We start from the raw sequence: 142,213 nt of genomic DNA on the forward strand, positions 1-142,213 counted from the left end.
CCCCCCTGGTCCAGGGGACAGTAAGAGGCAGCCGGTCTCAGAGAAGCTCCCCCAAAACTGTTACCCGTGGTGTGCAGAGCGTCCTGCAACCCCAGCCCTCACCAGGATTTCTTGCGTTTTTCAGGAAATCGGTTGTGATTGGCATGTTCCTTAAGCGTCTGCAGGAAGCCGTGGCCTTTTTGATATTTCAGGAGGGGTTGCTAACCCCCCTCCTTGTAGGATCGGGGTATCCCAGCTGCTGATTCCCCTCCTAACAGCCCTGCAGCGCCTGGATTGGAGGTGTGACAGGTGGCATTTTTGGCCCTAAGTCCCTACGCAGGACGGGTGGCTGTAGCCTGCGCGTTTGTGTAAATTAACCTCCCTTTTTAGTTCTGTGAAGGGAGAACGTGATTAGTTTAAAATCACCTGCGTGAAAGACGCTCTTGATTAGTTTAAAATCACCCACGTGAAAGGGGCTCTTGATTAGCTTAAAATCACCCACGTGAAAGGGGCTCTTGATTAGCTTAAAATCACCTGGGTGTTTCGTTTTATCTCAGTTGGCCTCTGAATGTTTATCCTACAGCGTCCTGCAAGCTCCAGTCTACCTTCTAAGGGAATAACGGGGCTCGCCTTTCTACGTTACTTTATGTGGGAGTAGTTGTAAAACAGAATGGGGGAGACCGCGGGGATTGTGCAGCAATGTAGCCACCGTTTACATGTCGGGAGGCTGAGGTGGGAAGATCGCTTGAGCCCAGGAGTTTGATACCAGCCTGGGCAACATGGTAAGACCCCTTCTCTACCCCCCACCCAAAAAAAAAACTTTAGTCTGGCGTGGTGGTCGGTGCCTGTGGTCCCAGCCACTCGGGACGCTGAGGTGGGAAGATTGCTTGAGCCCAGGAGTTTGACACCAGCATGGGCAACATGGTAAGAACCTGTATCTACAAAAAAAAAAAAAAAAAAAAAATAGCCAGGCGTTGTGGTGGGTGCCTGTGGTCCCAGCTACTCGGGAGGCTGAGGTGGGAGGATCACCTGAGCCCAGGAGGTGGAGGCTGCAGTGAGCTTAGATTGCAGCACTGCGCTCCAGCCTGGGTGACAGAGACCCCATCTCAAAAAAGAAGCACCAAAAGGTGTCTGAGATCAGGCACGGTGGCTCACGCCTGTCATTCCAGCACTTTGGGAGGCCGAGGTGGGTGGATCACCTGAGGTCAGGAGTTCGAGACCAGCCTGACCGACATGGAGAAACACTGACTCTACTAAATGTGCAAAAATTAGCTGGGCGTGGTGGCACACACCTGTAGTCCCAGCTACTCCAGAGGCTGAGGTAGGAGAATTGCTTGAACCTGGGAGGTGGGGATTGCAGTGAGCTGAGATTGTACCACTGCATTCCAGCCTGGGCCATAAAGCGAGAGCTTGACAGTGGGGTGGGGGTGTGGGATGGACCTTCTGTGGTCCCAGCTACTCGGGAGGCTGAGGTGGGAGGATTGCTTGAGCCCGGCAGTTTGACACCAGCATGGACAACATGGTAAGAACCCGTATCTACAAAAAAAAAAAAAAAAAAATTAAAAATTAGCTGGGTGTGGTGTGTGGGTGCCTGTGGTCCCAGCTACACCATGAGTGGAATTGTGACGTGCAAAGCCTGGGTAAATGGGGTTAGCTATATTCAGCCTTAAGGGGGCACATAGCCTATTATTTCTAACACACCGAACTCAGAATTGGGACCCAGATTTGCCAGGGCAGCGCGGGACGGAGGCCTCTCCTGCGCTCCGTCTTCCCTGTTAATAGACTGAGACGGAATGAGAGCTTCGAAGGTGCTGGGGGAGGAACATTGGGCGTCCCCAGGTGGTGAGCTCAGGGACGTGTGTGTGTGTGTGTGTGTCTGTGTGTGTCTGTGTGTGCGTGTAGCCGTCAATCTCCTGGGCTCCTGGGTTCCGTCTGCCCTGTTCATAGAGACGGAATGAGAGCGTCCCCAGGTGGTGAGCTCAGGGACGTGTGTGTGTGTGTGTGTATGTTTGTGTGGGTGTCTGTGTAGCCGTCAGTCTCCCGGGCTCCGTCTTCCCTGTTGATAGACTGAGAGATGGAATGAGGGCGTCCCAAGGTGGTGAGCTCAGGGATGTGTTTGTGTGTGTGTGTGTGTGTGTGTGTATGTTTGTGTGTGTGTCTGTGTAGCCGTCAGTCTCCCGGGCTCCGTCTTCCCTGTTCATAGACTGAGAGACGGAATGAGGGCGTCCCCAGGTGGTGAGCTCAGGGACGTGTGTGTGTGTGTGTGTCTGTGTGTGTAGCCGTCAGTCTCCCGGGCTCCGTCTTCCCTGTTGATAGACTGAGAGATGGAATGAGGGCGTCCCCAGGTGGTGAGCTCAGGGATGGGGGGGTGTGTGTGTGTATGTGTGTGTGGGTGTCTGTGTAGCCGTCAGTCTCCCGGGCTCCGTCTTCCCTGTTGATAGACTGAGAGATGGAATGAGGGCGTCCCCAGGTGGTGAGCTCAGGGATGGGGGGGTGTGTGTGTGTATGTGTGTGTGGGTGTCTGTGTAGCCGTCAGTCTCCCGGGCTCCGTCTTCCCTGTTGATAGACTGAGAGATGGAATGAGGGCGTCCCCAGGTGGTGAGCTCAGGGATGGGGGGGTGTGTGTGTGTATGTGTGTGTGGGTGTCTGTGTAGCCGTCAGTCTCCCGGGCTCCGTCTTCCCTGTTGATAGACTGAGAGATGGAATGAGGGCGTCCCCAGGTGGTGAGCTCAGGGATGGGGGGGTGTGTGTGTGTATGTGTGTGTGGGTGTCTGTGTAGCTGTCAGTCTCCCGGGCTCCGTCTTCCCTGTTGATAGACTGAGAGATGGAATGAGGGCGTCCCCAGGTGGTGAGCTCAGGGACGTGTGTGTGTGTGTGTGTGTGTCTGTGTGTGTAGCCGTCAGTCTCCCGGGCTCCGTCTTCCCTGTTGATAGACTGAGAGATGGAATGAGGGCATCCCCAGGTGGTGAGCTCAGGGATGGGGGTGTGTGTGTGTGTATGTGTGTGTGGGTGTCTGTGTAGCCGTCAGTCTCCCGGGCTCCGTCTTCCCTGTTCATAGACTGAGAGATGGAATGAGGGCGTCCCCAGGTGGTGAGCTCACGGACGTGTGTGTGTCTGTGTAGCCGTCAGTCTCCCGGGCTGCGTCTTCCCGGTTCATAGACTGAGAGATGGAATGAGGGCGTCCCCAGGTGGTGACCTCAGGGATGTGTGTGTAGCCATCATTATCCTTTAGTACCTGGTCCCCGTGCCCTCTGAGCCATCCAAGGGCTTCAGGAGGCCGCGCAGAAGGAGGGTCGGTAAGCGAGTCCACGGACCACCACGCAAGCCCTGACCCTGCCAGGGGCCCTTGGGAGGGTGAGCCCTGCGTGTTGGGGGGATGATGGCTCCGGAGGGTGAGCTCTGGGATGAGAGGGGATGTGCAGGTGGCCGCATTGCAGACACAGCTGGCTCGGGACCTGGGCGCCATCTGGCGTCGACTCAGCTCGCTCCTGAGCTGTGCCTCTTCCTTGCCTTACGTTGGGGATAAAAGGCCATAGATGGCCGGGCGCGGTGGCTCAGGCCTGTCGTCCCGGCACTGTGGGATACCAACGCAGGAGGGTTGCCTCAGCCCAGGGGTTCGAGACCAGCCTGGCCAGCATAGCGAGACCCTCTTCTCTAAGAATTTTTTTTTCTTTTTTCTTTTTTTTTTTTTGAGACAGAGTCTCGCTCTGTCACCCAGGCTGGACTGTAGTGGCGTGATCTCAGCTCACGGAAACCTCCGCCTCCCGGGTTTAAGCGATTCTCCTGCCTCAGCCTCCCGAGTAGCTTGCATTACAGGCACCCGCCACCACGCCTGGCTAAATTCTGTATTTTTAGTAGAGACGGGGTTTCACCATGTTGGCCAGGCTGGTCTTGAACTCCTGACCTCAGGTGATCCGCCCGCCTCAGCCTCCCAAAGTGCTGGGATGACAGGCGTGAGCCACGGTGCCTGGCCCTGAGAAACTTTTAAAAATTAGCCGGGCCTGGTGGTGGGGCACCTGTCCTTCCAGCTACTAGGGAGGCTGAGGCAGGAGGATCGCCTGAGTCTAGGAGGCTAACGCTGCTGTGAGCTGTGATTGCGCCCCTGCACTGGCAGCTGGGGCAACAGTGAGACCCTCTGTCTAAAAACCTCATAGGAGCGGATGTTTCCAGGGTGCGTGGTCTCTGTTGGGAGCTTCTCGCTGGACATAGATCTCTGCTGCTTTCCTTTTTTTTTTCCCCCCCCAGACAGAGTTTCGCTCTTGTTGCCCAGGCTGGAGGGCAGTGGCACGATCTTGGCTCACTGCAGCCTCCGCCTCCTGTATTCAAGCGATTCTCCTGCCTCAGCCTCCTGAGTAGCTGGGATTACAGGCAGCTGCCACCAGGCCAGGCAAATGTTTGTATTTTTAGTAGAGACGAGGTTTCCCCATGTTGGCCAGGCTGGTCTCAAACTCCTGACCTCAGGTGATCCACCCGCCTCGGCCTCCCAAAGTGCTGGGATTACAGGCATGAGCCACAGCGCCCAGCCAGGGGGTGGCTGTTTTATAACAGGTTTGCAAGTTTGTTTTTCTTTTTTTTCTTTTTTTTTGTTTTTTGTTTTGGGGGGACGGAGTTTTGCTCTTGTTGCCCAGGCTGGAGTGCAGTGGCGGGATCTCGGCTCACCGCAACCTCCACCTTCCGGGTTCAAGCGATTCTCCTGCCTCAGCCTCCCGAGTAGCTGGGATTTACAGGCACCTGCCATCACGCCCAGCTAATTTTTGTATTTTTTAGTAGAGACCGGGTTTCGCCATGTTGGTCATGTTGGTCTCGAACTCCTGACCTCAGGTGATCCACCTGCCTCAGCCTCCCAAAGTGCTGGGATGACAGGCGTGAGCCACCTCGCCCGGCCCCGGATTCTATTTCTTAAACTGCAGGAAATACTAAATACTTTACGTGCGTATGTTTCTCATTTCATTTTCCTACAGGAATTGGAGAGTGAGTTGCTGAGATTTCTTTTCATTTTTATTCTCTTGGTCCTCATCATGCAAATGGCTAAATGGGTTTTTTTTTTTTTTTTTTTTTTTAAACAGGGTCTTGCTCTGTCACCCAGGCTGGAGTGCAGTGGCGCGATCTCGGCTCAGTGCAACCTCTGCCTCCCGGGTTCACGCCATTCTCCTGCCTCAGCCTCCCGAGTAGCTGGGATCACAGGTGTGCACCACCGTGTCCGTCTGCTTGTTAAATTTTTCCTAGAGATGAGGTTTCGCCACGTTGCCCAGGCTGGTCTCAAACCCCTGAGCTCAGGTGATCCCCCCACCTCGGCCTCCGAAGGCGCTGGGCTTCCAGGCGTGCAGAGGGCTCTTTGTCTACATCCGTCACTGGATTTTCTACCCACGGGGACACGTGACCCCAGCGAGGTGGTCAGGGAGTCGTCGCCGGCCGGCGCTGCAGCCCAGGGATGATGATGGCTCTAGGAGTTTGGTTGTGGAGCACAGATGCCGGCGGTGTGTGGGGACGAGGCCCTGCACCTGCGTTTCTCCTGCACAGGCCCCGGAATCCCGGGATGGGAGCGCTGTGGAGTGATGACGTCAGTGGGCTCTCGGCGAGGCTGGACAATGGGAGTCGGCAGCATCCGGGCTGGGCCCCCGAGGCTTGGCTCCCTCTCTGCACCCCGGGGGTCCCACAGGCTGGTGACAGCGCGACTGAAGGCCACGCTCCAGTCAGGAGGCCGTCCCACGTGTCACCCCGGGTCTTCGCGCCCCCTCCTGACCCAGGGTCCTGGCCTTCCACGTGTGACCCTGGTTCCGGCACCTGTCCCCGCCCCCTCTGTCCTGTCCCCGCCCCCTCTGTCCTGTCCCCGCCCCCTCTGTCCTGTCCCCGCCCCCTCTGTCCTGTCCCCGCCCCCTCTGTCCTGTTCCCGCCCCCTCTGTCCTGTTCCCGCCCCCTCTGTCCTGTTCCCGCCCCCTCTGTCCTGTTCCCGCCCCCTCTGTCCTGTTCCCGCCCCCTCTGTCCTGTTCCCCTTCCTCTCTCCCCGTCCCCCCTTCCTCTCTCCCCGTCCCCCCTTCCTCTCTCCCCGTCCCCCCCTTCCTCTCTCCCCGTCCCCCCCTTCCTCTCTCCCCGTCCCCCCCTTCCTCTCTCCCCGTCCCCCCCTTCCTCTCTCCCCGTCCCCCCCTTCCTCTCTCCCCGTCCCCCCCTTCCTCTCTCCCCGTCCCCCCCTTCCTCTCTCCCCGTCCCCCCCTTCCTCTCTCCCCGTCCCCCCCTTCCTCTCTCCCCGTCCCCCCCTTCCTCTCTCCCCGTCCCCCCCTTCCTCTCTCCCCGTCCCCCCCTTCCTCTCTCCCCGTCCCCCCCTTCCTCTCTCCCCGTCCCCCCCTTCCTCTCTCCCCGTCCCCCCCTTCCTCTCTCCCCGTCCCCCCCTTCCTCTCTCCCCGTCCCCCCCTTCCTCTCTCCCCGTCCCCCCCTTCCTCTCTCCCCGTCCCCCCCTTCCTCTCTCCCCGTCCCCCCCTTCCTCTCTCCCCGTCCCCCCCTTCCTCTCTCCCCGTCCCCCCCTTCCTCTCTCCCCGTCCCCCCCTTCCTCTCTCCCCGTCCCCCCCTTCCTCTCTCCCCGTCCCCCCCTTCCTCTCTCCCCGTCCCCCCTTCCTCTCTCCCCGTCCCCCCCTTCCTCTCTCCCCGTCCCCCCCTTCCTCTCTCCCCGTCCCCCCCTTCCTCTCTCCCCGTCCCCCCCTTCCTCTCTCCCCGTGCCCCCCTTCCTCTCTCCCCGTGCCCCCCTTCCTCTCTCCCCGTCCCCCCCTTCCTCTCTCCCCGTCCCCCCCTTCCTCTCTCCCCGTCCCCCCTTCCTCTCTCCCCGTCCCCCCTTCCTCTCTCCCCGTCCCCCCTTCCTCTCTCCCCGTCCCCCCCTTCCTCTCTCCCCGTCCCCCCCTTCCTCTCTCCCCGTCCCCCCCTTCCTCTCTCCCCTCCCCTCGTCCCCCCCTTCCTCTCTCCCCTCCCCCCGTCCCCCCCCTCCCCATCCCCCCCATCTCTCCCTTGAGTCCTTGGGTGGTCCTGGCCGCACGCCTACCTGACTGGCCCCATCCCTCCCTTCAGGGCAGGGACAGCCGATGCCCTGCACCTCCCCCTTCACTTTTCTGCCTCTGCCCCCTCCCCACATAGGCCTGGCGTCCCCTGGACTCCTGTAGGCCCAGCTGTAGACTTAAGAAGTCAGTGTGTCCCACAGCCCTAAAAGGTTGGGGTACCCTCCAGCCGTCATGTTCTGGGCACCCTATAGTCCTAAAGAGTCAGGGTACCCCCTGGCTGTCATGTTTAGAGTACCCCGTAGTCCTAAAGGATTGGGGCACCCCACATCCCTGGTGTTCAGGGCACCTCATAGTCCTAAAAGGTCAGGGTACCCCCGGATGAGGGGCGGTCAGGAGGGTCAGGGCCCGGGTGGACATCCTGTCATCCTACCCTGTGGGCCATGCCCTGTGTCCCTGACTCTGACATTGGGTGAGGTGAGGACGGGGCAGGTTTCCGTGGCACATTTATTTATTTATTTAGAGACAGAGTCTCGCTCTGCTGCCCAGGCTGGGGTGCAGTGCTGAAATCTCAGCTCACTGCAACCTCCACCTCCCGGGTTCATGCCATTCTCCTGCCTCAGCCTCCCGAGTAGCTGGGATTACAGCGGCCCGCCACCACGCCTGGCTAATTTTTTGTATTTTTAGTAGAGACGGGGTTTCACCATGTTAGCCAGGCTGGTCTCGATCTCCTGACCTCAGGCGATCCACCCGCCTCGGCCTCCCAAAGTGCTGGGATGACAGGCGTGAGCCACCTTGCCTAGTGGGACCCCAGTTTTCTATTAAAAATGTCAGGCGCGGTGGCTCACATCTGTCATCCCAGCATTTTGGGAGGCTGAGGCGGGTGGATCACTTGAGGTCAGTTGTTAGAGACCATCCTGGCCAACACGGAGAAACCCCGTCTCAACTGAAAATAGAAAAATTAGCCGGGTGTGGTGGAGGGCACCTGTGATCCCAGCTACTCAGGAGGCTGAGGCAGGAGAATGGCTTGAACCCAGAAAGCAGAGGCTGAAGTGAGCCGAGATCGCGCCACTGCACTCCAGCCTGGGTGACAAACAGAAAACAGGCACAGCATAGTGTCTGCCTTTCTGGAATCGCTATAGCTAGGGGGTTGCCTCCCTAAGGCCCACTTCTCTGAGTCTCCTGCAAGGTTTGTGTGAGTGCCTGGGGGCCGAGGCCCTGGCGAGGAGGACGGGGGCTCGGGGGCCTCTGTGACCTGGGGGAGGGGCTGCTGCGTCCCCCTGTGGGCGCACCTGTGGGCGGGGCCGCTGCGTCCCCCTGTGGGCGCACCTGTGGGCGGGGCCGCTGCGTCCCTCTGTGGGCGCACCTGTGGGAGGGGCTGTCGGCCGTAGGTACCGCTCAGGCCCGTCTTGGTTGCAGGGCAAGGACCTGTGTGCTGGGGGCTGAGGGACTGGGTCTAGAAGCCGTGTTGTGGGGAGGCCTGCGGGCGTTTATGTCCAAGCGGGACCTCCTGTCCCTGCACCGCTGGCCTCGTCCCCCCCAACAGGGCCTCGTCCCCCCCAACAGGGCCTCGTCCCCCCCATGCCTGCTCCGTGAGGTCAGGCAGCGCCGCGCTAGGGAGATGGGGTGGCCCTGTCCCCGCGGAGGGGCTGTTCTCTGGGGCAGAGGCGGGCAGGACCCCCGCCTTGTGGTCAGGACCCACTCATGGTCAGACCCACTCGTGGCGGGCGGGGCTGCTGTGGGAGCTGATACCAGGGTGGAGACAGCTACGCCATGGTGAGGACACGGGGCCGGGGGAGGCTGCAGCCGACGGCCAGGCCCCCGTGAGGAAGACCCGGGGCGGCCCCCGCCCAGGAGCTGCGCAGACGCGTCCTGGGGCCGCTGTGCCACTGAGACCCGAACGGCTGCTCCCCAGGCCCTGAGTGGCGTGTGCGGCAGCCAAGGCTGGGGGAGCTGTGACTTCTACACGGTGCCGGGGTGGAGGGATCCCTGCCCTGCCAGGGTCTGCCCGTGGGTCATGGGGAACGTGGTTCGAGGCCCCTGCTGTAGCCACGCAGCAGCGTCTTGCCGGGTGAGTGGCCTTCTCTGCAGGCTTGAGACCCAGCAGGGCCGTTTGTGCCACGTGGGGTCTGCGCCGGCCGAGGGGCCGCACGGCTGTCAGCCACAGGATGTGTGTCTCGGGGCTGCAGCAGACGGGGCTTCTGTGCCGTGTGGGGTCCGACCCCTCGGCCTGGGCAGGGCGGCCCGTGGGCACCGTGCTGGGGACGACCTCCGGCCTCTGCTCCTTCCCCGGCTCTGAGTCATAAAGGCCTCCCGCTCCCCCGGGAGCCGTGTCTCCTCTAGGAACTGCTGGGCGCGGCTGGGTCTGGCTCTGCCTCATTCCTGCATCTGATGCCCGCCAGTTCTCCCCCAACTCTCCCCAGAACTCCCTTCTCTTCCGTCTCCCCCGTCCCCTCCGTCTTGCCCGTCTCCATTTCCTCCATCTCTCCCTTCTCCGTCTCCTCCGTCTCATGGCTGTCCAGGCCCCGTCCCTCCGCAGGCTGGGTCCCCCCTTGTTCTGGGCGGGGCTCTCGGTGCCAGTGCTGGGAAACTGTGGTGCCCGTCACCCCCGCTCCACGTCGAGGAGCTGTGTCCTGTCCCACGAGGAGGTGCCCCGGGACCTGAGGGCTGCAGGCCACGGCTGGGTCCGGCTCTGCCTCATCCCTGTATCCGATGCCCCCCAGTTCTCCCCCATCTCTCCATCTCCTCTGTCTCCCCCGTCTCATGGCTCTCCAGGCCCCGTCCCCCCACCAGGCTGGGTCCCCTTATTCTGGGGAGCCTGTCTTGCCGTGCCCGTCCCTGCCGCCCCTCAGGACAGCGCTGTGGATGCAGGTCTGGTGCCGGTGCTGGGAGCCTGTGGCGCCCGTCACCCCTGCTGCACCTTGAGCAGCTGTGTCTTGTCCCATGAGGAGGTGCCCGGGGACCGCAGGGCTGTGGCTGGCACCGTTGCTGGGGAGTGGCCGTCACCTTTCCTGGTCCTCCCGGAACAGAGCTCATGCTGCTGCTCCTGGGTGAACCTGGGGCTGCCCCTGTGAACACTCTTGGGTCTGACACGATGGCACCCCGTGAGGGAGGGGTGGGGTGGGGTGGGCTGCGTCCCTTCTCGGGGATCTCCAAGGGGTGACGGCCACGAAATGCGGGGGACCCACGATTGTCATTCACAGAGGGTGAGGTGCCGAGCCGTGGAACATCCCGGCTTCTGGCGGGACGCTGGCCACGGTCAGGGTGCCCCGAGTGCTTGTTTTGTGGGGTCCCTGGCCCCCTGCACACGTGAGCTCTCGGGGGAATGGACCCCCAGAACAGGTGGAGGGCACGACTGCTGGGCTCTGGGCCTCCCCGCAGCGCCGCCGTCCACAAGGGCCCCCGACAGGACCCCCCACTTCTCCGGCAAAGGTGTGGGTGTGCACGCCCGGCCCCGGCACTGCCCAGGGCATCTGGGGTTGTGGCTGGGGAAGGACGGGGCGCTTGGGGGAATGCAGTGGGTATAGGGATGTCGGAGGATGCTCAGGGGCTGTGCAGGGGCCTCAACAGCGACGTGGGTGGGGGACGCTGTCTTTCACGGCCCCAGGGAGGCCTCTCATGTCCCAGCCTTGAACCCTAATTGGGGGGCTCCCAGTGTCATTGTGGGAGGCTGAGGGCGCCGGTCAGAGGTGAACCCCCCACTTCTGGCCCCTCCCATGACCATGGGCTCCGGCTCATAGGTTGTGTGTGGTGGGGGGGGCGGGCGGACATGGTCTCCCAGACAGGCTCCCCGGAGCTCGGGGCAGGGGCAGGGTGGGCCCTGCAGGCCGTGGCTCCCAGTGTCATTTCCCTGCGGCAGCCACAGACTCTCCTGCCCTGCACCTGCCCTTTTGTTGGGGGGTCCTGACACTTCGCAGACCCAGGTGGGGGCGTCCGGGAATTCAGGGGAGCACCTGGTGACACTGAGGACACCTTGGGGGCAGCGGCATTCCCCTGGGAGGTGCTGCCTCGTCTACCCACCACCTGGAGCCCCCGCAGTCTCTCCTCAGGGGTCACGGGACCACCCTGTCTGTCCATCTCCTTCACAGCGACGGCTGCCGGTGGATGAACGGGGTGTGTGTGCTGCTCTCGGGGTGGTCCCGGCTTGGCCCTGCCCTGCCCTCCCCAAGGGCACAGGGCTGCCCTGCCGCGTGGACGCTGCCACCTCCGTTTCCTGGGGGAGCGTTTTGTCTTGTGTGAGGACAGGGGGTTGTTCCCATGGTCACCACCTGTGACCCTCCCCTGCCTGCAGAGGGAGCAGAGCTGGGCCTGGGCTCATCCGTGTTGGGTGCCCCTGGGGGGGCTCGTGGCCTCCCCTGCACACGGGGCTCCTCCTGGTGGGGCCTCCGAACCCCCTCATTTAGGTGTCCCCCAGGTGTGGACGTCCCCACTCTGGCGCGGGGTCCTTCCTTCTGGGGTTGTTTGTGGAACAGGGCCTGGGTCCGTGGCTCCGGGAGGGAACGGCCCGAGGGTGGGGGTCCCCCTGGCTGGGGAGGGGGCCCCGCAGAGAGGCCCAGGCTGCACCCCGAGGCGTCTGGCGTGGTCGCGGTCCCCATCCAGCACCGACGCTTGTAAATCCCGGACGGAGCCACGCTGAGGCTGAGGGAGCCGAGCCCATGGCTGAAAATCCTCCAAACGTTCATTCAAACATACAAGCGTGATCGCCAGAAACGCTTTTGTACGTTTACACAAAACATTCACACAGCCTGTGGCGGAGGCTCCCGTCCAGAGGCGCCCGGGAGCCGCCGGTCACCGTTGTGCCCACACAGACCCTTTCCACAGACGCAGGCCCCGGAACCCAGGCCGGGAACGGCAAGTGCCGAGGGTGTCCGTGTGGGAACCCGTCCCATTCACGAGCGGCCCTACGTGTCCCCCGGGCACAGAGCTCTGGGCAGGTCCGGCCACGAACCCACGGCAGCCATCAACACGCTTCTGTGAATAAATAAAAATTTATCATTCCGTACACACGCACTCATTTTCCACAGCAGTTTTTACACGAGCCGCGGCGTCCCGGTGGTGGCACGTGGGGAGCGGCCCCGCGGTGGCGTTCTCGCGGGCGGTGTCACAGTGGCTCCAGGGCCTCGTCCCCGCACGCGTACTCGTACAGGTCCACGGCGCCCAGTGGTGAGGGCGCCTCGAAGAAGGGCCTCTGGGCCAGCGGGGACCGCAGCGCACTCAGCTTCTGCTCCACAGGGCTGAGCTCGGCCTCGAACCTGCAACGAGGGGGTGGTGAAGACGTGGCCAGCGGCACGGAGCGGGTCATGTTTTCCGGGAAACGCAGGCTGCTCGGCCGCCAACCTCCAGCACGAGACAGTCCCCTGAGCCGACCTCGAGCTCCAGCCGCTGAGCCAGCAACGCGCTCCTGGCTGAGGACGCCGGCTCCACGAATGCTCCCGGGATAGGGGCCTGCGGTGCAGGTGAAAACCCACCCAGGATGGGACGGAGCCCCAGGCGTGAGCTACACACAGAGGACCCAGGCGGGCGCGCCTTTTCCCCAAAGCGATATGACGGCGACTCTCAGAGGGCAGCCTCCGAGCTGCACGGGGCCTGTGTTTACACAATTGGGTCATGGTGTCCACACGGGACCACAGTTTAGACACATTCTCCCAAAGCACAGAAGCTCCTAGTAGAGGCCACCACTTCCGTTCTGACCAGAACACACAGCAGTGCGAGGACTGGACGCGCGCCTTCCCTTAAGGTCTCCGCCGTGACATCGGGCGCTGCTCCGGGGAACCCAGCGCGGCCACAGACCACACAGACTCTCAGAGATCCTGTGGGGACACCTCTGCTTTCCAAGATGCCCCCGACAGCCTGGCACTGAGCTCCCTGCGGTCACCCCCACGGACCTGAGCTCCCACTGCCGGAGCAGGTGTGGACACGGTGAAGGCAGTCGACCCCAGCGTGCTGCTGGCTGTGCGGCAGACACAAAGCTGGGCGGCGGTGGGGGTGGACTCTGGTCAGGTGGGGAGCAGAGGTGACAGATGGTGGTGGGGACAGGCGCACACCCATCCAGGCTAGGTCTGGGGGCCACGGCTGCCTTAGGGTGTCCGACAGGAGAAGGCAGAGACTGGGAAGTTGTGGGGACCCAGAGGTTGGCTGCCAGGTCAGAGCCACGGTGCACACAATGACCACGAGGAGGATGGACACACAGGACAGACGGCCCAGGGTGGGCCGTGGGGGCCCTGGGCTGCTTGGCAGGAATCGGACGGGGCAGCTGATGGGGTAGCAGGGATTAAAATGCACGTCCATGGAACCCATGGGTCGGGAACCCAACGGTAACCAGAAAGTATTTTGAGCTGCACCAAAATGAGAAGGCCATGGGCTGTGGTGTCCATGGCCCACGTCGCTGCCTGAAGATACTCAAGGAAAACAGCAGAACAAAGGGGAGAAACACCCGTGGTTCCCTGGGAAGAGGAGTGAACCTCATCGGCCCCTCGCCTCACTGATCACACACAAAGTCAGTATCAGGAGCGTGAGAGACGCTATCACTGGATTCTGCAGACATCAGAGTCACGAACAGGAAATACCAACGATAACCCACTGATGGGAACGGGCAAGTTTCTGAAACACACAAACCCGCAAAGCTCACTCAAGGCTGGGCGGGGGCTCACGCCTGTAATTCCGGCACGTTGGGGGACCGAGGCGGGGAGAACCCTCGAGCTCAGGCATCCGAGACCAACCTAGGCAACACGGCGAAACCCCATCTCTAAAAAAAAATACAAAAAAGTAGCCGGGTGTGGTGGTGCGTGCCTGTAATCTCAGCCACTCGGGGGGCTCAGGTGCGAGGATTCCTTAAGCCCAGCAGGTGGAGGCTGCAGCGAGCTGAGATTGCGCCAATGCCCTCCAGCCTGCGTGACACAGCCAGACCCTGCCTCCAAAAAAAAAACAAACGAAGAGAGATGACTTCAGCCAGTTTCTGATAAGGTCACTGGATTTCAGTGAAAAACCTCTCAGCAGTGGCTTCCCTGGCCAATTCCACTAACTCAAGAAAATGCCGCCTACCTACAGTTCTGGGGGCAGGAGGAGACGGAGACACGTGTTATCCTGATGGTGGTCACGGCTCTGTGGATACGGACGTATGTCAAAGCTCACCAAGCAGCACACTCGAAACGTGGTTTACTGTAAACAATAAAAACCCAGGCCCCGGCACTGTGAGAGGCCGAGGCGGGAGGATCACCTGAGGTCGGGAGTTCGAGACCAGCCTGGCCACGCTGGGGAAACCCCGTCTCTACTAAAAATACAAAAATTATCCTGGTGTGGTGGCGTGTGCCTGTAATCCCAGCACTGTGGGAGGCCGAGGCGGGTGGATCACCTGAGGTCGGGAGTTCGAGACCAGCCTGGCCAACATGGAGAAACTGCATCTCTACTAAAAATACAAAAATTAGCCAGGCGTGGTGGCGCATGCCAGTAATCCCAGCTACTCGGGAGGCTGAGGCAGGAGCATTGCTTGAACCCAGGAGGCGGAGGTTGCAGTGAGCCAAGATTGCGCCATTGAACTCCAGCCTGGGTGACAGAGTGAGACTCCATCTCAAAAAAACAAAAACAAACAAACAAAGAAAACCAGGCCCACTCGGGGTCACTGGTGAATTCTACCAGACATTTAGGGAAGAAGTAACAGGTCCTCTATACAAACTCTTCCAGAAACTAAGGGAGAGAATACTGCCCCCCATTCCATGAGCCAGCATTACTCTGATACCAAAGCCAGACCGAGAAAAGCCTCTGGCCGGGCGCGGTGACTCACGCCTGCAATCCCAGCACTTTGGGAGGCCGAGGTGGGAGGATCACGTGAGCCCCGGAGTCTGAGACCAGCCCGGGCAACATGGCAAGACTCTGTCTCTAAAAAACCGAAAAATTAGCTGGGCGTGGAGGCACAGTCCTGTAGTCCCAGGTGCTCAGGGGGCCGAGGGTGGGGGACCACTTGAGCCCCGGAGGTTGAGGCTGCAGTGAGCTGACATCACGCCACCGGCCTCTAGCCTGGGTGACAGAGCAAGACCCTGTCTCAAAAAAAATAATAAAATACTCTAGATAATCTCTGCAAAGAGAATCCAGTAATATGTGAGGATAACATATGACTCGGCGAGATCTATCCTGGGAACACGAGGCTGGCCGAAAATGACTCGGTGTAACCCGCTGTATGGACACACAGAGGAACCACGGAGCGAAAGCATCTGAGAAATTCGGCCCTCACTGTGAGAAAGCCCCCGCAGACCAGGAACAGGGAGAAGATCCCCGCCAATGAGCGTGCTTACCGCTGCGTGAGGGGAGACGTCCCCCAGGACTGGGAACGAGGACGGCACACAAACCAGCAGGGCTCACTCAAGGCTGGCCGTGGTCTGCCCTGACATCCACCACATCTCCCTGCGGGTTCCAGGCGGTGCAGCGGGCAAGAGAAAGGAAGTAACGTACACAGAGTGGTGAAAAGAAAGTAACGTACACAGAGGAGTGAAAAGACAGTAACGTACACAGAGGGGTGAAAAGACAGTAACGTACACAGAGGGGTGAAAAGGAAGTAACGTACACAGAGGGGTGAAAAGACAGTAACGTACACAGAGGGGTGAAAAGACAGTAACGTACACAGAGGGGTGAAAAGGAAGTAACGTACACAGAGGGGTGAAAAGACAGTAACGTACACAGAGGGGTGAAAAGACAGTAACGTACACAGAGGGGTGAAAAGGAAGTAACGTACACAGAGGGGTGAAAAGACAGTAACGTACACAGAGGGGTGAAAAGACAGTAACGTACACAGAGGGGTGAAAAGGAAGTAACGTACACAGAGGGGTGAAAAGACAGTAACGTACACAGAGGGGTGAAAAGACAGTAACGTACACAGAGGGGTGAAAAGACAGTAACGTACACAGAGGGGTGAAAAGACAGTAACGTACACAGAGGGGTGAAAAGACAGTAACGTACACAGAGGGGTGAAAAGGAAGTAACGTACACAGAGGGGTGAAAAGACAGTAACGTACACAGAGGGGTGAAAAGGAAGTAACGTACACAGAGGGGTGAAAAGGAAGACGAGAGACGGACCCACTGACAGACATGGCCTGTCCACACAGAAAACCCCAAAGAACCGACAGAGCTTTGAGATCCAGTAAGTGCGTTTCATGAAGGTGCAAAACACAAGGTCAATAAATTCTATATGCTACCAACAAACAACTGGAAACGGGAACCTTAAAAGCACCGTTGACGACAGGAAAACGTCAGGAAACACTCAGAAGTCTCACAACATTCGCATCAAGCCTACACGGAAAGCTACAAAAATCCTGCCGAGAGACACGGACGGCGCCCGTGGACTGGGCCTCCCGCGGCTATGAAGACGGCAGCTGGGCCCACAGGGATCCATTCACTGGGCGAGATCTCACTCAAACGTTCAGATTTTTTGTTTTTGTTTTTGTTTTGGAAATGGAGTTTCGCTCTCATTGCCCAGGCTGGAGTGCAGTGGCGCGTTCTTGGCTCACTGCAACCTCCACCTCCCGAGTAGCTGGGATTACAGACGTGTGCCACCATCCCTGGCTTTTTTTTTTGAGACGGAGTCTCGCTCTGTCACCCAGGCTGGAGTGTGGTGGCGCGATCTCGGCTCACTGCAAGCTCCGCCTCCCAGATTCACGCCATTCTCCTGCCTCAGCCTCCCGAGTAGCTGGGACTACAGGCGCCCACCACCACGCCTGGCTAATTTTTTTTTGTTTAGTAGAGATGGGGTTTCACCATGTTGGCCAGGATGGTCTCGATCTCCTGACCTCGTGATCCACCCGCCTCGGCCTCCCAAAGTGCTGGGATGACAGGCGTGAGGCACCACGCCCGGCCAGAAGGAGCTTATTCTTATGTGTTTTCAAAGGCAAAGAAACCAGAATAGCCAACGTAGCGCGGGACAGAAGCAGAACTGAGAAGCTCAGCACAGGATGGCAAAAGTGACCACATCGCTCCAGCGTGCACCACGGGAGGCCGGTGGGGGCCACAGTCCACGTGGTCACCGGACCAGCGCTCGCCACCACGTCAGAGTCCAACACACGTTCCCACAGGACGGCACAGCAAGGACGGGCTGAGTCTAAGATTCACACACAGGCAGCCCAACACCAGAATGGCCCCGACAGTTCCACACGGCGTCCAAGTCGGAGGCTTCTCACCCCACCTGACTGGCCCCGCATCCCCCGGCTGCACACACACCCGTCCCCCCACTCACCCGTCCCCCCACTCACCCGTCCCCCACACTCACCCGTCCCCCACACTCACCCGTCCCCCACACTCACCCGTCCCCCACACTCACCCGTCCCCCACACTCACCCGTCCCCACACTCACCCGTCCCCACACTCACCCGTCCCCACACTCACCCGTCCCCACACTCACCCGTCCCCACACTCACCCGTCCCCCACACTCACCCGTCCCCCACACTCACCCGTCCCCCACACTCACCCGTCCCCACACTCACCCGTCCCCACACTCACCCGTCCCCCACACTCACCCGTCCCCCACACTCACCCGTCCCCCACACTCACCCGTCCCCCACACTCACCCGTCCCCCACACTCACCCGTCCCCCACACTCACCCGTCCCCACACTCACCCGTCCCCCACACTCACCCGTCCCCCACACTCACCCGTCCCCCACACTCACCCGTCCCCACACTCACCCGTCCCCCACACTCACCCGTCCCCCACACTCACCCGTCCCCCACACTCACCCGTCCCCCACACTCACCCGTCCCCCACACTCACCCGTCCCCCACACTCACCCGTCCCCACACTCACCCGTCCCCACACTCACCCGTCCCCCACACTCACCCGTCCCCACACTCACCCGTCCCCCACACTCACCCGTCCCCCACACTCACCCGTCCCCACACTCACCCGTCCCCACACTCACCCGTCCCCACACTCACCCGTCCCCACACTCACCCGTCCCCACACTCACCCGTCCCCACACTCACCCGTCCCCCACACTCACCCGTCCCCACACTCACCCGTCCCCCACACTCACCCGTCCCCCACACTCACCCGTCCCCACACTCACCCGTCCCCACACTCACCCGTCCCCCACACTCACCCGTCCCCCACACTCACCCGTCCCCACACTCACCCGTCCCCCACACTCACCCGTCCCCCACACTCACCCGTCCCCCACACTCACCCGTCCCCCACACTCACCCGTCCCCCACACTCACCCGTCCCCCACACTCACCCGTCCCCCACACTCACCCGTCCCCACACTCACCCGTCCCCCACACTCACCCGTCCCCCACACTCACCCGTCCCCACACTCACCCGTCCCCACACTCACCCGTCCCCCACACTCACCCGTCCTCCACACTCACCCGTCCCCACACTCACCCGTCCCCCACACTCACCCGTCCTCCCAGGGCTCTCCCGTGGTCTCCTCGGCCACCAGGATGTCGTACTCCTCGGCCGCGTACTTCTCCCAGTCCGAGAGCTCGGGGCCGCCGCCGTCACCGTCCTGGAGGAAGCACACGGGTTACGTACACGGCGTGGCGCGGCCCGGCCCGCGTGCCCGCCGCACTCACCCTGAGCAGGGAGATCTGCTCTTTCTGCTCGTGGTCGAGGTACTTCTCGATGTTGAAGAAGGTGTCGAAGAAGACGTTGGCCAGCTTGCAGCGCTTCAGGTCCTGCAGCGTGATCTTCCCTGCGGGGAGGGGAGTGCGTCCAAGGCGCGTGAGCCCGGTCTCACCTTCGGGGCCTGGGTGTGGGGTGCGCGCGTCCTGTCACACGTGCTTAAGGACGCGGCACGAAGCTCCGGGCTCTCACGTCACGTGTTTGACGTGAAAGGCGGACACGCGAGTGTCCCGGTTCTGGGTGGGGACGGAGGCGTGGGAGGCCGTGATGCGGAGGCGACGAGGGGCACCGGTGCCCCAAGGATGCGTGGACTGGGACATGGCGCAGGGAGGCACGGCCAGCAGGGGCACTCCTGGATCTGAAATTACAGAGAACGGAGCTCCCCGTGCAGGCGGAGGCCAGAGGGTGTCCCGGGGACACTGAGCAGCAGGAGGAGCCCCATGGCCAGGGAGGGGCAGGGCTGCAGGGCGGTGCCCGGGCCTCAGAGCCATTTCCAAAGTGAAAGTCCCAGAGCTGGATTCTGAGATGCAGAAGGAAGCCAGGCGGCGTGGACGGTGGGGCTCCCCTTTGCCTTAGAGGGCACGGGGGTGGGTGGGAGGAGCTGGGGCGATGGTGTGGGAGGAGCTGGGGCGATGGTGTGGGAGGAGCTGGGGCGATGGTGTGGGAGGAGCTGGGGCGATGGTGTGGGGGGAACAGGGGTGAGGGGAGGAGCCGGGGGGGTGAGAGGGGAGGAGCCGGGGGGGTGAGAGGGGAGGAGCCGGGGGGGTGAGAGGGGAGGAGCCGGGGGGGTGAGAGGGGAGGAGCCGGGGGGGTGAGAGGGGAGGAGCCGGGGGGGTGAGAGGGGAGGAGCCGGGGGGGTGAGAGGGGAGGAGCCGGGGGGGTGAGAGGGGAGGAGCCGGGGGGGTGAGAGGGGAGGAGCCGGGGGGTGGGGGGTGAGAGGGGAGGAGCCGGGGGGTGGGGGGTGAGAGGGGAGGAGCCGGGGGGTGGGGGGTGAGAGGGGAGGAGCCGGGGGTGGGGGGTGACAGGGGAGGAGCCGGGGGTGGGGGGTGAGAGGGGAGGAGACGGGGGGTGGGGAGGTGAGAGGGGAGGAGACGGGGGGGTGAGAGGGGAGGAGACGGGGGGTGAGAGGGGAGGAGACGGGGGGTGAGAGGGGAGGAGACGGGGGGGGTGAGAGGGGAGGAGACGGGGGGGTGAGAGGGGAGGAGACGGGGGGCTGAGAGGGGAGGAGACGGGGGGGTGAGGGGAGGAGACGGGGGGGTGAGAGGGGAGGAGACGGGGGGGTGAGAGGGGAGGAGACGGGGGGGTGAGAGGGGAGGAGACGGGGGGGTGAGAGGGGAGGAGACGGGGGGTGAGAGGGGAGGAGACGGGGGGTGAGAAGGGAGGAGACGGGGGGTGAGAAGGGAGGAGACGGGGGGTGAGAAGGGAGGAGACGGGGGGTGAGAAGGGAGGAGACGGGGGGTGAGAGGGGAGGAGACGGGAGGTGAGAGGGGAGGAGACGGGAGGTGAGAGGGGAGGAGACGGGGGTGGGTGAGAGGGGAGGAGACGGGGGTGGGTGAGAGGGGAGGAGACGGGGGTGGGTGAGAGGGGAGGAGACGGGGGTGGGTGAGAGGGGAGGAGACGGGGGTGGGTGAGAGGGGAGGAGATGGGGGGGTGAGAGGGGAGGACCACCTTGTGCGGCATCAGCACGAACGTGGCAACTGCTCCCTCAGCCCAGTGCCAACGTCCCCAGTGAGCTCCGGCCCTAGGTTCTCCAGGTCACCCCTCGGGGGGTGTCGATGCCCCGAATAGGAGGTTCTTGCACTGTGAGACTAGGCACCTGTGGTGCTGGCCCTCCTCACAAACTCAGTAGGAGTGGCCCTTTCCCAGTGTCCCCCCGCAGCAGGGACAGCGCCTCACAGGGACGTCCCCTCACCCTGGTCCGTCCTCCCTCCCGTCCGTCCCCTCACCGTGGGCCGTCCCCCCTCCCGTCCGTCCCCTCTCCCTGGGCCCTCCCCCCTCCCGTCCGTCCCCTCACCCTGGGCCGTCCCCCCTCCCGTCCGTCCCCTCACCCTGGGCCGTCCCCCCTCCCGTCCGTCCCCTCTCCCTGGGCCGTCCTCTCGCCCGTCCGTCCCCTCACCCTGGGCCGTGCCCTCACGGGGCATCACCTTCAGTCCTCGGCTTGACCAGGTCCAGCATCTGGCAGAGGCAGTCCTGGAAGGGCAGGGCCTCGATGGCCATGCTGTCCAGCCTTCGGCACTGCTCCTCGTAGAAGTACTCGAGCTCGAACATGGACAGGGCGCCGTCCCCGTCCAGGTCCATGCAGCGGAACCAGTACTCGATGCTGCGGCACGGCGAGCTCTGTCAGCCCCTGCCCTGGGCCCTCCCAGCCCGTGACCTGCAGCCCCTGGGGCAGCCCCCCACCGGGGGTGCACGCGTCCCCCCTGTGCCTTGCAGCCCCCACCGGGCGCGCACGCATCTCCTGCCCCCTGCCCCCTGCCCCCTGCCCCCTGCAGCCCCCACCGGGCGCGCACGTGTCCCCGTCCCCTGCAGCCCCCACCGGGCGTGCACGCGTCCCCGTGCTGTGCAGCCCCCACCGGGCATGCAGGCATCCGCCTGGGGACACATGTCACATGGGCGGCTCCCGGCCCCTCCACTGGGACAAACGCATGCCGCAGCAGGAACCCACCTGGTTGGTGTTTTTTTGTCTTCCTCAGAGATCAAAAACCAGACAAAGTCGGCATAGCTGATCTTCCCTTCCTTCTGCACTTTTCTGCCTCTAGATCCAAAGCCAGGATGGAGAGACGAAAATGCATGTCAGGGAGAGCTTCACAGGAACGGAGCCCCTGTCCACGCGCCTCGGTGAGGGGAGCCCCCCGGGCCCGGCCCTCCTCCTGCCCCTCCTCCTGCCCCTCCGGGGAGGAGGTGGAGGCCCCGTGGCCAGAGGGTTTTCCCCAGATCCAGGCGGGGTCAGGAGTGCACCTTCGTTACTGCTCACTCAGGCCCAGCGCCCGACAAGAACCCCCGACCTGGGGCCTGGGCCACCCCCTTCCTCAGACCTCGCGTGACAGTCTTGTGCCACCCCCCCCCCCCACTAGGGATTCACGTGACAGAGACACGTGCCCCCCTCGCCAGGGCCTGGGGTGACAACCACTCGCTGTCGGGACACAAAAAGCTCATGTCAGGCAACGATGAGGAGGGGGACCGGGGTCCTTGCAGGGGCAATGGCTGCCGTCAGGCGCCTGAGCGGTACGTACCGTGTGACTGCTCCTGAGAAGATCCTGTCTATCATCTTGGTAGAAATGGCTGGAAAGGAATGCGGTTGATGGGCAGCCCGCACCGTGCCTCGGCCCCGACGTCACCACCCCCCAGAGCCGAGACTGGATGCGGTGGGGACCGAAAAGCAGAGAGGACGCCTGGGTCTGGGAGAGCCCCGGGGCCCCAATGCCCCTGCACGGCCCATCCTAGGGGCCCACCACGCTTTCCCGTCGAGCACAGCCAAGTCCAGCATGAAATCCACAGAGTGCAAAGCTGACCGCGGCTCCAAGACCGACTTGCAAAGAGCAGAATATTCAGGCCTCAAAGGTTCAGCTTTTAGACGGAGAGAGAGACCTCGAGTGTGATCACGGAAACAAACACGTTTCAACCAAAGGTTCACCAACGGGAGGCGGGAGTGAGACCTCACCAACGGGGCGGGACTGAAACCTCACCAACGGGGCGGGAGGGAGACCTCAGCAACGGGAGGCGGGAGTGAGACCTCAGCAACGGGAGGCGGGAGTGAGACCTCAGCAACGGGAGGCGGGAGTGAGACCTCAGCAACGGGAGGCGGGAGTGAGACCTCAGCAACGGGAGGCGGGAGTGAGACCTCAGCAACGGGAGGCGGGAGTGAGACCTCAGCAACGGGAGGCGGGAGTGAGACCTCAGCAACGGGAGGCGGGAGTGAGACCTCAGCAACGGGAGGCGGGAGTGAGACCTCAGCAACGGGAGGCGGGAGTGAGACCTCAGCAACGGGGCGGGAGGGAGACCTCACCAACGGGAGGCGGGAGTGAGACCTCACCAAGGAGAGGCGGGAGGGAGACCTCAGCAACGGGAGGCGGGAGTGAGAGCTCAGCAACGGGAGGCGGGAGTGAGACCTCAGCAACGGGAGGCGGGAGTGAGACCTCAGCAACGGGAGGCGGGAGTGAGACCTCAGCAACGGGAGGCGGGAGTGAGACCTCAGCAACGGGAGGCGGGAGTGAGACCTCAGCAACGGGAGGCGGGAGTGAGACCTCAGCAACGGGAGGCGGGAGTGAGACCTCAGCAACGGGAGGCGGGAGTGAGACCTCAGCAACGGGAGGCGGGAGTGAGACCTCAGCAACGGGAGGCGGGAGTGAGACCTCAGCAACGGGAGGCGGGAGTGAGACCTCAGCAACGGGAGGCGGGAGTGAGACCTCAGCAACGGGGCGGGAGGGAGACCTCACCAACGGGAGGCGGGAGTGAGACCTCACCAAGGAGAGGCGGGAGTGAGACCTCAGCAACGGGAGGCGGGAGGGAGACCTCACCAACGGGAGGCGGGAGTGAGACCTCACCAAGGAGAGGCGGGAGGGAGACCTCAGCAACGGGAGGCGGGAGTGAGACCTCAGCAACGGGAGGCGGGAGTGAGACCTCAGCAACGGGAGGCGGGAGTGAGACCTCAGCAACGGGAGGCGGGAGTGAGAGCTCACCAACGGGAGGCGGGAGTGAGACCTCAGCAACGGGAGGCGGGAGTGAGACCTCAGCAACGGGAGGCGGGAGTGAGAGCTCACCAACGGGAGGCGGGAGTGAGAGCTCACCAACGGGAGGCGGGAGTGAGACCTCACCAAGGAGAGGCGGGAGTGAGACCTCAGCAACGGGAGGCGGGAGTGAGACCTCACCTAGGAGAGGCGGGAGTGAGACCTCACCAAGGAGAGGCGGGAGTGAGACCTCACCAAGGAGAGGCGGGAGTGAGACCTCACCAAGGAGAGGCGGGAGTGAGACCTCACCAAGAGGAGGCGGGAGTGAGACCTCACCAGCGGGAGGCGGGAGTGAGACCTCACCAAGGAGAGGCGGGAGTGAGACCTCACCAAGAGGAGGCGGGAGTGAGACCTCAGCAACGGGAGGCGGGAGGGAGACCTCAGCAACGGGAGGCGGGAGGGAGACCTCAGCAACGGGAGGCGGGAGTGAGACCTCACCTAGGAGAGGCGGGAGTGAGACCTCACCAAGGAGAGGCGGGAGTGAGACCTCACCAAGGAGAGGCGGGAGTGAGACCTCACCAAGAGGAGGCGGGAGTGAGACCTCACCAACGGGAGGCGGGAGTGAGACCTCACCAGCGGGAGGCGGGAGTGAGACCTCACCAAGGAGAGGCGGGAGTGAGACCTCACCAAGAGGAGGCGGGAGTGAGACCTCAGCAACGGGAGGCGGGAGTGAGACCTCAGCAACGGGAGGCGGGAGGGAGACCTCAGCAACGGGAGGCGGGAGTGAGACCTCAGCAACGGGAGGCGGGAGTGAGACCTCAGCAACGGGGCGGGAGGGAGACCTCACCAACGGGAGGCGGGAGTGAGACCTCACCAAGGAGAGGCGGGAGTGAGACCTCAGCAACGGGAGGCGGGAGGGAGACCTCACCAACGGGAGGCGGGAGTGAGACCTCACCAAGGAGAGGCGGGAGGGAGACCTCAGCAACGGGAGGCGGGAGTGAGAGCTCACCAACGGGAGGCGGGAGTGAGACCTCAGCAACGGGAGGCGGGAGTGAGACCTCAGCAACGGGAGGCGGGAGTGAGACCTCAGCAACGGGAGGCGGGAGTGAGAGCTCACCAACGGGAGGCGGGAGTGAGACCTCACCAACGGGAGGCGGGAGTGAGACCTCACCAAGGAGAGGCGGGAGTGAGACCTCAGCAAGGAGAGGCGGGAGTGAGAGCTCACCAACGGGGCGGGAGTGAGACCTCAGCAACGGGAGGTGGGAGGGAGACCTCACCAACGGGAGGCGGGAGTGAGACCTCAGCAACGGGAGGCGGGAGAGAGACCTCAGCAACGGGAGGCGGGAGAGAGACCTCACCAAGGAGAGGCGGGAGTGAGACCTCAGCAAGGAGAGGCGGGAGTGAGACCTCAGCAACGGGAGGCAGGAGTGAAAGCACCGTCGCTGTCAGCTCGGGCCGCCACGAGAAGGTCCCGCAGCCTGGGCGGCCATCCCTGCAGTCACCGGTGTCCCTGGGACGCACGAGCCAAGGTGCCGCCCCCCGCTTCAGGCCGCAGTGCGTGAGAAACAGGGCAGCCCGGCCGCACACGGCATCCTGCCCTGGGACCCAGAGTGGGCTCCAGAGGAACGCAGAAAGCTGGGGCCGGGCCGGGGGTTCACAGGGACAGTGAGCGCCTGTTTCTGGGCCGATTCCCAGCTGTGCAGGTGCTGGCTCAGGCCACACGGGCCGGCGCTGTGGAGCTGTGCTCTCCTCGTGGCTAGTTAGGGGCCCAGGGCGCAGGTGGCTCCCTGAACTGAGCGCAGGACAAATCCAGGGAATGCTAGGTCTGCTCAGGTGCGCGTCCGACGCAGGGATCTACTGCGGCCACGCGACCCAGGACCAGCCCCGGGAGACGCAGACGGGTGCCGCTCACGTTCAGGGAACCAGGCGTATATGAGTCGATCACACACAACAGATGCCACCGCAATTCGGAAACAGTCTTGGTCATATGGTTTTTTGGGGTAAAAAGCACTTAAAAGAATCCTTTAGAAAACTCAAGCCCCACAGGCCACAGGCCGCTTTGAGTTCCTGCAAGTGTGGATGACTCTTAGAGGGGCCGGGAGGCGGTGGCCGCTTTGAGGACACCTGGGCGGCACCGGCTCCCGCGGAGGTATTTGAAGGACCGCTAAGCCTGGGGCGCCACCTAGTCCGGGATTGGATGGAAACTGCTCCAGGCCTTGGGGGCTGCAACCTGGAGCTCCTGAGGGAAGGCGTGTGGTCTGCCCGCCCTTGCTCGGGTGTTAACAAGGAAGCCCCACAGCGCTGCTGGCCCTCGGGCCAGGAGCTTCAGGACCAGCGGCCCACACTGACCCTGTAGACGCCGGCAGGCAGAGGCCTCGGGCAGAGGCGCACGCGGGGACCCAGATACGGGGCAGCGAGTGGGGAAGGAGAGGCAGCTGCAGACACAGAGCGGGGAGTGCGGGAGGAGAGGCAGCTGCAGACCCGCAGGCCCTGAGAGAAGGGTGTGCTCGGTGTCCGCGCGGCCCGCCCGCCCCTGTGCCCCCGCGCACCGTGGTCATTGTGCCGCGCCAGGTCGTCCGCGTCGATGAGCAGGTCGTGGTCCGTGTCCAGCTCCCAGAACTTGCAGTAGATGACGTAGAAATGCTCGTACGAGAAGAATTCGGTCAGCTGGTTGATGTCCTCCTCCTCCTCCAGCAGCGCCACATTCTGCCAAGGGACCCAGGCGGCCTGAGCGCGGGGCCTCTGCGGGGACGCCCCAAGTCCGCCTGGCTGCGGGCGGGGCAGGGAAGGCTGGCAGGGTCGGGGCGGCTCCGTGGGTGGGGGGGACTGGGCAGCTGGGGCCGGGGGGCACTGCGAGTGGGGGCAACTCTGCGGTGGGGGGAGCTCCAGCATGGGGGCGGCTCCCTAAACGGGTGTGGGGGTGGGGGGCAGCTCTGGGGGAGTCAGGGCTCGGCTCCCCCTCAGGGTGGTGCCCAGTACGGCCCCACACGCCTCCTAGATCAACCGTGGACCCCCAACCGCAGGCGGCGGGGTTCCAGTGCTCACAGGCCTGGGGGTGGGCTGGGAGCGCGGTGGAGGTGGGGGTGGGGGTGGGGGTGGGAGAGGGGGAGGGAGGGGAGGAGGGAGGGGGGAGGAGGGAGGGGAGGAGGGAGGGGGGAGGAGGGAGGGGGAAGGGAAGGGAGTGGAGGTAGGAGGGGTAGGGACAAGGCAGGGGGCAGGGGGCAGGGGGCAGGGGGCAGGGGGCAGGGGGCCGCTCCGCACCTGCAGGAAGGAGCTCTTCCGCAGCTCGGCGCAGGTGATCCTGCCGGACCAGGACCGGTTCACGGCGTAGAAGATCCGCTGGATGACCTGCGGGGGCGCCGTCAGTGCGGTGGGTGTGCAGACCCCCAGGAGCCTCGCCCCGCACGGAGACCGGGAGCCGGGAGAGGGGCGCGCCGTTGGTCTCAGCCGCACGGGGCCCGCCAGGGCACAAGCGGGGGCAGCGGGAAGGGCCCTGCGGGAGGCGCCGCCCCAGGCCGCGGAAAGCGGGGAGGGTCTGGCCGGGATGCCCCGGAGCTACACGGGCCCAGGACAGGTGGGAAGGGGGCGCAGCCACCCCGGAAAACCAGAGTCCCCCCAACACCGGGCTACCGGGCGGGTGGAGACTCTCCCAGAGCGCGGCCGCCTCCTCCGGAAGCTCAGGACCCCCGGGCCCCACCCGCCCCGTCCGCAGAAGCCCCGCGGCGGCCGCTGCAGAAACACCCGCGCCCCGCGCTGGAACCGACGGCCCCTCCGCTGGGGACCCACCGTGGTGATGTAGCGCGAGTGGAACTCGGACGCCTCCTTCAGGAACGACAGCCCCGGGTGCGTGTTCACCACGTCCTGCGGGTGGGAAGACAGGAGGCGCGTGGTGTAGACGCCGGCCCTCCCGTGAGGTGTGCAGTGTGGACGCTGCAGACGCGGACCCTCCCGTGAGCGATGAGGTGTGCGGTGTAGACGCGGGCCCTCCCATGAGGTGTGTGGTGTAGATGCGGGCCCTCCCGTGAGGGATAAGGCATATGGTGTAGACGCGGGCCCTCCCGTGAGTGATGAGGCATATGGTGTAGACGCCGGCCCTCCCGTGAGCGATGAGGTGTGTGGTGTAGACGCGGACGTTCCCATGAGGGATGAGGCGTGCGGTGTAGACGCCGGCCCTCCCGTGAGGGATGAGGCATGTGGTGTAGACGCCGGCCCTCCCGTGAGGGATGAGGCATGTGGTGTAGACGCGGGCCCTCCCATGAGGCGTGCGGTGTAGACGCGGGCCCTCCCGTGAGGGATAAGGCATGTGGTGTAGACGCTGGCCCTCCCGTGAGGGATGAGGCATGTGGTGTAGACGCCGGCCCTCCCGTGAGGTGTGTGGTGTAGACGCCGGCCCTCCCGTGAGGGATGAGGCATGTGGTGTAGACGCCAGCCCTCCCGTGAGCGATGAGGTGTGTGGTGTAGACGCCGGCCCTCCCGTGAGCGGTGAGGTGTGTGGTGTAGACGCCGGCCCTCCCGTGAGGTGTGCAGTGTAGACGCCGGCCCTCCCGTGAGGGATGAGGCATGTGGTGTAGACGTGGGCCCTCCCGTGAGCGATGAGGTGTGTGGTGTAGACGCGGACGTTCCCATGAGGGATGAGGCATGTGGTGTAGACGCCGGCCCTCCCGTGAGTGATGAGGCATGTGGTGTAGACGCGGGCCCTCCCGTGAGGTGTGCGGTGTAGACACCGGCCCTCCCGTGAGGGATGAGGCATGTGGTGTAGACGCGGACCCTCCCGTGAGGGATGAGGCGTGTGGTGTAGACGCGGGCCCTCCCAGGAGGTGTGTGGTGTAGACGCCGGCCCTCCCGTGAGGGATGAGGGGTGTGGTGTAGACGCCGGCCCTCCCATGAGGCATGCGGTGTAGACGCGGGCCCTCCCGTGAGTGATGAGGCATGTGGTGTAGACGCGGGCCCTCCCATGAGGTGTGTGGTGTAGACGCGGACCCTCCCGTGAGGGATGAGGCGTGTGGTGTAGACGCCGGCCCTCCCATGAGGGATAAGGTCTGTGGTGTAGACGCGGGCTCTCACCTGCAAGAAGGGGACAAAGTCCTCCTGCACCAGGTAGTTGCAGCCGGGGCTCATGAGCAGATGGACGAACTTGGCCGCGTCGTCGTGGCAGTTCTGGAGGATTCTGGAAGGACAGGATGACTGGGCGCCACCCTCACGGGGGGTGGCTTTCGACCCCGCAGACGCAGGGTGGAACACGTGTGTGGTGTTCCACGTGGTGCGTGACAGGTGGCCACACACGACGGCCAGGCCTGTGCCCGTACAAGGGTTTCTCCTCTCACTGCGGCAGCCTCAGGGGGCACCCGTCCTGGCACCACGGGGACCCGGGGACGCCTCCGCCCTCCCGACACAGCCCCCTGCCCAGCCCAGGACTCACTTTCTCCACATGGCGACGAACTTGTGGACGGACACGGAGCCCGTGCGCTCCCCGCCGGCGCCATAGAAGAGCGGCCCCTTCCAGTAGAGGGGGCAGCCGCAGGCCTGGGGCAGAGAGGGCAGGAGTGGGCAGTCAGCGGGGCCTGGACGCCGGCGCTCCTGCTGCGTACCTCGCGCCTGACCGACGCCGCCCAGACACCCTCTGCTGCAGAAAGACACTGCACGCTCAGTGAGGCCTGTCCGGGCGTCTGCAAACTCAACGTGGCTTTCGCTCAGCCTTCAAACAGTCATGAGAGCTGAGCGTGGGAGTGCCGGGCACGCAGTCTCCCCTGACCGCAGACCACGCGTGGGGACTGTAACCAGAGGCGGCTGCATCCCCAGCGTCTGGAAATCAAGCGGCATGTACTAAGAACCAGTAAGTACGGGAATAAATGGCCCCGTCAGCCAGGCAACGCGGTGAATCGGACGTCGACAGAAACATCTCATGGAATGTGTGCGACGCACCTACAGCAGCGACCCATGGCAGGTTCACAGCCTTAAATACACGCGTGAGGAAGGAAAGTTTAAAATCGATCGTCTACACTTCTACCCCAAAGGAACAAATACATGGCAGAGATGGAACGCAAAGTAAATAGTAGCAGAAAATCAACAAAATCAAAACTCGATGATTTGAAAGATTTCTTAAAAATTACTTAACCCTGGCTGGACTCGGTGGCTCATGCCTGTAATCCCAGCACTTTAGGAGGCTGAGGGGGGTGGATCACCTGAGGTCAGGAGTTCGAGACCAGCCTGGCCAACATGGTGAAACCTCGTCTCTACTAAAAACACAAAAATTAGCCTGGCATGGTGGCAGGCGCCTGTAATCCCAGCTACTCGGGAGGCTGAGGCAGGAGAATCACTTGATCCTGGGAGGTGGAGGTTGCAGTGAGCCGAGATCACACCACTGCACTCCAGCCTGGGTGACAGAGAGAGACTCTGTCTCAAAAAAAAAAAAAAAAAAAAAAGAGCAAACACAGATTAGCCATGTCAGCTGTAACTACAGATCCTACAAACATCAGATAGTGGATGCTCATGAATCACTTTATGCCTATAAGTCAGATGACTGCTGAAACAGACTCCCTGATGAACAAGTCAAAAAATAAACTACAATAGAAAATCTGAAAGAGCTGTTTCTGCAAGAAATTGTGTCCATAATTTAAAACTGTCCCACCAAGAAAATTCCAGCCCCCAAAGGCTGCTCCCATGAGTCGACCAAACATTGAAGGAAGAAATCACACATGCGTTCCCCTGGAGAAGAAAAACGAGGGGCGTTTCCCAGTGCCTGTTCCGAGGCTGGCACAGCCTGGACGCGGTCAGGGACACAGGAAGTCACAGGCCAGTTATCACTGGAGAGCAGAGGCAGAAATCCCACACAGAACACCCAGTAGCAAGTCCAACTCGGCAATAATAGAACAAGAATATCTAATAATGATAATAGAGCAGGAAACCAGAATCAGGAGGGACACTCTTCTTCTCATAAAGGGTGCTATGGCCTGAATGCCTGGGTCCCCAAGATCCACGTGCTGAAATCCTCTCCCCCGAGGCGATGGTGTTGGGAGGTGGGGCCTCATGAATGCGATGAGTCCCCTTCTGAGGGACCCCAGAGAGCTGTCCCTCACCCCTTCCACCCCGTGAGGACGCAGCGGGAAGGCGCCGTCGATGAACCAGGCACCACTCTGCCACACCGAGATCTTCCAGCCTGCAGACCTGTGAACAGTAAATGTCTTGCTGGTGACGAGCTGCCCGGGCTATGGTGTTTCGTGACAGCAGCCTGAATGCTCAGACAAAGGGCCTCTACGAAACACCCCAGCTGCTCAGACAGCGATGACACACGAACACTTCCTCCCTGTGCTGGGAACAAGAGGACAGTGTCACCACCAAGGCCGCCTGGACAGCCGAGCCAGGGCAGCAGGCAAGGGAAAGACTGAAAGATACGACGACGGGTAAGAAGAGGCAGGACCGTCATAATTCACAAGCAACACACTGTGTAGATAATCCAAACGCTTACCAAATACGGGAATTAATAAGTATCTTCAGCAAAGTTGCTGGATCCAAGGACTATATGCAAAAATAAATTATTCCAATATATTGGCAACAAACAACTAAAAATAAAATCTTCAATAATGCCATCTATCAAGAGCATGAAAAATCAAACTACGAAAAAATGGAACCAAAATCACACACAGTGTCTACAAAGCAAACTGCAGGGCACGGCTGGGTGAAATCAAAGACGACCTCAATGTGGTGAGGTGGACCTCACTGCTGAGTTCACAGACTGCAATTTCCTCCAGACGACTCTGTTGACCCAGAGTCCACGCCATCCCCACCCACAGAGTCCGGCAATCCCCATCCACATGCACCGAGGGCCTGTTGTTTTGGGGTTAGTAGTATACACGGACAGGCTTATGTGAAAACTTACCAGGGAACACAAAAGAACTCACAGGGGGACCAAGTTGGTGGATATAAGTCCCACCGCCCGGTTTCAACCCTTCCTGTAAAGTCAGAGTAATGAAGACTCAGTCAGTCTCCATCAGGCACCGGTGGCCTAAGGGAGCAAGGGAAGGAAGTGAGTCGGGACAGAGCCCCGTGGAATATCCACAGGCAAAGACACTTCACACAAACTGAATACCAGGGGATCCCAGCCCGAAGGGTGAAAGGCCAAACAGCGGCCCTCCTGGAAGGAAACGAGGGACGCTGCCCGGCTCTGCCGCGGCCAAGGTTTCTTTTACGGGCCACACGTGCACTCCCTGAAGGAAGAGAGCACCGCTGCACCGCCCCAGCACGGGACTCAGGGTCAGCTACCGGCACAGTGAACACCATGACAGGACATGACACAGAGGGAGAAATGTCTCTGCCAGGCGAGATTCTGACGAGGGACTCAGAGGCAGAATTTTAAGCATCAGTGAGAAACAGGCCCGAACACGACCGAGTCTGGACATGCGCTGCCCTCCGGAGAGGGGTGCACGGCGGCCGTAGACAAGGGGAAGCGCCCAGTGCTGGCACTGGCGAGGGCGGGGTTCACGGGACACGGAGAGGTGGCAACAAGAACATGACACGCGTGGCTGAGACAAGAAGGACTGAAGACACCAGGTCCCGCGAGGCTGCCAGGCAGCTGGGTGTCCTCTGCATCGCTGGGGGAACTGGGACGCCGCGCAGCTGCCGGGAAAGCGGCCCACGGGGCGGCTGAGCATAAAGCCCCGTGGCCCGGCCAGGGCATCCGTCCTCCCAGAAGCACACCAGTGGGAAGAGGGCCCGTGCCCGTGAGAGCCTGCACGGATGGGGACGTCGGCTGCTTGGTTCACGGTGCCCCAGGCGAGAGGAGCCGGACGCCAGAGCGGGGACTGGAGGAATAAACTGTGGCAGAGTCGTCCTGACAGGTGCAGGGCGGGAGTGACCACGGGGGGCGTGGGGGACTGCGGAGGGGGCTGCGCGCCACAGCAGGGATTGCACTGCGGCTATGGGAAAGGATGCTCTCCGGCTGGCGCACCTGTGGATGACTCGAAGGCAGCCATGTGCAGCTGGAGGGGCCAGGCCCCGCAGGACGCACAGGCACGTGCCGGCTCCCGTGATGAGGATCCTGACGGAGCTCAGCCCTGGCCACCCGGAAGGGCGTCCCGGTGCGGTGGGAGGGAACGAGCCGGGTGCAGCACCGGGCCCTCGGACTGCTGCTAGTCCCACGCTTTTGACCTCATGAGACCATTCTGGCTCACAGGCCGTGCAGGTTTCAAACCGCAAGCGCTCAACACCCAGGGATGGGGGGATGTGTGAGCCTTCACATCTGTGCTCCTCACCGCGTGCAAGACACACCGTCATGACCCAGTGGCAGGGATGGAGCATCAGATCTATCCAGCCGTGCAGGCTATAGCGTCTCATGTGTCCAGACCTGGAGGCTGGAGTGCAGTGTGTGATCACAGCGTGATCCATTGTTTATTTTATTTGTTTTTCGAGACGCGGTCTTGCTGTTGCCCAGGCTGGAGTGCAGTGTGTGATCACAGCGTGATCCATTTTTTATTCTACTTGTTTTTCGAGACACGGTCTTGCTGTTGCCCAGGCTGGAGTGCAGTGTGTGATCACAGCTCAGTGCAGTCTCAACTTCACGGGCTCAAGCAATCCTCCCACCTCAGCCTCCCAAGTAGCTGGGACCACAGGTGTGCGCTATCATGCCTGGGTAATTTTTTAAATTTCTACAGTGAAGTCTCACTATGTTGCCGAGGCTGGTCTGGAACCCTTGGCCGCAAGCCATCCTCCCGCCTTGGCCTCTCAAAGTGCTGGGACTACAGTGATGACACTGCAACCAGAGACAGCTGCACCCCCGGCGTCTGGGGGATGAGAACTGAGCGGGAGAGTGCTGGGCACACAGTACCCCCACCACACCAAACCCGAAAATTACCTCCAAATGAATTAGCTCATAATTTAAAATAATCCTAAAGTAAATGGAGATAATCAACTCTAAAATGCAAAAGATACAAAGGAAAGCAGTTTTACCTGAATGTTACAAAATCCTTATTGGAAAGGGAATAAAATATCAGATACCCTGATCTGACTTTTAAAAGTCTTTTCGTGATCGACACACAGGAAGACCGACTCCTTGTGGGGCCCGGCAACGCAGCGGCACGCCCACCTGCACGGCCAGGACAGAGAACGAGGCCGCCAGCCCTGACAGTCCCTTCCGCCCCTCTGCATCCCGCTACGGCAACAGCCCCCAGGCCTCCTCCCCGTGGCTCCGGTTCACCTTTTCCAGGACACGGCAACGGGACCCAGCCATCTGCAGACTTTTAGACCTGGCTTCCCTCGCTCAGCCCACGGGTGTGGGACTCACACATCTTGCTCTGTGTGGATCGTCTACCCGTGTACTGCTGAACCCTATTCCACTATGGCTCTGCTGACCTCAGAGTAGCTCCCTGAGCAGGAAACACCGCTGGCCCCAAGGCCCGCGTGATGGTGCTGCTGAGGGGGACTCGCGAGGCAGACAAAGTCCCGAGCGTCTACAGTCGCACAGGGCACGCCAACACCGACCAACGGGTGTGAGAGGAGAAAGGAGCACGCCACAACCACAGCCGGCAAGTTCAGCATGCGTTCCTCGGCGGGTGACGGGACAAGAGGACGAGCTGCAGACACGTAAAGATGTGAAAACGCGGCCGAGCTACGTGAGCGAGTGACGTCGCGGAGCCGGAGGAGTCCTCAGGGTCAATTGAACCAGTGGTGGGCTGTGGCTCGGAGCCCCCACCCAAGTCTCACGGGGAACTGTGATCCTGAGTGTTGGAGCAGGGCTCCGCTGGGGGGTGACTGGGTGATGAGGGTGGACAGCCCCCTTGCTGCTCTCGTAATCCTGAGTTCTTGTGAGATCCGATGGTCTAAAAGTGGGTGGCAGTGGCCGGGCGCGGTGGCTCACGCCTGTCATCCCAGCACTTTGAGACACCAAGGCGGGTGGATCACCTGAGGTCAAGAGTTCGAGACCAGCATGGCCAACATGGTGAAACCCCGTCTCTCCTAAAAATACACAAATTAGCCGGGCGTAGTGGCGCATGCCTGTCATCCCAGCTACTCAGGAGGCTGAGGCAGGAGAATTGCTTGAACCCAGGAGGTGGAGGTTGCAGTGAGGTGAGATGGTGCCATTGCACTCCAGCCTGGGTGACAGAGCAAGACTCTGTCTCCAAAAAAAAAAAAAAGAGAAAAGATGACACAGACAGCCTGTGTTTATTGAGACAATTCATGCTGTCGTTAAAAACCTTCCCACAGAGAAAACTCTGTCCCAAATGGCTTCACTGATGAGTTCTACCAAACTTTCAAATAAAAATAACACCCATTCTAAACAAATGGCTCCAGAAAAGTGAATTCTAAAGGACATTTTCCAAGCAACTCTCCAAGGCCAGCATCCCCCCGATGCTAAACCAGACCAAGCTATCACAAGAAAAGGAGACCGCAAGCCAGTCCTTCCGAGCGCAGATGCAACCCCTGCGAGGCCTGGCAATGTGGACCCAACACATAGGAGAAGTGTGACAACATGTGGTGGACCAGGGACTGGGGGCTGGGGGCTCACCCAAAGACCGGGGCTCACCCAGGGACCAGGGGCTCGCCCAAAGACCGGGGGGTCACCCAAAGACCGGGGGCTCGCCCAAAGACCGGGGGCTCACCCAAACACCGGGGGCTTACCCAAAGACCGGGGGCTCACCCAAAGACCGGGGCTCACCCAGGGACCAGGGGCTCGCCCAAAGACCGGGGGCTCACCCAAACACCAGGGGCTCACCCAGGGACCGGGGGCTCACCCAAAGACCGGGGCTCACCCAGGGACCAGGGGCTCGCCCAAAGACCGGGGGCTCACCCAAACACCGGGGGCTTACCCAAAGACCGGGGGCTCACCCAAAGACCGGGGGCTCACCCAAAGACCGGGGCTCACCCAGGGACCAGGGGCTCGCCCAAAGACCGGGGGCTCACCCAAAGACCGGGGGCTCACCCAAAGACCGGGGCTCACCCAGGGACCAGGGGCTCGCCCAAAGACCGGGGGCTCGCCCAAAGACCGGGGGCTCACCCAAACACCAGGGGCTTACCCAAAGACCGGGGGCTCATCCAAAGACCGGGGCTCACCCAGGGACCAGGGGCTCAACCAAAGACCGGGGGCTCACCCAAAGACCAGGGGCTCGCCCAGAGACCGGGGGCTCACCCAGGGACCAGGGGCTCACCCAAACACCGGGGCTGCCTTCACGCTCAGACGTCAGTCAGGTCAAGACCAGTACTTCATGACCGCAGACGCAACCCCTGCGTGGCCGGGCAATGCACAGCTGATGCACAGAAGAAGCGTGACACGCTGCGGTGGAACAGGGACCGGGAGCTCACCCAAGGACCAGGGCTGCCTTCACACTCAGACGTCAGTCAGGTCCATTCACCTTTTACAGGACCAAAGGAAAACCTCACTGCCCCCTCAATACACGCAGAAATACACATCTAGCATCCCAGACAAACTTCAAGGCACTTCTATAATTTTAAAAAGTAAACTGAGGCCAGGCGTGGTGGCTCATGCCTGTCATCACCCCAGCACTTTGAGAGGCTGAGGCAAGAGGACCCTTCCAGCCCAGGAGTTCCAGACCAGCCTGGGCAACATAGCAGAACACTGTCTCTACTAAAAAAGAGAAAATCAGCCAGGTGTGGTGCCAGTAGTCACGGCTACTCGGGAGGGCTGAGGTGGGTGGATCACTGGAGCCCAGGAGGTCGAGGCTGCAGTGAGCTGAGATCATACCACTGCACTCCAGCCCGGGGGCAGAATGAGAACCTGTCTCAAAAAAAAAACAAGAGCTCCCAGCAAACAAGAAACCAAAAGGGAAGGGGCCTCCTGAGTCTGATGAAGGACGCCAGGCAGGGCCGCTGCGTCAGGGACGACTTGAGCCCGAGGCAGGAAGGGGCGTGCTCTCCATGGCTTTCCAGCACTGCACTGGGGGGCCGAGCCTGTGTACAGAAAGTCAGGGAGGAGACACAGATGCAGACGAGAAGAGAAGGGCTGAACTGTGCTCACCTGAAGATGACCTGACCGTGCGTTAGAGACTCTGCCGGACTTAAAGGTTGAGCCGGTAGAGCCGATGACTGAGTTAAACTTGGTCAGAAAATGCAAAGTCCACATATAAAACCTAACAGTGCTTCTCAACATTCACAATTGACAATCATATTAAAGTAAAAAAATACCACGTACAGTGTCATCAGAAACAGGAAATGCTTGGGTATCAATGTGATGAACCGTGAACAAGACCAAACTACGAGGCGTACTGAAAGAAGTGAAAGATGCCTGAAATAAGGGAGAGCTGGACCGCGTTCATGAGACGGAAGCCTCAATATGGTCGAGATTCTTCCAAGTTCATCTAGAGTCAACAGGATGCCGATGCAATCCCAGCAGGCTGTCGTAGCAACGGAGGGGCCGGCTCTAAAATTCACACGGTGGGAACGAACAACGGCGCAGCCACTCGGGAAGACAGCGTGCAGGTTCCCCAGAAAGCCGGAAGTGGAACTGCACACGCACACGGAACACCACGCGATCCGGCCCTCCACACACGCACATGGAACACCGTGCTGTATGTGCAACAAACGTCTCCGAGTTCTGTGCTCCAAATGGTTACGGTGGTGAATTCTGTTATGTGAATTTTACCATAATAAAAAAAGTGCCTGCTGTCTGATTCTGTTTACATAAAATTCCAGAAAATTCCGGCTAATCCATATTGACAGAAAGGAGGCCTGAGGTAGCGTGGGATGAGGGCAGGTGCGCGTCAGAAAGCAGCAGAGAAAAGTCCAGCGCACGTGCCCGCTCAAGCGCAAGGATGCAGGGACGCCTATTGTCTTGGTGCTGTGGATAGTTTCATGGGTGGGTACGGACGTCAAAGCTCATTGAACTGTACCTTCCACACGCACCATGCATCCCACATCAGTTATATCTCAACACAGCTGCCCCGAAATGAAAAAAAGGCAAACTGATGAGAAAGAAACACGTAAGGTGGTCAACACGTACATCAGGGAAATGAGGAGCGCAGCCAGGACAGGACGCCTGCACACACGCAGAACGGCTAAAGGCAAAGTGTGTGGCCACGTGCCCGCAGGGGTCAACGCTGCTGCCTGGAAACGCGTCACTCAGGGCCACCCCGGAAGCAGGTTTTTTTGTTTTTTTTGTTTTTTTGCCTAGAGACACAGTCTTGCTCAGTCGCCCAGGCTGGAGTGCAGTGGTGCGATCTTGGCTCACTGCAACCTCCACCTCCCGGGTTCAAGCGATTTTCCTGTCTCAGCCTCCCGAGTAGCTGGAATGACAGGCGCCCGCCAGCATACCTGGCTAATTTTTGTATTTTTAGTAGAGATGGGGTTTCATCATGTTGGCCAGGCTGGCCTCGAACTCCTGACCTCAGGTGATCTGCCTACCTCAGCCTCCCGAAGTGCTGGGATTAGTGGAGTGAGCCACCACTCCTGGGCCCTGGAAGCAGTTTTATAGCTTCTTACAAAACTAAACATGTGGCCACCAGATGAGGCAGAGCTCACCTCTGCGGTATTAATCACCTCAGGAAAATGCAAGCATGTCTGCGTAAATCAGTGCACAGACACACAGCAGCTTTACTCACAAGAAGCAAAAACCAAAGCAACCAGACGTCTATCAACCCTGGAACAGGGGAGAGATGGAGCACACACACAGCAGAAGCTACTCAGTGATAGAAAAGAAACTGCCCATACGGCCAGGGACACACAGCGAGCCCCACAGTATCCACACCCCGCCAGACACACGCAAGCTCCACAGTAACCACGCCCCGGCCAGCCACACGTGAGTGAGCTCCACAGTATGCACACCCCGCCAGCCCCATGGTAACCACACCCCGCCAGACACACAGTGAACCCCACAGACACCACGCCCCAGCCAGCCACACGGCGAGCCCCACAGTAACCATGCCCTGGCCAGCCACACGCGAGCTCCACAGTATCCACACCCCACCAGACACACAGTGAACCCCACAGACACCATGCCCCGGCCAGCCACACAGCTATAGCCCCACACTATCCACACCACAGGACTTAATCAGTCCTCAACACACACATAGCGAAACATCTTGCTGTACCCTGTATACACAAATATTACTTGTCCATTCAAAATAAAATTTAAAATAAAGATGCTGCCAGGAAGAAGTGAGAAACCACAGACAAAATGCTCCAAGAGTCCTCATGTGAAATTCTAAGAGAGGCAAAGCTACAGCGACCGGAAGCACATCTGCGGCTGGCCCGGGCCAGGGAGAAAAGAGGGGACTGATGAGGCGGAAAAGGAGGCGCAAAAGGAGGCACGCGGGACACCCGCGGCAGGTGACAAATGGCCGGTCCTGCCTATGAGGATGGATACCCAGGTGTGTGCTTTACCAAAACGGATCAAATTGTACACTTAAAATTGGTGAATCTTAGGGTGTGTAATTATATGACAATACAGCTGACAAAACAAAAAACTATTCAATAAACTAAAAAAAATGACAGAAGGAAGTGTATGTAAAAAAGATGACCGTAGAAATTCATGAGGGAAAGAACTGAAATAATCTGTAACACTGACAGGTGCTTATTGAAAGAGATAAACGTTAGTGTGTAGCATGACGGATCAAGAAAGGAACCAGGAATAAATGATTCTGTCAAGAAAGTGTCTATATATGATGCAGATACGATCAAGATTTTGTAAATCGTACAAGACAAGGAAAAGCTTTAGAGCAAGAAATTTCTAAGTTATGCAAAAAATTTTTAGAAAAAATGTAAATCATCAAAATAGTCTCCATAAATGAAAACCTTGAATTAGCCAACAACGTTTGAAGGAAATTAACAAAGAGAAAAGTGTGTTTTCCTGTGGGGGCAGCTGAGGGGGTGGAGTTTGGTGGAGGTGAAGGAGCTGATGACTCTGTTTCAAACGGCTTCAGAGAAAACACAGAGGAGTGAAAATGATGAAAGGGAGGAAGTGATGTATGAGATCAGCCCTGACTCACACAGACAGGAAGAACCGGGCCAGGAGAAGGCACACACGGACCTCACTGCACGGCCACGGCTAAGATCCACGGCGGGACGCCCCTCATCAAACTCAAAGTCCCCTCAGACATGAGTTCTCAAGCAGCCGCCGGCCAAAGTCCACCCGCCTGACAACACGCGTGTGGAGCTGTGACTCCCGGCCCTCACTCAGTCACTCACGCGACGGGAAGAACTCGAAACGGCGCGGGCCTCACGCAGGGAAGCGTGATGATGATGCCACCCCTACTCGTTCGGCCCCTGGGCCGGGGGCCCGGCTCACAGAAAACCGTCCCAAAGGCACACGATGGAGACGTGGACGGACATCTGCACATGGCGGCGAGCTGGGCGTCACCCAGACAGGCCCAGCAGCCTCTCGGGGAAGCTGAAGTTTGCCTGCGGCCCCCACACACGCTGGACGCTCACAGCGTTCTGCCGCCACAGCGCAGGTGGATTAAGTCGCGACAGTGCACACCCTGCTGGCCTCTGCCCACAGTCACGGTGGGTGCCCGAGCACCATGCTCTCCGCCTGCAGGGCCGGGTCGCTGCGTGCAGGCACAGTGGGGCCTGTGGAGGTGTCTCTCGGACTCCCAGCGGTGCAGACACTGCAAGCGACACAACTTCAGTCTCAGAGCTCTCCCCTGCCCCGCTGGGTCACACCCAGGTCACCCTGCTTCTCTGGGGCATCGAAGACAACGACAAAACTTGCTTTTTACCACCAAACGTGACATCCAGCCAACGGACCAGGTTCTTTCAAGTCTTAAAGCCTCACTACCTTAGACGGCCACCAAGGCCAGTGCCGCTGTGCGTGGAAGCGAGGTGACACCGAGAACTGAGTCCTGGAAGGAAAACGACATGAAGCGCGCACGTGAGAACCAGGTGCCGAGGCGGGGAAGCACCGCGGCGGGGGGGGGGGCCGCTGTGGGGGGCGGCACCACGGTGGGGGGGGGGGCGCCGTGGCGGGGAAGCATCGTGGGGACGGGCGCCCTGGCGGGGAAGCACCGTGTGGGGGGGCGCCGTGGGATAGAAGCACCGTGGGGATGAAGCACCGCGGGGGGGGGCCGCTGTGGGGGGCGGCACCACGGTGGGGGGGGGGGGCCGTGGCGGGGAAGCATCGTGTGGGGGGGCGCTGTGGGGGAGAAGCACCGTGGGGGAGAAGCACCGTGGGGGTGAAGCACCGCGTGGGGAGGGGCGCTGAGGCGGGGAAGCACCGTGTGGGGGGGGGCGCCGTGGCGGGGAAGCACTGCGGGGGGGGGTGCTGTGGGGGGCGGCACCACGGGGGGTGGGGGGGGGCGCCGTGGAGGGGAAGCACCGTGGGGATGAAGCACCGCGTGGGGAGGGGCGCTGAGGCGGGGAAGCATCGTGGGGAAGGGCGCCCTGGCGGGGAAGCACCGCGTTGGGTGGGGGGGCGCCGTGGCGGGGAAGCACTGAGGGGAATACATGGATCCCATGCAGGAACCTCACTGCGTTGCGCGAGCGGCTTTGTAGGACCCGAAGCGGACGCAGCACGTGAGCTGCAAAAGAGGTGACTGACCCAGCGGGAGGCTCGCAGAGACCCTGTGGGTGGGGCCGGGCGCACTCCGCGGGGGTGAGTTCTCCACACGACGGAGGCTGTACTGAAAAGGATGAAGGTGTCCCAGCAGACGGAATGCCAGCAAAGAGACCTCCCAGTGAAGGAACTCTCAGAGATGCCCCACAACTTCAAGAGCACCAAGCATAAAACACGGAAGCTGAGCAAGGCGTGTAAAGTCGAGAGAGTCTGCCAGGGCACGGAGCAGGTGCTCGCTCCACACGGGACAAGGAGATGGCACTCCTGTAACTACTTTTGGCAAGTTTTTACTGAGAGATAAAACAATTCTTAATGTTTCTGGTGTTTTAAATGACAGCATACTAGGTAAATATTAGTTCTTTTCATTCACTACATGTTTGCAACCGACTGTAAGAAAGTTTCTAATATTTCAACAAAAATGATTATAGAATGATCCTAATTTTTACTGGAAGATGGTTTTGCATGGTTGTCACTTATCTGGTCCTTTCATGGCCCCACACTGCCGTACAAGACAGGGACACCTCTACAAATACCGAGTGACTTAGCAAAAACAAATATGCAAGTGTACAACAGCATGCTAATTTTTCTCTAAGAACTGCAAGAAGTATGTATGTTCATACTCATACACATATTTGTACGTAATTGCTCATATTAAAAGCTAAAATAACAATAAGAGGATAAACCAAAGCTATGGAAACTATTACCTCCAGGTAGAAACAGCACAGACAGGGACAGAACCTGGACTTACCTGAATGTGTCTGGTTTGTTAGTGTTCACTTTGTAACCATGGAGGTTTTTACATATTTATAAAACAAAACTTTTAAAAATACTTTAAAAACACAATCCCTAATAGAAAAAGGGCGGGGACACTTCTTAATGTGTTCTTTCAGACCCGTATTGCCCTAAAACCAAAACCAGACAAAGGACTCACAAAAAAACTACCAAACACTGTCTTCTCTGTGAATCCAGTTGCAAAATTATTGGAATCCAGCAACATATAAAAAAGATGAGACACAGCGACCATGAGGAATTTATGCCAGGAATGGAAGGTTGGTTTAACATCCCCAAACCAACTCATTTAATAGACTGTATTAATAAGTTAAAAAAACAAAAACCGGCCAGGTGCAGTGGCTCACGCCTGTAATCCCAGCACTTTGGGAGGCCGAGGCAGGCGGATTACTTGAAGTCAGGAGTTCAAGACCAGCCTGGCCAATATGGTGAAACCCCATCTCTACTAAAAATATAAAAATTAGCCAGGCATGGTGGTGCATGCCTATAGTCCCAGCTACTTGGGAGGCTGCGGCAGGAGAATCACTTGAACCCAGAAGGTGGAGGTTGCAGTGAGCCGAGATTACACCACTGCACTCCAGCCTGGGCGACAGAGCAAGACTTTGTCTCAAACAAGCAAACCCAAAAAACAAAAACCTGCTCACTCCCGAGGACCCCCTTCACAGCTGCAAGAGTGCTGGGGGGCAGGGGTCTCACCCTGAGGGGCTCACATGTACCGTGCACCGAGGCTCTGGGGCTCTGACCTGGAGGAGTGGGAGCATCCGCTGGCCAGCGACTCCACCTGGAGGGCAGGAGGCTGGAGATGCAGGCACAGGTCCCTGGAAACACAACCGCCCACCAGGGGTCCAGACACGCATCTGGTGTAGGCCTTGCCTTGGTAACGCACAGACACTAAACTGAGCGTGCTCCATCTGCGGGCGTTCACGCGGTCAGCCTGGAAAGCATGCAGCTGAGAAGGAAAGCAGGCGGCGAATGATGCACGCCGCGCTGCAGCACTCAGGGTGGGTCTAGAAATGGGCCCATGGGGCTGCTGCCGGGAGACAGGGGTCCACAGCTGCCCAGCCTGGGATGGCCGCTCCTCGGGCAGAAAGGGGCAAGGCCAGGAGGGTGCAGAACGGCCTCCGAGAGCCACGAGAGCTGGCGCCACTGGCCCCAGAGGGGAGAGAAGGGGAGGGTGGCACAGGGCGGGCCTGCGCTCTTCACAGCCTCAGGATGAGAATGCAGACGGAATTCCCACTCGGGTTTCAGATGCTTAAGAATTCACACAGCAGCAACCAGACAGCAAACCTCAGACCACAACTATAACCTCAGAGAAAACCTGGGCCGCTCCCGCACACGTGTGACACGCACCCTCCTCGGCCACGCTGCCTCACTCACGCTCGTGTGACACCCACCTGCCTTGGCCGCTCTGCCTCACGCTCGTGTGACACGCACTCACCTCGGCCACTCGGCCTCATTCACACTCGTGTGACACGCACCCGCTTCGGCCGCTCGGCCTCACCCTCACATGCCCGCGGTACCACCTCAGCTGCTCCACGTCCCACGCTTGACACGCACCTTGGCCACCAGGCCCATGTCGTCCATGGTGGCCCTCTCGTGGGGGAACCGGGCGAAGGTGCTCTCGATCTTGCTGATGACGGCATCCACGTTGACGGAGTCCTGCGGGCGTCCTCTGGGGAAGTAGAAGGTCGGAATGCTTTGGCTCGTAGCCGGGGGCAGAGGCTCTTCTTTCCGCGTCTGAACCTGAAGAGTCGACAGACAGCGCTCAGTTAGAACCTGGGAGCATCGAACGCCTTCTTCACCCGGACAATACACGGGGCCTCTCTAGGGCCGACGGTGCTGAGGCCACCTGATCCCAGCTGGGAGAGGACACACTGCAATCCCTGCGGGGGACCACACACGTACTCCACTGCAGGGGCCACCTCCACCCAGGAGGCCACACCATGCTGCCACGGACCCCACTCTGGGTGGCTGCTCTGCGCCACTGAGCCCCCACCACACCGAGCAGGGGCCTGGGGACAAGGGCAGCTACGTGCCCGAGGCGCCTGAGAGCCCAGCGAGGATCCACTCCCGATTCCCATGAGCCACACCACTGACCCCACCACACCTGGCACGGACCTGGGGAAAAGGGCAGCCGCGCACCCCAGACGCCTGAGAGCTCAGACGTGGAGAGGCACAGGTGCCGTCCACAGGCAACCCTGTCCCTGGAGCCCGGAAGACTCACATTCTGAGAGGCAGAGGCAGGGCAGGCAACCACACAGCCATGAGAAGGGGTCGACCACCAGGTACTGCTGCGGACACGCCTCAGCCCCTCACCCGGTGCACAGCCCACGCCCACGGGCTCTTGGCCCAACTCAGCACCAGCACTCCCCTCACCCAGTATATCCGCAGGCCCCAGAACACTCACTCAAGAGTCTCCTGCTTGCATCTCTACACAACCTGCGAGGTGGACATTTGATCTCATTCCGTGACGTTAAAACACCCCCTGAAACAGTTAACGGGATCAGCAACCGTACTGCGCCCTCCTCCATCAACTACCCAGGGGACGGGGCTGCGTCCTCCTCCTCCATCAACTACCCAGGGAACGGGCTGCGTCCTCCTCCATCAACTACCCAGGGAACAGGGCTGCGTCCTCCTCCTCCATCAACTACCCAGGAGACAGGGCTGCGTCCTCCTCCTCCATCAACTACCCCGGGGACAGGGCTGCGTCCTCCTCCATCAACTACCCAGGGAACGGGCTGTGTCCTCCTCCATCAACTACCCAGGGGACAGGGCTGCGTCCTGCTCCTCCATCAACTACCCAGGGGACGGGCTGCATCCTCCTCCTCCATCAACTACCCAGGGGACAGGGCTGCGTCCTCCTCCATCAACTACCCAGGGGACGGGCTGTGTCCTCCTCCATCAACTACCCAGGGGACAGGGCTGCGTCCTCCTCCATCAACTACCCAGGGGACAGGGCTGCATCCTCCTCCATCAACTACCCAGGGGACGGGGCTGCGTCCTCCTCCATCAACTACCCAGGGAACCCGCTGCGTCCTCCTCCATCAACTACCCAGGGGACGGGGCTGCGTCCTCCTCCATCAACTACCCAGGGGACGGGCTGTGTCCTCCTCCATCAACTACCCAGGGGACGGGGCTGCGTCCTCCTCCATCAACTACCCAGGGGACGGGGCTGCGTCCTCCTCCTCCATCAACTACCCAGGGGACGGGGCTGCATCCTCCTCCTCCATCAACTACCCAGGGAACAGGGCTGCGTCCTTCTGCTCCATCAACTACCCAGGGGACGGGGCTGCATCCTCCTCCATCAACTACCCAGGGGACGGGGCTGTGTCCTTCTCCATCAACTACCCAGGGAACGGGGCTGTGTCCTCCTCCATCAACTACCCAGGGAACGGGGCTGCGTCCTTCTGCTCCATCAACTACCCAGGGGACGGGGCTGCATCCTCCTCCATCAACTACCCAGGGGACGGGGCTGTGTCCTTCTCCATCAACTACCCAGGGAACGGGGCTGTGTCCTCCTCCATCAACTACCCAGGGGACGGGGCTGTGTCCTCCTCCATCAACTACCCAGGGAACCCGCTGCGTCCTCCTCCCCCATCAACTACCCAGGGGACGAGGCTGTGTCCTCCTCCTCCATCAACTACCCAGGGGACGGGCTGTGTCCTTCTCCATCAACTACCCAGGGAACGGGGCTGTGTCCTCCTCCATCAACTACCCAGGGGACGGGACTGTGTCCTCCTCCATCAACTACCCAGGGGACGGGGCTGCATCCTCCCCCATCAACTACCCAGGGGACAGGGCTGTGTCCTCCTCCATCAACTACCCAGGGGACAGGGCTGCGTCCTTCTGCTCCATCAACTACCCAGGGGACGGGGCTGCATCCTCCTCCATCAACTACCCAGGGGACGGGGCTGTGTCCTCCTCCATCAACTACCCAGGGAACGGGGCTGTGTCCTCCTCCATCAACTACCCAGGGGACGGGGCTGTGTCCTCCTCCATCAACTACCCAGGGAACCCGCTGCGTCCTCCTCCCCCCATCAACTACCCAGGGGACGAGGCTGTGTCCTCCACCTACATCAACTACCCAGGGGACGGGCTGTGTCCTTCTCCATCAACTACCCAGGGAACGGGGCTGTGTCCTCCTCCATCAACTACCCAGGGGACGGGGCTGTGTCCTCCTCCATCAACTACCCAGGGGACGGGGCTGCATCCTCCCCCATCAACTACCCAGGGGACGGGGCTGTGTCCTCCTCCATCAACTACCCAGGGGACAGGGCTGCGTCCTTCTGCTCCATCAACTACCCAGGGGACAGGGCTGCGTCCTCCTCCATCAACTACCCAGGGGACAGGGCTGTGTCCTCCTCCTCCATCAACTACCCAGGGGACAGGGCTGTGTCCTCCTCCATCAACTACCCAGGGGACGGGGCTGCGTCCTCCTCCATCAACTACCCAGGGGACGGGGCTGCGTCCTCCTCCATCAACTACCCAGGGGACAGGGCTGTGTCCTCCTCCTCCATCAACTACCCAGGGGACGGGCTGCATCCTCCTCCATCAACTACCCAGGGGACAGGGCTGTGTCCTCCTCCATCAACTACCCAGGGGACAGGGCTGCGTCCTCCTCCATCAACTACCCAGGGGACAGGGCTGTGTCCTCCTCCTCCATCAACTACCCAGGGGACGGGCTGCGTCCTCCTCCATCAACTACCCAGGGGACGGGCTGTGTCCTCCTCCTCCATCAACTACCCAGGGGACGGGGCTGTGTCCTCCTCCATCAACTACCCAGGGGACGGGGCTGTGTCCTCCTCCATCAACTACCCAGGGGACGGGGCTGTGTCCTCCTCCTCCATCAACTACCCAGGGAACAGGGCTGCATCCTCCTCCATCAACTACCCAGGGAACAGGGCTGCATCCTCCTCCATCAACTACCCAGGGGACGGGGCTGTGTCCTCCTCCTCCATCAACTACCCAGGGGACGGGCTGCGTCCTCCTCCATCAACTACCCAGGGGACGGGCTGTGTCCTCCTCCTCCATCAACTACCCAGGGAACGGGCTGTGTCCTTCTCCATCAACTACCCAGGGGACGGGGCTGCGTCCTCCTCCATCAACTACCCAGGGAACGGGGCTGTGTCCTCCTCCATCAACTACCCAGGGAACGGGGCTGCGTCCTCCTCCATCAACTACCCAGGGAACGGGGCTGTGTCCTCCTCCATCAACTACCCAGGGGACAGGGCTGCATCCTCCTCCTCCATCAACTACCCAGGGGACGGGCTGCGTCCTCCTCCATCAACTACCCAGGGGACGGGCTGTGTCCTCCTCCTCCATCAACTACCCAGGGGACGGGGCTGTGTCCTCCTCCATCAACTACCCAGGGGACGGGGCTGCGTCCTCCTCCATCAACTACCCAGGGAACGGGTCTGCGTCCTCCTCCATCAACTACCCAGGGGACAGGACTGTGTCCTCCTCCTCCATCAACTACACAGGGAACAGGGCTGCATCCTCCTCCATCAACTACCCAGGGAACAGGGCTGCATCCTCCTCCATCAACTACCCAGGGGACGGGGCTGTGTCCTCCTCCTCCATCAACTACCCAGGGGACGGGGCTGTGTCCTCCTCCTCCATCAACTACCCAGGGGACGGGCTGCGTCCTCCTCCATCAACTACCCAGGGGACGGGCTGTGTCCTCCTCATCAACTACCCAGGGAACGGGCTGTGTCCTCCTCCTCCATCAACTACCCAGGGGACAGGGCTGCATCCTCCTCCATCAACTACCCAGGGGACGGGCTGTGTCCTCCTCCATCAACTACCCAGGGAACAGGGCTGCGTCCTCCTCCTCCATCAACTACCCAGGGGACAGGGCTGCGTCCTCCTCCTCCATCAACTACCCAGGGGACAGGGCTGCGTCCTCCTCCTCCATCAACTACCCAGCGAACGGGCTGTGTCCTCCTCCATCAACTACCCAGGGGACAGTGCTGTGTCCTCCTCCATCAACTACCCAGGGGACAGTGCTGTGTCCTCCTCCATCAACTACCCAGGGGACAGGGCTGCGTCCTCCTCCTCCATCAACTACCCAGGGGACAGGGCTGCGTCCTCCTCCTCCATCAACTACCCAGCGAACGGGCTGTGTCCTCCTCCATCAACTACCCAGGGGACAGTGCTGTGTCCTCCTCCATCAACTACCCAGGGAACAGGGCTGCGTCCTCCTCCTCCATCAACTACCCAGGGGACAGGGCTGCGTCCTCCTCCTCCATCAACTACCCAGGGAACAGGGCTGCGTCCTCCTCCATCAACTACCCAGGGGACGGGGCTGCATCCTCCTCCATCAACTACCCAGGGAACGGGGCTGCGTCCTTCTCCATCAACTACCCAGGGGACGGGGCTGCGTCCTCCTCCTCCATCAACTACCCAGGGGACAGGGCTGCGTCCTCCTCCATCAACTACCCAGGGGACGGGGCTGCGTCCTCCTCCATCAACTACCCAGGGGACGGGGCTGTGTCCTCCTCCATCAACTACCCAGGGGACGGGGCTGTGTCCTCCTCCATCAACTACCCAGGGGACGGGGCTGCATCCTCCTCCTCCATCAACTACCCAGGGGACGGGGCTGCGTCCTCCTCCATCAACTACCCAGGGGACGGGGCTGTGTCCTCCTCCATCAACTACCCAGGGGACGGGCTGCGTCCTCCTCCATCAACTACCCAGGGGACAGTGCTGCGTCCTCCTCCATCAACTACCCAGGGGACAGGGCTGCGTCCTCCTCCATCAACTACCCAGGGGACAGGGCTGCGTCCTCCTCCATCAACTACCCAGGGGACGGGCTGTGTCCTCCTCCTCCATCAACTACCCAGGGGACGGGCTGTGTCCTCCTCCATCAACTACCCAGGGGACAGGGCTGCGTCCTCCTCCATCAACTACCCAGGGGACGGGGCTGCATCCTCCTCCATCAACTACCCAGGGAACAGGGCTGCATCCTCCTCCATCAACTACCCAGGGAACGGGCTGTGTCCTCCTTGACCAACTACCCAGGGGACAGGGCTGTGTCCTCCTCCATCAACTACCCAGGGGACAGGGCTGCGTCCTCCTCCTCCATCAACTACCCAGGGGACGGGCTGTGTCCTCCTCCATCAACTACCCAGGGGACGGGGCTGCGTCCTCCTCCATCAACTACCCAGGGAACGGGGCTGCATCCTCCTCCTCCATCAACTACCCAGGGGACAGGGCTGCGTCCTCCTCCATCAACTACCCAGGGGACGGGCTGCGTCCTCCTCCTCCATCAACTACCCAGGGGACGGGGCTGCGTCCTCCTCCTCCATCAACTACCCAGGGGACGGGGCTGCGTCCTCCTCCATCAACTACCCAGGGGACGGGCTGCGTCCTCCTCCATCAACTACCCAGGGGACGGGCTGCATCCTCCTCCTCCATCAACTACCCAGGCGACGGGCTGCATCCTCCTCCTCCATCAACTACCCAGGGGACAGGGCTGTGTCCTCCTCCATCAACTACCCAGGGGACAGGGCTGCGTCCTCCTCCATCAACTACCCAGGGGACGGGCTGCGTCCTCCTCCATCAACTACCCAGGGGACGGGGCTGTGTCCTCCTTGACCAACTACCTAGGGAATGGGGCTGCGTCCTCCTCCTCCATCAACTACTCAGAGGACGGGACTGTGTCCTCCTCAACCAACTGCCATGGAGGAGGGGTCCAAGGAGGAAGTCCCCATACCAATGGACCACAGCTCAGGGCCTTTGCACCCACAATCCTGACTGCCTGGATCAATCCAGGACTGGGTCCAAGCTCCAGTGTCCTCACAGAGAAAACAGCCCACCCAGCCACTCCCACAGGATCCTCACCCCAGGTCACAAGGGTCCCACCGACAGCGCCCCAACTGTCCCCACCCTGCCACTCCCACAGGACCCTCACCGCAGGTCACAGGGGTCCCACAGTCAGCGCCCCAACTGTCCCCACCCTGCTGTCCCTACAGGACCCTCACCCACGGTGAGACTCAGTTGTTTTTCTCTGATCCCCATCTAGGAGGAACAGAGGCTGCCTCCATAACCTGGGGCAGAGCAGGCTTCCCACAGTAGCTGCCGACTGAGTGCTCCTTCAGCACAGCTTTACCTGAAGGGCACACCCCTTCCCTGTGATTCAGGACGTGACCTCTGTGTCCTGGGGCAGGAGGTCCCTGCATCTCCCCGAGCCCACTATCCCACAGTGCATCTCCCCGAGCCCGCGATCCCGCAGTGCATCTCCCCGAGCCCCCCATCCCACAGTGCATCTCCCCGAGCCCACCATCCCACAGTGCATCTCCCCGAGCCCCCCATCCCACAGTGCATCTCCCCGAGCCCCCCATCCCGCAGTGCATCTCCCCGAGCCCGCCATCCCGCAGTGCATCTCCCCGAGCCCGCGATCCCACAGTGCATCTCCCCGAGCCCCCCATCCCACAGTGCATCTCCCCGAGCCCGCGATCCCGCAGTGCATCTCCCCGAGCCCGCGATCCCGCAGTGCATCTCCCCGAGCCCACGATCCCGCAGTGCATCTCCCCGAGCCCCCCATCCCGCAGTGCATCTCCCCGAGCCCCCCATCCCACAGTGCATCTCCCCGAGCCCGCCATCCCGCAGTGCATCTCCCCGAGCCCACGATCCCGCAGTGCATCTCCCCGAGCCCGCGATCCCGCAGTGCATCTCCCCGAGCCCGCGATCCCGCAGTGCATCTCCCCGAGCCCGCGATCCCGCAGTGCATCTCCCCGAGCCCGCCATCCCGCAGTGCATCTCCCCGAGCCCGCCATCCCGCAGTGCATCTCCCCGAGCCCCCCATCGCACAGTGCATCTCCCCGAGCCCCCCATCCCACAGTGCATCTCCCCGAGCCCCCCATCCCACAGTGCATCTCCCCGAGCCCACCATCCCACAGTGCATCTCCCCGAGCCCCCCATCCCACAGTGCATCTCCCCGAGCCCGCGATCCCACAGTGCATCTCCCCGAGCCCCCCATCCCACAGTGCATCTCCCCGAGCCCGCCATCCCGCAGTGCATCTCCCCGAGCCCGCCATCCCGCAGTGCATCTCCCCGAGCCCACGATCCCGCAGTGCATCTCCCCGAGCCCGCGATCCCGCAGTGCATCTCCCCGAGCCCCCCATCCCGCAGTGCATCTCCCCGAGCCCCCCATCCCGCAGTGCATCTCCCCGAGCCCCCCATCCCACAGTGCATCTCCCCGAGCCCCCCATCCCGCAGTGCATCTCCCCGAGCCCCCCATCCCGCAGTGCATCTCCCCGAGCCCACAACACATTCCCACAGCAGCGCCTTCCCGTCTCTCGCTGCGGGGGTCCCACTGCGGAGCCTGCGGCTCTTCCCCCTTCATCACGCTGGGTTCACACAGCTCTGCTATTTGGGGTACGGAACTGACCCCGCGAATATTCTGCAGTGAGCTCTCAGGCTCCTGTGTTTGGCAATATAGCAATGACCTGGGTACACAAACCAACCTTCCTGCTGAAAACTGCCAAGAACCCTGGACAGAATAGTTCACAAACGTCTTCTAGACGGCGCCCACAGGCTGGCAGGAAAGGAGGACACCTCAGGCCACAGCTGCCTGGAAGGAAGAACCCGGGAAAGCCCGTGGAGCCTGAACAGGCTCTGCCTTCAGAAGCGTGGGCCGAGCGGGCTCACCCGAAATCTCTCACAGCCTCGCAGAACTCTGAGGAAGAGGAGGCAAAACGCACGGTCCTCCGGGGAAGCTCCCAGAACGCATCACCTTCAGTGGGAAGAATGAGCTCCAAGTAAATCCCCAGCGTGCCTCCGGCCCCAGGAATGAAAGGAAAGTTGCAGCCTTCACCTGGAGGTGCTGGTATGAGCTGGGCAGGGGGGAGTTCTCCCCCGAGAACTGACGGCTACAGCCGACTCTCCTGCAGGTTTGCAAACCAAACTCACATCACCAGGATGATGCGAAAACCCTCAAACCGGCCGGGCGCAGTGGCTCATGCCTGCAATCCTGGCGCTTTGAAAGGAGGCTGAGGGGGGACAGACTGTCTGAGCTGAGGAGTTCAAGACCAGCCTGGGCAACATGGCAAAACTTCATCTCTACTAAAAAACAAAAAAAAAACAAAAAAAAACAGAAAACAAAAAGACACAGGAGATATATGTGACTTAAGGACCCAGAGGCTACACATTTTTTTTTTGAGATGGAAAAAGAGCAGGCAGACAGTAGAGAAACCTGGTGTCGCTGTATTAACATCCATGAAGTGACACAAGGTGATGGACAGACCTGGAGACAGACAAGCCACCAAGGAACGCTGAAGAGGTCAGTCAGGGGAAGACAGGATGATGCTAACTTTATCCATGCCTGACAACGCAGCCTCGGCACTGATCAAGTAAACACAACTGGACACAAACTCAGCCCGCCAGGAAAGGCGGAGCCCACCCACCCCGGGCACCGACACGGGGAAGGCCGGGACCACCCACCCCGGGCACCGACACGGGGAAGGCCGGGACCACCCACCCCGGGCACAGACACGGGGAAGGCCGGGACCACCCACCCCGGGCACCGACACGGGGAAGGCCGGGACCACCCACCCCGGGCACAGACACGGGGAAGGCCGGGACCACCCACCCCGGGCACCGACACGGGGAAGGCCGGGACCACCCACCCCGGGCACCGACACGGGGAAGGCCGGGACCACCCACCCCGGGCACCGACACGGGGAAGGCCGGGACCACCCACCCCGGGCACAGACACGGGGAAGGCCGGGACCACCCACCCCGGGCACAGACACGGGGAAGGCCGGGACCACCCACCCCGGGCACCGACACGAAGAAGGCCGAGTCCACCCACCCCGGGCACCGACACGGGGAAGGCCGGGACCACCCACCCCGGGCACCGACACGGGGAAGGCCGGGACCACCCACCCCGGGCACCGACACGGGGAAGGCCGGGACCACCCACCCCGGGCACCGACACGGGGAAGGCCGGGACCACCCACCCCGGGCACCGACACGGGGAAGGCCGGGACCACCCACCCCGGGCACCGACACGGGGAAGGCCGGGACCACCCACCCCGGGCACCGACACGGGGAAGGCCGGGACCACCCACCCCGGGCACCGACACGGGGAAGGCCGGGACCACCCACCCCGGGCACCGACACGGGGAAGGCCGGGACCACCCACCCCGGGCACCGACACGGGGAAGGCCGGGACCACCCACCCCGGGCACCGACACGGGGAAGGCCGGGACCACCCACCCCGGGCACCGACACGGGGAAGGCCGGGACCACCCACCCCGGGCACCGACACGGGGAAGGCCGGGACCACCCACCCCGGGCACCGACACGGGGAAGGCCGGGACCACCCACCCCGGGCACCGACACGGGGAAGGCCGGGACCACCCACCCCGGGCACAGACACGGGGAAGGCCGGGACCACCCACCCCGGGCACAGACACGGGGAAGGCGGAGCCCACCCACCCCGGGCACCGACACGGGGAAGGCCGGGACCACCCACCCCGGGCACCGACACGGGGAAGGCCGGGAACACCCACCCCGGGCACAGACACGGGGAAGGCCGGGACCACCCACGCCGGGACCACCCACCCCGGGCACAGACACGGAGAAGGCCGGGACCACCCACCCCGGGCACAGACACGGGGAAGGCCGGGACCACCCACGCCGGGACCACCCACCCCGGGCACAGACACGGAGAAGGCCGGGACCACCCACCCCGGGCACCGACACGGGGAAGGCCGGGACCACCCACCCCGGGCACCGACACGGAGAAGGCCGGGACCATCCACCCCGGGCACCGACACGGGGAAGGCCGGGACCACCCACCCCGGGCACCGACACGGGGAAGGCGGAGCCCACCCACCCCGGGCACCGACACGGGGAAGGCCGGGACCACCCACCCCGGGCACCGACACAGAGAAGGCCGGGACCACCCACCCCGGGCACCGACACGGAGAAGGCCGGGACCACCCACCCCGGGCACCGACACGGAGAAGGCCGGGACCACCCACCCCGGGCACCGACACGGAGAAGGCCGAGTCCACCCACCCCGGGCACTGACGCGGGGACGGCCGAGTCCACCCACCCCGGGCACCGACGCGGGGAAGGCCGGGACCACCCACCCCGGGCACTGACACGGAGAAGGCCGGGACCACCCAACCTGGGCACCGACACAGGGAAGGCCGGGACCACCCACCCCGGGCACCGACACGGGGAAGGCCGGGACCACCCACCCCGGGCACTGACACGGGGACGGCCGGGACCACCCACCCCGGGCACAGACACGGGGAAGGCCGGGACCACCCACCCCGGGCACCGACACGGGGACGGCCGGGACCACCCACCCCGGGCACAGACACGGGGAAGGCCGGGACCACCCACCCCGGGCACTGACACGGGGACGGCCGGGACCACCCACCCCGGGCACAGACACGGGGAAGGCCGGGACCACCCACCCTGGGCACCGACGGGGGGAAGCTGGGCCCACCCACCCCGGGCACCGACGGGGGAAGGCCGGGACCACCCACCCTGGGCACCGACGGGGGGAAGGCCGGGACCACCCACCATGGGCACCGATGGGGGGAAGGCCGGGACCACCCACCCCGGGCACTAATAGACGAGAGACGGAACAAACAACACAACCACCCCATGCGGGCACGGGAGATTTACAAGTTTAATCTCATGGACAGAAATAGACTCGGCCCCAGCACAGCTGCAGAGCACACATTCTTTTCAACACGCACAGCTCACTTGGGAAGTGGCCACCTCTCGGGCCGAGCAGCAGGTCTCAGGGGGTTCTGAAGGAATCACAGGGACTGCTGCCCTGCCCCGAACGTAGCCGGTGAGGCCAGGCATCTACGGTAAACACAGGAGGAGCAAAAACAGCTGCGTGTGCGTGGAAGAAGAATTCTAAAGCCAGCCGCCTGTTCATTAAAAAGTTCAGACAAACCAGAGGGGCCTGTGGGGGCCAGGTCATCCACTTTAAATCCTCCTCGGTACGTGTACTTTAAAAAAGCGCCCGTCACCCAAAGCACACTGATAAAGACGACACCCTGCCTCCCAACAAGCTATTTCTGTCGAGGGCACCGAGAAGGCAGCTCCCTGACTCATCACAATTCCAGAAGTCACAGATACATGTGTCGCCCTTCCAGAGTACACCCACAGTTTTGCAAAACACGTCCATATACGACCAAAAACAAAGGCTGAGCCTGACACTGAGGCTGCCTGTTTTTGCGTAGAAGTGCGTGCGCTTGATGGGTGCAGGTGAGTGTACCCCGAGAACACGGGCCACGTGCACCGTGACACATCCTCTCGCGACACCGGCCTCGGGCAGACCCCCGCGTGTGCACAGGGTGCGCACAGCAGGCAGGGCGCGGTGACCAGCAGAAATGGCCCTCGCCCCAACTGCAGCAGGACCGGACACCACGATCAAAGCCACAGAGGAGGTGCCGGAGCAGCAGGGGGCCGGCGGAAGGCACGCTCAGTACAGGCTGCAACGCACAGCTGTGCCCCCAGGAGCCCCTGCTCTGCAGCGGCCCCCACTCTGCAGCGGGAGGCGGAAGCACGGGAGGCTGTGGTATGGAATCAGGGACGGGGGGTTCGGCCGGGACCCACACTCATGGATTCCAGCTGAGCCCCTCGCCCACCCAGATGACGGACACCGCCTGGAAGGCAGGGCCTGCTGCAAGCTCTGAGCTTTCTTCTCGGCCCAGCAGTCGACTCCCAGGGACCCTCCGCGAGGGCTGGTAGAGGGCTGCCAGCTACACCTGCAAACCACACGCTGGACAGCTAAACACAGGAGTCAGAAAGGTCGGTGTTTACACAGAGGAGCCGAACACGGAGATGAGAGGCCCCGCGTGTGGGTTTAAAAATCCCCTCTCTAGCAAAGAGGGAGAACTGGTGTGGAGGGGTCGACACAGAAACGCAGCAGGTCCAGGTGTCTGAGTTGGCCAGAGCTCACGTGGGCTAACATTCACTCAGACACGACTGCAGCCGAGCAACCGGGCCTCAATGGATGCTGAGAGACGTCGGCTGGGCCTGCAACCACACCTGCAGCCCAGGCACTGGCGCCTGCACCCACGGCTGCAGCGAGGTGTGAGTCTCCACAGAGCTTGCACCCACACCTGCAGCCCAGGCACTGGCGCCTGCAGCCACGGCGGCAGCGAGGCGTGAGTCTCCACAGAGCTCAGAAGGCTGGGCTGGGGAACGTGGGGATCATTCTGTCCACCAGCCAAGGGGTGACGGTGGATGCCGCGCAACACAGCGAGGGGAGGATCTGGCACCCTCCCTGCGTCCGCAAGCCCCTGGCGGATGCTCCTGAGCTTGGTCTTCTGTGTGGACGTTCCCACCCGGGCTTCTGTTTCCCCTTAACCCCCCTTGCTGCAGCTCCCTGCCAGGTGGGGAACCCAAGCCCTGCCTTGTCCGTGCCACTGCCCAGGGACTGGCATCCTGGGCAGCGTCCTGGCCAAACCGAAGGCTGCAAGGGTTTTGGTGAGCACTGGCCGTGGGAGGGGAACGGCACGTGCCCTGGCGGTGAGAGCAGGAGGTGCGTCAGGGACGCCCAGAGCCCAGGCTGTCACCACGCTGAAGTCAGTTCCAAGTACAGTGGGGCTGCCGCGTAGGGGACGGCGCTTTCAGCCGTGCGTGGTGCTGTGCAGGGTCTGTGCGTCCACCCGAAGGACCCCGTGGGGACGCCGGACAGTGTCTGTGTGACCAGGACAGGTGAAGAGGGGCGTCTGTGTGCTGAGTCAGTGTGTGGGGAGCGGGAGGGTCACTCCCCAGGCGGGGAGGGCCAGGCTAGGCAGCACAGCTGTCCTGGGCTGGGAACAAGGTCTGAGCTGTCCTGCTGTTGCCGAGAATCCCTGGGCAGGAGGCGCAGGCAGTGGCTCCGGCAAGAAGAGCTCAGCCAAGCAGCTGCACGGCCCCACTCCAGGTACATGCTGGGTCCTACAGTGAGAGCATGAGCCGTGTAACATGCCATCGTCACACGGGAGCCTCCCCGGACCCACGGCGAGAGTACGTGTAACACGCCATCGTCACACGGGAGCCTCCCCGGACCCACGGCGAGAGTACGTGTAACACGCCATCGTCACACGGGAGCCTCCCCGGACCCACGGCGAGAGTACGTGTAACACGCTATCGTCACACGGGAGCCTCCCCGGACCCACGGCGAGAGTACGTGTAACACGCTATCGTCACACGGGAGCCTCCCCGGACCCACGGCGAGAGTACGTGTAACACGCTATCGTCACACGGGAGCCTCCCCGGACCCACGGCGTGAACGCATGCTGTTCCGTTCCCAAGGCCGGCGGTCGCTGAACCCCCCCACCCCCCGAGTTTGGTTTGTCAAGGATGCCGGTGACAGGGAAGTGGGCAGTGGCAGGGAAGAGGAGGAGCTTGGGTTCACCACCTGGGCAGGCAGCACCCGCCAGGGGGTTAGTGGGAACAGAAGCCCAGGTGGGACGTCGCAGTCAGAAGATCAAGCTCAGGAGCACCCGCCAGGGGCTCGTGGGTGCGGCCAACGTTGGCCGCGGAAGGCCGTGCCCGTCAGAGGACCCCTGAAAACAGTACCGTGCTGCCCGGCCGGGAGCATCCGAAGGCGGAGGTGCGGCACCCCAACACGTCCAGTGGCTCCAACACGGGTGCTCCCTGACAACCCTGAGGGTGTGTCCAAGTGGGGTGGACCCAACAGACAGAGCCCACACTCACGCGCGGAGTGAAAGCAGCCAGGAAACGTCCCCTTCTCCCCCAACACCACCCCCACAAATACCCCAAAATACGCCTGTAATTCCTCCACCACCCCTCAGACAACACGCATTTCACACGTCTGTCCTAACTCCCTAAAAACGTGGAAACCTATTTTCTGTAAAATGAAGCAAACTTCTGTAAACGGAATTCATGATTTCCCAGAAACTGACTTTTTAAAAATAAACAGTCCTCACAGGTGCATCGTCACCACAGCCCCCCACAGAAGAGCCAGGGCCCCACTGCAGGGCTGAAGGGCTTCCTCATCCAGCCACGTGCGAGCTAATCACCTCATTGACTCTGCGACCAGCCAGCTGGCATCGCCCAGCACCTCCCAGCACCTCCCACCATCTAGAGCAAATCCCGCACGAGGCTGATCTCACTCTTCGCAGGTTAAGAGGATTTTAAAGAAACCAGCCTCGCCCTTACCCACTTACAGGCAAAATGTCAAAACCTGGAAGACAGAGGTCAAAAACTCCGAAGGAGTGCAAAAGTTGATGTGAGATCTTATGGAAAAAATTTCAATTAAAATATCAACAGAAAGAAGTGGGTCTTCCTCCCCCTTCAAGCAGGATGCCTTGGTTCAGCTTGATGTTAGGCCACTCGTTCCAGACTCTTGGAACTGAGTTTGAAAAGCGCGTCTGATGTGCCACGTGGCTGTGAGGCGCCCGCCACGCACACCCTGTCTGGATGAGATTCGGATCAGATTCGGCTGCAGCCAAACCCTAAATTCTCAGATTATACCGGGATTGTCACAGGAAGACTCTTACACGTTTAAATCACATGGTACTCGTAAAACTAACTCATACAATATACACGGGGTACAGACACAAATTTTACTTCCCTGAGCACTTTTGAGAACTGAGATTAAATTTCAAAGCCAGCTGGGGCGGAGGCTCATGCCCCTATTCCCAGCACTTTGGAAGGCCCAGGTGGGCGATCACCTGAGGTCAGGAGTTCAAGACCAGCCTGGCCAACATGGTGAAACCCCGTCCCTACTAAAAATGCAAAAATTAGCCGGGCGTCGTGGTGCACGCCTGTAATCCCAGCTACTCGGGAGGCTGAGGCAGGAAAATCACTTGAACCCAGGAGGTGGACGTTGCAGTGAGCCGAGATAGCGCCGCTGCACTCCAGCCTGGGCAACAGAGAGGCTTCGTCTCAAATAAATATAAATATAAATATAAATAAATAAATTTCAAAGCCACTGAGTTACTGAATAAAACCACGCTGCATAAATAGTCCGGTATGTGAGTGATATCTCAACCGACTCTTAAGTTAGCCAGTGGGAAGGAATGCTGAGTATTGCAATAACGCCGGGAAAGTTTCACCCACCCGACGCCTTTACGAAGGGTGAAGGAGTTTCCCGATGTTTATTACCAGCAATGCAAGGTATATTTAAATTAAAAATCTGTCTGCAGCGAACACTCCCAGGCGCTGACGGCTCTCAGCCCCCTTGGTTGATCACAGCAAGGCGCGCACTCACAGCCAAAACTCCCGGGAAAGGAGCGAGTGCTCTTTTCAAAGGCCGGTTTTCCTAAGAAGCTTGGCACCGCTTCCCACAGAGCAGCACCCGGTTTTCGGCGGCGTGCGGCCCGAGCGGGTCCCCTGCGCCCACAACTGTCCCTGAAAATCTGGCGTTTGGGCCCCGCCACGCAACAACGGGTGCACGGCCAGCAGCGGCGAGCGGGGGCCCACGCGGGGCCGGGAGGGCAGGGCTCGCCGGGCCGGGAGGCCTCGCCCGGTGTCGGGCAGCCGCGGGGCGCGCGGGGCTGACCTGCTGGAAGGCCTTCAGCCGCTTCTTGAACCGAGAGGGCAGCACGAAGTCGCAGCCGCGGGCCAGCGAGGCCAGCTCCTGGCGCAGGTCGGGGTCCTGGCGCAGCGAGCGCTCGCGGAGTCGCATGCCGTCGGCGCGCAGGGCTCTCCGCGGGCCGGGCCGGGCCGGGCGCCGCGCTCTCGGGGCAGGGCCGGGCCGGGTCTGGCGGGGCGCTGCAGGCGTGGCCCGGGCTCAGCGCGCTCCATGCGTCGTCCGCCAGGCGCTCTGGGGCCGGGGCCCGCGCCGCGCGCATTCCTCAGGCTGAGGAGGGCGCATGGCGCCGGGGGTGGGGGCGGCCGCCTCTCCCGACCCGCGACTGTGCAGACCCGGCTGCTCTCGGCGCTGCTCTCCTCTCCTCCTTCTCCGCTCCCCGCACTGCCCTCCGCTCCCTCCGGTCCTCTTCTCTCCTCTCCCCGTTCGGCTGGGCCGTCCGGCCGGGCAAGGGGGCGCTTTCTGCACCGCGGCAGCCGTCACGTGGCTCGCCCTGGAGCGCGCATCAACAGGTCCCCGAGAGGAGAGCCTGGGCGGAGCGCGCATCAACAGGTCCCCGAGAGGAGAGCCTGGGCGGAGCGCGCATCAACAGGTCCCCGAGAGGAGAGCCTGGGGACGGCCTCGGGGACCCAGGCGAAGGCGCTCCCCGCGAGAAGTGAGGTCCCCCCCCCCCACGACAACACCAGAGCTGGCTGCAGGCTCGGTGCCGGCTCCGGCTCGCCCCTCCAGAGCACAGGGCACGCCAGGTGCAGCTGCGCCTCCACAAACACGCACGGCAGCCCAGACATCCCGGCAGCCCGGCATCAAAGCGCGCCGGCATCTCCGCCCCTCCCCAGACTTCAGGAGTTTCTAGAATACAGCTAAGCTGCAGTGGGCATCCAGGATCTCGTCTTCTCTGCCACTGCTCACTGTGATAACTGCGCTTGTTTGCAATCTTATTTAGAACAAGAAAAGAGGGGCGGTGGAAAAGGGGGACGGGCAACTTTAAATGAGGGTGAGCTGACATTCCGGGGGCCTGCACCTTGATCTCACCGGGAAGGAGACAGGATACCTTCGGGCTGAGGGTCAGAAACTGGCCACATTCCTGCCAGGCTGAACGCTGTCAGCAGAAAGCCTCCCGGGTCCCCGATCAGGAAGGTCCTGCGTGACCGCCTGCATCTGTTACAGTCAATGAACCTCCTTGGACGGGTCACTATCACCCCGAGTCAACAGCGTGCACTGGGCTCTCCCGCTGCCGCACGCTCTGTTGAGTCTGGAAAAACGCAGGATGACACGGATCTACCACTGTGGGGTCACGCAGAGGAGTTTCCCTGCCCTGAAAAACGTCTGTGTGGCACTAACGCACCCAACCCCCGCAAGCCCCGATCTGTTTCCTGTCTCCATCGTTTTCCTTTTTCCGAGTGTCCTAGACTTGGAGCCAGCAGTCTGCAGCCATCTCAGCCTGGCCCTTTCTTCTCCTGCAACCTTCCACACCACCTCTGACGCCCACCACGGCCCCCCACCCGCAAGGCCCCTTCCAACTCTTCTTAGGGGTACGCCCCTCTACACTTCCTTCTCTTCCACCTCCTTCCCTTCTCCAGCCATCCCCGGATCCCTCCATCCTTCTCACTTCCTTACTGTCCTTGAGGATTCAGAAGTCGGCCTCTGACCCCCTGTAAGTCTCCAAACGGAAGCTTTAAGACAGCACCAGAGGGAATGTGCTCAAACCACCAGGAGACGATTTAAACAAGTGCACCCAATAACCCACGATGCGGGGCGCAAACTCACACGGCAGAGGTGTCATCCAGTCACCCACATGCGGGGCGCAAACTCACAGGGCAGAGGTGCCGCCCAGTGACCCACATGCAGGGCGCAAACTCACAGGGCAGAGGTGCCGCCCAGTCACCCACGATGCAGGATGCAAACTCACAGGGCAGAGGTGCTGCCCAGTAACCCACGATGCGGGGCGCAAACTCACAGGGCAGAGGTGCCGCCCCGTCACCCACGATGCAGGGCGCAAACTCACAAGACAGAGGTGCCGCCCAGTCACCCACGATGCGGGGCGCAAACTCACAGGGCAGAGGTGCCACCCCTTCAGTTCAGATCAGCACTACACACGGTCGGCCTCCCAAACGCAGCTAGGGGAACCAGATTGGGAGCCAACCTCCTGTGGTCTCCCTCCGAAAGTCAAAGATCAAACCCAAAATGCGGGGGAAGCGAGCCAACGGAGGCACAATCCTCACACTCAGGCAACACGCTCTGTCCTGCCACGCCGGGTGACACACGCCCTGTCCTGCCACGCCGGGTGACACACACCCTGTCCTGCCACGGCGGGTGACACACACCCCTGCGGACTTTACTGCCAGATTTCCTCTTTCCGTACAAGACTTTTGGAACACAGCCAGGCACAGTGGCTCATGCCTGTAATCCCAGCACTTTGGGAGGTCAAGGCAGGCAGATCATGAGGTCAGGAGTTTGAGACCAGCCAGGCCAACATGGTGAAACCCTGTCTCTATTAAAAATACAAAATTAGCTGGGCATGGTGGCGGGTGCCTGTCATCCCAGCTACTTGGGAGGCTGAGGGAGAAGAATCGCTTGAACTCGGAAGGCAGAGGTTGCAGTGAGCCGAGATCGCGCCACTGCACTGCAGCCTGGGGGACAAGAGCGAGACTTCGTCTCAAAAAGCAAAAAAAAAAAAGACTTTTGGAAAACAGCCTCAAAATCCTGACGTGCACACACACACAGAGATTTAAAGACTCTGACCTGCAGCCCTCAAACCACCTCTGGATGCAGCCCCACTGCCTCCCTGGAGCCCCTACATCCTGTCCCGATGCAGAACCCGCACCACCTGCCCCCAGTGCAGCCACAGGGCTGTCTACACCGCATGGGGAGGGACAGGGCTGTCCACACTCGACGGAGCCCCCACGGGGCTATCCACTACTGTGTACAGGGACGGGGCCGTCCACACTTGACAGGACCACCACGGGGCTGTTTATACACTACTGTGTACAGGGACGGGCCATCCACAGTGGGGCCACCATGGGGCTGTCTATACACTGCTGTGTACAGGGACGGGCCGTCCACACCCAGTGGGGCCGCCATGGGGCTGTCTATACTCTACTGTGTACAGGGACGGGCCGTCCACAGTGGGGCCGCCATGGGGCTGTCTATACTCTACTGTGTACAGGGATGGGCCGTCCACACCCAGTGGGGCCGCCATGGGGCTGTCTATACTCTACTGTGTACAGGGACGGGGCCATCACAGCACTGTTTTTGCACCACAGGCCAGCACGGAATCTGCGAGGCCTGTTTTCAGCCTGTTCCCCCCAAATTCCTACTCTGAAGAGACAACATTGCCATCTGGGCCGATGAAGCCCCTCACGGCACCTAAATCTCCACCGTCCTTCTCCCGTCGGGACACAATCGTACCATCAACCTCTAAAGGTTCCTAAAATGCCCAGAAGACCTTTATGCAAATTTTCATAAAAATCTCTTCACTTTTCATTCTCACTAAACATACATTTGTTCAGACGGCTTGTTTTAGGATAAAAATGTGTCTTCCATGAGCAAACATAATGGCTTTTCTGAAATCCTAGATTTGAAAGGCTTACGAAGGCAACCTGCCCTTTGTGAGAAAATGTTTTTCTGAACACCCAAAGCTAAAAGCATAGCTAGTAACAGGCAAGCCCATGAGACAGGAAGATGGCCCAGAATCCTGTCCTCGCCCTGCAGGCGCCGTCTGCAGAGCACGGCCTCCTCCCTGTTTCAAAGGCCCCGAGAGGACAGGCTCCAGCAGATTCAAAACCCGTCCACCTCAGCTCAGGAGACGGCATGGTTCTCTCTGTCAACAGAAGGGGAGGGAGGGATGAAGCTCTTTACACAGTTTCCATGGTTGCAGATTCTCGGAGGTTCCAAGAAGGGTTCTGGACACGTTCCTTCCTCCTCACAACGAGACTCTCATCGGTGCCCACTACGAAAACGTGAATAGGTCGTTGTTACAAACGCAGTGAGAACTGAACACAGACAGGCACGCACCTGTGCAAAAGCTACAGTCCCTGGGCAAGCTCAGGGCTCCCGCACGAAACCTTCAGAAACCCTGAGCTCCTGCCCTGCGGGTTCTGGGTGCTTTTGTCTTACAACATATTTGTTAAGAACTTCTAATGAAACGTTAAGATAAGCACACCTGTATGTACACGCACCTGTGTGTGTGTATGCATCTATGTATGTGTGTATGCGCCTATGTGTGTATGTGTGTGTGTGCACCTGTGTATGTGTATGGACCTGTGTGTGTATGCACCTATGTGTGTATGTGTGTGTATGTACCTGTGTATGTGTGTGTATGCACCTGTGTATGTGTATGGACCTGTGTGTGTATGCACCTATGTGTGTATGTGTGTGTATGCACCTGTGTGTGTGTATGGACCTGGGTGTGTGTATGCACCTATGTGTGTGTATGCACCTGTGTGTGTGTATGGACCTGTGTGTGTATGCACCTATGTATGCACCTATGTGTGTGTATGCACCTATGTGTGTGTATGTACCTGTGTATGCACCTGTGTGTATGCACCTATGTATGTGTGTATGCACCTGTGTGTTTGTGCATATGCACCTGTGTATGCACCTGTGTGTGTGTATGCACCTGTGTGTGTGATGCACACGCATGCCTGTGTTTATCTCTAAATACCCTGTTCTAATGTTCTAGAATGCTGGCACCCGGTCTGATAAAAATCACAGGTTAGGTGGACACCAAAACTGAGTAGCTTCCAGAAATTAGAGAAGAACTAAATAAACAGATAGAAACTTAATCAAGGAGGTGCAAGAGGTGTACCCGGGGAAGTACACAACATTGCTGAACAAAACCTAAATGAACGGAAAGTCCTTTGTTTGTGGATTGGAAAATACTGTTAAGGTATCAATTATCCTAAATTGATCCACAGATTCAAAGCAATCCCAATCAAAATTCCAACAGGCTTTTCTTGCTGGAAAGCAATTTTTAAAGAACAGGCTTGGACTCACAGTATCTGCTTTCAAAATTTGCTAGAAAGTTACACTAATCTGGAAAGTGCCATGAAGGTGAGGGGATGCACATACAGCAATGGGATGGAAATAATAATAAAACAGACGTACGTACTCAACTGACTTTCAACAACACAATTCCACGGGGGGAGAAAAGACTGTTCAATATACGGTGCTGGGGTCATCCAGATACCTCACCTCATACCACGCAGAAAAACTGACCTGAACTGGATCACAGGCCGAAACGCAAACCTAAAACCACACTGCTTTCTCAAGATAAATAGGAGAAAATCTTTGACACCTTGAGGTATGCAAACATTTTGTAATAAGACACAAAAAATAAGAGTCATAAAAGAAAAAAGTTGAAAAACTAAACACTTTTGCTCTTTGAGACACTGAAAAAAACAAAAAGCAAGCCGGACTCGAGAGAAATATGCACACACCACACTGTCTTACCAAGGACTTGCCAACAGTTGTATGGAAACAGCTCTCGCAACTCAGTGATAACATAACCCAATTTAAAAAGCAAACACACAACCTGAACAGACGCTTGACAGTGGGAACCACATGAATGGCCAATAAGCACCTGAAAATTCCTCGGCGTCACCAGGCCGCAGGGAAATGCAATCAAAATCGTGCAGTACTGGCCGGGTGTGGTTGCCCTCGTCTGTCATCCCAGCACTCTGGGAGGCTGGGGCGGGTGGATCACCTGAGGTCAGGAGTTCAAGACCAGCCTGTCCAACGTAGTGAAACCCCATCTCTACTAAAAATACAAAATTAGCTAGGCATGGTGGCAGGCGCCTGTCATCCCAGCTACTCGGGAAGCTGAGGGGGCTGGATCACCTGAGGTCAGGAGTTCAAGACCAGCCTGACCAGCATAGTGAAACCCCATCTCTACTAAAAATACAAAATTAGCCGGGCGTGGTGGTGGGTGCCTGTCATCCCAGCTACTCGGGAAGCTGAGGGTCGGGGGGTGGGGGGGTGGATCACCTGAGGTCAGGAGTTCGAGACCAGCCTGACCAACATAGTGAAACCCCATCTCTACTAAAAATACAAAATTAGCCGGGCGTGGTGGTGGGTGCCTGTCATCCCAGCTACTCGGGAAGCTGAGGGTGGGGGGGGGGGGTGGATCACCTGAGGTCAGGAGTTCGAGACCAGCCTGACCAACATAGTGAAACCCCATCTCTACTAAAAATACAAAATTAGCCGGGCGTGGTGGCGGGTGCCTGTAATCCCAGCTACTCGGGAGGCTGAGGCAGGAGACTCACTTGAACTGCAGGAGGTGGAGGTTGTAGTGAGCCGAAATCGCGTCATTGCACTGCAGCCTGGGCGACAAGAGCGAAACTCCACCTCAAAAAAAAAAAAAAAAAAAAAAAAAAAAAGCAGCTCATCCACATGAGGTTCTTACTTCCCCTTGTAAGAACTTACTTTAAAGATGCATTTAGGGTCCCCCCTAGCAGAAGCACCCTGGCTTGCAGCATCAGCCCATCGATACTGGCGTTTTCTTTTCTTTTTTCTTTTTAGAGACAGGGTCTCACTTTGTTGCCCCGGCGGGAGTGCACTGGCACAAACATAGCTCACTGCAGCCTGGAACTCCTGGGATCCTCCTGCCTCAGCCTCACAAGCAGCTGGGACTTCAGGTATGAACCACCATGCCTGGCTGATTTTACTATTTTACAGAGATGGGGGAGTCTCGCTATGTTGCCCAGGCTGGGCTCAAACTCCTGGCCTCAAGGGATCCTCCCTCCTCGGCCTCCCAAAGTGCTGGGATTGAGCCACTGCACCCGGCCAATGCTCACATTTTCTAATTTGTACCAGTTTCTCTTCCCCAAAGACGGGAAGGAGCCACTGCAAGCACCCCTTTCAAACACAGAATGCAATCTCTCTGCTCAGTAACGATGAAGGTGTAGGTAACGTAAAACAATGCCGTTCCTTTCACCCTTGGCTGGGGAGTTCAATGGACCTAGCGTGACCCCTCCTGACAGCTCATACTCCATTCTGTACATGTGTGGGTGAGAAAAAGTTGCTTTATTTATGAAAATCTCTTCCTCTGACCCCAGCATCGCCCCTCCCCAGCCAGAGTTTGTAGCATGGAACTGCATCCTTCACTGTTAACGTGGCCTCGCATATTCTGTATATGGGATGGACAGGAACAAGCTTTTTTTTTTTTTTTTTTTTGACAGAGTCTTGCTCTGTCACCCAGGCTGGAGTGCAGTGGTGCGATCTCAGCTCACTGCAAGCTCCGCCACCCAGGTTCATGCCATTCTCCTGCCTCAGCCTCCGGAGTAGCTGGGACTACAGGCACGCGCCACCACGCCCGGCTAATTTTCTGTATCTTTAGTAGAGACAGGGTTTCACTGTGTTAGCCAAGATGGTCTCTATCTCCTGACCTTGTGATCCGCTCGCCTCGGCCTCCCAAAGTGCTGGGATCACAGGCATGAGCCACCGTGCCCAGCCCAAGCTCATCTTTTTTGTCCCAATGAACAGACACATCCTTCTAAGTTATTCACTTCTTGAGATTTAGCTGAAGTAAGCCATAGGTTCCAAACACGTAGACATGTTTAAGGCAAACTTTTAGTCCCAAACAAGGTCACCGCTTTTTGAAAATTCTTGCCATCTCCTAAGTGCAGAATCCTGCACCCTGCACACCCCGGCCGCCACGCCCACGGTCCACACGCGTCCTTCCTTCTGCTTCTCCGGTCAGACCACTCCAGTCCCTCAACGTGACCTGAACATCTTTTTTTTTTTTTTGAGACAGAGTGTCTCACTCTTGTCACCCAGGCTGGAGTGCAGTGGCACAATTTCAGCTCACTGCAATCTCCGCCTCCCAGGTTCAAGTGATTCTCCTGCCTCAGCCTCCAGAGTAGCTGGGATTACAGGTGCCCACCACCACGCCCAGCTAATTTCTGTATTTTTAGTAGAGACGGGGTTTCACCATGTTGGCCAGGTTGATCTCAAACTCCTGACCTCAGGTGATCCGTCCACCTCAGCCTCCCAAAGTGCTAGGATTACAGGTGTGAGTGACTGAGCCTGGTCTCATTTTCACACTGCCCGTCATCCCTCCCAGAATGGCCTCCCTTGGTCCCGCCCCCTATACCCAATAAACTCAGTGCATTTCTCAAGTTCCACTACTCACTTCCTCCTCAAAACTTTCTCCAGGAGAGAAATGATGTCTCCCTGCTTTGAACACCTTTGGAACTTAATTTCCACTTGTTAGAGGCTTCTTGCCTGATTGACAGAACACATCATCCTCTCACATGCACCCAAATGGCCTCGTTTGCACAGACCTGACCTTCCGTCAATATTCCCAGCCCTAGGAGAATTCATGCAAAGTCACAATAGTACCAGCCCTAGGAGAACTCATGCAAAGTCATAATACTCCCAGCCCTAGGAGAACTCATGCAAAGTCACAATAGTCCCAGCCCTAGGAGAATTCTTGCAAAGTCACAATACTCCCAGCCCTAGGAGAATTCATGCAAAGTCACAATACTCCCAGCCCTAGGAGAACTCATGCAAAGTCACAATACTCCCAGCCCTAGGAGAATTCATGCAAAGTCACAATAGTCCCAGCCCTAGGAGAACTCATGCAAAGTCACAATAGTCCCAGCCCTAGGAGGACTCATGCAAAGTCACAATAGTCCCAGCCCTAGGAGAATTCATGCAAAGTCACAATACTCCCAGCCCTAGGAGAATTCTTGCAAAGTCACAATACTCCCAGCCCTAGGAGAACTCATGCAAAGTCACAATAGTCCCAGCCCTAGGAGAATTCTTGCAAAGTCACAATACTCCCAGCCCTAGGAGAATTCTTGCAAAGTCACAATACTCCCAGCCCTAGGAGAACTCATGCAAAGTCACAATACTCCCAGCCCTAGGAGAATTCATGCAAAGTCACAATAGTCCCAGCCCTAGGAGAATTCTTGCAAAGTCACAATACTCCCAGCCCTAGGAGAACTCATGCAAAGTCACAATAGTCCCAGCCCTAGGAGAACTCATGCAAAGTCACAATAGTCCCAGCCCTAGGAGAACTCATGCAAAGTCACAATAGTCCCAGCCCTAGGAGAACTCATGCAAAGTCACAATAGTCCCAGCCCTAGGAGAACTCATGCAAAGTCACAATACTCCCAGCCCTAGGAGAACTCATGCAAAGTCACAATACTCCCAGCCCTAGGAGAACTCATGCAAAGTCACAATAGTCCCAGCCCTAGGAGAACTCATGCAAAGTCACAATAGTCCCAGCCCTAGGAGAACTCATGCAAAGTCACAATAGTCCCAGCCCTAGGAGAATTCTTGCAAAGTCACAATAGTCCCAGCCCTAGGAGAACTCTTGCAAAGTCACAATAGTCCCAGCCCTAGGAGAACTCATGCAAAGTCACAATACTCCCAGCCCTAGGAGAATTCTTGCAAAGTCACAATAGTCCCAGCCCTAGGAGAACTCATGCAAAGTCACAATAGTCCCAGCCCTAGGAGAACTCATGCAAAGTCACAATACTCCCAGCTCTAGGAGAACTCATGCAAAGTCACAATAGTCCCAGCCCTAGGAGAATTCATGCAAAGTCACAATAGTCCCAGCCCTAGGAGAATTCATGCCAAGTCACAATAGTCCCAGCCCTAGGAGAACTCATGCAAAGTCACAATACTCCCAGCCCTAGGAGAATTCTTGCAAAGTCACAATAGTCCCAGCCCTAGGAGAATTCATGCAAAGTCACAATACTCCCACCCCTAGGAGAACTCATGCAAATTCACAATACTCCCAGCCCTAGGAGAACTCATGCAAAGTCACAATAGTCCCAGCTCTAGGAGAACTCATGCAAAGTCACACTAGTCCCAGCCCTAGGAGAATTCATGCAAAGTCACACTAGTCCCAGCCCTAGGAGAACTCATGCAAAGTCACAATAGTCCCAGCCCTAGGAGAACTCATGCAAAGTCACAATACTCCCAGCCCTAGGAGAATTCTTGCAAAGTCACAATAGTCCCAGCCCTAGGAGAATTCATGCAAAGTCACAATAGTCCCAGCCCTAGGAGAACTCATGCAAAGTCACAATACTCCCAGCCCTAGGAGAACTCATGCAAAGTCACAATAGTCCCAGCTCTAGGAGAACTCATGCAAAGTCACAATAGTCCCAGCCCTAGGAGAACTCATGCAAAGTCACAATAGTCCCAGCCCTAGGAGAATTCTTGCAAAGTCACAATAGTCCCAGCCCTAGGAGAACTCATGCAAAGTCACAATAGTCCCAGCCCTAGGAGAATTCTTGCAAAGTCACAATAGTCCCAGCCCTAGGAGAATTCATGCAAAGTCACAATACTCCCAGCCCTAGGAGAACTCATGCAAAGTCACAATAGTCCCAGCTCTAGGAGAACTCATGCAAAGTCACAATAGTCCCAGCTCTAGGAGAACTCATGCAAAGTCACAATAGTCCCAGCCGTAGGAGAACTCATGCAAAGTCACAATAGTCCCAGCCCTAGGAGAATTCTTGCAAAGTCACAATAGTCCCAGCCCTAGGAGAATTCATGCAAAGTCACAATACTCCCAGCCCTAGGAGAACTCTTGCAAAGTCACAATACTCCCAGCCCTAGGAGAACTCATGCAAAGTCACAATACTCCCAGCCCTAGGAGAACTCATGCAAAGTCACAATAGTCCCAGCCCTAGGAGAACTCATGCAAAGTCACAATAGTCCCAGCCCTAGGAGAACTCATGCAAAGTCACAATAGTCCCAGCCCTAGGAGAACTCATGCAAAGTCACAATACTCCCAGCCCTAGGAGAATTCATGCAAAGTCACAATAGTCCCAGCCCTAGGAGAATTCATGCAAAGTCACAATACTCCCAGCCCTAGGAGAATTCATGCAAAGTCACAATACTCCCAGCCCTAGGAGAACTCATGCAAAGTCACAATAGTCCCAGCCCTAGGAGAACTCATGCAAAGTCACAATAGTCCCAGCCCTAGGAGAACTCATGCAAAGTCACAATAGTCCCAGCCCTAGGAGAACTCATGCAAAGTCACAATAGTCCCAGCCCTAGGAGAACTCATGCAAAGTCACAATAGTCCCAGCCCTAGGAGAACTCATGCAAAGTCACAATAGTCCCAGCCCTAGGAGAATTCTTGCAAAGTCACAATAGTCCCAGCCCTAGGAGAATTCATGCAAAGTCACAATAGTCCCAGCCCTAGGAGAATTCATGCAAAGTCACAATACTCCCAGCCCTAGGAGAATTCATGCAAAGTCACAATAGTCCCAGCTCTAGGAGAATTCATGCAAAGTCATAATACTCCCAGCCCTAGGAGAACTCATGCAAAGTCACAATAGTCCCAGCCCTAGGAGAACTCATGCAAAGTCACAATAGTCCCAGCCCTAGGAGAACTCATGCAAAGTCACAATAGTCCCAGCCCTAGGAGAACTCATGCAAAGTCACAATAGTCCCAGCCCTAGGAGAACTCATGCAAAGTCACAATAGTCCCAGCCCTAGGAGAATTCTTGCAAAGTCACACAATTCAAGCATTTACCTTAGCGTCTGGCTGTCATTCAACATGTTTAAGGACAAAATGGCAGCTCAGTAGCAATCCCACTGAGAAAGCAAGTCATGGAGGGGAACCATCATTACTAGCACACGCTTCTTGAGTCCTGGCCCTCTTCTCACATACAACCTCCTCAGTAAATGAGGGATTTGGGCAAGAGTTCTTAAGGTGCTTCAGGTTTTGCAGCTCACTGGGAAAGTGCACTGGGCCGGAGCTCAAGAGATGCATCCTGGGGCCCTGAGTCCCCTCCTGGATCGGGATCTGGAGGGCCTGAGCCAGACAGTCTCCAAGCTGCCTCCAGCTCTAGTTCACATTTTCATCGACACGTACTTTTGGAAAACATTCTAGATCCATCAGAAGACGTCGGACATCACCTCAGATTGCCACCCACCTCTCACTCAGCAAGTAGAGAGGCTGGTCCATTTTGGCTGGAAAACTGTGGTGCTACATAAATATCACTTTGTGACATGCTTATTAGTGCTGCTGATGGAAGGCCAGTGTTCAGCTGAAAATTTTCAAATGGTATAAACAAGTTCCGACGGAACATTCTGAATATTTCAGGCTTCCGTAGTATTCTTGGGACACCAGACGCACAAGCCATACGTGTTTCTATAACATCTGGAGCAATGTTTTATCACTTTAAACTGCATAGTATAAAACGACAGAAAGGATTTTTAAAAATACACGGCTGTCGGCAGGCACGGTGGCTCACACCTGTAATCCCATAACTTTGGGAGGCCGAGACAGGCGGATCACGAGGTCAGGAGATTGAGACCATCCTGGCTAACACGGTGAAACCCTGTCTCCACTAAAAATACAAAAAAATTAGCCGGGCGTGGTGGTGGGCACCTGTAGTCCCAGCTACTCGGGAGGCTGAGGCAGGAGAATGGCGTGAACCCGGGAGGCAGAGCTTGCAGTGAGCCGAGATCGCACCACTGCACTCCAGCCTGGGTGACAGAGCGAGACTCCGTCTCAAAAAAAAAAAAAAAAGACAAAAAACACTGTTGTCCACTTGTAATTACTGGAGATTTACTACCAGATAAAGCAAGAATAAAACCCTTAGGCTCATTAACTAAACTGAGCAGAAGAGATTGCCGAGAAGTGGGTAACAGAAACCAACCTAGAGAACTCGAAACAAACTATTAACAGTGAGACCAACTCGGGACTATAACTGTGTAAATTAAAAGTAAAACCTGAAGGCCCACAACCGACTAAACAGACCCCCCATTCTTGGCCAAGAGAAACCTTTTTTTTTTTTTTTTTTGAGACAGAGTCTCACTCTATTGCCCCAGCTGGAGTACAGTGGCGAGATATTGGCTCACTGCAACCTCTGCCTCCCCGGTTCAAGCAGTTCTCGTGCCTCAGCCTCCCGAGTAGCTGGGCTTACAGGCGCCCGCCACCATGCCCGGCTAGTTTTTGTATTTTTAGTAGAAATGGGGTTTCACCATGTTGGCCAGGCTGGTCTTGAACTCATAACCTCAAGTGATCCGCCCACTTCAGCCTCCCAAAGTGCTGGGATTACAGGCGTCAGCTACTGGGCCCGGCCCCAAGAGAAACCTTAAAAACTAAGTTCAGGCTGGCGTGGTGGCTCACACCTGTAATCTTATTTTTTTGGGAGGCCAAGGCAGGCGGATCACCTGAGGTCGGGAGTTCGAGACCAGCCTGGCAACATGGAGAAACCCCGTCTCTACTAAAAAATACAAAATTACCGAGGCGTGGTGGTGGGTGCCTGTAATCTCAGCTACTCAGGAGGCTGAGGCAGGAGAATCACTCGAACCTGGAAGGTGGAGGTTGCAGTGACCTGAGATGGCACCATTGCACTCCAGCCTGGGCAAGAAGAGCGAAAGTCGGTCTCAAAAAAAACAAAAAACAAAACAAAAAAAAAACAACTAAGTTCCCAGCCATGACTAGATGGGAGTTTGGACACACCTCATTATACCCCTCCTGCTTTGGCAGTTTAAACACAACCAACCAGCAAAAAGGTTAAAATCAACATCGTAAGACTGACAGAACAGACTCTGTGGCAAACAAGACCAAGGGCCACCTGAGGTGAGGGTTAAGTCACACACCGCCTACACTTAAAGAATAAACTACAGTTCCAACTGCCAAAGCATTTCTTTTTCTCCAGCAGCTAAATGTCCTTTTAGGTTATTCACTAGAGACCTCTGCAGAAACTCGTTTTTGAGTTTCAAGAAGTAAATAAAGGATGTTTTTCTTTTTCTCTATTGCTTATCTTGGCCTCAAGCTCGCGCACACAAGAAGACACTCTCTCTCTCTCTATATATATATATACATTTTTTTTTTTTTTTTTTTTGAGACAGGGCCTTCCTCTGTTGCTCAGGCTGGTGAGCAGTGGTGCAATCTCAGCTCACAGTAATCTCCGACTCCCAGCTTCAAGCATTTCTCCTGCTTCAGCCTCCTGAGTAGCTGAGACTGCAGGTGCGCCACCACGCCTGGCTAACTTGTGTATTTTTAGCAGAGACGGGGTTTCGCCATGTCGCCCAGGCTGGTCTCGAACTCCTGAACTCAAGTGATCTGCCTGCCTCCAACTCCCAAATGCTGGAATCACAGGCGTGAGCCACCATGCCTGACCAATATAAACAATATTAAAACACCTGCAGCTTCCTGTCAGATCCTGATGAACAGACCCCTCTGTTCCACCAGCCGTAACTACAGCTTTGACTGGGAAAAGACTGATTCCAGGCCAGGTGTGGTGGCTCACGCCTGTCATCCCAGCACTTTGAGAGGCTGAGGCGGGTGGATCACCTGAGGTCAGGAGTTTGAGACCAGTCTAGCCAACATGGTGAAAGCCTGCCTCTACTAAAAATACAAAAATTAGCCGGGCGTGGTGGCGGGCGCCTGTAGTCCCAGCTACTCGGGAGGCTGAGGCAGGAGAATCGCTTGAACCCGGGAGGCGGAGGTTGCAGTGAGCTGAGATTGCACCATTGCATCTCAGCCTGGGTGAGAGTGAGAATCTGTCTCAAAAAAAAAAAAAAAAAAAAAGACTGATTGCAATCACTTTATCCTGATAACTACTCACCACGGACTGGTTCTGGCCGTTGACAGAGGCTGCAAAGTTGCTTCACCTTTTGACCTAGGGGGCCTAACCATAATGCACTTAAATGTTAAGTCTCCGCTCCAGGGTGAACTTGGGAGTAGGTAACATGCATGTTTGTTCAATACCCATGCGTCAGGACACCCTTGGTGAATATCCATAGCTCTTCCTATAACTTCTTGAATATATACACTTGGCCAACCCACTCAGCATAAATTCTCGTCTCATCTTTTCTTCCCTCTAAGTGCTTGTTTTTAGTTTTCTTTTTTTTTTTTTTTGAGACGGAGTCTTGCTCTGGTGCCCAGGCTGGAGTGCAGCCTCTGCCTCCTGGGTTCCAGTGATTCTCCTGCCTCAGCCTCCCGGGTAGCTGAGATTACAGGTACATTAGCCAGAGGCTGCGCTTCTCACCTGCAGTGTATAATCACCTTCTATGAAATAAATGGCGTTTCTTCTAAGAAATACAGTGGGATTTTGGGAGGCCGAAGCGGGAGGATTGCTTGGACCCAGGAATTCCAGAGCACTCTAGGTAACATAGCAAGACCTCGTCTCTGCAAAAAATAAATAAATAAATAAACAAACAAAAATTAGCCTGGCGTGATGGTGCACGCCTGTAATCCCAGCTACTGGGGAGGCTGAGGCAGGAAGTCCAGCTGTGTTTGCGCCACTGCACTCCAGCCTAGGAGATAGAGCAAGACCCTGTCTCCAAAGAATTTTAAAATAAATAAAAAACGGACCAGGCGCAGTGACTCGCGTCTGTAATCCCAGCACTTTGGGAGGATCACTTGAGGTCAGGAGTTCGAGACCAGCCTGGCCCACATGGGGGAAACCCAGTCTCTACTAAAAATACAAAATTAGCCAGGCGTGGTGGCACGTGCCTGTAAGTCCCAGCTCCTCGGGAGGCTGAGGCAGGAGAATCGCTTGAACCTGGGAGGCAGAGGTTGCAGTGAGCCAAGATCGCGCCATTGTACTCCAGCCTGGGCAACAGAGCAAAACTCTGTCTCAAAATTAAAACAAATTAAAATAATAAAATAAAATAGGAAGCCTTTCTACCTTGATAAATTGTGTGATTTTTAGGTTAACAACTGTCAATGACGGAATGTTCAGTACGTGGGACTTTCTTGTCTGTATGTGTGTGGTGGGGGAGGAGGTCGGGGCGGGGAACAGACTCAATATGAAACCGTTTTGGGGTCTGACGCTCGCCCACCAGCCTCCACCGCGCAGCCACACGTCCGCTATGCGACCAGAGCCACCTGCGCAGTTGTTAGCAGAAGGAAGAGTAACTTACTACTCTCGTCCCTGCGGATCTACGGGTGCCTCGAGCGTGGGGCGCGTTCCTGGGGCTGGAGGCGGCGCCCAGGGGCAGCGCAGGGCCCGGCCCGGGGGTTCCCGGGGGTTCGAGCCCGCTGGGCCTGGGGGCGGCGAGCGGGGCTGTGGGCCAGGCCCCGGGCTGCTCCCCGTCCCCCGCGGTCGGCTGGTCCCGCCCGGGCGCCTTGATCCGGCGCAAGCAGTCCTGCAGCATCCGCTGCGTGCTGGCCTCGCTGAGCCAGTACAGGAACAGCTCGTCCACCTTCATCTTCAGGACCGGCTGCAGCACTTTGCCGGGCGGCATGGCGGGGGCTGGGCCCGGGGCGCCTCCGGACGCCCGCGCCCCGCCCCGGGGGCTTCGGTCCGGCCCGGACCGACCTCGGTGATGCGAGCACGGCCCGCTGAGGGGGCGCGGCGCAGGGAACAGGGCCCGCGCCTCGGGAACTGCGCGGACTCGCGGGGCGCGGGGACCGAGGAGGGGGCGCGGTCCGGCCCGCGCTGCTCCCGGCAGCTTCAAAACGGGCGCGCCGGCCGCGCTCCCAAACAAGGGCGCCCGCGTTCACGTCACTGCGCCGCGTCATCGCGACGATGTCATCACGAGGCGACGCCGCCGCTAGCCACGCGCGCCCCGCGGCCCTCGGAGCTTTTGCAGGAGGCTTTGGTGGGGCCGAGCGGCTGCGGTGAGGACGAGGGAGGGGCTGTGGCGTCCGTACCGCCCGAGCTCTTTCCGCGTTTAGGATTTTTAGAGGCGCGGCTCATGGCGGCGTGGCAGTCTTAGAGCTGCGGGGATGCGAGCATGCGCAATGCGCGCCTGCCAGAGCGAGGGGAGGGTGGAACCTCCGCATGGAGCATGCGCCGTGCATACGGGTGGAGGAGCGGAATTCGGGAGGCCCGTCGGGTGAGCATGCGCAGTGGCTGCCCGCGGGGCGCAAGCCAGAGGCTGGGAGGTGTGTGAGCGGGTGGGGCTGGGGGACGGGAGTGCGCCTGCGCAGTGGGAGGCACCGGGAACGAGCGAGCATGCGGGGTGCGCGCCCGCCGAGCTCGGGAGCGAGCGTGCGTCCTGCGGGAGCGCGCGAGGAAAAGATCAAACTTTTCAATAACAGCGGGCTACCTGGGACCCAAAGGGCCCCGTTTACTTTAGCTTTGCTCATCAAACAGTAGAGACAGGTTGGAGTAGTTGGACCCCTTTAAACGTTGGTGTTCAGGGATGAGCGTGAACTGCGTTGAAAATTGCAAAAATCATCCACGTCCAGGGAGGTGAGATTAGTTAAATAACTTTACCCAATGGTTGTTTTTGTTTCTGCTTTTAACAGTATCCATAAAAACACTGCATTATCATCTGTCTGGCACACATGCACCTGTTTCCTTTACATCTTGCCCCGCTTTTTGTTCATTTTTTTTCAAAATAGGGTTTCACCTGGTGTTGCACCCTATTAGAGAGTAATTTCAAGGTCTTTTATGAGCCAGGTTCTCCTACTTCTGAGCTGCATAAATCGAGCTAGACTCAATAAGTAACTCTTGGCCGGGCGCGGTGGCTCAAGTCTGTAATCCCAGCACTTTGGGAGGCTGAAGCGGGCAGATCACGAAGTCAGGAGTTCGAGACCAGCCTGGCCAGCATAGTGAAACCCCTATCTCTACTAAAAATACAAAAATTAGCCAGGCATGGTGGCGTGTGCCTGTAGTCCCAGCTACTCGGGAGGCTGAGGCGGGAGAATTGCTTGAACCCAGGAGGTGGAGGTTGCAGTGAGCTGAGATCACACCATTGCACTCCAGCCTGGGCAACAGAGCCAGACTTTGTCTCAAAAAAAAAAAAGTAACCCTTTTTTTAGTTTTTTTTTTTTTTTTTTTGAGTTGGAGTCTCGCTCTGTTGCCCAGGCTGGAGTGCGATGGCAAGATCTCGGCTCACTGTAACCTCCGCCTCCCGGGTTCAAGGGATCCTCCTGCCTCAGCCTCCCGAGTAGCTGGGATTACAGGCGCCCGCCACCACGCCTGGCTAATTTTTGTATTTTTGGTAGAGACAGGGTTTCACCGTATTAGCCAGGATGGTCTCGAACTCCTGACCTCAAGTGATCCACCCGCCTTGGCCTCCCAAAGTGCTGGGATTACAGGCGTGAGCTACCACGCTCCGCCTAAATAGCTCTTTTTGTTCGTTTGAGACAGGGTTTTGCTCCGTCACCCAGGCTGCGATCTTAGCTCTGTGCAGCCTTGATCTCCTGGCTCAAGCAATCCTCCCACCTCAGCCTTCCAAGCAGGTGGGACAACAGGCACGCGCCACCATGCCTGGCTCATTTTTAATTTTATTGTTTATAGACACGAGGTCTTGCTGCTCTCACACTCCTGGCCTCAAGCAATCTTCCTGCCTTTGCCTCTGTCTCTGCCTCCCAAAGTGTTGGGATTACAGGCGTGAGCCACCGCACCCGGTTTAAATCACTCATCAATGATAGTTTTGTGTTGTGTACATAATGATTTGAATTTCAGTTTGTGTTTCGTGATTGGATATAAAAATCCGAGTGTACTTGGTCAGAAGAGCGCCATCACGCAGGAATTCTGTGAAGTTATTTTTCCTAATTGGGAAGCAAACGTTTGTGTGTGTGTGCGATGCTGTGATTTCTGGAGGGAAGTGAATATATTAATACAATTCTCTGTTTGAGTGTGTATCGGACACAGACGTCTTTTCAAGGAACAAACGTGCTTTTCATTCTGGGTGTTTCGATGAGCTGCGAGTCACTGTTGGAAGCATCACTGCGGTTTTGAGGGGAAAGGGTTTCCTTTGAATGGCTGCACAAGAGGCCTTTCTCTGCCAGGTTACTGGGGCACAGTGTGGTGAGGCCCAGGGCCAACAGGACAGAAATCAACTCAGGGCAGAAACAGAATGCGCCTTCAGTCTGCGCTGGGGCCCGGGGGCCCACTCCGTGCAGGCTTTGCTCTGGGAGAACAAAGAGGTGCTGTCGGGCCCCCAAGGCTGGCAGGGCCTGAGGTGTTGCAGAGTTTGCTGGGATGTGGCCAGCTGCAATTATCCAAGCTGCTCCACAGCCGGATGGACGCCCTGCCCGTTCGGGTCTGTCCGTCTTGCAGGGGTGGTGGGTGGCCACCAGAATTGTCCTGGGGAGAGAAAGGTGAGGGCAGTCCGCGAGATTGCAGTGGCTCATGCCTGTCATCCCAGCACTTTGGGAGGCCGAGACGGTGGATCACCTGAGGTCAGGAGTTCAAGACCAGCCTGGCCAACATGGTGAAACCCCGTCTCTACAAAAATTCAAAAATTAGCCAGGCACGATGGCTCACACTTGTCATCCCAGCACTTTGGGAGGCCGAGACGGTGGATCACCTGAGGTCAGGAGTTCAAGACCAGCCTGGCCAACATGGTGAAACCCCATCTCTACAAAAATACAAAAATTAGCCAGGCATGGTGGCTCACACCTGTCATCCCAGCACTTTGGGAGGCCGAGGCAGGAGGATTTGAGCCCAGGAGGTCAAGACCAGCCTGGGCAACATGGCGAGACCCCATCTCTAGAGAATATTTAAAAATTAGCTCGGCATCCTGGCATGCGCCTGTGGTCCCAGCTACTCGGGAGGCTGAGGTAGGAGGATCGTTTGAGCCTGGGAGGTTGAGGCTTCAGTGAGCCGAGATCTCACCACCGCACTCCAGCCTAGGCAGGAATGAAAGACTCTGTCCCTAAAAGCATTAAATTTTAAAAAGCAGCCAGATATCTCGGCTCACACCTGTTATCCCAGCACTTTGGGAAGCTGAGGCGGTGGATCACCTGAGGTCAGGAGTTCGAGACCAGCCTGGCCAACATGGTGAAACCCCGTCTCTACAAAAATACAAAAATTAGTCAGATGTGGTGGCTCACACCTGTCATCCCAGCACTTTGGGAAGCTGAGGCAGGCAGATCACCTGAGGTCAGGAGTTCGAGACCAGCCTGGCCAACATGGTGAAACCCCATCTTTACAAAAATACAAAAATTAGCTGGGCATGATGGCGGGTGCCTTTAATCCCAGCTACTTGGGAGACTGAGGCAGGAGAATCGCTTGAACCCAGGAGACAGACGTTGCAGTGAGCCGAGATCACAGCATTGCACTGCAGGCTGGACAGCAAAGCGAGACTCCCTCTCGAAAAAATAAATAAAAATAAAAATAAAATAAAAAGCGAGAATGGGGAGGGAAGAGTAGCGAGGAAGATTCCAGAAGACTCTGCTCCTCTGTGGGATGTAGGTCCAGGAACAAAGAGCTGGGTCAGCGCTTCCCAGGGAGGTGAGGAAGAAGGGAGCCACAACGGTTGTAGAGGGAGAGAAGCTCCTTCCTTCATCCCCCTGAGCCCGGGTCTCCTGTGTGGCCACAGCCTCTGCAGCCTCTGCCCCACCTGCAGCTGCTCAGAAATGCAAACTCACCCACTGTATGACGTGCTCTGGATCTCAGTCGGCCTTCGCCCCACAGACCTGGGTGGTTGATCGAACGCTAAAGCTCCAGACCTGGAGATGCCTCAGAGGAAGCACCTGGCAAGTACGATCTCCCTGGTCCTGCGCCGACCCAAAGCTCCCAGCTAGGTGCGTGCAGTGAGAGGTCAAAGAGGGATCAAGTTTATATCTGCCGCTTGCATTCCGCAGGATGACTTAAAACAAACAAACAAAACAAACAAACAAACAAACAAAAAACCCAGCCGAGCACAGTGACTCACATCTGTCATCCCAGCACTTTGGGAGGCTGACACGGGTGGATCACGAGGTCAAGAGATCGAAACCAGCCTGGCCAACGTGGTGAAACCCCGTCTCTACTAAAAATACAAATATTAGCCGGGCGTGGTGGCGGGCACCTGTAACCCCAGCAACTCGGGAGGCTGAGGCAGGAGAATCGCTTGAACCCGGGAGGTGGAGATTGCAGTGAACAGAGATCGTGCCCCTGCACTCCAGCCTGGCGACAGAGCGAGACTCTGTCTCAAAATGAATAAATAAATAGGAAAGTAGCGTGGGTCTGCATTCTGCAGGTTTTGGAAACACATTTCCGAGTGCATATTTCAGGTGAGGAGAGGTGGGGACTCCAGGCAGCGTGCACAGTTTAGACCCTAACTGTGGGCCGGGCGTGGTGGCTCACTCCTATAATCCCAGCACTTTGGGAGGCCGAGGTGGGCGGATCACAAGGTCAGGAGTTTGAGACCAGCCTGGCCAATATGGTGAAGCCCCATCTGTACTAAAAATCCAAAAATTAGCCAGATGTCGTGGCGTGCACCTGTCATCCCAGCTACTCGGGAACCTGAGGCAGGAGAATCGCTTGAACCCGGTGGAGGTGGAGGTTGCAGTGAGCCAAGATCGCGCTGCTGTACTCCAGCCTGGGTGACAGAGCGAGACTCCCTCCAAAAAAAAAAAAAAAACCACCGTAACTGTGGCAGGAAGAGGCCAGGAACTCTCACAGATACCTCCTCCAAAACCGGCAAAGGAGAGGATGGAACATTTGCTGTAGAGGTTTTCCTGCCTCTTCATGACTCCTTGAGGCTGTGTCCTCATCCATCTTCCAGAAACCAAAAACCCTTCACACATCGCCCCTTTTGTCCCGAGCGGCGCCCGCTGCCACCTGCTTGGCAAAATAAAACGTAAGTGGAAAAATGCTCCCTTTTCCATTTTCATCTCTAATTGAATTCTCTCCTGACCTCTTGGTTCCCCACGGCTGTGTTTCAGGTTTTGATGATAAGGAAAAGAACTCTGTATTTGGATAATACAATTTTCAGCAACCTTCAACTCAATTTCCTCTCCCCGGAGACAGTGTATCTTATAGGATAGAATGAAATCCCTTATTCATAGGGAAAAAGTTCCAATTTAATCTGAATATTCAGCGTGCCGCCGTGGCCGGGGTGATGGATGGCGTATGGAAATATCACGGTTCAAGCAATCAGATGTCAGAATGCACTCTGCTACTGGAAGAAATAATGACGCCTATCCAATTTTCTATAAGGCGCAGAAATGCACGTTGCATCGTGAGGACCCCGGCTTTCTCCTATTACCTTACTAATCACATCTCCGTTTAAACACAGAGGAAAAAAGGAAGCGTGGTCACAAATTAAGAGTTAATGGAAGTGAGACTCCGCAATGGATTCGGGGCCGAGGGCCAAAGGCGGCCGCCACGTGCCGCTATTTACATGAAGTCACAGAGATGACAGCGATGAGCGGGGTCCCCTTGTCAGAAGCTGCTGGGCCAGATGAACCTGACAAGTATCTCCTAAGAAGGATTTAGAAAAGGGGAAGATGAAATCTTTGGAGGTAATGGAGAATTAGAAGCATATATCATTACCTATAAATCCTGCGGCCCTGCACACGCTGTTGACAGCCCGGAAGATGAGACTGGCTGAAAGGAAAAAGATTCTGAGCCTGGAACAAGCGGACCCAGATTCTAGGTGGCCAGGCTGTGTGGTTGCTTTTATCATTCTAGGAGACTTTCGGGAGGAAATGTTTGCAAAGAGCACGCAGATGGGGAAATGTTTGCGAAGAGCATGCAGATGGCATTTTCTTTTCTCTCTCTCTCTTTATTTTTTTTTTGAGACGTAGTTTTTGCTCTTGTCGCCCAGGGTGGAGCCACCTCCCGGGTTCAAGCGATTCTCCTGCCTCAGCCTCCCAAGTAGCTGGGATTACAGGCACCTGCCACCACGCCCGGCTACCTTTTATATTTTTAGTAGAGACTGGGTTTTGCCGCGTTGGCCAGGCTGGTCTCGAACTCCCGACCTCAGGAGATCTGCCCGTCTCGGCCTCCGAAAAGTGCTGGGATTACAGATGTGAGTCACCGCGCCTGGCCAGCATTTTGTATCACCCCCTAACTGCATCTATTTTGGTGTTGTTCATGATAATAATAAATGTCACGCATATCTCTGATTGAACTTGGCCTGTTCTTGAGCTTATTAGAAACAGGTTTTCCTATGTGCCATCTCTTATTTTTCTTGGTAATGCTTGGAGCTGAGATTTCTTTTTCTCTCTCTATCTCTTTCTCTCTTCCTTCCTCTCTCTTTCTCTCTTCCTTCCTCTCTCTTTCTCTCTTCCTTCCTCTCTCTTTTTCTCTTCCTTCCGAGACAGGGTCTCACTCCGTTACCCAGGCTGGAGTGCGGTTGTACGATCACAGCTGCTGTCTTGACCTCCTAGGCTCAAGTGATCCTCCACCCTCAGCCTCCCGAGTAGCTGAGACTGCAGGCGTGCACCGCCATGCCCGCCTAATTTTTTTATTTTTTTTCTAGAGATGGGGTCTGACTATGTTGCCCAGGCTGGTCTCAAACTCTTGGCCTCAAGCAGTCCTCCTGCCTCGACCTCCCAAAGTGCTGGGATTACAGGCGTGAGCCACCGCACGCAGCCTTGAATCCTTTTAGTAAGTACTTTCCTCTTATCCACGACCCAGAACATCACACTGTAGACAGTTGTTTAGGTTTTTGAAAGATTTATATTTTTAATTTTTTTTTTTTTTTTTGAGACAGAGTCTCACTCTGTCGCCCAGGCTGGAATGCAGTGGTGCGATCTCGGCTCACTGCAAGCTCCGCCTCCCGGGTTCACGCCATTCTCCTGCCTCAGCCTCCCGAGTAGCTGGGACTACAGGCGCCCGCCACCACGCCCGGCTAATTTTTTCTACTTTTAGTAGAGACAGGGTTTCACCGTGTTAGTCAGGATGGTCTCTATCTCCTGACCTCGTGATCCACCCGCCTCAGCCTCACGAAGTGCTGGGATGACAGGCGTGAGCCACCGCGCCCGGCCAATGTTTTTTTTTTTGAGCTAGGATCTCACTCTGTCACCAGGCTGGAGTGCAGTGGTGCGATCTCAGCTCACTGCAACCTCCGCCTCCCGGGTTCACGCCATTCTCCTGCCTCAGCCTCCCGAGTAGCTGGGACCACAGGTGCACGCCACCACACCTGGCTAATTTTTTTTGTAGAGACGGGGTTTTGACATGTTGTCCAGGCTGGTCTCGAACTCCTGAGCTCAAGCAATCTACTGGTCTCGGCCTCCCAAAGTGCAGAGATGACCACCATGAGTGACCGTGCCAGGCCTCTGTTTTTAATTTTGTAATTGAGATACATTCCACATAACATAAAAGGAACCGTTTTAAAGTGAACAGGGGCATTTAAAACATCCACAATGACGTACCACCACCTCTGTCTAGTTCCGGAACACTTGCGCTGGGCACGGTGGCTCACGCCTGTCATCCCAGCACTTTGGGAGGCCGAGGCGGGCGGATCACCTGAGGTCAGGAGTTCAAGACCAGCCTGGCCAACATGACGAAACCCCGTCTCTACTAAAAATACAAAAGTTAGCTGGGTTTGGTGGCTGGTGCCTGTAATCCCAGATACTCGGGAGGCTGAGGCAGGAGAATCGCTTGAGCCCGGGAGGCGGAGGTTGCAGTGAGCCGAGATCACGCCACTGCGCTCCAGGCTGGGCCACAGAGCGAGACCCAGTCTCAAAAATAAACAAACAAACCAACAACAACAAAAGGTCTGGAGCATTTTCTTCACCCCAAAAGGAAACCCTGTCCCCATTAACAGTCATTCGTCCCCCTCCCCATCCCCTGGCAACCAGCCATCCACTTTCTGCCTCCGTGGATTTGCCTGTTCTGGACCTTTCCTAGAAATGGAATCTTACTCTATGTGGCCTTTTGTGTCTGGCTTCTCTCACTGAGTGTGACATCCTCAAGGCTCATCCACGTTGCAGCCTGTGTCAGAGCCTCGTTCCTTTTCATGGCTGCGTACTATTCCACCATGTGGGTGGACCACATTGTGCTCATCCCCCCATCCACTGGTGGACACTTGAGTGATTTCTGCTTTTGGGCCGTTACGAAATCCAGCTACTGTGAAACAGTTCACTTTTATTTTATTTTATTTATTTTTTTGAGATAGAGTCTCACTGTCTCACCTGTGCTAGAGTATAGTGGCACAATCTCGGCTCACTGCAATCTCCGCCTCCCAGGTTCAAGCAACTCTCCTGCCTCAGCCTCCCGAGTAGCTGGGATTACAGTCACCCACCAGCATGCCCAGCTAATTTTTGTAGTTTTAGTAGAGACGGGGTTTCACCATGTTGGCCAGGCTGGTCTCGAACTCCTGACCTCAGGTGATCCACCTGTCTCGGTCTCCCAAAGTGCTGGGATGTTGCAGGCGTGAGCCACCGCGCCGGCCTCTAGGTGATTCTTTAACTAGAATGTTAGATATAGGAGTTTTGCTATGGGGTGGATTTTCCTCCTATCCTGAAATGAGGCAAAGAGTCTTAGCATGTCACATGTGATGCCTTCTTTTATTTCACTCAGCATAAATTTTAAGCAAATTGAGAATGGAGCCTGGGTACCCATTTCGGTAAAAGCTGTGTTTTTTTTGTTTTTGTTTTTTTGTTTTTTTTTTCTGCGTAAGACCTACATTTGACTCAGAGTGTAGTTGGTGAAATGCACATTTTTCTTAATGACAGAAGGACGTATTTCTTTCTTTCTTTTTTTTTTTTTTAAGACAGACTCTCACTCTGTCGCCCAGGCTGGAGTGCAGTGTCGCGATCTCAGCTCACTGCAAGCTCCGCCTCCCGGGTTCACGCCATTCTCCTGCCTCAGCCTCCCGAGTAGCTGGGACTACAGGCACCCGCCACCACACCCCGCTAATTGTTTTGTATTTTTAGTAGAGATGGGGTTTCACCGTGTTAGCCAGGATGGTCTCGATCTCCTGACCTCGTGATCCGCCTGCCTCTGTCTCCCACAGTGCTGGGATTACAGGCGTGAGTTACCGTGCCCGGCTGAAATGCACATTTTTCTTAATGACAGAAGGACGTATTTCTTTTTTTTTTTTTTTTTTTGAGACAGAGTCTCGCTCTGTCACCCAGGCTGGAGTGCAGTGGCGCGATCTCGGCTCACTGCAAGCTCCACCTCCCGGGTTCACGCCATTCTCCTGCCTCAGCCTCCCGAGTAGCTGGGACTACAGGAGCCCGCCACCACGCCCGGCTAATTTTTTTGTATTTTTAATAGAGACAGGGTTTCACCATGTTAGACAGGATGGTCTCAATCTCCTGACCTCGTGAGCCGCCCGCCTCGACCTCCCAAAGTGCTGGGATTACAGGCGTGAGCCACTGTGCCCGGCCAGAAGGACGTATTTCTGATAGCCAGGGGTAGTTATTTACAGCACTGTAGTACAGAAAACGGTGTTTTTCCCCTTTGTAAAAGGAGTAGTTGCTGATTGGAGAAAACTTGGGAAGTACAGAGAGTATTCAAAAATCAGGGCTGGGCTTTGGGAGGCTGAGGTAGGCAGATCACAAGGTCAGGAGTTCGAGACCAGCCTGACCAACATGGTGAAACCCCGTCTCTACTAAAAATCCAAAATTAGCTGGGTGTGGTGGTGGGCACCTGTAATCCCAGCTACTCAGGAGGCTGAGGCAGGAGAATCGCTTGAACCTAGGAGGCGGAGGTTGCAATGAGCCGAGATTGCACCACTGCACTCTAGCCTGGGCAACAGAGCGAGATGCCATCTGAAAAAAAAAAAAAAAAATCCAGGCCGGATGGCTCATGCCTGTAATCCCAGTACTTTGGGAGGCTGAGGTGAGAGGATCACTGGAGCCTAGGAGTTTGAGATGAGCCTGGGCAACATAGCAAGACCCCATCTCTACCAAAAAGCAAAATTAGCTGGGCATGGTGGCGCATGCTGTAGTCCCAGCTACTCGGGAGGCTGAGGCAGGAGAATGGCGTGAACCCGGGAAGCAGAGCGTGCAGTGAGCCGAGATCGTGCCATTGCACTCCAGCCTGGGTGACAGAGCGAGACTCGGTCTCAAAAAAAAAAAAAAAAAAGTCCAGACATTGTTGTTCAACAGCACAGAGGGACGTCTTGCTGAGAAGTGGCCGGACGAGGCTGCCCCAGACACCGCAGCCCTCTCCTCCTGCCCCCCACACCCTCCAGGACTGAAGAGGCCGTCGGCTCGGCCGGCAGCATCTGCTACCTTTGTCCTCCGCAGGAACCCGTGTGTGGAAGGAATGCCCCCGGGGAGAACAGCTGACGTCCGGGTGCCGTTTTGGCAGCACGGAACCCGAGTTATTTTCAGATGTCTTGTTCGTGCCCCAGAGGTCAGGGACCAGCAGCTTTCAGGAAGCCTCAGCCAGGCACTGCATTAACTCTGCGATGACTTTCTGGCTACAGAATCCCAACTATGCAATTCACTCTTAATTCCCAGCTTCAAGGCACTGTCACGCGTTTCCGTGACAAAAACTCTCTTTTTTTTTCTTTTCTTCTTTTGTTTTTTTTTTTTTTTTTGAGATGGAGTCTTGCTCTGTCACCCAGGCTGGAGGGCAGTGGTGTTATCTCTGCTCACCGCAACCTCCGCCTCCCGGGTTCAAGCGATTCTCCTGCCTCAGCCTCCCGAGTAGCTGGGACTACAGGCACCCGCCACCACGCCCAGCTAATATTTTGTATTCTTTGTAGAGAGGGGTTTCAGCATCTCTACGCTATTTCCAAATAAGGTCCCAGGCTGGGGGCGGTGGCTCACACCTATAATGTTGGCCGGGCTGGTCTCGACCTGCTGACCTCAAGCAATCCACCCGCCTCAACCTCCCAAAATGCCAGGATGACAGGCGTGAGCCAATGCGCCCGGCCAGAAACACACTTCTCCAGGATGAGAAGCATGAGCCACCACGCCCAGCCAGAAACATGCTATTTTCTGCACCGTTTTTCCGGGTCCAGGAAGACGCGGGTCCCTGTGGTTTCAGAGCACAGTTGGTGTTTTATGGAATCATCTTCGCTGTGGCAAGCACACTATGGTAGATGCGATAGGGTGGGTGTTCGTGCTGAGGAAGAGGTCGTGCCCGTCCGTGCATGACGTGGGAAGCTCTCGAAGAGTTGCTGGCATTTGTACCTGTTTGCACGCAGCAGCGCTCTGAGTGGCAGAGACAGGATGTCTCCCAGATCCCACGTCCCCGCAGTTGTTAGTGAGACGGATGCCTCGAGATGTGCCTTGGTCTCTGGTTTGAGAACGTTTCTGTTGACTTGCCATTTTCTAACCACGGGGCGCACGGCAGAGTCAGAACTGGGTTACAGAACTTGGGCTATTGACTCCAGATGCCTTTCTGACCCACTTTATTTTGTTTTGTTATTTTATTTTATTTATTTATTTATTTACTTATTTTTTGAGACGGAGTCTCGCTCTGTCGCCCAGGCTGGAGGGCAGTGGCGTGATCTCGGCTCACTGCAACCTCCGCCTCCCGGGTTCACGCCATTCTCCTGCCTCAGCCTCCCGAGTAGCTGGGACTACAGGCGCCCGCCACCACGCCCGACTAATTTTTTGTATTTTTAGTAGAGACGGGGTTTCACCGTGTTGGCCAGGCTGGTCTCAAACTCCTGACCTCAAGTGATCGGCCCACCTTGGCCTCCCAAAGTGCTGGGATTACAGGCATCAGCCATCATGTCCGGCCTTCAAGTACACTTTCTATTGAATGCATACTGCTTTCTCTCCAGCATAAAGTTAAAAAATCCTAAATTGCACCATTGGAAGCTGGGGACTGTCTGTATGCAATATTATGTATAGTTTGATTTCTTTTTTTGCATTTTTTTTTAAATTTTTTTGAGACAGAGTTACACTATTGTTGCCCAGGCTGGAGTGCAGTGGCGCGATCTCAGCTCACTGCAACCTCCACCTCCCGGGTTCAAGCGATTCTCCTGCCTCAGTCTCCCAAGTAGCTGGGATGACAGGCGTGAGCCACCACGCCTGGCCAATTTTGTATTTTAGTGGAGATGGGGTTTCTCCATGTTGGCCAGGCTGGGCTCGAACTCCTGACCTCGTGATCCCCTCGCCTCGGCCACCCAAAGTGCTGGGATGACAGGCGTGAGCCACCGCGCCCGGCTAATTTTGTATTTTTAGTGGAGACGGGGTTTCTCCGTGTTGGCCAGGCTGGTCTTGAACTCCTGACCTCGTGATCCGCTCGCCTCGGCCACCCAAGGTGCTGGGATGACAGGCGTGAGCCACCGCGCCCGGCTAATTTTGTATTTTTAGTAGAGACGGGGTTTCTCCGTGTTGGCCAGGCTGGTCTCGAACTCCTGACCTCGTGATCCGCTCGCCTCGGCCACCCAAAGTGCTGGGATGACAGGCGTGAGCCACCGCGCCCGGCTAATTTTGTATTTTTAGTGGAGACGGGGTTTCTCCGTGTTGGCCAGGCTGGTCTCGAACTCCTGACCTCGTGATCCGCTCGCCTCGGCCACCCAAAGTGCTGGGATGACAGGCGTGAGCCACCGCACCCGGCCACAGTTACACACGGACACAGACCCAAGGGGCCACCTGAACTGCCTCTCAGCCCTGGATTGAAAGACCATAGGACCAGGTGCGGCAGCTCATGCCCACCATCCCAGCACTGTGGGAGGCCGAGGCAGGAGGATTGCTTGAGGCCTGGAGTTCGAGACCAACCTGGGCCACCTAGCACGACCCTGCCCCTACCAAAAATGTAAACAATAAAAATAAATGAAAAGCAACAATAAAAGAAGGTAGACCACGTGTCGCGGGACCTTCCTCTCCTGGGGCGCCTTGTGGGTGTGGGCAGGAGAGGCTATTCCCGGCCTTTCACATTCTAAAAACATCCCGTGGAAAGTGTACAGACGGCATCTGTGGGGCTCACCTCTGTGCCCGTCACTCGATCGCAGGCCTGCTGAGTGGTGCTATTTTTGGAGGGCAGCTGGGGGAAGGAGGAATTGGTATGATTTTGCTATTATAGGAAGGAAGACTAAGGGATTCCTAGGCTTGCTTATATGTTTTTTTTTTTTTTTTTTGAGACAGAGTCTCGCTCTGTCGCCCAGGCTGGAGAGCAGTGGCCCCATCTCATCTGACTGCAAGCTCCGCCTCCCGGGTTCACACCATTCTCCTGCCTCAGCCTCCTGGAGAGTAGCTGGGGCTACAGGCACCCACCACCACGCCCGGCTAATTTTTTGTATGTTTAGTAGAGACAGGGGGTCTCAGCATGTTAGCCCGGATGGTCTCAAGATCTCCTGAACTTGTGATCCGCCCGCCTCGGCCTCCCAAAGTGCTGGGATTAGAGGCCTGAGCCACCGCGCCCAGCCGCTTACATGATTGTTTTAGGCTATGATTGAGGTGGCTGTCTGCAATAGCAACTTGCTTTCTCATGGCAGAAAATTAGATTTTTTTTTTTTCTTTTTGAGACAGACTCTTTCTCTGTCACTCAGACTGGAGTGCAATGGCATGATCACAGCTCACTGCAGCCTCAAACTCCTGGGCTCCAGCAATCCTCCCACCTCAGCCTCCTGAGCACCAGGGACCACAGGCGTGCACCACCATACCCAGCTAATTTTTAAATTTCTTTAGAAATGAGATCTCGCTATGTTGCCCAGGCTGGTCTCAAACTCCTGGGCTTAAGCCATCCTCCTGCTTCAGCCTCCCAAAGTGCTGGGATTACAGGCGTGAGCCACTGCACCTGGCCCATGTATGCATTTTAATATATATTAAAGAGACGGAGTTTCACTCTTATCACCCAGGCTGGAGGGCAGTGGTGCGATCTTGGCTCACTGCAACCTCCGCCTCCCAGGTTCAAGCCATTCTCCTGCCTCAGTCTCCCAAGTAGCTGGGATTACAGGTGCTCACCACCATGTCTTCTATCCTTAAAGAACGGGGAAATTTGGGTGCAGATGTGTGTGTGTGTGTGTGTATATGTGTGTGTATATGTGTGTGTGTATATATATGTGTGTCTGTATATATATGTGTGTATATGTGTGTATATATATAAAATACAATATAAATTTTTAAAAAAATATAATTTATAAAATTATGTTTTATAAAAAATTTTAAAATATAGAAACAAAATTATAGTTTGTAAAAACATTTTTACACATATGACAATATGTAAAATTGTATTTTATAAAAAGTTTTAAAACATGAAAATATATAAAATTATATTTTATAAAAACATAAGCCCTTCACCCTTCTTCTGTATTAAATTAGCATCCTGCAAAGCTGACCTCCGGGAGTCTCAGAGAGGCTGGCTTGTTTAATGGAACCGTGTATTCTTTTTTGTTTGTTTGTGTTTTGAGGCGGAGTCCCGCTCTGTCGCCCAGGCTGGAGTGCAGTGGTGCAATCTCGGCTCACTGCAACCTCCGCCTCCCGGGTTCACGCCATCCTCCTGCCTCAGCCTCCCGAGTGGCTGGGACTACAGGTGCACGCCAGCCACCATGCCTGGCTAATTTTTTGTATTTTTAGTAGAGACAGGGTTTCAACGTGTTACCCAGGATGGTCTCGATCTCCTGACCTCAGGTGATGCACCCACCTCGGTGTCCCAAAGTGCTGGGATTATAGGCATAAGCCACCGCACCCGGCCACCTCTGCACTTCTTTGTGTCCTTTCTTTCAACGAAAGAACACAATGCTGGAATTGTACGAAAGGACACGATGTTGGAGTTATTAAATAAGTCCTCTTTGAGATAAACGGGAATGGTTCGTGTCTTGACAGTGAGCATTTGCAGTAGAAATCACGCACACTCAGCAGAGGGCTGCACAAGGCCAGCCGTGCTCCACCTGCCCCACTCAAAAATCGGCCTCCGCACCTGCTGCGGCCATTTCATTACATCTCAAAACAACGTCAACTTATTTAATAAATAGAAGAATTTTTAAATCAAGTCCTGAGGCAGGATGTATAAACTTTAGTATTGATTATGCGTCCCTAAAAGCGCTCTCAGTAAAGGGACTTTGCTTCCTTTTCCTCAGGTTCCTATGAACTCGTTTAATCCGTCTAACTGCTATTTTATGTTGTTTTCCCCGTTTTTATTACTTTATATGACAGTATATCTTTGTAGCCACAAACTGAATAGCATAATTGTGGTTTTTTTTTTTTTCCCTGAGACGACAATGTGCTTTTTGTTCGAGGAGATAATAATTCTTGACAAAATCTGTTTTAATGTCGTACCGAAAAAAAAAAAAAAAACCCACAAAACCCTTAACGGACATTTGTAGTCCCCATTTGATCTAAAACACTGTGATATTGTTTGTGTAATCTGCTTTTAAAGTCACCAAAAGTGCTTTGTTGTAAATACTCTGTGATAACATTTGCTTTGTTAACGTATTTTAAATGAAATATAGTTATAATTTCCCTCATGACATTTTCATTTAAATTTAAATGTCATGAGGGAAATCATAATTTAATTTAAAAAATGATTTAAATTTATTTAATAAATTTAATAAATAATATATGATAAATATAATAAATAAATAAAATTTTGTAATTTAAATTTATTTATTACTTATATATTCATTTAGATATTATTTATTTAAATTTATTATTATTTATTTTATTTCATTTTATTTATTTTATTTTATTTTATTTTAGAGACAGGGTCTCCTTCTGTTGCCCAGCTTGGAGCGCACCTGTGTGATCTTGGCTCACTGCAACCTCCGCCTCCCGATTCAAGCGATTCTCCTGCCTCAGCGTCCTGAGTAGCTGGGATGACAGGCACCTGCCACCATGCCCGGGCTAATTTTTGTATTTTTAGTAGAGATGGGGTTTCACCATGTTGGCCAGTCTGGTCTCAAACTCCTGACCTCAAGTGATCCACCCGCCTTCGCCTCCCATAGTGCTGGGATGACAGGCGTGAGCCACCGCAGCAGGCTGGGGTGCAGCTAACTTGAAAGCAGGACACTCAGTGGGAGCCTTGAGGCTTTTTTTTTTTTTTTTTTTTGAGATGGAGTCTCGCTCTGTCACCCAGGCTGGAGTGCAGTGGCGTGATCTCGGGTCACTGCAACCTCCGCCTCCTGGGTTCAAACGATTCTCCTGCCTCAGCCTCCTGAGTAGCCGGGATTACAGGTGCCCACCACCATGCCTGGGTAATTTTGTATTTTTAGTAGAAACGGGGTTTCTCCATGTTGGCCAGGCTGGTCTTGAACTCCTGACCTCGGGTGATCCACCCGCCTCGGCCTCCCAAAGTGCTGGGATGACAGGCGTGAGCCACCGCACCCGGCTGCCTTCGGACATCTCGGCGGGAGGAACGTGTGGGTCCTATCCAAGCATCAGCTCTGTCTCCCACCTGCTCACCTCCGTGGGCACGCCTGGTTCTCGGCACCCGTGGCAGCCGGGCTGTTGAGCCTCGGCTAGGGTTTGCAGAGGTTTTCTGGGAAGAGCTACTCCAATTCAGGCGAGACTGGCAGATCTGGAGAATTCCACGGCCCCGGGGACCCAGGGTAGCTGTCGTGACTGTGGGGTGCAAGGACCTGGTGGCCAGGTGGATCCCAGGCATTGCGATGGGCTCCACGGTGAGCTGTGGAAAAGAGCCTGGGTCCTGGATTTTATGTCTGGGAATCTGCTTGCCCACAACCACACTTGCCCAACTGCTTTACTCATAGTGGTAAAAGCAGCTACTTTTAGGCCGAGCACCGTGGCTCACGCCTGTAATCCCAGCACTTTGGGAGGCTGAGGCGGGCGGATCACCTGAGGTCAGGAGTTCGAGACCAGCCTGGCCAACATGGAGAAACCCCGTCTCTACTAAAAATACAAAAATGAGCTGGGCATGGTGGCAGGTGCCTGTAATCCCAGCACTTTGGGAGGCTGAGGCGGGCGGATCACCTGAGGTCAGGAGTTCGAGACCAGCCTGGCCAACATGGAGAAACCCCGTCTCTACTAAAAATACAAAAATGAGCTGGGCATGGTGGCAGGTGCCTGTAATCCCAGCACTTTGGGAGGCTGAGGCGGGCAGATCACCTGAGGTCAGGAGTTCGAGACCAGCCTGGCCAACATGGCGAAACCCTGTCTCTACTAAAAATACAAAAATCCCCTGGGCATGGTGGCGGGTGCCTGTAATCCCAGCTACTCAGGAGGCTGAGGCAGGAGAATCGCTTGAACCCGAGAGGCCGAGGTGGCAATGAGCTGAGATCGCGTCATTTCACTCCAGCCTGGGGGACAAAGACTGAAACTCCGACTCAAAAAAAAAAAAAAAAAAAAAGAATGTTGCTGATGTCTGCCCCAAAGCAGCTTGCTTTAGTTATGGTGTTAAAAGCGGCTACTTTTAGGTCAGGCATGTTGGCTCACGCCTGTCATCCCAGCGCTTTGAGAGGCCGAGGTGGGCGGATCACCTGAGGTCAGGAGTTTGAGACCAGCCTGGCCAACATGGTGAAACCCCGTCTCTACTAACGATACAAAAATCACCTGGTCACGGTGGTGGGCGCCTGTAATTCCAGCTACTCGGGAGGCTGAGGCAGGAGAATTGCTTGAACCCTGGAGGCAGAGGTTGCAGTGAGCCGAGATCGCACCATTGCACTCCAGCCTCGGTGGCAGAGTGAGACTGTGTCTAAATAAATAAATAAATAAATAAATAATTTGGGACCAGGCACGGTGGCTCACACCTGTCATCCCAGCACTTTGGGAGGCCCAGGCGGGTGGATCACGAGGTCAGGAGATCAAGACCATCCTGGCTAACATAGTGAAACCCCGTCTCTACTAAAAATACAAAAAAAATTAGCTGGGCGTGGTGGCGGGCGCCTGTAGTCCCAGCTACTCGGGAGGCTGAGGCAGGAGAATGGGGTGAACCCAGGAGGCGGAGCTTGCAGTGACCCGAGATCACGCCACTGCACTCCAGCCTGGACGACAGAGCGAGACTCGATCTCAAAACAAAGAAACAAGCAAACAAACAAAAAAACCCTTAAAAATTAGCCAGCTGTGGTGGTGCACACCTATAGTCCCAGCTACTCAGGAGGCTGAGGCAGGAGAATGGGGTGAACCCGGGAGGCGGAGCTTGCAGTGAGCTGAGATGGCACCACTGCACTCCAGCCTGGGCGACAGAGCAAGACTCCATCTCAAAAAAAAAAAAACAAACTTAAAAATTAGCCAGCTGTGGCGGTGCACACCTATAGTCCCAGCTCCTCAGGAGGCTGAGGCAGGAGGATTGCCTGAGCCTAGGAGGTCGAGGCTGCAGTTAGCTGTGATCGCACCACTGCACTCCAGCCTGGGCAACAGAGCGAGACTCCGTCTCCAAAAAAAATAAATAAATAAAGTTGCAGTGACTCCCATTGCCAATTCAGAGAGCTTTTATGAATGTCTCAATATACTTGCCTAGCCTGTTTTTGGATTCACACGCAAAGTTTTGTTCACCGTAGGTGGGAGATCAAGTTGGCAACAATAGTGTTCCAAGATAATACACCCTGTATCTCAGAGAAATTGAAATATAACCATCTCAGAGGTTTTTTTATTTCTTTGGTTTTTTGAGACTGTCTCAAAGAAAAAAATGGAAACCCTGCTCCAGGGCTAGGAACCCACAAATTTGAGCACAGCTGTCACTGTCGGTATCAAACTCGTCTTTATTTTTTCAGCTGAGGTCTTGCTCTGTTGCCCAGGCTGGAGTGCAGTGTTGGGATCTCAGCTCCTTGCAGCGTCAACCCTCTGGGCTCCACCAATCCTCCTGCATCAGCCTCCCGAGTAGCTGGGACTACAGGTGTGCGCCACCATGCCTGGCCAATTTTAAATTTGTTTTTTGAGAGATGGGGGTCTTGCAATATTGTCCAGGCTGGTTTCAAACTCCTGGCCTCAAGCGATGCTCTCATATCGGCCTCCTGAGTGGTTGGGACTACGAGTGTGAGCCACCCTTCTCGGCTAATTTTATTTTTAAATTGTTTGTAGAGGCCAGGTGCAGTGGCTCTTGCCTGTAATCCCAGCACTTTGGGAGGCCGAGGCCGGTGGATTGCTTGAGCCCAGGAGTTCAAGACCAGCCTTGCCAGTATGGCAAAACCTCATCTCTACTAAAAAAAAATAAAAAAAAAAAAATTAGCCAGGTGTGATGGTGTGTGCCTGTTATCCCAGCTACTCGGGAGAGTAAGGCAGGAGAATTGCTTGAACCTGGGAGGCGGACGTTGCAGTGAGCTGAGATCGTTGGTGACAGCGAAAGTCTGTCTCAAAAAGAAAAAAAAAAAATCAATGCTTTGTGAAAATACAGCCGGTGACCACGGACCCCCCTAGGCACAGCCTCAAGCCACCCAGAAGAAGATGGAAAAGGATTTTCTTTTAAATCAGCGAGATTTAAATAAGCATGGCGAGCACAGCTGGGAGGCCCCGCCAGGAATTCCGAAGGTTGAAAGGGGCTGTGTCCGCTCCCCCATCCTGGAAATAGTCTCCATGGAGCTGCGGAGTCCGGGTGGGGGCCGGGGACGAGCTTTCAACAGCTCACCTGGCCCCAACATTCCGTCCACACATTCCATGACCAAGACAGCCACCCCCTGCCAGGGATTAACCGAGGGTCACGCTTAGTGGCAGGAATGCACGCGCCCGATTTAGACATCCCGCTTGGCATCGGCGGTCAGGGTGGCTTGCAAAGGCCCGGGGTGGGTGGATGCCGGAGACGCTGGAGCTCTGAGGTCTACAGGAGGAATTGCTTTTCCGATGGGCTGGTCAGGGAGGAAGGAAGCTGGGGAGAAGCCGGGAGTCCCAGCCTCCACAATGCCTGCCCTTCCAAAACCAGCCAGGCCCCCCGGACAGGATGGCAGCCCCCCTCCAGGCCAGCATGACTTCAGGCCTGGGGAATGTGCCACCTTCCGAATTAGAAGGGCACTGGTTCCCACCCGCGGGGAACCATAACACAGCGTCTCCCTCCTTCCTCCAGGACCCACGGCTGAGCTCGGAGCTGCCCGAGAGCTCGGGATGTGGGGTGCAGAGCAGAGGAGAAACCCCCCCAACCACCCCGGGTCCTTGGGGCATAGGGTCTTTTTCAGGGCCATCTGCGGAAAGAGGACCTGCGTGTTTACCACCCGGGGGCCCTTGTCTTTGCTGCTCAGCTGTGTTTAGGTCCCCGTTGCTGGGTGATACTGGGGAGACATAAACAGACCTCGGTCAGCCGGGGCTGGGGCAGGAGCAGGTGCAGCTGGACTCCAGGGCAAGGGCCGGCTGCTGCACACAGTCATGCTGAAAAGCATGTCAAAAATAAAAGGAGCAGGGGAAATGTCACCTTTTATTTTTTATTTTATTATGACTATTATCATTTTTGAGATGGAGTTTCGCTCTTGTTACCTAGGCTGGAGTGCAATGGTGCGATCTCGGCTCACTGCAACCTCCACCTCCTGGGTTCAAGGGATTCTCCTGCCTCAGCCTCCCGAGTAGCTGGGATGACAGGTGCCCACACCACGCCTGGCTAATTTTTGTATTTTTAGTGGAGATGGGGTCTCGCCGTGTTGGCCAGGCTGTTCTTGAACTCCTGACCTCAGGTGATCCACCCGCCTCGGCCTCCCAAAGTGCTGGGATGACAGGCGTGAGCCACCGCGCCCGGCCTATTTTTTATTTATTTTATTATTAATATTTTTGAGGTGGAGTTTCACTCTTGTTGCCCAGGCTGGAGTGCAGTGGCGGGATCTCGGCTCATTGCAACCTCCGTCTCCCGGGTTCAAGTGATTCTCCTGCCTCAGTCTCCCAAAGTGCTGAGATTGCAGGCATGTGCCACCATGCTCGGCTAATGGGGTTTCTCCATGTTGGTCAGGCTGGTCTCGAACTCCTGACCTCAGGTGATCCACCCTCCTCTGCCTCCCAGAGTGCTGGGATTACAGGTGTGAGCCACCGTGCCCAGCCGGTTCCGCCTTCAATTTTCAAAACCACACATTTATGGATAATGCAGCACTCGGGAGAGGGATGACTCTGGGTACACTATTGTGGGTATTTTTTCTGTGTGTGTGTTCTGTTTCTGGAGACAGAGTCTTGGGATGATACTGTGTCTGGTGGCCCCCAGGGCCTGGGGGTCTTTTGTGAACTGCTCCACCTCCGTAATCCAGCTATCACAGTCTTTGAAGAAAGATCAATAATCAACCAATTGCAAAACGCAGCGGAATTTGATTCCTGGCGCTCCTGTAACAAAGAACTACCAGGAGGGTGGCCCCTACCAGGAGGGTGGCCCAAAGCAACAGGAACATATCCTCTCCCCATCCTGGAGGCCAGAAGTCTGAGGTGCAGGTGTCTCAGGGCCGCGCTCCCTCCAGAGGCTCTAGGGGAGGGTCCTTCCTGCCTCTCCCAGCTCCTGGGGGCTCCAGGTGTCCCTGGGCTTGTGGCCGCGTCACTACAGTCTCTGCCTCCGTCTCCACGTGGCCTCCTCCTCTGTGTCTGTGTCTCCTCTTCTGTCTCTTAGAAAGTCACCTGTCATTGCATTTAGGGTACACCCTCATTCATGATCATCTCATCTCAAGATCCTTGAGTTAATTATATCTGCAAAGACCCTATTTTCTTTTCTTTCTTTTTTCTTTTTTCTTTCTTTCTTTTTTTTTTTTTTTTGAGACAGAGTCTTGCTCTGTTGCCCAGGCTGGAGTGCAATGGCGCAATCTCGGCTCACTGCAACCTCCGCCTCCTGAGTTCAAACAATTCTCCTGCCTCAGCCTCCTGAATAGCGGGGATTACAGGCATGCATGACCACATCCGGCTAATTTTTGTATTTTTAGTAGAGAGGGGGTTTCACCATGTTGGCCAGGCTGGTCTCGAACTCCTGACCTCAGGTGATCCGCCCGCCTCAGCCTCCCAAAGTGCTGGGATGACAGGTGTGAGCCACCGCACCTGGCCCTATTTTATTTTTATTTTTTGCAAGGAAGGAATGAAGGCATTTATTGAAAATGGAAGTACCCTCCACAGCGTGGGAAGAGACCGAGAAGAGGAGCTCAGAGACTAAAGGGACGGGCTTTTAAAGACATTTAATTAAAAGGAATTAAATTTCCCTTATGACATTTAGAAAAAGTCAAGTCCAAATGGTACAAAACAGTCAGCTTGCTTTGTGCCTTGGGGGCCGCATATGGAACATCATTAGAATAGAACCAGAAGCATCTAGATTTTCACTTTTCACCCTGAAAGATGAAACAGAGATGAAAGCAGTCACCAATTTTCTCTAATTATTTTGCAATGAAGCGTCCGAGCACCCCAAGTAGCGTGGACTCCCACAGCTCTTAAACCAAATACCTGACTGTCTGAAATTAATTATAAAAATGGATCAAGGGGTGGTTTTCACGTGGTGGCTGATGACTGCTTTCCGAGTCTTGTTTTCCTGTTCGTTTACCGTGGTACGTAAGATGTACAGAACATAAAATTCACCGTGTGAGCCATTTTTGTTTGTTAGTTTGTTTTTGAGACGGAGTCTCGCTCTGTCGCCCAGGCTGGAGTGCAGTGGCGTGATCTCGGATCACTGCAAGCTCCACCTCCTGGTTCAAGCCATTCTCCTGCCTCAGCCTTCTGAGTAGCTGGGATGACAGGCGCCCACCACCACGCCTGGCTAATTTTTTGTATTTTTAGTAGACACAGGGTTTCACCATGTTGGCCAGGCTGGTCTTGAACTCCTGACCTCGTGATCCGCCCACCTCGGCCTCCCAAAGTGCTGGGATGACAGGCGCCCGCCACCACGCCCGGCTAATTTTTTGCATTTTTAGTAGAGACGGGGTTTCACCGTGTTAGCCACGATGGTCTCGATCTCCTGACCTCGTGATCCGCCCGCCTCGGCCTCCCAAAGTTCTGGGCTTGTCCCCGGCATGAGCATCCTTCAGTGTCCTCCTTTTTCTCTTCCTTGTTTTGAGAGACAGGCTCTTGCTCTGTGGCCCAGGCTGGAGTGCAGTGGTGCCATCTCAGCTCACTGCAGCCCCCACCTCCTGGGCTCAGGTGATCCTCCCACGTCAGCCTCCTGAGAAGCTGGGACTACAGACATACACCATCGCACCTGGCTAATATTTAATTTTGTTGTAGGGACAGGCTCTTGCTCTGTGGCCCAGGCTGGAGTGCAGTGGTGCAATCTCAGCTCACTGCAGTCTCCACCTCCTGGGCTCAGGTGATCCTCCCACCTCAGCCTCCTCAGCCTCCTCAGGAGCTGGGACTACAGACATACACCATCGCACCTGGCTAATATTTAATTTTGTTGTAGGGACAGGCTCTTGCTCTGTGGCCCAGGCTGGAGTGCAGTGGTGCAATCTCAGCTCACTGCAGCCTCAACCTCCCTGGCTCAGGTGATCCTCCCGCCTCAGCTTCCTCAGGAGCTGGGACTACAGACAGGTGCCACCACTCCCAGCTAATTTTTAAATTTTTTTGTAGGGACAGACTCTTGCTCTGTTGCCCATGGTGATCTTGAACACCTGGGCTTGATGTATCTGCCCGCCCAAATCCCGCCTTTCACTTACACCGCCCCCACCCCCGCCCGCCCCAGGGAAGGTCTTTATTCTTAAATCTGCCTTTCTGACCTCTCTTCCCAAATGTGTGTATTTCTAACACATCTCCGAGTCGAGATCACGCACACCGTTTTCCATAATCCAGGGATTTGGAGCCGCCAGAGGGGTGAGGAGGGGAGGCGGCCGTGACTGCTACGTGGAGGTGGTTATAAGCCCACAAATATTTCAAGCCTGTTCCTGCCCCTGGGGCCCCGGAGACTTCTCAGAGGAACTAACGGGGCCTGGTGAAAGGCCTTGATCACCAACCCACTAGGAACTGTTCACCGTGTGCCCGGGGCTGCGTCTGGCACGGAGGTGAACGCTGAAGCCATCCCCCCACCCCCGCGTTCACCCCCAGATCCCCAAAACGAGAGAGCGTTCCGTGAGGTCCAAATAAACGTCCCTCCTGGCACCTTCAAGGATGTGGTTTTTCTTTTCTTTTTTTTCGAGGCAGGATCTTGGTCTGTTGCCCAGGCTGGGGTGCAGTGGCTTGATCTTGGCTCACTGAAGCCTCCAATTCTTGGGCTCAAGCGATCCTCCTGCCTCAGCCTCCCGAGTAGCTGGGACCACAGGCATGCACCACCGTGCCAGCCTCATTTTGTATTTTCTGTAGAGATAGGGTCTCCCTATGCTGCCCAGGCTGGGGTGCAGTGGCATGATCTTGGCTCACTGCAGCCTCCAATCCTTGGGCTCAAGCGATCCTCCTGCCTCAGCCTCCCGAGTAGCTGGGCCCACAGGCACGCACCACCGTGCCAGCCTCATTTTGTATTTTCTGTAGAGATAGGGTCTCCCTATGTTGCCCAGGCTGGGGTGCAGTGGCATGATCTTGGCTCACTGCAGCCTCCAATTCTCGGGCTTAACTGATCCTCCTGCCTCAGCCTCCCGAGTGGCTGGGACCACAGGCATGCACCACCGTGCCAGCCTCATTTTGTATTTTCTGTAGAGATAGGGTCTCCCTATGTTGCCCACGCTGCTCTGAAACTCTGGGCTCCAGCGATCCTCCCATCTCGGCCTCCCAAAGTGCTGGGATTACAGGTGTGCACTACGGCTCCCAGCCCTGATGATGGGCTTGGAGAACAAGAGGGTGATAACGTCGCCAAATTCAAACTCACAGCTTCCCAAAATGCTGGGATTACAGGTGTGCACTACGGCTCCCAGCCCTGATGATGGGCTTGGAGAACAAGTGGGTGATAGGTCACCAAATTCAAACTCACGTCCTCCTGCTTCTGAGCATGTAGGGAGCTGGTGGGCGGGGAGGTGGGTGTGGGGCTGGGGCTCTGGGCTCCCCAGGCGCCCACGCTGAGCTGTCCAGGAGGCTGACAGGGACGACGTCCCTTCCGTATCCCCCTTTTGCCACAGAAAAGCCCGTGTGGACCCCTGAGTCCCTGACCACCAGGCAGCCAAGGCCATCTTGGGGTCTCCGGATTGAGACCCCAAGAGAGGGTTCCTGGATCTCGCGCAAGAAAGAATTCACGGCAAGTTTGCAGTGCAAAATAAAAGCAAGTTGATTTAGAAAGTAAAATGGGGCCGGGCGCGGTGTTTCACGCCTGTCATCCCAGCACTTTGGGAGGCCAGGGCGGGTGGATCACGAGGTCAGGAGATCGAGACCAGCCTGGCCAGCACAATGAAACCCCGTCTCTACTAAAAATACAAAAAAGTAGCCGGACGTGGTGGTGGGTGCCTGTAGTCCCAGCTACTCGGGAGACTGAGGCAGGAGAATCACTTGAACCCGGGAGGCAGAGGTTGCAGTGAGCTGAGATCGTGCCATTACACTCCAGCCTGGGCAACAGAGCGAGACTCTGTCTCAAAAAAAAAGAAAGAATTGTCTATATGCGTACACGTGCTCTGCTACAAAGGTTTGTGATAAAGGATTAATTTTCTTAATTATTATACTTTGCAAGAATCAGTATTATTGTTATTATTTTTTGAGATGGAGTCTCGCTCTGTCACCCAGGCTGGAGTGCAGTGGCGTGATCTCAGCTCACTGCAACCTCCACCTCCCGGGTTCAAGCGATTCTCCTGCCTCAGCCTCCTCTGAGTAGCTGGGACTACAGGCACCTGCCACCACACCCGGCTAATCGTTGTACTTTTAATAGAGACGGGTTTTACCATATTGGCCAGGCTGGTCTCGAACTCCTGACTTCCTGATCCGCCCGCCTCGGCCTCCCAAACTGCTGGGATGACAGGCGTGAGCCACCGTGCCCGGCCGAGAATTGGTATTATGTTTAGAGCAAAATTAGGAAAATGCCTTTGTTGTCCAGATATTAAGATACCTGGACACTCCTGAGTCTGGGTCTGTTTAGTAAATACTTTTTTTTTTTTGAGATGGAGTTTTGCTCTTGTTGCCCAGGCTGGAGAGCAGTGGTGCGATCTCAGCTCACCTCAACCTCCGCCTCCCGGGTTCAAGCAATTCTCCTGCCTCAGCCTCCCGAGTAGCTGGGATGACAGGTGCCCACCACCACACCCAGCTAATTTTGTATTTTTTTAGGAGAGACGGGGTTTCTCCGTGTTGGTCAGGCTGGCCTCGAACTGCCAACCTCAGGTGATCTGCCCGCCTCGGCCTCCCAAAGTGCTGGGATGACAGGCGTGAGCCACCGTGCCAGTAAACATGATCAATTTCTTCCTTTTTTTTTTTTTTCTGAGATGGAGTCTCACTCTGTCCCCAGGCTGGAGTGCAGTGGTGCCATCTCTGCTCACTGCAACCTCCACCTCCTGGGTTCAAGTGATTCTCCTGCCTCAGCCTCCTGAGCAGCTGGGACTACAGGCACCTGCCACCACGCCTGGCTAATTTTTGTGTTTTTAGTAGAGACGGGGTTTCACCGTGTTGGCCAGGCTGGTCTCGAACTCCTGACCTCAAGCCATCTACCCGCCTCAGCCTCCCAAAGCGCTGGGATTCCAGGCGTGAGCCACCACGCCTGACGTAATTCGTTCCCTTAAACGTAAACGTCTGCAGGCGAGGAATCAGCCGTCAGTCAAGATGGAGTCACTCCGGTTCATTCGCCTCTGACAACGGGTCCCCCCGGACGCCACGTGGCTTGTTCTGAAGCCGGGCCGGAGACACCGTCTGGACCCCACGCTGCTCCCCAGGGCCGCCTCCAAGAGGATCCCACCCCAGGGAGCCGTGCAAACACCATAAATCCTGCTAATTGCCACGTTGCCGGCAGCCAGAATCCGTGGTCTCTCTATAGTGGCCTCACGGTCTCCAGCCAGGAGCTCAATCTTGCTTCTGGACAAATATTACCGAGAAACGTCTGCAAACCCCGGGCGCCCGGCTCCCACATCACAGGGGCTGCGTCTCAGAAAACAACTTGTTTCTGCCGATCCAACCCCCACCGCTGCCTCCCCGGGCACCTCGCCACACAGGACGCTCTGGGCTTCCCGTAAGAACACCCGTGTCTGTGACCTGCGGGTGGGGTCACCTCCCCGGCCTACATGCCAGGTGAGGCACGGGGGCTCACCTGGGGCTCTCACCTGCCTGAGGGGGTCCTGCCCACGGCTCTGCGACAGAATAGAATAATCAGGGCGTTGTGTGGCAGTGCCTTCTCCCTGCCCCAGCCCGAGGCCCCGTGCCCACCGCAGCAGGGAGGGCACCTGTTCCCCTCCTATCTCAGCCACTCTGCCCACGTGTGTCCCCACAAAACGGGGTCCGTGCAGCCCTGGGGCCGGTCACCGTACCGCATCCTCCTGACAAAGACAGAAAGAAACCGGCTCTTTGATTTTAACATTAAAAAAAAAGGGCTGCTTTCTGCTTGCAAAAGAAATGCACACAGGCTGCTGGCAGAAAGTTCTGGAAGATGATAAAGGAAAAAAATAAATTAATTCGAGAAAACTTTGAGACACCTAACAGCACAAATACCCTCAGTCTTTAGAGAACAGCTGGGGATACACATTCTGGCTCATTTCCCCATGGAACTTCTATTTTTATTTTTTGAGATGAGTCTCTCTCTGTTGCCGAGGCTGGAGTGCAATGGTGTGATCTCAGCTCACTGCAACCTCCGTCTCCCGGGTTCAAGCGATTCTCCTGCCTCAGCCTCCCAATAGCTGAGATTACAGGCACCTGCCACCACGCCCCGCTAATTTTTGTATATTTACTAGAGACGGGGTTTCACCGTGTTGGCCAGGCTGGTCTTGAACTCCTGACCTCAGGTGATCCGCCCGCCTCAGCCTCCCAATGTGCTGGGATTATGGGTGGGAGCCACCGCGCCCGGCCCCTCTGTTCTTTTTATAAGCCGCTATGACCGGCCCTGAGAAGAGAGACCACACTCACAGGTTTACTAAATTGGGAATCCCAACTTATTCACACGATGTGCTTCTCTAGATAGAATTTTGTCCACTTAAATTGTGGCACAGGCATTTCTCTTGCCAGGAAAACTCTTTGGAAACAGCCCTTCTTCCTCCTTTCCTTCTTTCCTTCCCTTCCCTCCCTTCCCTCCCTTCCTTCCCTTCCTTCCTTTCCTTCCTTCCTTCTTTCCTTCCTTCCCTTCCCTCCCTTCCCTCCCCTGCCTCCCTTCCTTCCTTCCCTCCCTTCCCTCCCTTCCTTCCTTCCTTCTCTTCCTTTCCTTTCCTTCCCTTCCTTTCCTTCCTTCCCTCCCTTCCTTCCTTCTCTTCCTTCCTTCCTTTCCTTCCTTCCTTTCCTTCCTTCTCTTCCTTCCTTCCCTTCCTTCCCTCCCTTCCTTCTCTTCCTTCCTTTCCTTCATTTCCTTCCTTCCCTCCCTTCCCTCCCCTGCCTCCCTTCCTTCCTTCCCTTCCTTCCTTCCCTTCCTTCCTTCCTTCCCTTCCTTCCTTCCCTCCCTTCCCTCCCCTGCCTCCCTTCCTTCCTTCCTTCCCTTCCTTTCCTTCCTTCTTTCTTTTTCCTTTTCCTTTTCTTTTTGAAATGTAGTCTCACTCTGTCGCCCAGGCTGGAGTGCAGTGGTGTGATCTCGGCTCACTGCAACCTCCACCTCCCAGGTTCAAGTGATTCTCCTGCCTCAGCCTCCTGAGTAGATGGGACTACAGGTGCCCACCACCACACCCGGCTAATTTTTGTGTTTTTTAGGTAGACATGAGGTTTCACCACATCGGCCAGGCTGGTCTCAAGCTCCTGACCTCCAGTGACCCTCGTGCCTTGGCCTCCCATAGAGCTGGGATGACAGGCGTGAGCCACCGCGCTTGTCCTGCTCTGTAAATTTTGTTTTGGGCCAGGCGTGGTGGCTCACACCTGCAATCCCAGCTCTACGGGAGGCCGAGGCACGAGGGTCGCTGGAGGCCAGGAGTTTGAGTCCCCCAGCCTGGGTAACATAATGAGACCGTGTCTCTAAAAATCAGAAAAGACAGATTCGCTGGGCGTAGTGACACGGGTGCCTGTCGCCCGGGCTCCTGAGGAGGCTGAGGTGGCAGGATCGCTTTAGCCCAGGAGTTGGAGGCTGTAGCGAGCTGTGATCTCACCACCGCACTCCAGCCTGGGCGACAGAGCAAGAAGCCATCTCAGAAATAATAAAAACAAGGCCGGGCGCAGTGGCTCACGCCTGTAATCCCAGTGCTTCGGGAGGCCGAGGCGGGTGGATCATGAGGTCGGGAGCTCGAGACCAGCCTGACCAACATGGAAAAAGCCTGTCTCTACTAAAAATACAAAAATTAGCTGGGTGTGGTGGTGGCAGGTGCCTGCAATCCCAGCTACTCGGGAGGCTGAGGCAGGAGAATTGCTTGAACCCGGGAGGCGGAGGTTGCAGTGAGCCGAGATCACGTCATTGCACTCCAGCCTGGGCAACAAGAGCAAAAAGTCTGTCTTAATAATAATAATAATAATAATAATAGAAACAACTGTTTTCATGCTGCAGACAGCACACAGGCCAGGACGTCAGGGTCTCGTGAGGGGCCGTCGGAGAACATCTAAGGGGCGTCCCTGCATTCCTGGCTGGAGGTCCTGCACCAGCAGCCTCCGTGTGAGAGAACTTTCGCTCTGCAAACTCTCAGAGCCCCCACCTGCTCCCGCCTCCCGTCTGTCCTGGTTCTTGGGACCCCGGAGCCTTCTCTGTCCAGACCTCCCAGGTCCTGACGGGAATCCGGATAAACTCGTTGGGGCGAAGGTGTTAACGGCAGGCACCTGTCTAATGTATTTCGCCACCCAGATAAAATGGGTGTTTTCACAGCTGCCGTTAATTTCTTACCCTGAGGAAGAAAGGAAGGACTTTGAGGCACCTGCGGCCGGGTTGGGGCGGGGCAGGGGGATTTCTGGACGCGGACAGCGTGTGGGGAGTTCCTGGGGTCCCTAGGGCCACACCACGTAGGTGGCAGCCGGCTCCGTCCTGCAAAGCCCCGGCTTCGGTGAAAGATTTATCACCTGCTCGGCCTCGGAGACGGGGAAGAAAAACACAGCCTGGAAGTGGTCCTGGCTGACGGACGGGCCCCTGGGGAGCTGTCCCCAAATGCGCGTCTTGTTTCTCCTTTCTGTCACAGCCTCCCGGCCCTGTCCTGGCTGAGTGGGGCTTTCAGTGAACGCTTGTTGAGTGTCCACGGAGCTGTGAATGCTGTTCCGGGTGCTGGGTACGTGGTGGGGTGTGTGAGGTTCCCTCCTCTCTACTGCAGAGATCAGCAGTGAGTAGACAAAGAAAATAGCATCTAACTGCTGCTTGTGATGAGTTGTTTTTTGTTTTTTTTTTTTGAGACAGAGTCTTGCTCTTGTTACCCAGGCTGGAGAGCAATGGCGTGATCTTGGCTCACGGCAACCTCTGCTTCCGGGTTCAAGGCATCCTCCTGCCTCAGCCTCCCGAGTAGCTGGGACGACAGGCACCTGCCACCACACCCGGCTAATTTTGTATTTTTAGTAGAGACTGGGTTTCACTATCTTAGTTAGGCTGGTCTTGAACTCCTGACCTCAGGTGATCCGCCCGCCTCGGCCTCCCAAAGTGCTGGGATTACAGGCGTGAGCTACCATGTCTGGCCTTTTTTTTTTTTTTTTTGAGATGGTCTTGCTCTCATGGCCCAGGCTGGAGTGCAATGGTGCAATCTTGGCTCACTGCAACTTCTGCCTCCCGGGTTCAAGCGATCCTCCTGCCTCAGCCTCCCGAGTAGCTGGGATTACACGTGTGCACCACCACGCCCGGCTAATTTTGTATTTTTAGTAGAGACTGGGTTTCACTATCGTAGTTAGGCTGGTCTTGAACTCCCGACCTCATGACCTGCCCGCCTCAGCCTCCCAAAGTGCTGGGATGACAGGCATGAGCCACCGCACCTGGCCTATTTTTTTTTTTTTTGAGACAGAGTCTTGCTCTTACTGTCTAGGCTGGAGTGCAGTGGGCAAACTCGGCTCACTGCAACCTCTGCTCCGGGGTTCAAGGCATCCTCCTGCCTCAGCCTCCTGAGTAGCTGGGATTACAGGCATGTGTCACTACGCCTGGGTAATTTTGTATTTTTAGTAGAGACTGGGTTTCACTATCTTAGTCAGGCTGGTCTCGAACTCCTGACCTCAGGTGATCCGCCCGCCTCAGCCTCCCAAAGTGCTGGGATTACAGGCGTGAGCCACTATGTCTGGCCTTTTTTTTTTTTTTTTTTTTGAGATGGTCTTGCTCTTATTGCCCAGGCTGGACTGCAGTGGGCGAACTCGGCTCACTGCAACCTCTGCCTCTCGGGTTCAAGTGATCCTCCTGCCTCAGCCTCCCAAGTAGCTGGAATTACAGGCACCCGCCACCACGCCTGGCTAATTTTATATTTTTAGTAGAGATGGGGTTTCACTATGTTAGTCAGGCTGGTCTCGAACTCCTGACCTCAGGTGATCCACCTGCCTCGGCCTCCCAAAGTGCTGGGATTACAGGCGTGAGCCACCGTGCCTGGCCCCTTCAGCATTTTAAAAATATCATTACCCCTTCAAAGACACCTCCAGGAGCAGCCAAAGTTGGTACCCGTGTTATTCCCCATCTCAGCACCCCGTGAATTCATTTCTCCAGAAGAATTCATCACAAGCAGGCCACGTGCGGTGGCTCACACCAGTCATCCCAGCACTTTGGGAGGACAAGGCGGGTGGATCACCTGAGGTCAAGAGATCGAGACCATCCTGGCCAACATGGTGCAACCCCCTCTCTGCTAAAAATACAAAAAATTAGCCGGGCGTGGTGGCGGGCGCCTGTAGTCCCAGCTACTCGGGAGGCTGAGGCAGGAGAATCGCTTGAACCCGGGAGGCGGAGGTTGCAGTGAGCCGAGATCGCGCCACCGTACTCCAGCCTGGGCGACAGAGTGAGACTGCATCTCCAAAAAAAAAAGGTGCTGAAAAGAAGCAAGAAGGAGGAGCTGGCTGTGCGCAGGGAAAAGCAATGCAGGAAGAAGCATCAGCGTCTGCAAAGACTCTGAGCTGGGAAAAACCTCTGTGTATTCCGAGAACCGAGACAGGGAGGCAGGCTTAGGGTGGAGAGGAGGATGGCAAGGTCTGTATGCAGCTGTGTCTCTGCTCTCTTTCTTGCTCAGAGCATGGAGACCTCGAGTCCACCTTCCTTTGCGTGCGTAGGGGCCTCTCTGGGTGATGGAGCCCTCCCGAGTGGTAGGTTGGGAGAACCACAGAATTAACCGCACCCTCCAGAGTCTCTCTCAACCAAGGGCTGTCGACGGTGGGTGCGGTGGGTGCATAAATACCTGGGAGGGGCCGGGTGCGGTGGTTCACGCCTGTCATCCCAGCACTTTGGGAGGACAAGGCGGGTGGATCACCTGAGGTCAAGAGTTCAAGACCAGCCTGGCCAACATGGTGCAACCCCCTCCCCCTGCTAAAAATACAAAAAATTAGCTGGGCATGGTGGCAGGTGCATGTAGTCCCAGCTACTCGAGAGGCTGAGGCAGGAGAATCGCTTGAACCCGGGAGGCAGAGGTTGCAGTGAGCTGAGATAGCACCACTGCACTCCAGCCTGGGTGAGAGAAAGAAAACAGGGAAAACACCTCTGGGGCTTATGTCTTTCCCGCCTGCATCCGATGAGCCTTAGGTGACCGCTGGGGACGGTACTGAGGGTTCCGGGCAGATGAAAGCCACATCTGCATGCAGAGAAAACTCCAGTGGGGACAGAGGTGGTGCTGCTAGCAGGTGCACCCTCTCAGGGGCTGCAGCATCGTGTTTAGAAGCCACGCGGGGGGCGGGGGGGGCAGGTGTGTCTCATCGCACACGTGTGAACGGAGTGCCGGGGGCCTCTCTTCTCCTGAGCCCCCAAAGGCACGAGCCGGTGGGTCTCGGGAGTTGTGGGGCGATTCCTGGGGGTTGCTCTGTGCAAAGGGTTGTCATATCAGCCAGGAAAACACCCCCTTGCCACAGCCTCAAGTCAACCCAATCTCGTCTGAAAGGCTTGGATGGAGGTGGGGGGGTCCCTGGCTTCCGTCGCTGGAGCGGTGGTCGCAGGGCTGGTCTTCACTGTCATCGGGATGTCACCATTGTCCTCACGTTGGGTGTCTCCCTGGATTCTCGGCTCTCCAGGGAGGCGGTGACGGCCCATCCCACCAGCTGCCCACGGAGGCGGGGTCCCCGGGATGCAGGCTTGACCTCAGAGGGAAACCCACCTGAGCCATTCTAGGGGGAGGGGACACCAGGACCCCCCAAAGGCCTGGTCGGCTGAGGTCAGGGTTTATCCCGGGGTTGGGGGAGGGGACACCAGGACCCCCCCAAAGGCCTGGTCGGCTGAGGTCAGGGTTTATCCCGGGGTTGGGGGAGGGGACACCAGGACCCCCCAAAGGCCTGGTCGGCTGAGGTCAGGGTTTATCCCGGGGTTGGGGGAGGGGACACCAGGACCCCCCAAAGGCCTGGTCGGCTGAGGTCACGGTTTATCCCGGGGTTGGAGCAGAACGGGCCGTGGAGGATGAAGAACAGGCCATGGAGGATGGGCTCAGGGAGTGTTTGTTCACGGCGTGAATTCACACGGAATCTTCCTCCTTCCCTTCCTTCCTTCTGTCCCTCCTTCCTTCCTTCCCCCTCCCCTCCCCGCCCTCCCTCCCTCTGTCCCTCTCTTCCTCCCTCCTTCCTTCTTCCCTCCCTTCCTTTCCTCCTTCTCTCCCTACCTCCCTCCCTCCCTTCCTTCTTTCCCTCCTTCCTTTCTTCATTCCTCCCTGACTCCCTTCCTCCTTCCCTTCTTCCCTTCCTTCCTTCTTTCCTCTCTCCCTCCCTCCCTCCTTTCCTTCCCTCCTTCCTTCCAATTTCCTCCCTCCCTCCCTCCCTCCCTGCCTTTCTTCCTTCCTTTCTTCCTGGACAGCCTGGCATCTGCACCGTGTCCTGGCTGAGCCTCCTGCCAGCTCTATGGCCTCGGGGAGGGCGGGGTGCCTGTCTCACCATCTTTGCACCCCAGCTTCCCCATCTGTGAGGCAGGGACGGCAACAGGCACCCCTCGAGGTCACCCCTCCAGCATTTGTTTACAGCTGTCTCACATGAACTTAGATCCATGGAAAAGCATCACCCTGACTCGTCAACCTGCAAAAACGGCCCAGGACAGAGAGGGGGGGCGCCCTTGGGATGGTGGCAGCCGGGACCCGAGGCCGTTGTCCGGTCGTGGAGCCTTAGAGGCTGTGGGCAGTGTAGACGCGGGTCCCAGGCTGCAAGCTGCCTCTCTCCTCTGCCTCACGCTCCTCTTTTCTATTTATTTATTTTTAAGACAGGGTCTCGCTCTGTCACCCAGGCTGGAGTGCAGTGGTGCCATCTTGGCTCAACGCGGCCTCCAACTCCTGGGCTGAAGCCGTCCCCCCACCTCAGCCTCCCGAGCAGCAGAGACCACAGGCATGTGCCTGGCTCATTTTCTAATGTTTTGTACAGATGACGTCTTTGCTACGTTGCCCAGGCTGGTGTTGAACTCCTGGGCTCAAGGCCTCCTCTCGCCCTGGTCTCCCAAAGTGCTGTGATTAGAGGTGTGAGCCACCGCGTCTGGCCAAGACGTCTTTTTGGGGGGACATAATTCTCAACCAAATTGCCTCTGTCTCTCCTTCTCACTCTCTCTCTCTCTCTACACACACACACACACACACACACACACACACACACACACACACACACAGCTTGTATGTATATACGCATTTATACAGGTGTGGAGGTGTTTGTGCATATATAGATATGTATGATATATACGTATATGTAAACCATTAGAACATGACTTCCATTGCTAATATTTCAGTGAATATCTCTTTTCTATCTCTCTCTCACTCCACGCACACACACACACAGACACACACACACACACACACCCCTTGTATGTATATATGCATTTATACAGGTGTGGAGGTATTTGTGCGTGTATAGATATATATGATAAATAGGTATATTTAAACCATTAAAAGATGATTTTCATGGCTGATATTTCAGTAAATATTTCTCCTCTCTCCCTCTGTCCACACACACACAGCTTGTATGTATATATACATTTATACAGGTGTAGAGGTATTTGTGCATATAAAGATGTACATGAGATATATGTCTGTTTAAACCATTAGAAGATGATTTTGATGGCTGATATTTCAGTATCTCTCCTGTCTTTCTCTCTCTCTCTCTACACACACACACACGGCTTGTATGTATATATGCATTTATACAGGTGTGGAGGTGTTTGTGTATATATAGATATATATGATATATACGTATATTTAAACAATTAGAACATGATTTCTATTGCTAATATTTCAGTGAATATCTCTTTTCTAGCTCTAACTCCACACACACACACAGACACACAGACACACCCCTTGTATGTATATATGCATTTATACAGGTGTGGAGGTATTTGTGCGTGTATAGATATATATGATAAATAGGTATATTTAAACCATTACAAGATGATTTTGATGGCTGATATTTCAGTAAATATTTCTCCTCTCTCCTTCTGTCCACACACACAGCTTGTATGTATATAAGCATTTATACAGGTGTAGAGGTATTTGTGCATATAGAGATATATATGATATATACGTATATTTAAACCATAAGGACATGATTTCCATTGCTAATATTTCAGTGAATATCTCTTTTCTAGCTCTAACTCCACACACAGACACACAAACACACACACACACCCCTTGTATGTATATATGCATTTATACAGGTGTGGAGGTATTTGTGCATATAGAGATATATATGATATATACGTATATTTAAACCATAAGGACATGATTTCCATTGCTAATATTTCACTGAATATCTCTCCTTCTCTCTCTGTCTCTCCACACATACCTTGTATGTATATACGCATTTATACAGGTGTGGAGGTGTTTGTGAATATATAGATATATATGATATATACGTATATGTAAACCATTAGAACATGACTTTCATGCTGATAGTACTTCGGTGAATATCTCTTAAAAATAATGATCGCACACGTCCCTCATGAAAAGCAATGGTTCCCTAAACACAGAAATGGTCCATCTTGGAGTTTCCACAGTCGTGACTCACATGCAAGCAACGTACAACTACCGCAGGGGTGGGCTCCTTCCCTCCCAGACAGGCTCAAGGTTATGCTCCCTGTGCTGGGATCAGAATCTGGAATCAGGACGGCCACTCCAGTGACATGAAAGGCACACGGGTGACACACAGCCACCCCAGAGACAGCATACGGACACCCCAGAGAAAGGACGGACACCGCAGAGACAGGATGGAGACTCCAGAGACAGGACGGACACCCCCAGAGACAGGACGGACACCCCAGAGACAGGACGGACACCCCAGAGACAGCACGGACACCCCCAGAGACAGCACGGACACCCCAGAGACAGCACGGACACCCCCAGAGATAGGATGGACACCCCCAGAGACAGCAGGGACACCCCCAGAGACAGGACGGACACCCCAGAGACAGGACGGACACCCCAGAGACAGCACGGACACCCCCAGAGACAGGACGGACACCCCAGAGACAGGACGGAGACCCCAGAGACAGGACGGAGACCCCAGAGACAGCACGGACACCCCAGAGACAGGACGGACACCCCAGAGACAGGACGGAGACCCCAGAGACAGCACGGACACCCCAGAGACAGGACGGACACCTCCAGAGACAGCACAGAGACTCCACAGACAGCACGGAGACCCCAGAGACAGCTTGGACACCCCAGAGACAGCATGGAGACCCCAGAGACAGGACGGACACCCCAGAGACAGGACGGACACCCCCAGAGACAGCACGGACACCCCCAGAGACAGCACGGACACCCCAGAGACAGGACAGACACCCCAGAGACAGCACGGACACCCCCAGAGACAGGACGGACACCCCAGAGACAGGACGGACACCCCCAGAGACAGCACGGACACCCCAGAGACAGGACGGACACCCCAGAGACAGCACGGACACCCCAGAGACAGCACGGACACCCCCAGAGACAGCACGGACACCCCAGAGACAGCACGGACACCCCAGAGACAGCACGGACACCCCCAGAGACAGCACGGACACCCCAGAGACAGGACGGACACCCCAGAGACAGCACGGACACCCCAGAGACAGCACGGACACCCCCAGAGACAGGACGGACACCCCAGAGACAGCACGGACACCCCCAGAGACAGCACGGACACCCCAGAGACAGGACGGACACCCCAGAGACAGGACGGAGACCCCAGAGACAGGACGGAGACCCCCAGAGACAGCACGGACACCCCCAGAGACAGGACGGACACCCCAGAGACAGCACGGACACCCCCAGAGACAGCACGGACACCCCCAGAGACAGGACGGACACCCCAGAGACAGGACGGACACCCCAGAGACAGGACGGAGACCCCAGAGACAGGACGGAGACTCCAGAGACAGCACGGACACCCCAGAGACAGCACGGACACCCCAGAGACAGGACGGACACCCCAGAGACAGCACGGACACCCCAGAGACAGGACGGACACCCCAGAGACAGCACAGACACCCCAGAGACAGGACGGACACCCCAGAGACAGCACGGACACCCCAGAGACAGGACGGACACCCCCAGAGACAGGACGGAGACTCCACAGACAGCACGGACACCCCAGAGACAGCACGGACACCCCAGAGACAGCACGGAGACCCCAGAGACAGGACGGACACCCCCAGAGACAGCACGGACACCCCAGAGACAGGACGGACACCCCAGAGACAGGACGGACACCCCAGAGACAGCACGGACACCCCCAGAGACAGGACGGACACCCCCAGAGACAGCACGGACACCCCAGAGACAGGACGGAGACCCCAGAGACAGGACGGACACCCCAGAGACAGCACAGACACCCCAGAGACAGGACGGACACCCCCAGAGACAGCACGGAGACCCCAGAGACAGCACGGAGACTCCACAGACAGCACGGACACCCCAGACACAGGACGGACACCCCAGAGACAGCACGGCCACCCCAGACACAGGACGGACACCCCAGAGACAGCACGGCCACCCCAGACACAGGACGGACACCCCGGCCCCGCGTTTTCCATCACATATTTTCTCTTCGGCCACAGGATGGCAGTGCCAGCTACGGAAACGGTGGACCTCTGTCGGCCCCTTTGCTGAGTTTTGAAACACGTCACTGCCTTCACCCTCGTGGGTCCCCGGGCTGCGAACCCCGGGACCCCCTTCCCGCCTCGTGGGCCGGCGCTCAGGTCTTTACATTCATCCCAAACCGGGTTCAAGCCCCATCCCTCCCCCGGCTGCCAACCCCGCGCCGTTCAGACCCCGTAACCGGCTACTTCGGAACCGACGTCGTGAAGCCTTTGCTCGACTGTGTTTCTGACGCTCCCCTCGCAAAACAGAAGCTGTCGGGAGTGAGCGATCGTCTAGCCCAGGAGATGAAAATCAGCCACGTTTCACTTTCCACCGTCGTCTCCTCAGCACCCCCGTTCTCTCCCACACTTGCAAGATTCCGACAGAGGAAGCCGCTTCTCGGACCCGGGTCCCCAGCTGTGCAGAAAAGGCCAGGGACACATTTCCGTGTCTGGAGACGCAGCAGGCGGCCGCCAGGGCCTCTTGGGCAAAAGACTCCCATTCCCGGCTTTGCCTGCAGACACCACAGGGTCTCATTCTGTCATCCGGGGGCCGGAGCACAGGGGGAATGATCCCAGCTCAGGGCAGCCTCCGGCTACTGGCCTCAAGTGATCCTCCTGCCTCAGCCTCCCGAGTAGCCGGGACCACAGGCACCTGCCACCACGCCCAACTCATTTTTTTGTATTTTTTTGTATTTTTTGTAGAGACGAGGTTTCTCCATGTTGCCGGGGCTGGTCTTGAACTCCTAACCTCAGGTGATCCACCCGCCTCATCCTCCTGAGTAGCTGGGACCACAGGCACCTGCCACCACACCCAACTCATTTTTTTTGTATTTTTTGTAGAGACGGGGTTTCTCCACATTGCCTGAGCTGGTCTTGAACTCCTAACCTCACGTGATCCACCCACCTCAGTCTCCCGAGTAGCCGGGACCACAGGCACCTGCCACCACACCCAACTCATTTTTTTGTATTTTTTTTGTAGAGACGGGGTTTCTCCACGTTGCCTGGGCTGGTCTTGAACTCCTAACCTCAGGTGATCCACCCACCTCAGTCTCCCGAGTAGCCGGGACCACAGGCACCTGCCGCCACACCCAACTCATTTTTTTGTATTTTTTTGTATTTTTTGTAGAGACGGGTATTCTCCATGTTGCCTGGGCTGGTCTTGAACTCGTAACCTCAGGTGATCCACCCACCTCAGTCTCCCGAGTAGCCGGGACCACAGGCACCTGCCACCACGCCCAACTCATTTTTTTGTATTTTTTTGTAGAGACGGGGTTTCTCCACGTTGCCTGGGCTGGTCTTGAACTCCTAACCTCAGGTGATCCACCCGCCTCAGCCTCTCGAGTAGCCGGGACCACAGGCACCTGCCACCACGCCCAACTCATTTTTTTGTATTTTTTTGTATTTTTTTGTAGAGACGGGGTTTCTCCACGTTGCCTGGGCTGGTCTTGAACTCCTAACCTCAGGTGATCCACCCGCCTCATCCTCCCGAGTAGCCGGGACCACAGGCACCTGCCACCACACCCAACTCATTTTTTTTGTATTTTTTTTGTAGAGACGGGGTTTCTCCATGTTGCCGGGGCTGGTCTTGAACTCCTGACCTCAAGTGATCCACCCACCTCAGTCTCCCGAGTAGCCAGGACCACAGGCACCTGCCACCACACCCAACTCATTTTTTTGTATTTTTTGTAGAGACGGGGTTTCTCCATGTTGCCGGGGCTGGTCTTGAACTCCTAACCTCAGGTGATCCACCCACCTCAGTCTCCCGAGTAGCCAGGACCACAGGCACCTGCCACCACACCCAACTCATTTTTTTGTACTTTGTTTGTAGAGACGGGGTTTCTCCATGTTGCCGGGGCTGGTCTTGAACTCCTAACCTCAGGTGATCCACCTGCCTCAGCCTCCTGAGTAGCCGGGACCACAGGCACCTGCCACCACGCCCAACTCATTTTTTTGTATTTTTTTGTATTTTTTGTAGAGACGGGGTTTCTCCATGTTGCCTGGGCTGGTCTTGAACTCCTAACCTCAGGTGATCCACCCACCTCAGTCTCCTGAGTAGCCGGGACCACAGGCACCTGCCACCACGCCCAACTCATTTTTTTGTATTTTTTTTGTATTTTTTTGTAGAGATGGGGTTTCTCCACATTGCCTGGGCTGGTCTTGAACTCCTAACCTCAGGTGATCCACCCACCTCAGTCTCCCGAGTAGCCGGGACCACAGGCACCTGCCACCACACCCAACTCATTTTTTTTGTATTTTTTGTAGAGACGGGGTTTCTCCATGTTGCCGGGGCTGGTCTTGAACTCCTAACCTCAGGTGATCCACCCACCTCAGTCTCCCGAGTAGCCAGGACCACAGGCACCTGCCACCACGCCCAACTCATTTTTTTGTATTTTTTTGTATTTTTTGTAGAGACGGGGTTTCTCCATGTTGCCTGGGCTGGTCTTGAACTCCTAACCTCAGGTGATCCACCCACCTCAGTCTCCTGAGTAGCCGGGACCACAGGCACCTGCCACCACGCCCAACTCATTTTTTTGTATTTTTTTTGTATTTTTTTGTAGAGATGGGGTTTCTCCACATTGCCTGGGCTGGTCTTGAACTCCTAACCTCAGGTGATCCACCCACCTCAGTCTCCCGAGTAGCCGGGACCACAGGCACCTGCCACCACACCCAACTCATTTTTTTTGTATTTTTTGTAGAGACGGGGTTTCTCCATGTTGCTGGGGCTGGTCTTGAACTCCTAACCTCAGGTGATCCACCCACCTCAGTCTCCCGAGTAGCCAGGACCACAGGCACCTGCCACCACACCCAACTCATTTTTTTGTACTTTGTTTGTAGAGACGGGGTTTCTCCATGTTGCCGGGGCTGGTCTTGAACTCCTAACCTCAGGTGATCCACCTGCCTCAGCCTCCTGAGTAGCCGGGACCACAGGCACCTGCCACCACGCCCAACTCATTTTTTTGTATTTTTTTGTATTTTTTGTAGAGACGGGGTTTCTCCATGTTGCCTGGGCTGGTCTTGAACTCCTAACCTCAGGTGATCCACCCACCTCAGTCTCCTGAGTAGCCGGGACCACAGGCACCTGCCACCACGCCCAACTCATTTTTTTGTATTTTTTTTGTATTTTTTTGTAGAGATGGGGTTTCTCCACATTGCCTGGGCTGGTCTTGAACTCCTAACCTCAGGTGATCCACCCACCTCAGTCTCCCGAGTAGCCGGGACCACAGGCACCTGCCACCACACCCAACTCATTTTTTTTGTATTTTTTGTAGAGACGGGGTTTCTCCATGTTGCTGGGGCTGGTCTTGAACTCCTAACCTCAGGTGATCCACCTGCCTCAGCCTCCTGAGTAGCCGGGACCACAGGCACCTGCCACCACGCCCAACTCATTTTTTTGTACTTTTTTTGTAGAGACGGGGTTTCTCCATGTTGCTGGGGCTGGTCTTGAACTCCTAACCTCAGGTGATCCACCTGCCTCATCCTCCTGAGTAGCCGGGACCACAGGCACCTGCCACCACACCCAACTCATTTTTTTGTACTTTTTTTGTAGAGACGGGGTTTCTCCATGTTGCTGGGGCTGGTCTTGAACTCCTAACCTCAGGTGATCCACCTGCCTCATCCTCCTGAGTAGCCGGGACCACAGGCACCTGCCACCACACCCAACTCATTTTTCTGTATTTTTTGTAGAGACGGGTATTCTCCATGTTGCCTGGGCTGGTCTTGAACTCGTAACCTCAGGTGATCCACCCACCTCAGTCTCCCGAGTAGCCGGGACCACAGGCACCTGCCACCACGCCCAACTCATTTTTTTGTATTTTTTTGTATTTTTTTGTAGAGACGGGGTTTCTCCACGTTGCCTGGGCTGGTCTTGAACTCCTAACCTCAGGTGATCCACCCGCCTCATCCTCCCGAGTAGCCGGGACCACAGGCACCTGCCACCACACCCAACTCATTTTTTTGTATTTTTTGTAGAGACGGGGTTTCTCCATGTTGCCGGGGCTGGTCTTGAACTCCTAACCTCAGGTGATCCACCCACCTCAGTCTCCCGAGTAGCCAGGACCACAGGCACCTGCCACCACACCCAACTCATTTTTTTGTACTTTTTTTGTAGAGACGGGGTTTCTCCATGTTGCCGGGGCTGGTCTTGAACTCCTAACCTCAGGTGATCCACCTGCCTCATCCTCCTGAGTAGCCGGGACCACAGGCACCTGCCACCACACCCAACTCATTTTTTTGTATTTTTTGTAGAGACGGGGTTTCTCCATGTTGCCTGGGCTGGTCTTGAACTCCTGGGATCAAGCCGTCCACCACCTCAGCCTCCCAACGTGCCAGGATGACGGGTGTGAGCCACCGCACCGGGCCTATTTGATTTTATTATTTTTTTTTGTAGACATTGTTTAAGTGGCTACAAAAGTCCACAAACATTCTCCCTGAAATTCTCCCTTAGAATAATCGTCTTCGTGGGCACACAGCACGTGCTGCTGCTGACCTGAGTGGCCTCTACTCAACATCTAGACGGCTCAGTGTTTGGACAGTTTCAAATCAGGGTCTCGCTCTGTCACCCAGGCTGGAGTCTGGGTGTGATCTCGGCTCACTGCAGCCTGTTTCCTCCCTCCCTCCCTCCCTCCCTTCCTTCCTTTCATCTTTCCTCCCTCCCTTCCTCCCTCCCTCCCTCGCTTCCTTCCTTGCTTCCCTCCTTTCCTCCCTCCCTCCTTCCCTCCTTTCCTTCTTCCTTTCCTCCCCTCCTTTCCTCCCTCCCTCCTTTCCTCCCTCCCTCCTTTCCTCCCTCCCTCCTTTCCTCCCTCCCTGCCTCTCTTCCTTCCTTTCTTCCTGGACAACCTGGCATCTGCACCGTGTCCTGGCTGAGCCTCCTGCCAGCTCTGTGGCCTCGGTGGAGGGGGGGGTGCGTGTCTCACCATCTTTGCACCCCAGTTTCCCCATCTGTGAGGCAGGGACGGCAACAGGCACCCCTTGAGGTCACCCCTCCAGCATTTGTTTACAGCTGTCTCACATGAACTTAGATCCATGGAAAAGCGTCACCCTGACTCGTTGACCTGCAAAAATGGCCCAGGACAGAGAGGGGGGCCCTTGGCATGGTGGCAGCCGGGACCCGAGGCTGTTGTCCAGTCATATAACCTTAGAGCCTGTTCAAATCAGGGTCTCGCTCTGTCACCCAGGCTGGAGTCTGGGTGTGATCTCGGCTCACCGCAGCCTCCACCTCCTGGGCTCGAGCGATTCTCCTGCCTCAGCCTCCGGAGGAGCTGGGACCACAGGTGCCCGCCACCACGCCGGGCTGATTTTTACAGTTTTTGTAGAGATGGGGCCTCACTGTGTTGTCCAGGCTGGTCTTGAACTGTTCACCTCAAGCGATTCTCCTGCCTCGGCCATCCAGGGTCCTGCAATTATGGGCATGAGCCACTGTGCCTGGCCTATTTTTTATTGCTTTGGGTTTTGTAGAAATCATGTAAGAAGTGGCCGGACGTGGTGACTCACGCCTGCCATCCCAGCACTTTGGGAGGCTGAGGTGGGTGGATCACCAGAAGTCAGGAGTTCGAGACCAGCCTGGGCAACATGGCGAAACCCCGTCTCTACTAAAATACAAAAGAAATGAGCCGGGCGTGGTGGCAGGTGCCTGTAATCCCAGCTACTCAGGAGGCTGAAGCAGGAGAATTGCTTGAACCTGGGAGGCGGAGATTGCGGTGAGCTGAGATCGAGCCATTGCACTCCAGCCTGGGCAACAAGACTGAAACTCCATCTCAAAACAAAACAAAAAAAGGCTGGACACAGTGGCTCACGCCTGTCATCCCAGCACTTTCGGAGGCCGAGGCGGGTGGATCACCTGAGCTCAGGAGTTTGAGACCAGCCTGGGCAACATGGCGAAACCCTGTCTCTACTAAAATACAAAAGAAATTAGCTGGGCATGGTGGCAGGTGCCTGTAATCCCAGCTACTCAGGAGGCTGAGAAAGGAGAATTGCTTGAACCTGGGAGGTGGAGGTTGCAGTGAGCTGAGATCGCGCCATTGCACTCCAGCCTGGGCAACGAGAGTGAAACTCCATCTCAAAAAAAGAAAAAAAGGGTGGACACAGTGGCTCACGCCTGTCATCCCAGCACTTTGGGAGGCTGAGGCGGACAGATTGCCTGAGCTCAGGAGTTCGAGACCAGCCTGGCCAACATGTTGAAACCCCGTCTCTACTGAAAATACAAAAGAAATGAGCCGGGCGTGGTGGCAGGTGCCTGTAGTTCCAGCTACTCAGGAGGCTGAGGCAGGAGAATTGCTTGAACCTGGGAGGTGGAGATTGCGGTGAGCTGAGATCGCACCACTGCACTCCAGCCTGGGCAACGAGAGTGAAACTCCATCTCAAAACAAAACAAAAAAGGCTGGACACAGTGGCTCACGCCTGTCATCCCAGCACTTTGGGAGGCTGAGGCAGGCAGATTGCCTGAGCTCAGGAGTTCGAGACCAGCCTGGCCAACATGTTAAAACCCCGTCTCTACTGAAAATACAAAAGAAATGAGCCGGGCGTGGTGGCAGGTGCCTGTAGTTCCAGCTACTCAGGAGGCTGAGGCAGGAGAATTGCTTGAACCTGGGAGGTGGAGATTGCGGTGAGCTGAGATCGCACCACTGCACTCCAGCCTGGGCAACGAGAGTGAAACTCCATCTCAAAACAAAAAAAAAAGGCTGGACACAGTGGCTCATGCCTGTCATCCCAGCACTTTGGGAGGCTGAGGCAGGCAGATTGCCTGAGCTCAGGAGTTCGAGACCAGCCTGGCCAACATGTTAAAACCCCCGTCTCTACTGAAAATACAAAAGAAATGAGCCGGGCGTGGTGGCAGGTGCCTGTAATCCCAGCTACTCAGGAGGCTGAAGCAGGAGAATTGCTTGAACCTGGGACACGGAGGTTGCAGTGAGACGAGATCGCCCCATCGCACTCCAGCCTGCAACAGAGCGAGACTCCTTAACAAGGGAGGCTATTCTGACACCTGCTACCATGTGGAAGAAGCTTGAGAATGTTACGCTGAACACCAGTCAGCCAGACACGGAAAGACAAATCCTGTGTGATTCCACTTCAAGGAGGTCCGTCGAGTCACCAGAGTCACAGAGACAGAAAGTATAACGGTGGGTGCTGGGGGCTGAGGAGGGCGAATGGAGCTGTCGTTGAAGGGGGGGTCGCAGTTTTGGGTTTAGAAGTGGAATTTTGGAGACAAATCACGGGGATGGTTGCAGAAAGGTGTGAGCATGCTTGTTACCCCGGAACTGTGCACATAAAGATGTCTCACCTGTTGGCCGGGCGCGGTGGCTCACGCCTGTCATCCCAGCACTTTGGGAGGCCAAGGCGGGTGGATCACTTGAGGTGAGGAGATCAAGACCAGCCTGGCTAACACGGTGAAACCCCGTCTCTACTAAAAATACAAGAAAAAAATTAGCCAGGCGTGGTGGCGGGCACCTGTAGTCCCAGCTACTCGGGAGGCTGAGGCAGGAGGATGGCGTGAACCCGGGAGGCAGGGGTTGCAGTGAGCCGAGATTGTGCCATTACACTCCAGCCTGGGCGACAGAGCAAGATTCCATCTCAAAAAAAATAAAAGGCTCATGTGTATGAGGCTGGGGACGCAGGAGAGGGTCTCTCCCTGAAACTCGGGGGGTCCTGGGAAAGAATCCAGCCTCCAGCCTGGCCCTGGGAACCCTGGACCAGGCAGGGGGGTCACTGCCCCCTTCCTGGGGAGTCTCAGCTGAAAATAGCTCATCTCACAGGGGACCCGCACGGCTGACGTCCAGGACGAGCCCGAGACTCCTCAAGAAAAGCCTCGTGTTAAACACGCGTGTGTCTCCTCGCCTGCCGGTTTAATGCCCAGTCGTGGGGTCCTGGGTTGTGGCCACGAAGTCCTATTCCTCTGTCGCCAGGGTGAGAAGGTGGCTGTCGGCAGGGATTTTGGGATCAGGCAGGTGACTTCTCACGAAGGCTGGTTTCTCAGCCTCACCTCTGCCGACATCGGGGGCTGGAGGATTCTCTGTCGTGGGGCGTCCTGTGCCCTGTGGGGTGTCGGGGAGACATTCTCACTCGGGGAACACATTGATTCAAACCATAGGATACACGGTTGATTCATAGATGTATGATTGATAGGTGATTGGTTGACAGATAATTGATGGATAGATATTGATAGTGATGCATGATTAATAGGTGATTGACAGATGATAGACATTAATATAAATGTATGATTGATAGATTGACAGATGATAGATAATTGATATAGATGCATGATTAATAGGTGATTGACAGATAATTGATAGGCATTAATATAAATGTATGATTGATAGATGATTGGTTGACAGATAATTGATAATTGATATAGACACATGATTAATAGGTGATTGACAGATAATTGATAGACATTAATAGAAATGTATGATTGATGATCGGTTGACAGATGATTGATAATTGATATAGATGCATGATTAATAGATGGTTGATAATTGACAGATAATTGGTATAGATGCATGATTGATAGATGATTTATTGACAGACAATTGATACATAAGCGATACAGATGCATGATTGATAGGGAATTGATTGACAGATGATTGATAATTTATATAGATGTATGACTGATCAGTGATTGGTTGATAGGTAATTGATATAGATGCATGATTGACAGATGATTGGTTGTCAGATAATTGACCGATAGTAATGGATAGCTGATTAATAGATAGATAATTGATTAATCAATAATTGATAGATGATAGATAAAGAATCTCTCATGCTCAGGCAGCTTTCTCAGCTCTGGCACTGCTGATGTTTGGGACTGGAGGACTCTCTGTCTTGGGGCCACCCTGGGTGCTGCAGGGTGCTAAGTCTCTGTGATGAGGCCGTCCTGGGCTCTGTAGGGTGTTGAGTCTCTGTGATGAGGCCGTCCTGGGCACTGTAGGGTGTTGAGTCTCTGTGATGAGGCCGTCCTGGGCACTGTAGGGTGTTGAGTCTCTGTGATGAGGCCGTCCTGGGCCCTGTAGGGTGTTGAGTCTGAGTCTCTGTGATGAGGCCGTCCTGGGCCCTGTAGGGTGTTGAGTCTCTGTGATGAGGCCGTCCTGGACACTGTAGGGTGTTGAGTCTCTGTGATGAGGCCGTCCTGGACACTGTAGGGTGTTGAGTCTCTGTGATGAGGCCGTCCTGGACACTGTAGGGTGTTGAGTCTGAGTCTCTGTGATGAGGCCGTCCTGGACACTGTAGGGTGTTGAGTCTCTGTGATGAGGCCGTCCTGGACACTGTAGGGTGTTGAGTCTGAGTCTCTGTGATGAGGCCGTCCTGGGCACTGTAGGGTGTTGAGTCTGTGTGATGAGGCCGTCCTGGGCACTGTAGGGTGTTGAGTCTGTGTGATGAGGCCGTCCTGGGCACTGTAGGTTGTTGAGTCTCTGTGATGAGGCCGTCCTGGGCCCTGTAGGGTGTTGAGTCTCTGTGATGAGGCCATCCTGGACACTGTAGGGTGTTGAGTCTCTGTGATGAGGCCGTCCTGGACACTGTAGGGTGTTGAGTCTGAGTCTCTGTGATGAGGCCGTCCTGGACACTGTAGGGTGTTGAGTCTGAGTCTCTGTGATGAGGCCGTCCTGGACACTGTAGGGTGTTGAGTCTCTGTGATGAGGCCGTCCTGGGAGCTGTAGGGTGTTGAGTCTGTGTGATGAGGCCGTCCTGGGAGCTGTAGGGTGTTGAGTCTGAGTCTCTGTGATGAGGCCGTCCTGGACACTGTAGGGTGCTGAGTCTCTGTGATGAGGCCGTCCTGGACACTGTAGGGTGCTGAGTCTCTGTGATGAGGCCGTCCTGGACACTGTAGGGTGTTGAGTCTGTGTGATGAGGCCGTCCTGGGAGCTGTAGGGTGTTGAGTCTGAGTCTCTGTGATGAGGCCGTCCTGGACACTGTAGGGTGCTGAGTCTCTGTGATGAGGCCGTCCTGGGAGCTGTAGGGTGTTGAGTCTCTGTGATGAGGCCGTCCTGGGCACTGTAGGGTGTTGAGTCTCTGTGATGAGGCCGTCCTGGGAGCTGTAGGGTGTTGAGTCTCTGTGATGAGGCCGTCCTGGACACTGTAGGGTGTTGAGTCTGAGTCTCTGTGATGAGGCCGTTCTGGGAGTTGTAGGGTATTGACTCTGTCGTGGGGCCATCCTGGGCGCTGTAGGGTGCTGAGCAGCCTGCCTGGGCTCCACCCAGCAGATGCCAGTTCACCCCCATGTTGTGACATCCAGACATGTCCCCTGATATTGCTGAGTGTGTCTGGGGAGGGGGCAGGATCTCCCCTGGCTGAGAACCACACTGCAGTATGGTATTAAGAAGAGGACGGCCACACTTAGAGACACAGTTGCCCATGAGCTCATACCAGCTTCTCCAAGCAGGTCACTCTGAACTCTTGTTTTTTTTTTTTTTTGAGATGGAGTCTTGCTCTTGTCGCCCAGGCTGGAGTGCAGTGGCACGATCTCGGCTCACTGCAACCTCCGCCTCCCGAGTTCACGCCATTTTCCTGCCTCAGCCTCCCGAGTAGCTGGGACTACAGGCGCCCACCACCACGCCCGGCTAATTTTTTCTATTTTTAGTAGAGATGGGGTTTCACCGTGTTAGTCAGGATGGTCTCGATCTGCTGACCTCGTGATCCACCCGCCTCAGCCTCACGAAGTGCTGGGATGACAGGCGTGAGCCACTGCACCCGGCCCAACAGCTCTTTAAGTGGCTTGATTATGACCCTTGCACACTGGCACCTGTCTTTGGGATGTTGGCATGGGCATGACCCACGGATTAGTCAAACACCAACAGGGGCTCAGAAGGAAGGAGAGAATCTATATGGGAGGCTGGCACAGGGCAAGGGATGATCCCTTCATTGCTGCAAAGGCAATGAAGAAGGAAGAAGGAGGCAATGAACAAAGGAAGAAAGAAAGGAGGGAAGGGAGGGAGGGAGGGAACAAAGGAAGGAAGGAGGGATGGAAGGAAGGAAGGGGAAGGAGGGAGGGAGGGAAGGACGAAAGGAAGGAAGGAGGGATGGAAGGAAGGAAGGGGAAGGAGGGAAGGAAGGAAGGGGAAGGAGGGAAGGAGGGAGGGAGGGAAGGAGGAAAGGAAGGAAGGAGGGAGAGAAGGAAGGAAGGGAAGGAGGGATGGAAGGAAGGAAGGGGAAGGAGGGAAGGAAGGAAGGGGAAGGAGGGAGGGAGGGAAGGATGAAAGGAAGGAATGAGGGAAGGAAGGAAGGGGAAGGAGGGAGGGAAGGAAGGAGGGAGGGAGGGAAGGAAGGAGGGAAGGGGAAGGAGGGAGGGAGGGAAGGATGAAAGGAAGGAAGGAGAGAAGGAAGGAAGGAAGGGGAAGGAGGGAGGGAGGGAAGGAAGGAAGGAAGGGGAAGGAAGGAAAGGAGGGAAGGAGGGAAGGAAGGAAAGGAGGGAAGCTTCCATTCTTCCATTGTAGCAGCAGCGTACACTGCCCAGCCCGGGCTGCGTTTCCACTTTCTGTGACCTGGTGTGGCTGTGAGTCTTACTCGGTGTGCTTGAGTTGAAATGTCACCAGCTGCCCGCCGACCTGGGATGACACCTTGGGCCGTTCTGTTTTCTCCCGTTCACCGGTCAAGACACTGAAACTCGGGAGCTTTTGGCGGCCGAGCTGTGTGGAGGGACTTCAAGAGACGAGGAGACGGACCCCGTGGAAACCTCTCCCACCTGGCGATTGGTGAGGGGGACAGAGGCGACCGCAGAGGCGGTTTCATTTTGTGCTTTGAGACGGCCGTTTTGAGGTTGGGAGGCAGCCGCGATGGGAGTTGGGTTTGTCAATGGCATTTTTTTTTTTTACTTTTTTATTATTATACTTTAAGTTCTAGGCTACATGTGCACAACGTGCAGGTTAGTTACATAGGTATACATGTGCCATGTTGGTGTCCTGCACCCATTAACTCGTCATTGACATTGGGTATATCTCCTAATGCTGTCCCTCCCCCCTCCCCCAGGAAACAACAGGTGCTCGAGAGGATGTGGAGAAATAGGAACACTTTTACACTGTTGGTGGGAATGTAAACTAGTTCAACCATTGTGGAAGTCAGTGTGGCGATTCCTCAGGGATCTAGAACTAGAAATACCATTTGATCCAGCCATCCCATTACTGGGTATATACCCAAAGGACTATAAATCATGCTGCTATAAAGACCCATGCACACGTATGTTTATTGCGGCATTATTCACAATAGCAAAGACTTGGAGCCAACCCAAATGTCCAACAACGATAGACTGGAGTAAGAAAATGTGGCACATAGACACCATGGAATACTAATGCAGCCATGAAAAAGGATGAGTTCATGTCCTTTGTAGGGATATGGATGAAGCTGGAAACCATCATTCTCAGCAAACTCACACAGAAACAGAAAACCAAACATCACATGTTCTCACTCATAGGTGGGAATTGAACAATGAGAACACATGGACACAGGGTGGGGAACATCACACACCGGGGCCTATTGTGAGGTGGGGGGGGAGAGGGGAGGGATAGCATTAGAAGATATACCTAATGTTAAATGATGAATTAATGGGTGCCGCACACCAACATGGCACATGTATACATATGTAACGAACCTGCAAGTTGTGCACATGTACCCTAAAACTTAAAGTATAATAATAATAATAATATAATAATGATAATAATAATAAACTGACCAGGATTTCCCCTCAGAAGGGCCCTTTCCCTGAGGGTCTTCGCTCCCCGAGGCGGACCCTACAGTGATCCGTGTGGGGGTTGCTGGGGCGGCGGTCGTCCCCTCCCGGGGGGTCTCCTGGCACCGATCTCACCTGCGGGGGGGCCTCTCCAGCCTGGCTCTTTGATGTGCAGAGATGGCGAAGAAGAAAATGACTTTAAAAATGGTGAGAAGCCGTCATTGAAGTTAACATAAAAGACGATGACGCGGGGTGTTAATTGGTCTGTCTCTGGCATAATTTGGGCCCGGGAGACGGGGTCCCCGGGCCCCTCGCCCGAGAGTGGAGACTCACATCTTTAATTCAGCAATCTTTGTATTAATTACCTCTGCATAGGTACGCTTTGATTGGGAGCGCTTTCTTATAAAATCACAGCGTATCATCTGCCTTAAGATAAATAGATGAGAGTTGAGCTGGGGGAAGAAAAAAAAAAAAACAGTTCATTCGACTCTGAATATCAAATTCAGGATAAAACACCACTGATTCTCGGTCATTCTCAGTGGGGGAAGGAGCTTCTATTCTTGACCCAGCCCACGACACGGGCCGGGGCTGTCAGCGCTGTGAGAGGCACCTGTGTCTCCCCGAGCTGAGGACGGATGACATTTGTACCTACAGGTTTGTATCCGGTCCTGGGAGGTGCCTCCTTGCCAGTGAAGGACCAGAACTCACGGCCGGCCATGGGTGTCTGGCGCCAGGATGGGCAGGGGCGGTAGCCCCGGGTCCCGGGTGTGCGTGAGGCCCCAGGAAAGGGGAAAATTCACTGGGAAAATGCAGAGGTGAGCAAAGAGGAGGGGAGGGGTGCTGCAGGTGGAGGGGGTGGGAAAAGACAGGGGTGTCCCGGGGACCCGTCCAGACCGCAGGATGGTGTGAGCCCGGGAGGTGGACGCGGCGGTGAGAGACCCTGTCTCTCTCTCGCTCTCTTTTTTTTGTTTGTTTTTGGAGATAGAGTCTCGCTCTGTTGCCCAGGCTGGAGTGCAATGGCGTGATCTCGGCTCACTGCAACCTCCGCCTCCCGGGTTCAAGCGATTCTCCTGCCTCAGCCTCCTGAGTAGCTGGGACTACAGGCACCCGCCACCACGCCCGGCTAATTTTTATATTTTTAGTAGAGACGGGGTTTCACCGTGTCGGTCAGGCTGGTCTCGAACTCCTGACCTCAGGCGATCCGCCCGCCTCGGCCTCCCAAAGTGCTGGGATGACAGACGTGAGCCACCGCACCCAGCCAAGAGTTTTCTTTTCGAGACAGAGTCTCGCTCTGTCGCCCAGGCTGGAGTGCAATGGCGCGATCTTGGCTCACTGCAACCTCCGCCTCCCGGGTTCAAGTGATTCTCCTGTTTCAGCCTCCCGAGTAGCTGGGATTACAGGCACCTGCCAGCACGCCCGGCTAATTTTGTATTTTTAGTAGAGATGGGGTTTCACCATGTTGGTCAGGCTGGTCTTGAACTCATGAGCTCAGGGGATCCGCCTGCCTCAGCCCCCCAAAGTGCTGGGATGACAGGTGTGAGCCACTGGGCCCGGCCAGGAATAAGTTTTTATTACACTCAAAATCCCCTAAAAACTAGGCACCAGGGGAGGATGAACTGGCTCAGAGAGAAAGAGAGAGAGAGACAGAGACAGAGACAAAGAGAGAGGCAGAGAGACAGAGACAAAGAGAAAGAGAGATAGAGAGACAAAGAGATACAGAGAGAGAGAGAGAGAGACACAGAGAGACAAAGAGAGATGGAGAGACAGAGAAAGAGACACAGAGAGACGCAGAGACAGAGAAAGAGAGACAGAGGCAGAGACAGAGGGAGAGATACAAAGATGGAGAGACAGAGACAGAGAGGGACAGAGAGATACAGATACAGAGAGAGACAGAGACACAGAGACAGAGACGTAGAGACACAGAGAGACAGAGACAAAGACGGAGAGACAGAGAGACAGAGAGATACAGAGAGACAGAGACAGACAGAGACACAGACACAGAGACAGACAGAGACGGACAGAGAGAGAGACAGAGACACAGAGACAGAGAGACAAAGATGGAGAGACAGACAGATACACACAGAGACAGAGACAGAGAGACAAAGATGGAGAGACAGACAGACAGAGAGATACACACAGAGAGACAGAGACAGAGACACAGAGAGACACAGAGACAGAGAAACAGACAGACAGAGACAGAGAGATACACACAGAGAAACAGAGAGACAGAGACAAACAGAGACAGAGACAGAGAGACACAGAGAGAGACAGAGACAGACAGAGAGATGGAGAGACAGAGACACAGAGAGAGGCAGAGACAGAGAGACAGAGAAACAGAGAGACAGAGAGTCAGAGACACAGACAGAGACAGGGAAGGGAGGGAGGGAGGGAGGGAGGAAATGAAACCAAAGAAAGGAAAGAAAAAACCCCCAAGAGTCACAATCAATATACGTCCTGCACAAATTCCTCCAGTTTCCAGGGGGTTCCCACAGCTCCCCCCGGCCCGCCACCCCCCGCCACCCCCCACCCACTCCCAGAGCCGCCTCCTTCCACACCCCGACGTGCTTCATTGACCACGAGGCCCACGGCGGCTTTCGGAATGCGGCAACTTTTTAGAAAAAATAGTTTGCTGCCCGTCGTTTCTAGCATTTGTCTTTTTTTTTTTTTTTTTTTTTTTTTTAAGGGGGTAAAAAAAGATAAAGCAACACGGAACAGCACACTCCTCCCGGCCTTCCTTCTTCTGACACCGTTTTCCTTTAGAAGATTTCAAACTACAAGTCAGGACATGACACGGGGAGCGTCCCAGGCACGCGCGGCCTCTGCTGTTTGATTTCTGACGTGAGTCTATAGGTGAAGCTGACAGGTTTCAGATGGAAGAGGCAGGGCAGACGCCTTTCAAGAGAGGCGCGTTATCTGGGTAAATCCATCAAGGGTGCGTCCTGGGAGAAGATGGGCCGCCTTTGTAGACAACGCCACGGCACGGGGGCCCCCACGCTGGGCGCACACCCCGGCTGGCTGACAGGCGGCCCCCGTTTCACCGTGATCACGAATAAAAGCCAGTTCCCTGCAGGTTACGGGGCTGCTGTGTTTTGACATTGACCTTAATACATAATTTAACCACAAAGCATATGAGGTACGTGCAATCTGATGAGGAAAGACCACAGGACTGGCAGGTAACGTGATGTTGAATCAGAAATGATATTTGTTCCTGATCGTGCAGACGTGGGGGCCTCTGCCGAAGAGGCGGAGAGGGGAGGAGGGGGAGGAGGAGGCCGCGGTTGTGTCTGTCCCAGGGCTGTCGAGGAGAAGTCGGTCTGGGGTCCTGGATGAGAAGCAGAGCTCGGGCGCTGTTAACATTTCCTGGGACAGTGATGGGCTTGGAGAGCCTCACTGTGCACACATGTGGCCTGTTTTATTTTTATTTTTATTTTTTCAGATGGAGTCTCACTCTGTTGCCCAGGCTGGAGTGCAATGGCGCGATCTCAGCTCCCTGCAACCTCCGCCTCCCGGGTTCAAGCCATTCTCCTGCCTCAGCCTCCCAATAGCTGAGATTACAGGCACCCGCCACCATGCCCGGCTAATTTTTTGTATTTTTAGTAGAGACGGGGTTTCACCATGTTGGTCAGGCTGGTCTCGAACTCCTGACCTCATGATCCGCCCGCCTCGGCCTCCCAAAGTGCTGGGATGACAGGTGTGAGACACCGCGCCCGGCTATGTGGCCTGTTTGCTGGGACGGAGCCGCTGGCATCCTGGCAGCAGCTTCAAAACACAGTTACCGTCTCAGGGGAGCAAAAGCACCCGGTCCCCATCACTGTCCCCAAGAAAGGGAGCAGCAGGGGGTTCCCGCGGCTGGCCAGGAAGCTGGGGACAAACGGTGGCGTACCTGAGCACCTGCATTCCCGCAGTGACGGACAGGTCGACACGGGCAGCTTTGCTTCTCCCCTGGCCAGCTCGGTCAAGCTTCCTGCCTCTGGTGCCTGGAATGCAGAGTCCTGGGTGTGCAACAGGCATTGCCTGGGGGGGCTGGCGTTTTTGTTTTGTTTGGTTTTTTTGAGACAGAGTCTCACTCTGTTGCCCAGGCTGGAGTGCAATGGTGTGATCTCGGCTCACTGCAACCTCCGCCTCCTGGATCCAAGTCATTCTCCTGCCTCAGCCTCCCGAATAGCTGGAATTACAAGCACCTGCCACCACGCCGGGCTAATTTTGTATTTTTAGTAGAGACGGGGTTTCACCATGTTGGCCAGGCTGGTCTCGAACTCCTGACCTCAGGTGATCCGCCCGCCTCGGCCTCCCAAAGTGCTGGGATAACAGGCATGAGCTGCTTGTGAGTTGCAGAGACCCCAGGAGGTACCCTGGAAAGGAGCCCAATAGGAAGACCCAGGACTCTAGGGCAGCAGGTTCAAGCCTGCTCAGCTGGGAAGACTGTTTCCTTCAGGAGTGTGGCGGGTTCCACACGGCGGGTTGGAGACATGCACCTGCCCAGGCTGGGCCACTCAGGGTTCACGCCGGGGCACTGAGTATGTTGGGGGTGCAATGAACTCTGCACAACGCACCAGGGTGGGGGCAGAGATGAATCAAAGAAGACAGCTGTTTGTGTGTGAGCTTCCCTGGCCTGGGCACACAGAGACAGACATTCACACCCACACACACATATGCATTCGTACGCACCTACACACACATCTGTACACACACTCACACCCCCCCACACACATACATTCATACACACCCATACACACACCTGCACACACACACAGGTACATACACACGCCTGTACACATACATTCACAGCCACACACAGACATGTACACACACACACACATTCATACACACCTGCACCACACACAGGCGCACACACTCCTGTACACATACATTCACACCCACATACATATGCATTCATACACACCTACACACACTTGTACACACACATTCACATCCCCACACGTACACACCAGGACACACACATTCATACACACCTGCACACACAGGTGCACACACACGCCTGTACACATACATTCACACCCACACACAGACATGCACATCTGCAAATGTTACTCAGTGACCTGGAGGCCTCATAAACCACGAGTCCGGCCTCGGCTGATTCCACAAGACTCCGTGGAGCTACCTGTGCAGGGGGGAGAGGCGTGAGGCTCAAAGGGGCCCTGGACGCAGGGACAGACGTTTCTTTACAGACACCCACGTGAGGTAGACAAACCACACATATGTCTCTCCAACCACACATGGTAATTCGTGAGGATGAAGAGATGAATGCCCCAGGCCATATTCCCTTTGTGCTGTCCTGGTCTAGCGTGAAATGTTAATTTTTGCCTTTTTTCGTGTATAAAGGGGCCCTTAGGTTGTTAGATGTTCCTGCTTTCATAGTAGACGCATGTGGACTTTTCGTGGTATTTTGTTGTGTTTCTACTGCTTGTTGGAGGCAGAAAAAGCGACTCGTCAATGTTTTATGATGAAGATGAAAAGTATGAAAGGTGAGCGTGAAGTCGTAACGACATACTTTTGTGAATTTTGGTGATTATTTTTGTTTGTTGGTTTCAGTCTTTGGAAAAAACCTGTGGTTGGCCGGGCGCAGTGGCTCACGCCTGTCATCCCAGCACTTTGGGAGGCCGAGGTGAGTGGATCATGAGGTCAGGAGATCGAGACCAGCCTGGCCAACGTGGTAAAACTCCATCTCTACTAAAAATACAAAAAATGAGCCGGGCGTGGTGGCGGGCGCCTGTAGTCCCAGTTACTCGGGAGGCTGAGGCAGGAGAATCGCTTGAACCTGGGAGGTGGAGGTTGCAGTGAGCTGAGATCGCGCCACTGCACTCCAGTCTAGGCGACAGAGCGAGACTCCGTCTCAAAAACAAAAACAAACAAAACAACAACAAAAAACCGGTGGTTATTCCTGATACCACAGAGAGCGTTTGGAGCCTCCCCAGATGCACGGCTGTGTCCCGGTCCAGGTTCCAAAGGGGCTTTGTGGATCTTTTTCTGCAGACAGAATGAATGCTTTGTGCTGCCAAGTCCTACGTTGAAACCCTCAACCCCAAGTTCAGCGTGTTACTAGTGGGGGGTCTTTGGGAGGTGAGGAGGTCGTGATGGTAGAGTCTCACGAATGGGATTAGTATCCCCATGAAAGGGACACCAGAGCTTCCTCTCTCTCTGTCTCTCTCTCTGTCTCTTCCTCTCCACCCCACATCATGGAATGACATAGCAAGAAGGTTGCCGTCTGCAAGCCAGGAAGGGAGTCCTCACCAGGAGCTGAGATGTTGCTGCTTTGATCTTGGACCTCCAGTCTTCATGTGTGTGAGAAATCAATGTCTGTTGTTTAAGCCCTGTGGTCTGTGGTACTTTGCTGTAGATTTTCTTTCTTTCTTTCTTTCTTTTTGAGACTGAGTCTCACTCTGTCACCCAGGCTGGAGTGCAGCGGCGCGATCTTGGCTCACTGCAACCTCTGCCTTCTGGGTTCAAGTGATTCTCCTGCCTCAGCCTCCCGAGTAGCTGGGACTACAGGTGTCCACCACCACACCTGGCTGATTTTTGTATTTTTAGTAGAGATGGGGTTTCACCATGTTGGCCAGGATGGTCTCGATCTCTTGACCTTGTGATCTGCCTGCCTTGGCCTGCCCAAGTGCTGGGATTATAGGCGTGAGCCACCGCGCCCAGCAATTCTATCTGTCTGTCTGTCTGTCTGTCTGTCTGTCTATCTATCTATCTATCTATCTATCATCTATTATCTATCTATCTATCTATCTATCTATCTATCTATCTATCTATCTCTCTATCTCTCTATCCATCCATCCATCTAATCCATCCATCCATCTATCATCTATCTATCCATCTATCTTTTGGGTTTTTTTTGAGACAGAGGAGCTGAAACATAGTGAGAGGTTTCTATACCCAGAGAGCTCAACCTCTAGGGTGGAGAAGTTTAAACATTCACTAAACTGGCTTTCATTTAGTAATTGGTGCAGAACAAAGAGAGACATTTGTGTATGTGTGTGTGTGTATTCTCTTCTCTTCATTTTGTTTCATTTTTCAGAAGCAACAAAAAGGAGAAGATAAGTTTATTTCCATGCAGAGAAGGAAGAGTTTGCTTTCCATTTTATTTTATTTTATTTTTCAGATAGAGTTTCAGCCTTGTTGCCCAGGCTGGCATGCAATGGCGCAATCTCGGCTCACTGCAACCTCCACCTCTGGGGTTCAAGCGATTCTCCTGCCTCAGTCTCCCAAGTAGCTGGGATTACAGACACCCGCCACCATACCACACTGCAACCTCTGCCTTCTGGGTTCAAGTGATTCTCCTGCCTCAGCCTGCTGAATAGCTGGGACTACAGGTGTCCGCCACCACACCTGGCTGATTTTTGTATTTTTAGTAGAGACGGGGTTTTACCATGTTGGCCAGGCTGGTCTTGAACCCCTGACCTCAGGTGATCCTCCCGCCTCGGTCTCCCAAAGTGCTGGGATGACAGGCATGAGCCACCGTGCTCGGCTGAGTTTGCTTTCTTTGGAGAGCAAACAGATAGCCCCACCAGAAATGTACTTATTTACTTAGTTGCTGGCATGTTTGGAGTGGATGTTGGAGTTTTTCTCAGCCAGGGAGGTGAGAAAGTCTCCATCAAGTACTAATTCATTCATTCATTCATTCGTTCATTCAATTCAACTTTGAATTTAAAAGTGGAGAGTTCCCCTCCGTCTGACCACAAAGTGATGTGCAGAAGTAGCTTCATTTTAAACCTGCAGATAAGATGGGTCGGTCTCTGATTTGTAATTAGAAGTGCAGCAGATAACGAGACAATCTGAATGTCCTACCAAGTCTTTGACCTGTTCTTTGGGAGGTGGCATCACCTTATCTTCAATCACCAAGGCTGCACGTGGAGGAGTTATTCAGGCAGCTGAAAATATCACCCCGGATCTTGCAGAGGAAGCAACCTAGGAGTCGGAGTGTCCCTGCAGATGCTCCACACACGGGTGGGATATAGAAAGAGTGGAGGTGGACGAGGTCTAAGGAGAACAAGGAAAAGGACATGAGAGGATCAGAGAAGACCTCAATAGCTTAGCCAGGGAAGGAACTCATGGGAAAAACATTAGGGGAATTTATAGTCTTGGCAGGGAACCCAAAGACGGAGACTCAGACAACAGGGCAGAACCCAAGGGAGGAAGGTGGTCGGGGAGGACTCTCCAAGCTGCCTCTGGGCTCTGGAGAGGTTGCTGTGGTCATGAGGAATTTCTGTCCTGCAGCTGATTTCCTTTATTCTCTCAAGGTTCCAAGTGCTTGGAAGAAAGTCCAGCTCCCTGGATGCCAGGATGGGGGGATAGAGAATGTAGGAGGCTCCAGGATGCCGAAGAGGGAGGTGACGCTGGTTCCCACTGAGACGTGTGAGGCAGGAATGACCCCAAGATGACAAGGCTCCGAGTCCCAGCACGATGATTCAGCTTCCCCATCTCACGTGTTCATGGAAGGAGCATGAGGAACTCAGGCATCGGGAAGAAAGTGCCCTCGGTTTGGGGTGGGGCGAGCTTTGGGAACCTCAGGAAACATTTCACGATGACCAACAGGATCAGCCAGTGGGAGAGGAAGAGGAGATTTGTTACAACCATGAGGTGGGTTCACTGTGGACACAAATCAGAGGCAGGACAGCCAAAGACAGGACCAACTATTGGCCACGTGTGGGTAAGAGGAAAGAATTGTGACTGGGTTCAGAGTGCAGGGGGCATGGATTGAAAAGCAGGACATGTCTTCCTCTCTTCTGGTTTCATTGAGCCTTTGCTAAATAGAAGCTAGAATCTCATAGACCTGGTGGCAGCTGTCTTACTCCCTTGGTGTTGCTATGGCAGAATGCCATAGACTGCATGGCTTAGAAACAATAAGACATTTACTGCTCACAGCTCTAGAGGCTGGGAAGTCTCAGATCAACGCGTGGTAGATTTGGTGTTTGCTGGGGAAAGTCCCAGATCAAGGCGTGGTAGATTTTGTGTTTGATGGGGACCTGTTTGCTCATTCATAGGCGGTGCCGTCAGGCTGTGTCCTCATATGGTGAAAGGGGTGAGGGAGCTCTCTGAGGTCCCCCCCTTTTTTTGAGATGGAGTTATGCTCTTGTACCCCAGGCTGGAGTGCGATCGCACGATCTTGGCTCGCTGCAACCTCTGCCTCCTGGGTTCAACTGACTCTCCTGCCTCAGCCTCCCAAGTAGCTGGGATTATAGGTGTCCACCACCAAGCCTGGCTAATTTTTGTATTTTTAGTAGATATGGGGTTTCACCATGTTGGCCAAGCTGGTCTCGAACTCCTGACCTCAGGTGATCCTCCTGCCTTGGCCTCCCAAAGTGCTGGGATTACAGGCGTGAGCCACTGTGCCTGGCCTGGGGTCCCCCACTCCTTTTTTTTTTTTTTTTTTCCTTTTTTAGATGGAATTTTGCTTTGTTGCCAGGCTGGAGTGCCGTGGTGCGATCTCAGCTCACTGCAACCTCTGCCACCTGCATTCAAGTGATTCTCCTGCCTCAGCCTCCCAAGTAGCTGGGATTACAGGTGTCCACCACCATGCCGGGCTAATTTTTGTATTTTTAGGAGAGACAAGGTTTCACCATTGTTGGCCAGGATGGTCTCGATCTCTTGACTTTGTGACCTGCCCGCCTCGGCCTCCCAAAGTGCTGGGATTACAGGCCTGGGGTCTGTAATTTTTATAAAGGCACTGATCCCATTCATGAGGCTTCATCCTCACAACCTCATCACCTTCCAAAACTCGACTTCCTAACACCATCACCTTAGCGGTTAGGGATTCAACATAGCAATTTGTCGGGGGAACACGACATTCAGTGTATACTGACTGTTGTTCTTCAAACACCTGCTACATTATAATTAATATCATTATGGGAGAACACCCTTACCGTAGAATATTCCCACCACCAGGATCTCCATGATATACCTTCCAACTCTGCAAAATAACAAAACAATAACATCCGTAAAACTTTGCACATCAAAACAACACAACGCAAACGGAATAAAACCCTTTTCTTTTGACTGAGTTATGAGCAGAGAAAGTTTGGACACTTTCGCAGAACTCAGAAACATATTAATTTTTCACAGCCTCGTAAGTCAAAAATGGCTTGTCCAATTTGCTTCAAACTTCGCAGCCTGATAGAAAGCCCCAGAACTTTCCGGCCAGAGAAGATATTTTGTCAGAGTTGGAAGGAGGTCAGAAGAGGGCATTAATGTGGAGGATGTGAAGACCTGGGCCCCGACCCTTGATGGGCCTATCTGTAATTAGCTGGAGCCCTCCCCCGGATTTGGGGTTGACAGACGCTCAGGACAGCACGATGATCTCGAGGGCGTCAAAGGGCAAAGCTTCCCCGTCAATGGCTCTGTTTGGAGAGGGAGTAGCTTGGGGAGTCAGGGACTCAGCGTGGGGCTGACACCCTCTTTTACCGAGCACTTCTGATTTATATGATAAAAATCTCATTTTCAGAAAAAAAGAAGGGAGTTTTACACGGGATAGGGTGGTGTGAAATCAGCAAAACAAAACAAAAACGCTTTTCAGGAAAACGATGATGGATTTGGGCGGGGAGAGGGCAGAGCTCCTGGGACCTGATTACTGTTAATTTCTAATCCAGGGAGGTCCTGAGCCTGGTGAAATATTAATGCTTGAGAAAGGCCACCGTCTTCTGATTCTTTCTCTGCTTTTGGGACAATCCCAATGGACGCAACACACCCCCCGCGCTGATTTATTTATGTTCACAGCATGGCCGAGGCAGCGGGAGACCCCAAGTTGTATTCAAAATATTCAAAAGGGGCTTTTCTTTTTCCCTTTGTTTATTCAAAATATTCAAAAAGGGCTTTTCTTTTTCCCTTTGTTTCCCTGATTTCTGCGCTGTTGGCTGAAAGTGCTCTGAGTTCACGCGCTACGGGGGGTGACTTCCATTTCTGCAGACAGCAGCCTTGGGGACGGCCTGGCGAGGGCTAGGAATACCACACCCTGATCCCATTCTTCCTGGCTCAGTCCTGACTGTGAGAGTCACGGTGGACTCTGGGTTTTTGGGTTTTGTTTGTTTGTTTGTTTTATGTTTTTTTTTTTGACAGGGAGTCTCGCTCTGTCGCCCAGGCTGGAGTGCAGTGGCACACCCTAGGCTCACTGCAACCTCCCACTCCTGGGTTTGATTCTACTGCCTCAGCCTCCCGAGTAGCTGAGACTACAGGCACTGGCCACCATGCCTGGCTAATTTTTTTTATTTTTTAAATAGAGATGTGGTTTTGCCGTGTTGGCCAGGCTGGTCTCGATCTCCTGATCTCAGGTGATCCACCCGCCTCGGCTTTCCAAAGTGCTGGGATTATAGGCTTGAGACACCATGCCTGGCCTCTGAACTCTCTTTTAAGGTTTTTTTTTTTTTAATTGAGGTGAGTTTCACGAAACATGCAATCAACCATTTTATTTTTATTACTTATGTATTTATTTTAAGACAGGGTCTCGCTCTGCTGCCCAGGCTAGGGTGCACTGGTGCAATCACAGCTCACTGCAGTCTCAACGTCCTGGGCTCAGGTGATCCTCCTGCCTCAGCCTCCTGAGTAGGTGAGACCGTGGGCATGCCCCACCATGCCTGGCTAATTTTTGTATTATTACTATTTTCTTGGTAGAGACAGGGTCTCACTGTGTTGCCCAGGCCCATCTTGTACTCCTGGTCTCAAGCGATCCTCCTGCCTCAGCCTCCCAAAGTGCTGCAATTACACAGGTGAGGCAACGCAGCCAGCAACCCTTTTAAGGAGAAGGATTTGTTGGTATTTACTGAATTCACCTTGTTGTGGTAGCATATCATCTACATAATACCAGAACATTGTCACAGAGCCAGGAGAAGAACTGCCCATTTTCCCTCCCCATTCCCAGGCAACTCAAAATCTACCTTCTGTCTCTATGGGTTTGCCTGTTCTACACATTTCACATATGATGGGAATAGGCTTTTTTTTTTTTTTTTTTTTTTTTTAAGAAAGAGTCTCGCTCTATCAGCCAGCCTGGAGTGCAACGGTGTAATCTCAGTTCACTGCAACCTCCACCTCCTAGGTTCAAGTGATTCTCCTGCCTCAACCTCCTGAGTAGCTGGGATTACAGGCATTCGCCACCATGCCCGGCTAATTTTTTTTTTTGTATTTTTAGTGGTGACAGGGTTTCACCATGTTGGCTAAGCTGGTCTCAAACTCCTGACCTCAGGAGATCTGCCTGCCTTGGCCTCCCAGAGTGCTGGGATTACAGGCATGAGCCATCACCCCCAAAAGGAGACCCAGTAGAACAGCCCGTTTTCCCTCCCCAGCTTCAGGTAACTCCAAATCTACCTTCTGTCTCTACGGATTTGCCTGTTCCACACATTTTGTATACAGTCAGGTCTTGCTTAACAATGGGAATAGGCTCTTTCTAATCCTGTTAGAATTTTTTGTTATTGTTGTTTTGAGACAGAGTGTCACTCTGTCACCGGGCTGGAGTGCAATGGCGTGATCTCGGCTCACTGCAACCTCCGCCTCCCAGGTTCAAGTGATTCTCCTGCCTCAGCCTCCTGAGTAGCTGAGATTACAGGGACCCACGACCACACCTGGCTAATATTTGTATTTTTAGTGGAGATGGGGTTTCACCATGTTGGCCAAGCTGGTTTTGAAATCCTGACCTCAAGGGATCCTCCAGCCTTGGCTTCCCAAAGTGCTGGGATTACAGGCATGAGCTACTGCACCTGGCCTATAAACTACTTTAAAACAATTTTAAAAATCATCTATTTTTTAAAACATTTTTTAAAAAATTAAACATGAGGACACAGACAGGCACATTAGCCTAGGCTCCTTCAGTGGCAGGATGTTCAGTACCATTTTTTGTTTGTTTGTTTTGATTTTATTTTGAGATGTAGTCTCTCTCTGTTGCCAGGCTGGAGTGCAGTGGCATGATCTTGGCTCACTGCAACCTCTGCCTCCCAGGTTCAATTAATTCTCCTGCCTCAGCCTCCCAAGTAGCTGGGATCACAGGTGCCCGCCACCACGCCTGGCTAATTTTTGTATTTTTAGTAGAGGCAGGGTTTCACCATGTTGGCCAGGATGGTCGTGATCTCTTGACCTCATGGTCTGCCTGCCTCAGCCTCTCAAAGTGCTGGGATAACACGTGTGAGCCACCACGCCCAGCCCGCCGTTAGAATTTTATGGGACCACCGTGGGTATATGCAGTCTGTCCCTGACCGTAACGTCCTTATGTGCATGACTGTAAACAAAATCACAGAAGACATGACTTGTGTCACTGAGTGTGATGTTTTCAAAGTTCATTCATCTTGCAGCCTAAGTCACAGCCTCTTTCTTTCTCATGCATGCATAGTACTCCATTGCATGGATGGAACGCATTGTATTTATCTGTGTGATTGTGGATAGTCACTTGGGGTGCTTCCACCTTTTGGTGAGTAACGGTACTGTGACCATTTGTGTGCAAACCGCTGTGTGGACAATGGTGTCATTTCTTGGGTTTTTTTTAAATCCCTGGAAATGTCTTCTCCAGCCTCGCTAGAGTTGAGTGGAGTCTGTCCCTGACCGTAACGTCCTTATGTGCATGACTGTAAACAAAATCACACAAGACATGACTTGTGTCACTGAATGTGATGTCTTCAAGGTTCATTCATCTTGCAGCCTAAGTCACAGCCTCGTTGTTTTTCATGGGTGCATACTACTCCATTGCATGGATGGAACGCATTGTATTTATCTATGTGATTGTGGATAGTCACTTGGGCTGTTTCCACCTTTTGGCGAGTAACGCTGCTGTGACCATTTGTCTGCAAACCGCTGTGTGGACAATGGTGTCATTTCTTGGGTTTTTTTTAATCCCTGGAAATGTCTTCTCCAGCCTCGCTAGAGATGAGTGGAATCTTGCCAAGACTGGGGGAATTGGGAGCCGAAATCATCACATGGTGTGTTGCACGGGTTGGAGTGCTGGGATGTGGCGTCCTCGCTGCCTGGTTCAGAGGCAGCTCCGGGCAGCCATGGGCCCACAGGGGACACAGGACGGACCCTCAGTGGATGAATCCTCAAGGGGCCTGTTCTTTCTCTGCGCTGAGAAACGGGCTCCGGGTGTGGGAGGGATGGCAGTTCCCGGAGGGGCAGCGAAACGAGGCAAACACAGACGTTACTGGAGCGGGGCCATGCGGGCAGCACGGACTGGAAATGGGTCCACAGCCTGCACACTGGGACCCTGGAGTGGAGGGGGCTTCAGCTTCCTCCCCCGCCTCTTCCTCCTCCTCCTTTTCTTCCTCCTCCTAGTCCTCCTCCTCCCACTCCTCCTCCTCCTCTTCCTCCTCCTCTTTCATCCCCTCCTCTCTCTCCTCCTTCTCCTTTTGCTTCTCTCCCTCCTCCTCCTTCTCCATCTCTTCTTCTCCCTCCTCCTCTCTCTCCTCCTCCTTCTTTTGCTTCTCCCTCCTCCTCTCCCTCTTCGTTCTCCTTTTGCTTTTCTCCCTCCTCCTCCTTCTCCATCTCTTCCTCTCCCTCCTCCTTCTTCTCCATCTCTTCCTCTCCCTCCTCCTGTTCCTTTCCCTCCTCCTCTCTCTCCTCCTTCTTCTTTTGCTTCTCCCCCCTGCTCTCCCTCCTCCTCTCCCTCTTCCTCCTCCTCTCCCTCCTCCTCTCCCTCCTCCTTCTCCATCTCTTCCTCTTCCTCCTCTCCCTCTCCCTCCTCCTCTCCCTCTCCCTCCTCCTCTCCCTCCTCCTCTCCCTCCTCCTCTCCCTCTCCCTCCTCCTCTCCCTCTCCCTCCTCCTCTCCCTCTCCCTCCTCCTCTCCCTCTCCCTCCTCCTCTCTCTCCTCCTTCTCCTTTTGCTTCTGTCCTCTTCCTCTCCCTCCTCTTTCTTTTGCTTTTCTCCCTCCTCCTCTCCCTCTCCCTCCTCCTCTCCCTCTCCCTCCTCCTCTCCCTCCTCCTCTCCCTCTCCCTCCTCCTCTCCCTCTCCCTCCTCCTCTCCCTCTCCCTCCTCCTCTCCCTCCTCCTCTCCCTCTCCCTCCTCCTCTCTCTCCTCCTTCTCCTTTTGCTTCTGTCCTCTTCCTCTCCCTCCTCTTTCTTTTGCCTTTCTCCCTCCTCCTCTCTATCCTCCTCTCCCTCCTCCTCTCCCTCCTCCTCTCCCTCCTCCTCTCCCTCCGCCTCTCCCTCCTCCTCTCCCTCCTCCTCTCCCTCCTTCTCTCCCTCCTTCTCTCCCTCCTTCTCTCCCTCCTCCTCTCCCTCCTCCTCTCCCTCCTTCTCTCCCTCTCCCTCCCCCTCCTCCTCTCCCTCTCCCTCCTCCTCTCTCCTCCTTCTCCTTTTTCTTCTGTCCTCTTCCTCTCCCTCCTCTTTCTTTTGCTTTTCTCCCTCCTCCTCTCCCTCCTCCTCTCCCTCTCCCTCCTCCTCTCCCTCTCCCTCCTCCTCTCCCTCCTCCTCTCCCTCTCTCTCCTCCTCTCCCTCCTCCTCTCCCTCTCCCTCCTCCTCTCTCTCCTCCTTCTCGTTTTTCTTCTGTCCTCTTCCTCTCCCTCCTCTTTCTTTTGCTTTTCTCCCTCCTCCTCTCCCTCCTCCTCCTTCTCCATCTCTCCCTCTCCCTCCTCCTCTCCCTCCTCCTCTCCATCCTCCTCTCTCTCCTCCTTCTTGTCCTTCGTCTCCTCTTTTCCCTTCTCCACTGCCTCCTCCTTCTTCTCCATCCCTTCCTTTCTGTCCTCTCCCTCCTCCTCCTTTTGCTTCTCTCCCTCCTCCTCCCCTTCCTCCTTCTCCTCCTCCATCTCCTCCTCTCCTTCCTGCTCTCTCTCCTCTTTCATCTCCTCCTCTCCCTCCTCCATCTCCACTTTCCTCCTCCTTCCTCCTCCTCCTTCCCCCTCGTCCTCCTTCTCTCTGTGTCTTCCCCACATCCTTCCCTCCTCCTTTCCTTTCATTCACACCTGCACTCCCCTCCAACCTTCCTTCCTTTTTCTGTGGACTTTCCCCCTTGTGTGAGAAACCCCTTCTCATTTCCCCACGCTCCTGTGCGGTTTTCGACGCAGGAGCCTGACTTTCAGGGGTTTCCACACACGCTCAACCTTACCCAGGGCCAAGAAGCCCCACCTTCCTTCCAGAGCAAACAACGGCTGAGCCCTGGGACTTGGAGGCAGGAGGAGGAGGGAGGAGGAGGGAGGAGGAGGGACGAGGAAAT

General features: G+C 56.1%; 1 protein-coding gene across 3 annotated transcripts; it reads right to left on the bottom strand.

Moving 5' to 3' along the window:
* Positions 1–11,667: 11,667 nt before the first annotated feature.
* LOC117977740 (serine/threonine-protein phosphatase 2A regulatory subunit B'' subunit beta) lies at positions 11,668–75,730 on the bottom strand. 3 transcript variants are annotated; one of them, XR_008622774.2, is made up of 14 exons: positions 74,888–75,730; positions 43,072–43,257; positions 28,651–28,754; positions 28,296–28,398; positions 27,018–27,092; positions 26,493–26,579; positions 25,781–25,937; positions 21,798–21,846; positions 21,230–21,319; positions 20,709–20,884; positions 18,516–18,634; positions 18,342–18,448; positions 15,248–15,356; positions 12,077–12,211 (listed from the first exon to the last, which is right to left on the bottom strand). XR_008622774.2 is itself a non-coding variant. In XM_055106400.2 (13 exons), the coding sequence occupies exons 1-13, from the start codon at positions 75,209–75,211 to the stop codon at positions 12,061–12,063; spliced, it is 1,728 nt and encodes a 575-aa protein (XP_054962375.1). In that variant the 5' UTR covers positions 75,212–75,725; the 3' UTR covers positions 11,668–12,060. The 3 variants fall into 3 exon arrangements, 2 of the variants coding, with proteins under 2 accessions (XP_054962375.1, XP_054962376.1); XM_055106400.2 differs by lacking the exon at positions 15,248–15,356 and having other exon boundaries at positions 11,668–12,211; positions 74,888–75,725; XM_055106401.2 differs by lacking the exons at positions 15,248–15,356; positions 74,888–75,730 and adding an exon at positions 59,012–59,166 and having other exon boundaries at positions 11,668–12,211.
* Between the last annotated feature and the right edge of the window lie 66,483 nt (positions 75,731–142,213).

The sequence above is a fragment of the Pan paniscus genome, chromosome X (assembly GCF_029289425.2).
Source record: "Pan paniscus chromosome X, NHGRI_mPanPan1-v2.0_pri, whole genome shotgun sequence".
Lineage (NCBI taxonomy): Eukaryota > Metazoa > Chordata > Mammalia > Primates > Hominidae > Pan > Pan paniscus.

Excerpts from the sequence above, each read along its gene's own strand:
- LOC117977740 (XM_055106400.2), bottom strand. The coding sequence starts at position 75,211 with ATGCCGCCCGGCAAAGTGCTGCAGCCGGTCCTGAAGATGAAGGTGGAC. Across the intron at positions 26,580-27,017 it reads ACTCGCGCTACATCACCACG|GTCATCCAGCGGATCTTCTA; the intron begins GTGGGTCCCCAG and ends GCGCCCCCGCAG. Across the intron at positions 18,635-20,708 it reads GGTCAAGCCGAGGACTGAAG|GGAAGATCACGCTGCAGGAC; the intron begins GTGATGCCCCGT and ends CCCTCCCCGCAG.